Source organism: Denticeps clupeoides, chromosome 14 (assembly GCF_900700375.1).
Source record: "Denticeps clupeoides chromosome 14, fDenClu1.1, whole genome shotgun sequence".
NCBI lineage: Eukaryota > Metazoa > Chordata > Actinopteri > Clupeiformes > Denticipitidae > Denticeps > Denticeps clupeoides.
The window spans coordinates 15,429,055-15,569,518 of NC_041720.1; the positions used below are offsets into that span (position 1 = coordinate 15,429,055).

At 42.8% G+C, this 140,464-nt stretch overlaps 11 protein-coding genes across 15 annotated transcripts; 6 read left to right on the plus strand and 5 right to left on the minus strand.

Moving 5' to 3' along the window:
* Window positions 1-10,612: 10,612 nt before the first annotated feature.
* LOC114802877 (adenylate cyclase type 3-like) lies at window positions 10,613-23,402 on the plus strand. 2 transcript variants are annotated; one of them, XM_029002009.1, is made up of 21 exons: window positions 10,613-10,740; window positions 11,312-12,117; window positions 13,259-13,408; window positions 15,803-15,933; window positions 16,050-16,161; window positions 16,290-16,417; window positions 16,608-16,766; window positions 17,245-17,410; window positions 17,493-17,597; window positions 17,678-17,787; window positions 17,910-18,071; window positions 18,898-18,985; window positions 19,102-19,218; window positions 19,931-20,202; window positions 20,805-20,886; window positions 20,980-21,138; window positions 21,244-21,390; window positions 21,577-21,693; window positions 21,872-21,998; window positions 22,555-22,679; window positions 22,755-23,402. In XM_029002009.1, the coding sequence occupies exons 2-21, from the start codon at window positions 11,503-11,505 to the stop codon at window positions 22,929-22,931; spliced, it is 3,249 nt and encodes a 1,082-aa protein (XP_028857842.1). In that variant the 5' UTR covers window positions 10,613-10,740; window positions 11,312-11,502; the 3' UTR covers window positions 22,932-23,402. The 2 variants fall into 2 exon arrangements, with proteins under 2 accessions (XP_028857842.1, XP_028857843.1); XM_029002010.1 differs by having other exon boundaries at window positions 10,640-10,740; window positions 11,315-12,117.
* Window positions 23,403-23,760: 358 nt separating this feature from the next.
* Window positions 23,761-40,277, plus strand: LOC114802878 (WD repeat-containing protein 26). 2 transcript variants are annotated; one of them, XM_029002011.1, is made up of 14 exons: window positions 23,761-24,505; window positions 26,642-26,741; window positions 27,145-27,201; window positions 31,107-31,243; window positions 33,256-33,353; window positions 33,691-33,847; window positions 34,240-34,378; window positions 34,859-34,999; window positions 35,872-35,991; window positions 36,077-36,222; window positions 36,313-36,391; window positions 36,594-36,723; window positions 36,999-37,193; window positions 37,352-40,277. In XM_029002011.1, exons 1-14 carry the CDS (start codon window positions 24,207-24,209, stop codon window positions 37,375-37,377), a joined length of 1,824 nt encoding a protein of 607 aa, XP_028857844.1. In that variant the 5' UTR covers window positions 23,761-24,206; the 3' UTR covers window positions 37,378-40,277. The 2 variants fall into 2 exon arrangements, with proteins under 2 accessions (XP_028857844.1, XP_028857845.1); XM_029002012.1 differs by lacking the exons at window positions 36,594-36,723; window positions 36,999-37,193; window positions 37,352-40,277 and adding an exon at window positions 36,549-36,590.
* A 1,126-nt stretch (window positions 40,278-41,403) lies between these two features.
* Window positions 41,404-47,732, plus strand: LOC114802879 (AN1-type zinc finger protein 3-like). Of its 2 annotated transcripts, none has more exons than XM_029002013.1 (6): window positions 41,404-41,762; window positions 44,174-44,214; window positions 44,567-44,773; window positions 45,925-45,990; window positions 46,079-46,249; window positions 47,179-47,732. In XM_029002013.1, the coding sequence occupies exons 1-6, from the start codon at window positions 41,692-41,694 to the stop codon at window positions 47,331-47,333; spliced, it is 711 nt and encodes a 236-aa protein (XP_028857846.1). In that variant the 5' UTR covers window positions 41,404-41,691; the 3' UTR covers window positions 47,334-47,732. The 2 variants fall into 2 exon arrangements, with proteins under 2 accessions (XP_028857846.1, XP_028857847.1); XM_029002014.1 differs by having other exon boundaries at window positions 41,723-41,762; window positions 44,532-44,773.
* A 2,584-nt stretch (window positions 47,733-50,316) lies between these two features.
* bpnt1 (bisphosphate nucleotidase 1) lies at window positions 50,317-55,916 on the plus strand. Its single transcript, XM_029002406.1, has 9 exons — window positions 50,317-50,448; window positions 51,719-51,840; window positions 51,968-52,072; window positions 52,677-52,784; window positions 54,276-54,324; window positions 54,595-54,686; window positions 55,027-55,224; window positions 55,318-55,423; window positions 55,571-55,916. Exons 2-9 carry the CDS (start codon window positions 51,721-51,723, stop codon window positions 55,714-55,716), a joined length of 924 nt encoding a protein of 307 aa, XP_028858239.1. The 5' UTR covers window positions 50,317-50,448; window positions 51,719-51,720; the 3' UTR covers window positions 55,717-55,916.
* Window positions 55,917-56,400: 484 nt separating this feature from the next.
* LOC114803097 (serine/threonine-protein phosphatase PP1-beta catalytic subunit-like) lies at window positions 56,401-69,562 on the minus strand. Its single transcript, XM_029002405.1, has 8 exons — window positions 69,435-69,562; window positions 62,826-62,957; window positions 60,436-60,666; window positions 59,806-59,910; window positions 59,658-59,729; window positions 59,070-59,221; window positions 58,564-58,698; window positions 56,401-58,125 (listed from the first exon to the last, which is right to left on the minus strand). The coding sequence occupies exons 1-8, from the start codon at window positions 69,484-69,486 to the stop codon at window positions 58,021-58,023; spliced, it is 984 nt and encodes a 327-aa protein (XP_028858238.1). The 5' UTR covers window positions 69,487-69,562; the 3' UTR covers window positions 56,401-58,020.
* A 427-nt stretch (window positions 69,563-69,989) lies between these two features.
* LOC114763702 (phospholipase B1, membrane-associated-like) lies at window positions 69,990-87,088 on the minus strand. Its single transcript, XM_028953461.1, has 35 exons — window positions 87,006-87,088; window positions 82,201-82,252; window positions 81,982-82,095; window positions 81,113-81,166; window positions 80,944-81,014; window positions 80,240-80,309; window positions 80,004-80,078; window positions 79,080-79,140; window positions 78,927-78,985; window positions 78,269-78,342; window positions 77,960-78,003; window positions 77,767-77,875; window positions 77,520-77,571; window positions 77,336-77,416; window positions 77,185-77,250; window positions 76,992-77,092; window positions 76,807-76,888; window positions 75,995-76,099; window positions 75,753-75,848; window positions 75,585-75,656; window positions 74,121-74,198; window positions 73,573-73,633; window positions 73,438-73,496; window positions 73,151-73,218; window positions 72,806-72,849; window positions 72,617-72,716; window positions 72,491-72,542; window positions 72,326-72,406; window positions 71,734-71,799; window positions 71,558-71,652; window positions 71,321-71,402; window positions 71,139-71,243; window positions 70,630-70,725; window positions 70,357-70,431; window positions 69,990-70,253 (listed from the first exon to the last, which is right to left on the minus strand). The coding sequence occupies exons 1-35, from the start codon at window positions 87,086-87,088 to the stop codon at window positions 69,990-69,992; spliced, it is 2,847 nt and encodes a 948-aa protein (XP_028809294.1).
* A 78-nt stretch (window positions 87,089-87,166) lies between these two features.
* Window positions 87,167-90,082, plus strand: ypel5 (yippee-like 5). 2 transcript variants are annotated; one of them, XM_028953183.1, is made up of 3 exons: window positions 87,167-87,255; window positions 88,033-88,198; window positions 88,914-90,082. In XM_028953183.1, the coding sequence occupies exons 1-3, from the start codon at window positions 87,212-87,214 to the stop codon at window positions 89,136-89,138; spliced, it is 435 nt and encodes a 144-aa protein (XP_028809016.1). In that variant the 5' UTR covers window positions 87,167-87,211; the 3' UTR covers window positions 89,139-90,082. The 2 variants fall into 2 exon arrangements, with proteins under 2 accessions (XP_028809016.1, XP_028809017.1); XM_028953184.1 differs by having other exon boundaries at window positions 87,204-87,412.
* A 968-nt stretch (window positions 90,083-91,050) lies between these two features.
* Window positions 91,051-92,386, minus strand: saysd1 (SAYSVFN motif domain containing 1). The gene is made up of 2 exons (XM_028953246.1): window positions 92,119-92,386; window positions 91,051-92,046 (listed from the first exon to the last, which is right to left on the minus strand). The coding sequence occupies exons 1-2, from the start codon at window positions 92,281-92,283 to the stop codon at window positions 91,723-91,725; spliced, it is 489 nt and encodes a 162-aa protein (XP_028809079.1). The 5' UTR covers window positions 92,284-92,386; the 3' UTR covers window positions 91,051-91,722.
* Window positions 92,387-93,119: 733 nt separating this feature from the next.
* xkr5a (XK related 5a) lies at window positions 93,120-100,397 on the minus strand. Its single transcript, XM_029003012.1, has 7 exons — window positions 100,184-100,397; window positions 99,126-99,309; window positions 97,916-98,100; window positions 97,599-97,811; window positions 97,311-97,480; window positions 96,910-97,021; window positions 93,120-95,865 (listed from the first exon to the last, which is right to left on the minus strand). Exons 1-7 carry the CDS (start codon window positions 100,278-100,280, stop codon window positions 94,895-94,897), a joined length of 1,932 nt encoding a protein of 643 aa, XP_028858845.1. The 5' UTR covers window positions 100,281-100,397; the 3' UTR covers window positions 93,120-94,894.
* A 1,180-nt stretch (window positions 100,398-101,577) lies between these two features.
* LOC114763548 (PR domain zinc finger protein 1-like) lies at window positions 101,578-110,280 on the minus strand. Its single transcript, XM_028953302.1, has 7 exons — window positions 110,105-110,280; window positions 108,675-108,952; window positions 107,900-108,019; window positions 106,334-106,565; window positions 103,232-104,088; window positions 102,992-103,120; window positions 101,578-102,919 (listed from the first exon to the last, which is right to left on the minus strand). The coding sequence occupies exons 2-7, from the start codon at window positions 108,924-108,926 to the stop codon at window positions 102,479-102,481; spliced, it is 2,031 nt and encodes a 676-aa protein (XP_028809135.1). The 5' UTR covers window positions 108,927-108,952; window positions 110,105-110,280; the 3' UTR covers window positions 101,578-102,478.
* A 13,549-nt stretch (window positions 110,281-123,829) lies between these two features.
* On the plus strand, window positions 123,830-137,876 carry prep (prolyl endopeptidase). The gene is made up of 15 exons (XM_029002814.1): window positions 123,830-124,071; window positions 124,573-124,647; window positions 124,793-124,926; window positions 126,054-126,184; window positions 126,481-126,690; window positions 126,856-126,977; window positions 127,695-127,800; window positions 127,877-128,068; window positions 130,016-130,213; window positions 132,286-132,389; window positions 132,918-133,054; window positions 134,764-134,858; window positions 135,261-135,392; window positions 135,492-135,648; window positions 136,539-137,876. The coding sequence occupies exons 1-15, from the start codon at window positions 123,868-123,870 to the stop codon at window positions 136,831-136,833; spliced, it is 2,292 nt and encodes a 763-aa protein (XP_028858647.1). The 5' UTR covers window positions 123,830-123,867; the 3' UTR covers window positions 136,834-137,876.
* Window positions 137,877-140,464: the final 2,588 nt, after the last annotated feature.

Below are 140,464 nucleotides of genomic sequence, written 5' to 3' on the forward strand. Positions count from 1 at the left end.
TTCGTGCTGCACGAGTTGCCCACAGATCATCTGTCCTCCTCTTACTTGATCTATCTGCTGCCTTTGACACAGTTAATCATAAAATTCTTCTCACCACACTCTCAGATTTAGGAACTACAGGAACTGTACTAAATTTGTTAACCTCTTATCTTCAAGACAGGTCTTTCAAGGTATCATGGGGAGGTGAGACATCTGTCCTCTCAAGGGTAACCACAGGGGTTCCACCAGGCTCTGTCCTTGGCCCCCTTCTATTCACTTGCTCACTTGGTCACATCATCCAATCACATTGCTTCTCTTATCACTCCTACGCTGATGACACCCAGCTCTATTTGTCTTTCCCACCAGAAGATACCACTATTGCGACAAAAATCTCGGCCTGTCTCTCGTACATGTCGGCATGGATGTCTGAGCGACACCTCCAACTCAACCTATCCAAAACTGAGATTCTGATCTTTCTGGGCAACAACTCCCCTCAGCAAAACCTCTCAATTCAAATTGGCTCACTACTGTTAACACCTGCAAAAAGCCTTGGAGTTTGGATTGATGACAAACTGAGTCTGAACCCCCACGTTGCTGCGATCTCCAGATCCTGCAGGTTCACTCTCTACAACATTCGCAAGATTTGGCCTTTTCTTTCACAACAGGCCACGCAGCTCCTCGTCCAGGCGATGGTCATCTCGGAACTCGACTATTGTAACTCTCTCCTGGCTGGAGCCTCTGCAGTCACCATAAAACCACTCCAGATGGTCCAAAATGTAGCAGCCCGTCTCATCTTCAATCAGCCGAAACACACCCATGTTACACCTCTTCTCACCTCTCTCCACTGGCTCCCAGTAGCTGCTCACATTGAGTTCAAATCCTTGATGCTGCCTACAGGGCTGTAAATGGAACTACAACCTCTTATATCGATACACTACTAGCCAGATACACTCCTGCACGCTCTCTCAGATCCGCGTATGAAATGAGACTGAAAATTCCCTCTTCACTGGGTCCCCGGTCCCAATCAACTCTGTTCTCCTTTGTTGTCCCCGGCTGGTGGAACAACTTGCCCTGATCCAGTCGACTAGCCGAGACCACCTTACCACCACCTTTAAGAACCAGTTGAAAACCCACTTGTTTAAAAAGTATTTCAAACGAGTCTAACACTAACACACACACACTCACAAAACAAAAAATTTGACAGTTCCCTAGCATGTTCTATTCCTGACAAGTTAGACCTTATCAGGGCTTTTAGTATTTTAACTCAAAATCTATGGAAACTGAATGAGAATTGCTGGTGTTGTCCTCTTGTAAGTCGCTTAGGATAAAAGCCTCTGCCAAGTAAAGTAAAGTAAACAGATAGGATGGGTCTTATAAACATACAGCACACACATAGAACAGATAATCCCAGAATATCCCAAATCAGATATTAAACAAGAGGAAACAGGTGAAATGAAAGTGAAAGTGACGTTTTGAACAACCAGCACCAGTGAAGAGATCTCCCAGCAGGGTCCCTTCTAGACAGGCATATATGAGGGCGCAGACAGAAATGTGAAGGGGGCACATAGTGGCAGCAGACGTGGGAAATGAGTGGGGGTGGGGGTGCTCTGGGTAACTGTTTTTATTCTAAGACCTGTCCTGTGAATGTAAGTAAAAATTTTAATATGTCAGTATACACATAAAATATATTTGTGAAATTGTACATATGTACAAAGTGGATGAATCTCTCCGTCACATTGTGGGTGCTGTAGCCAAACCCAACCCAACTAAAGCATTTCTCACTATTGCCAGTATTAACAAAACTGAAAAGGTTCGGCCAAGTAATACAAAAAAAGATGTTCCAATAAGCTTTACTAAAATTGCTGTGATTACATCAATATATGAAATGGGAAAACCTGTAGGGTCCAGAGTTGAAAGCTCACAGTGGTGCTTATGGGATCAAGAAAGAAACACTTCTCATCCAGACTGAAACTGGGAGAAGAACAGTGGATTAGACCCTCACTGACTGTACAAAGAAGGATATATTTTTTTAGTTGTTAATTATTTCTATGATATTATTATTGCTATGAGTTTGATAGCAGAGATTTGCTGCTTATTCAAATAATCCCGCTGTTGTGCAGCTGCCTACTAGAGCTGTAATCCAAATCTTTATAAAATTTGTCCCGAGCCCGACAAATGCAGCTTTTTAAACACTTTTAACAATCACTGAAACAGCGAATCATATGGAAAGTATAGGTAATATAGACTAGAAGATTGTGTTTGCTGACAAATCATTTACTGCATGAGGGGCAGTGGTGGCCTAGTGGTTAAGGAAGCAGCCCCGTAATCAGAAGGTTGCCGGTTCGAATCCCGATCCGCCAGGGTGCCACTGAGGTGCCACTGAGCAAAGCACCGTCCCCACACACTGCTCCCCGGGCGCCTGTCATGGCTGCCCACTGCTTACTCAGGGTGATGGGTTAAATGCAGAGGACAAATTTCACTGTGTGCATCGTGTGCTGTGCTGCTGTGTATCACATGTGATAATCACTTCACTTTACCTATTTACCTTATGAGCTTGAACCCAGGCTTTACAGCTCTACTGCTTACTTGACACCAGCTCATTTGCATACTAACAGCAATTGGATGCTAGTGTGATTGGGGGAGGGGTCCTCTGTGGGCAAACAGAGCCCTGAGGGAAGGAGGGGAACAAGAGGGGAAACCTGTCATCTCATTTGTGCCTTTTTCAGTGTATTTCTCAGCTACTATAGTAAATCTTGTACAGCTTGTGGGTAATTTATTATTTTCTCAAACTTTTTAAAGTTTGATTTAAGGGGTGCTGCCCCCTTTTTACCTAGCATATAGTCGTTTTTGGAAAGTGTAAAGTCTGAGCTTGGCAGATCCTGGACACGGTAAGTCGAATAGACGCAACTGCAGTAGTTACTGCTGAGTGATATTGCCTGTAATTTGAAAATAAAACAAATCTTATTACCGATTTTTTTTTTTAATCGCTTACATAAATGTATAGAAATATATTATAATAATTTGCTTGTAATGTTGGAAAAGTGAGTGCTGTCTTTCTGTTTATGATTATGTTCAGGAGAGCGGAGACAGCGGCGGGTGGATTGGTCACCATTTTGGGCAGTTCAGTCTGGGGTGACACTGCAAGCCTTGCTGACAATGGCAACGGTCTGGGCTTTCTTTATATATTCGTTTGTGTTGTGAGCCTTTACAGCCTTTGGTGTACTCTGGTCCTTCACACAGCTGAACAGAAAAAAAGCCTGCCGAAGACCAAAAGTTGTTGTAGGCCATTAGGGCCCAGCAATGCTTACATGTTGGACCAGGGCCCAGACCTATTAATTGGGGAAAAACCTAAGATGAAGTTATGGCGAGGCTTTGGATGGCCTTGACAATTGCAGATGCTGCAGCACTTGTTGATAGTTCGAGGGAACTTATTCCTAATTAAAAAGATAACGGTCTGGTAACTCAAGAGAATTTATGGCCATTGGCAACCAGACAACAATTTATCATTACAGCTTGCCGATTCAATTCAGCAAGCACCCACACACACAGACATTTCTTCTTTTGGGTCAGATTTCATATTTGAATGCATGGGCAGTAAATGTCCGGGTGGCAACCTCCGTTGGTCACACCTTAAGAATATCACTGGCCAACCCAACGAGGGATGGACTTCTGACCTTGGAACAAATAAGTTGTTTGACATATTGGTGGAATGCCCATTGTAGGATGTACCTACGTTAAATAAGCTAAGCATTTAAGGGCCATGTTGGGTCGAGCAGTATACGCTGCGACCAGACATATTTGGCATAGTTGACAAGATTGAGTAAGAGGTTTTGTGGCTTCTCTTGCTTCGCTCACCTGCCTGATCTGACATAGCATCAAAGGTAAGCTTGTTACTTTCTAGTTTAGGTTCTTAGATAGAGGGGGATCTGTGTACCTTTATTTATGTTCCTGTGATAAGAGATATGTTTTGACTAAAAAGGATTTTAAAAAGTTGTGAGCTGCAAAGTGAGGGAGTAAATCCCACTCTGAGAGAAGAGTGGGATTTTTTGGTTTCTGTACGTCAAGGAATCCATGGTCCTACATATCTAAATCTGATGCATGTGTGCACAGTGCGGCCTGACACATTCTGGGCAGTCAGCGCTAAAAATCCTGTAATGTATTACTCTGAGTAAAGCCCGGGTTTCTTCTGAGGAAACCCTAAGGTTGTGGAAGGTAGGTGTAGCAGTCTTTTCTAGAACAGTCAGCATAATAATCACGGTTGGCTTGTTGAAATAAAATGGTTGTCCTTTGCAAATTTGATGTTTGTCCTTGTCTGGTGCAGGCCTATGCAGAAAAAGTTTGGAGGAGGGGGTTTCTCATAGAGGAGCCGTACATATCTAGATTTGTTTGAGTTTGGAAAATAACTTAGCAGAACATAATACAATTAATAAAAAAAAACATGTTAATAATATGATAAAGCAAGATTTTGGAAAACAAATTGGTTAAACGGAGGAAGCCACGTGGGTGTCTGAAGAAGTAAAGGTTTAAACCAAAAGTGAAAAAGAAAGTTTTCACTCAAACGCACATGGGGATTTCTTGCAGTAGGAAATAATAATTCCATAAAGGAAAAATGAAAAAAGTTTCTATATAAATCAGATGTATTAAAGAAGAGCTTTCTATGCAACTACAGAAATTCTGGATTGAAATTATGTTGGATAGCTTAATGTAAGGGATACTGTACTTAAACAAATAAGTAGCAAGAGGAATCACGATAGACATCAGTTTGTTGTGAATACTTTCCGGATGCACTGTAATTCAAAGAAAATTAAATTAGCAATAACTAATGATGATTCAGATTAATCTGTTGTGTACATGGAACTGATGTTCTCGTTAGCAGAATGTCTAATTCTCACTCATTACTCACCAATATGTCTCCTGATGCTAAAAAATGTCACATATGTTTAATATTGTCCCCAGAATATTTTTGCAGTATATTTTGTAATTGACTCTATAAGTTTGTGTGTCCGACTGGGTGGAGGAAAAAAAAAGTAATATTTAAATGGTCTGTGTTAAGTCTATTACTAGGTTTTAAGTCTATTACAATTAGGCTGTAATGCCACAACAGTGAAAAAGAGAGCAATACTCAAAGAAAGAAAAACAAGAACTAACATCATACAGGGTGTGGGCAGCAAATTGTTTACACATGAACAATGCTTGACAGTGAATGATGCACGCTGCCTGAGGTATGAAGGGCTCTAACCACCCACTCCAAACGAGCTGTAGCTGTGGGTGATAAGAACCCGTTCACGTCTGTGAATTTTTTGGTGCCATGGGCACCCAGGTGTCACATAGGTTTAAATGATTAAAAGTCCTTTTATATTTTAATGTGTATCCTCATCATTTATCTGAACCCATTTTTAAACATAATTTCATTTGGAATTGTCCTAAAGATTCAATAATAAACATAAGCTGTCCCAGCATCATTTATTCACAGTAAAAAGTTATGGGTAGCAAGCCATGTGCCATCCAACATCTAGGACTAAAGTGCATTTCATTGTAAGTACATTTAGTAAACTGTATGGAACAGTTAGAAAACAGAAGTAAATTAAATGGTGCACACTAATGTTACCTGGCACACCAGGTGCTTGGTTGACTGGGGGTGGCCGCGGCCACCTAACGCTTAATCCTGGCCACCCTATTGGCCACCCCAAACACCGCATTACAGCCATCACTGTTTTTTTTTTTTTCGTGGGCGGAACCATTCATGTACTGCAGTGGCCCTTCCAGACACTTTCCACACGGTTTGACATATGGCTTGCCTCGGTGGGGTCCACGGGTCACGCACAATTCCAAAGGTTTTTGGAATGTGTTTATTGTTCTAGTCCAGTTTTCAGACTTTGCAGCAAGACAGTTAGGTGTACAAAGACAAATTTGATGTTGAGTCCTAGATCTTGTCAAGAACAACGTTTTTGACCGATGGCTTGTGTCAGTCTGACTTGGAGTGAAATAGCTTATTTCTTTAATGCTTATTGTTATAGTGAGTTTTTGAGCACTTAATGCAGGTCGTACAGGAGTGTGAAAACTGGCAAGCTATAAATCAAATATTAGTAATCCATTGTGTGCGATGTGCAATTACTTTCATAAGCGATCCGAGTAGGCATGGCTATTCTGCTCAAACAACAGCACTTATTTGACCTTTTCCACCACTACCTGCATTCCAAATATTGTAGAGGTGTCTGGTTTAGGTGCACAAATAGCCCTGTTGTTTTTGTGAGATACGTATGCCACACCAAAATGATCACAAATTCATCCTGGCAACACCACTGAAAATTTCCTGCCTCCACCACTGTACACACTAGATAGAAAATGTATATTAAAGTACTTGAGCATTGGATGAAGTTTCTAAATATATAGCAAAGTTTAGTGTGCCAATTGTTTAGGCATATAGCTCTTAGTTGGTTCTCTGTTTCTGTAAGTCTCTTCATGGCTAGGTAGGCTCATTGAGGGCCAGACTCAGTATTAAATGATAAACTGACGCCCATGTAGCCTGTTTTGATATTGTTGTTTTTAATTGTATTCTTTATGTTGTAAGTTATGAATTGATGTGTCTGACTTGTAAGCCTTTACAGCCTTTTATGCACCCTGACTTTTCACATAGTCATACAGCGAACACTGTGAGCATAACAAAAATCTTGCTGAAGACCATTAGGGCCTGGCAAGGCCTAAATGTTGGACCAGGGCCCAGCAAGGCCTATTAATTGTGAAAAGACAAAGATATGATGATGGGAAGGCTTTGGATGGGCTTGGCAGTTGCAGCTGCTGCAGCACTTGTTGACAGTTCAGGGTAGTTAATATCTAATTAAAGAGATTAGGGTTAGGTAACTCGAGATTTATGGGCATTTGCAACCAGAAAACAATTTATGACACCAATTTGGTGAATTAATCTGTATCGGGTGTCTGATATGTGATCATTGGGTGCAGTGGTTTCTCTGAGAATCACCCAACTGGCCTCCTCTGTTCTCGGGCTTTGTTGGGAGCCTTGGGTCGCGGTCTGTTCTGTGATCAGTGGGTGTCCTTGCACAGGGTATGTTGCAACTGGGAGCTTTGGTAGTCGTGACTGTGGTTCTTTCAAGTGTCTCCGCCATGCAGGTGTGGTATGAAGACCATACATTTTCAAAACCTTTCAATATCCAGCCTCTGGTCAGGGACTATGTTCCTGTCATGGCAGCAGTTGGCACCATGAGGACAGGATAAGAAAACTTTTTATTTCATGGACACCGGGCACCATGGGGAACATGGGATTACTGGCGCCAGTTGTGGTGTCACTTTTCTCACCATTAAAGACCGTTTAGCAATATTTGGTTCATAATCTGCTTTAAAATCTTCCAGCACTATTCATAGCTGAACCCACAAAAACTGAGAGCATTGGCCTATCTGATGTTCATGCGTGAAATGGAACTGATTTACGAAGAGGATTACACATGACACCTCATGCATCCGTTTATAATCCTGTCACTTATGCAGGTCAGGGCTTTGTCAGGTTTTGTTAGTTCACTACATCTCTAGACTGCTGGAAGAAGCCCGTGCCAATTGTGAACAGATACTCTGCCCAGCTTAACTACTTCACCTCCAACTCACTTGTGACACTGTTAGATGCTTTTCCATGAAGTGAAAGTTATTAATTTTGTCATTGTGATACACAGCAAAGCACATGGTGACTCTGGTTTTAACCATCACCTATTGGGATTTGAAACTGCAAACTTTCAGTTACAAGCTCACTTCCTTAACCTCTAGGCCACCACTGCCCCATTTTACTCAGATAACCACATGACTTATGTTTTTTTAATTAGAATAAATCTTTATATTTATTCTTATAGATTTTGCGTGCATTATTAAAAAGTCCTGCTTGCTATCAGCATTTATTCAGCAATCAGGACAAAATAAATGTCACCTCCATTGCTTTATAATGTGAGACTTAATAGTGAGGCAATATAATAAACAGCTCTGCAGATGAATTAGTATTTTGCGTTAGCACTATATTCTGCCTGGAAAAAGTGTCTTACATTTGGGTCTGGAGAATGATAGATCATTTCCAGAGAGACTCCAAGAGAGTACAGAGGGTCAGTGATGCCAACTGACAGTACTTCTATTGTGGATAATTGTGAGCGTTCACACAATTATCCGGTGAACTCCCTGTGAACTTTGGAGTCACGTCCAATGCTATGAGCTCAACCAACACACATGCGGGTGTCAAAAAAGACCCTGTAGGGGCAAATTTGCTGTAGGCCGACCAGGGCCCAAGGCTGGATTACTGGGGAGGAAACAAAGATAAGATAATGGGGAAGGTCTAGCACGGCCCTGACAACTGTAGGCCTAGCAGGGTCTTGGCAGACAATGCACAACCTAAAGAAAATGATTGGGCAGCTTGATATGTTTTAGGCATTTGTAAGCAGAAAACAAATTATGCTGACAACTTGGTGATTAAAAGTTCACTAAGCACCTACACACTTTGGGTCACATTTCACATGTGTACGCATGAGCAGTGTGGTCTGTGTGGCAACCTCCTTTTTTGGTCATCGGTCACACCTTGAGAATATTGGTCCAACCAAACAACAGATGGACAAAAGTTTGGAAATATTATTGGGAAAATGTGCATTGTAGAATGTAACATTTAACAAGGTCCAGGCTGGGTCAAGCATTATGCGCTGTGCCCATGGGACCACAACTGCTGAATTCCTTATTAAAGAAGTTTGATGGACATCTTTTTATTTTCTGGAAAAGATGTTGTCCCAAATTTTCCATGACATATTTGGGGTAGTATAGAGTAAGAGGTTTGGCAGTTTCCCTTGGTTCACTCTCCTCTCTGATTCGGCTGCTCTGACACAGCTTCTAGTCTAGGTTCTGTGTATTAGGCCAGTTGAACGGGGGGGTGGGCTTTGTGCAACTGGGAAAATCAGCGTCTTTCCTAAAAATACCTTTTTTTATGTTCATGTGAATAAAGACATATATTTTAAGCATGAGCCGTAGACTGAGGACGTAAAGGGGCAGTGGTGCCCTAGCGTTTAAGGAAGTGGCCCCGTAATCAGAAGGTTGCTGGATGTCACGACTACGGACTTACGAGGGAAGGAAGCGCAGAGGTCTGACATGCTGGGAAGGGGATTTATTATAACAAACAATAAATACAAAGAAACAATGGCGCGGTGGCCAAAAACGGGAAATAAAAGGGAACAACACAAACGAACGTAAACAAACCTGTAGGTGTGTGGCGATTGCCAGAACTGAAATTACGAACACCTACACGGTTACAATGTCAAGTTCACGAAAATGCCGGAGATCTAGAAGGGGCGGAAACATCCGGCATTTATGGGGCGTCAGGATTGGAGTCAGGTGTGGAACCCAGCTGCAGGCAATCCTGACACTGGATCGAATCCCAATCCGCCAAGGTGCCACTGCTCAATCAGGGTGATGGGATAAATGCAGAGGACAAATTTCACTGTGTGCACTGTGTGCTGTGCTGCTGTGTATCACATGTGGCAATCACTTCACTTTAAATTCCACTTTTAATAAAACTTTTTTTTTGTCTCTGCAGTTTCTGTAAGTCAGTGTCGGCTGGACCCATTTTGGGCAGTCAGCTCTAAATGAATAAATTAAATGAGCTTTTTGGGCAGTTGGCTCTAAAATGGCTGTAATGTATTAGCGGCTGTGTTGAGTGCTGGGAAAAATGAGTAAAATGCAGGATCTTCTGCAAATATCCCGGGGGCAGGGGGTGTTTATGGTGGCCGTTGGCAGACCACCAGGAGACGGCAGCTGCACTGTGAGCGGTGATGAAACAAAGTGCGCCGTGAAGGTGGTCAGCTTGTAAATAGGCTGAAATTCAAAGAATTGAGAAAGTGTGAGTAAAGACGTTAAAAAAAAGTGGACGTCCTGGAAAAAAGTACGGAAAAACAAGTGAGAAGTTGCGTGAGCGTGAGTGGGGGTTTGGGATTAAAACCTCTCTGGGGTTGAGATCAGGCCTGCGTCGGGGTTCATCACCTCGCCATCAAATAGTGAACGGTTTGGCACACAAGTTCTTGGTCGGTAGTGCCCCCTTGTGGACAACTATTTGAATTCTTCAAATTCTTATGATCCATCTTATTCATACATTGCAATTCATGCTACATACATGTATGAGATACGATAGTTAAAAAGAATCTGATACAGTAATATACTAAGTATATATGTAATATATACTTAGTACATTTTTCACTATTTTTGCATACTAAATACTGTATATGAAACTGAGAATCCTTTAAGAAGTTTGGTAAATTATTTTTCACAAGGGAATAACAGACAAGAACTAGGTAAAAAAAATAATAATATTGTCAGTATTCATTACAATTATTCATTATCCATTAACCCATTATCCATTATCCCAGTGTCCATAACTCCTTAAAATTGATACAATCAGTTTAACCGCCAAGCATTTGTCTGTTGACATTTAACATATATGTCCACAAGTCAAATTGACTGGAAAGGTTGAAAATATACATAAATAATGACACCATTCTCGGCTTTCCCCAAAGGTACAGGAGCTGCCTGGTAGTCAGTTTGGTTTCAACCACGTTAGCAACAGTGTCAGGAGGACACGCCAATTAGTGTTTTTTTAGTCGGAGACAGAAGGAGGGCGAGAGAGAGAGAGACAGTACGCTCTTCTGAGCGTACATGGCAGTGAGAGCTGAACAGCATATTTGTTTATTCCTTTCTGCAAACAGGCATGTGAAGCACGACGTTTCAGAACTTGAGGTATCAGAACTTCTTCACGTACTTTACCTACCTGCATTGATTTAATTCACTATTTTTGTATGCAAATGGTTATACGTGTTCTGAAAAATTGACATTTTTTTTGTAAATCTTTCATTGGCCTATGCCTTAATGGGACTGTGCTGGGAGGGTTATTATTGTGTAATTGTTCAAATGTGAACAAGGTGACCATAAAGCCGTGATTTTTAACGCTATGATTTACTGTTGAAAGCACTAGAATACATTTATTTGCCTTTGTCATCAGTTTATTCCCAAAATATGTTGTCAGTCCATCAGAAGCGCACAGAGTGATGAATTTCAGGCCACCTGGCAGAGACAAGTTCTTCACCCAAGGCTACACCATGGATTCACCATATTTTCTTTGTATTTAAAGATTTGCATCTTTGTAGCTTTAGAAGCAAAACCCTGTCCAGGGTGGGGTTTATGTTAAATAGCTTGGAGTTCCACTAAGATTTGAGGCTTGTTTTGATTTGTCATATAGGAACTGATTGATTAACTCATTGGTTTTGTAGTTTTGTGCTGTTATTGACGTTTTTTTTTATTATTTTTCAAGTAGTTAAAGGCGTTCGAGGCATCAGAGGTAAGCAGACTAACATCTGGACCATCTGCTGCACCCATCATACAGAAACGCTCCTCTCAGAGGAAGGCGGCGATGGCTTTTTTAGACTTTATCAGCTAGGCGGCACACCTTTAATGCCAATGCTGGGAGCCGAGCCTTGTGCGTGACGCTCGGACCCAGCGAACATGTCTCTGAGCTTCGAGAATGGACGTGCTGGACACGTGGCAGGTCGGACCCCGGACGCCCGCAATGCCGACTGCTGCCGGTGCCTGCCGAGCTTCATGCGCTTCACCTTCTCCCCTGAGTCGCTGGAGAGCCTCTACCAGACATACTTCCGACGCCAGAGACAGGAGACCCTGCTGGTCCTGGTGGTCTTCGCGGCCCTCTTCAACTTTTACGTGATCGTCATGTGCGCGGTCCTGTACACCGGTGACAAGCTGGCCACAGTGACGGCGGCGGCGGTGGGCCTGGCCGCAGACGCGCTGCTGTACGCGGCCTGCCGCCTGCAAGTGTTGCCTGACGCCGTCTTGCGAACCGCCGTGCCCTGCGCCCTCTGGCTGCTCATCACGTTGCACGTCCTTTTCTACCTGGGCTTCAACTTTGCGGGCTTCCACGGAGCTGCCGACGCAGTGGGCTGGCAGACGTTCTTCGGCTTCTCCTTCTTCCTGACTCTGCCGCTGCGCCTGCGGGTGATCTTGCTGCTAACAGTGCTGTCTTATGGGATCCACACGCTGGTGCTGGGGGTGGTGGTGGCCCAGAGACATCTGGAGAACCTCACAGGAACCATGCTGCTTCGACAGGTGAGAGCAGGTCAGGGAAGTGTGTGGCTGTGTGCAGATAGAAGTGCAGAATGATAAAAGTAGAGTCTGGAAATTCTGAAATGATTTTTTGCCCAAATTCTTTACCCAAGACCCCACATTTGATCCACCACTGCAGTACAGTTTAAGGTTTTGTGAAAGTTAAGGTTTATATGATCATACATTTAAAATGGTATATATTTCATTAGTGTAAACATGATGTCACCATGTTTTTACAGTTATTGAGAATAAACAAACCCCTGGAGAACATATTTCATGATTTAGGGAGATATGCTAGAATAATCTGTATTTTGGAGCCCCAGCCCATAAATATTTCTGAAAGCCAGCAGATTGCCTTTTAATGTTTTCATGGCAACAAAGATTGAAATGGGGGGGCAGCACGGTAACATGCCCTCATACCTCCGGGGTTGTGAGGGGCTCGGACCGTGTGGTGGGGTTTCCTCCGGGTTCTCCGGTTTCCTCCCACCGTACAAAGGCATGCACTCTAGGTGGATTGGCAACTCTGAGTTATCTGTAGGTGCGAGTGAGTTTGCGCCCCAACGAGGTGTCCTGGCCCCAAGGAGGACTAAGTGGTGAAATGGAGTGAAAGATCCACCCTTCTACCTCATTCTGAATGATCTAGTCCGTCTCATGTGGAATCTCCCTGCCTCCTTCGGCTAACTCAGTTTCATTTACTTGTGGTTGTCTTCCTTTCGCTGCTCCCTTCAGGTTATCTGGTTGTCCGCATAATTGATTTGGCAAAAGAATTATGCCGGATGCCCTTCCTGACGCAACCCTCCCCGTTTCCGAATTATTGGGACCAAGAAATACACCGTTACGTGTGTCAGAGGCTGGGTTCAGTTTAACTTACTTGTAACACACCCTATTCAAAAACAATCTTTGTTGTAATCATATTGAGACCACATCCACTATGAAGCCAAATATTCTGAATATCAGTTTATTCAAGGATTCTGATTGGTAAATCTAGTAAATACGGCACTTGCTAATTTAGGAATGGAAACACTGTGCAAATCATGTAAATGATCAAGAGAACGTTGATCAAATGATCAAAAGCCGACTGTAGTATTGCTGTTTCTACACGCAAAATTTGTTTTACATCCCTCTCACACACACTGACTCCCAGGTATTGGCCAGCTGGATGCTTTACCTGGGTGCCATCACGGTGGGAGTGATGTCATACTACATGGCCGACCGCAAGTATCGCACAGCCTTCCTGGAGGCCCGGCAGTCTCTGGAGGTCAGCCTCACCCTGGAGGAGGAGAGTCAGCAGCAGGTGAGGCTCACACTCCACGGCGCCATTTATATTAACTCTCAAAGGGTTGAAAACACGCGATGCGAACACTTGCGTTACAGCCGTTTATTTAATCTGGCTCATTCATCCGAATCCAATACGAAGATTAATATGAAGTGCATAAAATAAAACAATAGGAAAAACAATAAAAACATGAAAGCAGTCGTTCCTGGTGTGATGTGTTCATACCTGCGTGCAGTAAAAGGGTTTTGTCCCAGCCCTTTAAAATGTCTAGATCCACCACTGACTGAAGTCTGAAGGAAATGGCATATCATATATTCAGAAATTATAACATAACATATAAACAAAAATACCATAATGCCTCTCGTTACATGTGAAGTGATTGTCATTATGATATGCTGCAGCACAGCATTCGGTGACACAGCAAAATGTGTCCTCTGCTTTTAACCATCACCCTTGGTGAGCAGTGGGCAGCCATGACAGGCGCCCGGGGAGCAGTGTGTGGGGACGGTGCTTTGCACCTTGGATTCGAACCGGCAACCTTCTGATTCTGGGGCCGCTTCCTTAACCGCTAGGCCACCACTGCCTTTCATGTTAAATCTGCGCCCTCCCTGGGTGTGTAATTTTTAATAAATCAATATTACTCTTTTTCAGAGTTGGTTTTGAGTGTAATGGCTGTTGTTAGGATAATTATCCCTACTTCTGTCGAACCCCTTGAGATTTTAGAGACGTGTTAGGCTTCGCTAGACTCCGCTGGTTTCTCTAATTGGGCTCTTAGGTGGAGTTCTGCCCTGGATCCCAGCTGACTTGTTACCTGTTAGCGGCAGAGGCCCAGAGCTGGAACATTTGTTGCTGTAACTGCAGACTGTTTTCACCGCCACGATGCAAATGTGGTCATTACTTATGACTTCTGTCATTATTAGTCAACACACTGCTAAGGAGACACTGGAGTCATTGGCAAAGTAGCGGGGTAACAACGTCAAACAGTAACGGTAAACACTAATTAGCCCATTATGCTGGCATAATGGGTTATAAATAATTTAATGCATTATTTATATGTACAGCATTTATGAGACGCTCTAATGCAGAGCGACTTACAATCAGTAGTTACAGGGACAGTCCCCCTGGAGACACTGAAGTGTCTTGCTCAGGGACAACAATGGAAGTAAGAGGGGTTTGAACCTGTGACTTTGTGGTCATCTGGGCTACTACCACCCCCTTTATGAAATGAATTTCTGCAATTTTGGTCCTTATTGAAGCATTATGTATTTTCATTCACATTCATTAAGTAGGGGTGATAGGTGGATGTGTGTGCGTGCGTGTGTGTAAATGGGGTGATGAGCTGTTCTCTTCTGCTGTTCTTTCCATCTTCCCTGTCCACGTCACACCTGGCTCAATGCTGCTCCTGACTGATACTATTTGTGGGGTGTGATGGAAAATTCCCATAATGACAAAGGCACACGTTCAAACAAAACACTTCCAAAAGCATCACGTCGCCCTGGTGACGAGGCTCAGAGGGGGATTTCCCCGATTTCCAACATTAATGGACAATAATATAGTTTTATTACACCGTATGCTTTCTTTGAGCTATAGTTGTCCAGTACTGGGTGAAAAGGGCTCTGGACTTCCAGAAGCTAGACAGAAAAGAGAGCAGGAGTTCCAGAACAGAAGACACTGGCACTGACATCTGACATTTAATGACCAGCAGAAGAGCTGCCACCCTGCCTGGCCACCCCATTCAGAGCTGTTAATCAGTTTGCTCAATTAGAGCAGTGGTACAAACAATGCAGAGCTCTCAACAACCACAACACTTCCAGGACAGAACACTAATACACTCCAGCACTTTCACTTTCAAACACGTCTGGACTCAACCCCCCATCTCCTACCCCCCCCCACACACACACACACACACACACACACACACACACCTTCACCCTACCTGTTATTCACCCTGTATTCATAACCGTGTCTGTGACAAATAAAATTTGAATTTGAATTTGAATTTGAGATCAAACAAGAAAAAGTGGCTTGGTAGTTTACCTTGATAAATTGACACCTTGATTGTTGACAGCACTCGTGCATTCTACATCCTCATTCATGATGATTTAGACCTCTGTCCATGGTTACAACCAAACAAAAGCGTGGGACGTCTTATACTAGTGAATTGTAAGAATGGTGTAAGATAGATTTGAAAACCAGCTGTTTGCTATAACAAGAACATGCACAAAGATGAAGGAACAATTCTTCTGGTATTTGTTGAACCGGGCTAATGGATTTTGGAATAAGGAACTTTCACCTTCATTCACATTACCTGATCCCCCCCATATTTACACATATCTAGATACCAACCTACTCATCCCTCAAACAAAATAAAATATATATTTACATGCAACTATTTTATTTGTGCTTGTGCAGGAGGAGCTGCTCTTGTCCATCCTGCCAAAGCATATTGCAGATGAGATGCTGCAGGGCATGAAGAAGGAGTCCAACCAGAAGGAGATGCAGCAGTTTAGCACCATGTACATGTACCGCCATGAGAACGTCAGGTACCGTTGGACGTATATTTCACCTGCATGAATTATGCAAGTGTGTTTGACAGAAGTGTTGAGAACGATTGAGAACATCTTCTTTTATTCTCTCTCCACCTCTCTGTTTCTCTCAGTATTCTGTTTGCAGACATTGTTGGCTTTACTCAGCTGTCCTCTGCCTGCAGTGCTCAAGAACTGGTCAAGCTTCTCAATGAGCTGTTTGCTCGATTTGACAAGCTTGCCGCAGTGAGTCTTCCGCTCTTTATAGGCTGACAAAATGTACAGTCGTGCCTTTAGTTCTTCTCTAGGACACTATACCTTCAGGTTGAATCACACAATCCATCTGTCCCCATTGCCACTCCCTGCCACTGCAGCAACACCACCAATTGAGGATTAAGATTCTGGGAGACTGTTATTACTGCATCTGCGGCCTGCCTGACTACCGTGAAGACCATGCAGCCTGCTCTATCATGATGGGCCTGTCCATGGTGGAGGCCATTTCGTGAGTACGACAGGCCCAGCAGAGGCACTAGTCACTCTTTAATAAAAAGGCCATTGCATGACAGAGCTGGGCATGCAGATTCTTTGATCAAGCATCTTTAGAATCCTCCAGAATATGACTAGCAACTTAACAAGGCCTCTAAAATACAGGTTGTACTCACCTGAGCATCACTGTTACTCACCCCTGGCAGGTATGTGCGGGAGAAGACCAAGACGGACGTGGACATGCGTGTGGGGGTGCACACGGGCACGGTTCTGGGCGGAGTACTTGGGCAAAAGAGGTGGCAGTTTGATGTCTGGTCCACTGATGTCACTGTTGCCAACAAAATGGAGTCAGGAGGCATTCCTGGGTAGGAGACAGTACAGGGCAGTCAATTTTTTTACACATGCTTTTAGGATTTTTATCATGTTGTTCAGCTCAGAAGATGCTTTTTTAATTTTTTTTGTGTTTTATAACACTGCTAATTTTGCTTAAATAATTGCTCTTCTAATAACATTGTAAAGGTGCATTTGGCGTGATAGCACTGGTATCATGGAGTTGCATTGGACACGGTTTATTAATCGCAAAGAAAGTGAAATATAACTGCAGGTCACGGTATACACACTGGATAAGAGCAGACTTGTGGTGTCGGTGTGTGCTGTGGGCCGCCTGGGCCACAATGTCAAGAGCCAAATGCACCACTGCATATTTATTACCTACTTTTCTGCCAAAGACTGTCACAGATGTCACCGACATTGGTCTGCCACCGTTCTTGAAAATCAGCTCAAACTGAGCTTTGATGTTTGTACTTAGGATTTGACCTTTGACACCAACTATCTTCTGAGCAGGCGTGTGCACATCTCTCAGAGCACGATGGACTGCCTGCATGGCGAGTTTGAGGTAGAGCCTGGGAATGGTGGTGAACGTTGTGAGTACCTGCTGGAGAAAGGCATTAACACCTTCCTGGTTCTGGTCCCCAAGAAGTCACCTGAGATGAAGTTCGCTAATGGATTTGTGAGTTTTGGATGTGGTGGAAAACTCCCGTAGTGCAGCTACCAGCTTCTACACATCAAAGGTTTCTCTCTGTTCCCCGTAGAAAAGTGGCACCGTATCCAGCTCCTCTGAGCTGATTAAAACCACAGAGACGAATGGGAGCGCGTTCTCTGTTCAAGCCGAACAAACAGAGCCAGCAGAACCTCCGGTCAACATTTATCTTTTACCTTAAACGGCTTATGTCAACCTTTTCCACCAAAATCACTAACATTTTCTTCCCCAAAACAGAATCGACTGCAGCTGGTCAACGTGGAGGGAGGGATGGGTGCAAAAGAGGACGAACATGAGCTAAACAATCTACTAAACAAAGCACTTCTGGAAAGAGAATCCATGGAAATGTGAGCTATACATAGTTTAGCCCAAATTGCATTTCACAGATTTTTGTCCAAATTTGACTAAATTAATTGAGTGATTATTGATAAATCCTTCCTCACTTCCATCCTCTATTCCTGCCTCTCAGCCAGAAAGAGAAGAGGACAAGTCCCATTTCCCTGCGCTTTGTGGACAAGGATTTGGAGACACGTTATTCCGCAGAGAAGGAGCGGCAGTCCGGTGTCGCCTTCAGCTGCAGCTGTGTGGTTCTGTTCTTCACTTCTGTCATGGAAGTCTTCATAGACCCCCAGTGAGTCCCTTAATATGTAGCCATTATGTGCAAAGCCACTTTTACATGATCCAAACATTTTTGCTGCTCAGTGAGATACAGTGCATCCGGAAACTATTCACTTTTTCCACTTGGATTAAATGGATTGGATTAATTTTTTCCCTCAGAATTCTACACACAAAACCCTATAATGACAAAGTGAAAAAAGTTTACTTGAGGTTATGGACATGTACATAAGTACTCAAAGCTTTTGCCATGAAGCTCAAATTTTAGTTCAGGCTCATCATGTTTCCCCTGATCATCCTTGAGATGTTTCTGCAGCTTAATTGGAGTCCATCTGTGGAAAAAACAGTGGATTGGACCTGGATTGGGAACTGTCCCTGTAACTACTGATTGTAAGTCGCTCTGGATAAGGGCGTCTGGTAAATGCTGTTAATATAAAAATAATAAATATCTATAAAATTTAAGCTAGAAGTGGGACAGCTATATGTAAACTTTTTAACTTATGTTAATATAAAAAAATATTGTGCAGTCTTGTGTATCGGAACCGGACCCATCTGGCGGACGGGTGGGTGTCATACAGTATGTCACTGCAGTTTTTAGCTCAAGGTTTGCTTAGTATCGAACCTTAATAAGTGTAAATGTAGGCCCTATGTCAACACAGCAGCCTAAAACTGCTGTGTCATGGTGCTGCACCTCTGGATAATAGAGGATATAGCACCAGCGTAGACATATTATGTGCTGAAATATAAAAATGTTTCTGTAGACCTACATATATCAACATGACAGCTTTGGTCGTGGGCAAAAAAAAATGCCCATCTTCCTGACTGACTGGCTTTTTTACAAGGCTCACAGTGAACTATGTGACCTTGGCTATTGGTGAAGGGTTGCTGCTTATACTGACCATCTGCTCGTTGGCTGCCGTTTTCCCTCGGGTGAGTTCTCCGTATGAATGTCCGTCATGTTAGATGTGCCAGTTTCGCTGCCATGAGAGTCCGGCAGTGATCTGTTTTTTTTTTTTTTTTTGTTTTTTTTTTTTGCATTGTTGCAGTTATTCTCTAAGAAGCTTGTGGCGTTCTCGCTGTGGATCGACAGCACCCGTTGGGCACGGAACACATGGGCCTTGGCAGCCATCTTTGTGCTGACCATGGCTGAGGTGGCCGATATGGTGAGTTTGCCGTTTTAGCTCGGGATTCAGTTTAGTTCTTCACTGAATGCTCAGTTAGGTAAATAAATGAAGACTGAACAACTGTGTGAGTCACATCTTAGAAAATCACATGAAAAACATTCATAATTCACTTGTTTCAAGTTGTTTCATGTTTGTCAACTTTCCTTAGTTTGCAAAAGTTTGCCATAAAAGTTTGGGGTTCCTACGTCCCGATTAATCTGTAACTGCTGAACTTCTGAAGTAACATGGGAAATGGGGTGGTAGTAGCCTAGTGGGTAACACACTCGCCTATGAACCAGAAGACCCAGGTTCAAATCACTGAGTGTCCCTGAGCAAGACACTTAACCCTGAGTGTCTCCAGGGGGGGGCTGTGCCTGTAACTACTGATTGTAAATCGCTCTGGATAAGGGCGTCTGGTAAATGTAAATGCAAAACCAAGATAAGTCAATGAACAATGTTAACTTGGGCAGAATGATCTGTGAAGTCAACCACCTCTTTCTGTCATTAGTGACTCTTCAAGATATTTAGCACGCAAGATATCTGGTCACAGCCTGCACCCCCAAATATGCCTTCCTACGTGTAATAAGTTGAGCTGAAAGTGGCCGCTGGTGGTTCGTACAGTTAAGCCATTGACTGGAGGACATTTTCAACTTTAAGCATTAGAGTTTGTGGTGTTGTACAAGGGTTGAAGTTCTCCGTCCTCGCTCTACAGCTGAGCTGCGTCCAGCCACCTCTGCTACTCCTTAACACCAGCGAGGGGCTGAGTCTGCAGTCGCTGGGGAGCACCGGCTGCGCAGAGAACCCCAAACACTACAGCTTCATGGCCGTGCTGTCTCTTGTGGCATCCACCATGCTAGTGCAGGTCAGCCACGTTGTCAAACTGGGACTGATGCTACTGGTCACCATAGCAACAGGTGCTGTGGACATTTACAGCTGGAAGGACATCTTTGAAATCTACGACTACTTCCGGTTCATGGGCTACAGGTCAGCTGTCAGCACTGCAGTCAATCATGTTTGATAGAAAGTATTGCCAATTTATACTAAACATTACATTATATTTAACATAATTCATAAAAGTTGGTTAATGAACCTCTGCATACATGTAGAGAGCAACTTTTAGTCATAAGCTCCATCCATCCAGACATTGAAGGTCAGCAGCAATAACTCACACTGTCAAAGTCATTAAGACTCAATTAAGCACTCAATTCCTCTATTGTTAATACCCTCCTCTTTGAAAAAGTCAGAAAAATTGGGGATTGATGCAAACATCACCCCGATCTCATCATAGCCCTGACTGTACAGCTCCTGCAAGAGTGACACACACACACACACACACACACATGGATAGATGGATGGATGCTGTGTTGTCACTTAAAAAAATATTTTTTTACAGTTGCACTGATTAAAGCAACAATCTTCCTTGGAGTAAGTTTTGTAAACATATATGAGGGAGAAGTGCAGGGAAATCACTCAAATATCAAAATTGGTCAAATTGACCCTTAATTTTATAGGGTTAAAAGGACATGCATTAGTGTAGTGTATATTGTCAAGCATAAAATGACTGCTTTGTTTTGGTCTGTTCCCAGGACGTCCATAGTTCCCACAAAATATTTGATGACAGTGATGATTATCATCATTATGCTCAGTTTCTACTATTTTGCTCGACATGTAGGTATTCCATGGCGACAAACTAATCACGTAGGTCTGTGAACTCTTCCAATTTTTATTCATACCCTCCCTCTTTCCCAAACCCATTCACAGGTAGAGAGACAGTCCCGAAAACTCTTCCTCTGGCGAATGGAGATGCACAGTCAGAAGGATCAGGTGTATGAGATGCGGCGCCTCAACGAGGCTCTGGTCACCAACATGCTGCCTGAGCACGTTGCCAAACACTTCCTGGGCTCTAAGAAAAGGGATGAGGTGAGAGAGATGGGAAAGATATTACATGTTTGCGTGTGCCTGGCTGTGTTCATTTTTATATTTTGTGTGTGTGTGTGTGTGTGTGTGTGTGTGTCACTCTTGCAGGAGCTGTACAGCCAGGGATATGATGAGATTGGGGTGATGTTTGCATCAATCCCAAATTTTTCTGACTTCTACACAGAGGAGGGTATTAACAATGGAGGCATTGAGTGCTTAAGGATTCTTAATGAAATCATCTCAGACTTTGACAGTGTGAGTTATTGCTGCTGACCTTCCACGTCTGGATGGATGGGGGGATGAATTATGTATGTTCATACATAGCATGACATGAATGAATCAACAACAGTTATTGGATGAGAGTAAAACTTTAAAATCAAATATTGTGCATGGGTGCCTTTTGAATGTATGAGTTTTTAATATGAACTGTCACCTCCCCAGCTACTGGACAGACCTGAGTTTCGATGCATCACAAAGATCAAAACCATTGGCAGCACCTACATGGCCGCCTCTGGTGTGACGCCCGAAAGCAATACAAACGGCTACACCAATCGCAGGGTGAGTTAAAATTACTCCGCCTCTGTTACGTACTGAATTTCACCACATTAAACCAACTTGCCTGGCTGGCCTGTAACATGAAAAATCACCGGTTAACTGATGATGGTGACAATAATTGTGTTGGGGAAGGATAAGATGCTGCTGCTGATGATGATGAAGATGATGATGAACTTTACAGAAAGAAGACCAGTCACTCATTGAGCGCTGGCAGCATCTGGCAGATCTGGCAGACTTTGCTCTGGCTATGAAGGTCACACTCACCAATCTCAACAACCAGTCCTTTAACAGCTTCATGCTCCGCATTGGTCGGTAACAGTATGTCTGTATTCACTCTCAGCATAAGAAATTTAGCATCTTATTAAAAACTAGTAATTTCATGAGCAGTTTAGTTTTTTTTTTTCTTTTTGACTTTCATAATTTGAAAATAGGGTTAGCGTTTGCTTTTCATTAGAAGAGAATAGAATAGGATACCTTTTATTGTCACTATATGCATGTACAATGAGATTAAAAACAGCTCCTTCAGTGCAAACACAAGTTCAAAATAGTGCAGAAAATACAAATATACAAGCAAAGACAATACAATAAGGAGCAGTAACTGCAAGTAAAGTGTCAGCGTTATATACATATCTGAAGAATAAATAACTGAGTATGGTTTTATATACAGTGTAAATTATATTTAGTGTGTGGGTTGCATGTTATTGCACAGTAGAAAAATATTATTGCACATTTGTATTCACAGCAATGATTAACATTACAATTTTACAGATAATAACTATGACACCTTTATGCATCCGTTAATGTTTCTTTATGTAAATATACATACATTTACACACACAACAAAGCACATGTGTCTCCCTCAAGGCCTAAATAAAGGAGGAGTGTTAGCGGGGGTAATTGGCGCTCGAAAGCCACACTACGACATCTGGGGCAACACTGTGAACGTGGCTAGCAGGATGGAGTCCACTGGGGTCATGGGTAACATTCAGGTAAAAACCCATATACATGTCCTTTTACCTAAAATGATGCTCTGAAGGCATTTACTTTCAACTTCTTGCCTCCAGGTGGTGGAGGACTGTTATGGCATCCTGAAAGAGTACGGTTTCCGCTTTGTGCGTAGAGGACCGATTTATGTGAAGGGGAAGGGAGAGCTGCTCACCTTTTTCATGAAAGGGAAAGACAAGCCACCCAGCAACCAAACCACGGTTGTGCTACCACACCAGGTTCCAGAGATCTCCTGACCCAGACCCAGGAAGGTTACGCCAGAATGTGATGAATCACATGGACTTTACACCGTGCACATGTTCTTCCTGGGAAAGTATATGTCTGTTGGTGCGAGCTTCTCATTTAAAAAATAAAGGAAAATGAGGGAAATCAGCTAAAGTAACCATCAAAACATCTGTGTCTAATAACACAATCTACATATATCACATATCTGTCTACTGGCTGCATTCTCTGTAGAAATTATATTGTATTATATTCTAATATAGCACTGTCAGAGCGTAAAGGTGGCCAATAAAAGCTGAACAAAAATTAACGTGAACTGCCGTGTTTACTTGTGCCTCTTGGCGGCGCTGTAGACCAACATTCGGACCAAGAAGCCGTCTGAACAGCACAGACTAGCGCAGCTTCGTATTCTTTTGAATGTGCACTGTCTGAAATACATTAATGTAAATGGTCATGAAAATAAAGAAAACACATTGAATGAGAAAGTGTGTCCAACGTTTGGCCTGTACTGTATACTGTATACACACACACATACATACATATATATATATACACACACACACACACACACACACACACACACATATATATGTGTGTGTGTATATATGTGTGTGTGTGTGTGTGTGTATGTATGTATGTGTGTATATATATATATATATATATATATATACACACACACACACACACACATACATTTAGACATACATACGTACATCCAATTATATATTTATTTATTTATAGCACCACAGTATAAATGCCACATTGCATTGCGGTTATGATCAATATGCCAAATAAGTTCGCATGCGCCAACGACTAATTATATAATCTCACCCGGAAGTGTGGTAGTATAGGAATTTCCGGTGACGTCAGCGAGTCTGGACTCCATTAGAGGCTGCAGCTGTTTGGAGAGAAACAACAACAAAAACGGGGAGACGGGAGAGGCCGCCGCAGAGACGGGACGGTCCCAGGCGGGTTACGAGGTCTGAGCCCCGGGAGCCCACGCTCACTTTCCCACCCCCGGGCTTCACTGGCTTCTAACCACGGCCGCACTCGGCGAGGAAACTCTGGCCTCCGCTTCCTCCTCCTCCGACTCGGACACCGGCGGAGCGTCGCCGCCCCCGCGGAAGAAACACCGAGCCTCGGCGGCGGAGGGAGCAGGAGAGCCCGGGGCTTCAGCTGAGACGACAGGCCTTTCCACGCTTGTTTTAGGACTCGCAGCCTGTCCGCTTCTTCAGGCCACCTCCGCCGTCTACTTCAACCGAAACGCCGCCGGCAATCTCAGCACAAATATGCAGTCGAACGGGGCAGGACAGGGACAAGAGCCGGGCCTCTCCTGCCTGGGCAGCGCGCAGAACGGCGAGTCTTCCTCGGCCGCCGGGGCGCACTCGAACGGGCTCGCGTCCGGCACAAACAACGGCAGCAGCCCGGGTCCCAACAGCGGGGCCGCGTCCGGGCCGGCCGCGGGGACCCCGACGGCCTCCGGCTCGGGCTCCGAGGCGGCCTCCATCAAGAAGAAGAAGCGCCTCTCGCAGTCCGAGGAGGACGTCATACGGCTGATCGGCCAGCACCTCCACGGGCTGGGGCTGAAGTAAGTGGACAGCTCCCCGCGGCTCGTCGCCCGGCGGCGGGTGACACGACCGTGGGGGGATGGGGCGCGTCTCATCGGCCGCTTAATTTAAAGGGGGGGTCCATCTTGCACAATACCGATGGCCGAACCGCCCGTCCGCGGCCGCGTCCTTTCATTGTGCGTCTTTTGATCGATTCGTCGTTGAATGTCAGCGGTGCATTTTGTCGGTTTTGCCGTCAGTGTTCAGGCGGTTGATCGCAGTTATGTGTGGTGGTGGTGGTGGTGTTTTTTAATTTTTTTTTAATTACTATTTATTACATATATATTTTTCGTCCGCTCGGGTTGAGATCGCATTACATCACCCCATTAATCCATCTAAAGATGGCTCGGAAAAACGCGCGTTTGTCCTCGACGTTTCAGCCGCTGTCACACGGCTGCGACTTTTCGGGATTGCGCAGATAAGGGGGGGGGGGGGGTCGCTCTGCCTCTCGTCTTGTCCCCCCCCCCCCGCTCTTTTGTGCCATGTCGCTCAGCTCCGGTGAATAAGCTGTTTTGCGGGCCGTGCGCGGATTCATGGCGGCGCAGGAATTTGCCCCGAACCCGCCGTTTCAGGCTCGTCTGATTTCACGCGTTGGCGCAAAGTTGGAATGAAGTTCGGGGGACCGCGTCGCCCCGCTGTCCCGGTGGGGAGACACGGAGTTGACCGAGTGCAGCCTAGTTCGCTTCCATGTTTGTGCAATGGAGGCGGTGATGGTGGAACGGTGTGTGTGTGTGTGTGTGTGTGTGTGTGTGTGTGTGTGTGTGTGTGTGTGTGTGTGTTTGTGCACCGAACGCCCCAGTGTTGAAATGGCAGTAGTGCAGGTGGGTAGTCGGAGTATTACCACGAAAACGTCCTGCGCCACTCTCTCCTACCTGGCGGTGATGTCATTGTCACTCCCCCCCCATACACACACACACTTGCACCATCATACACATCCAGAGAATGTATGCCACCACCCACGGGTGTACAGTAGCCCACGGTGCATCTGTGCAATGGTGTATTGTAAATAGGTTACCCGTCGTCATGGTTACCTTCGAACCCGGTCATCATATGCATGTAGACGTTTGTAAGACCATGTCCTCGGTGGTGGACGTTAATGGAGGGTGTAAGCAGCAACACGCATCGCAATCTGTTCGCGGTAATGATTTAACAATATAAATATACATACAGTTAAATATTAAATAGACTTGGGCTGAATAAAGGGACATGGAGAGCATGTGCGATTTTCGTGCGTCTACAAACTCCGGGGTATTTGGTTGTCGCTGTTGGTGTACAGGACCCTGTACGGTATGCAATGAAGAGGTTGTGAATGTCTTGGTTTGTGCAAAACCCCCTTTTGTATTTTTTTTTACAGGGACACCGACGCAGTGAAGTAAAAGGCAAATTCGTGTCTGAGCCTGTTTAATTTAAAAATGTGTATTGAATTTGACTAATCTTTTAAAACCACTCTCCCACTTTCTATGTACATAATTTTCTGCTTATTATGATTTTTAGATAGACCAATGACATTAGGGACTTTTCTCCAAAAAATGCTAATGGGAAATTAGTGTCCTTTTATAAACCACACTACACATTAAATTTAACCCTCTGCTTTTGCAGATGCCTCTGTGGTGTTCCTCAAGTACAATGCACTGGAATAATATTTTACCTTTTTGTTATCTTTACCTTAGCTCAATTTCAACATTCAAATTTTCACATACAGTTTTACAAGGTATGATATGCGCCTGCTACAGACCTCAATATTGCAAGTATACAATGATTACCAATATGCAAATATTGCAAACATAACCAAATATTACACTTTTATGTCTTTAACATAAAATATGTGTAACAGGTAGGGTGAAGGTGTGAAAATGAGTGAAGTCAAAGTGAAAATATTTGTGAAAAAGTAAAAACTTTGTGTAAGGATTCTGGGGGGATTGCGTCCAGAAGAGATTGAAAGTGAAAGTGCATTTAGAGTTCAATGTAGTGTTGTGGTTGTTGAGAGCTCGTATAGTTGCGGCTCCCAGACTGCTGTGCATCTGTGTCCCAGCTACAGAGCTCCTGTACACATACATATGAGCATCTGATATGTACCTGTCATGATTTCTCTCTCTCTCTCGGTCTCTGATCACCAGTCAAACAGTGGAATTGCTGATGCAGGAGTCCGGCTGCAGATTAGAACACCCCTCCGCTACGAAGTTCCGGAGCCACGTCATGGAGGGAGAATGGGACAAGGTGTGTCTCATTGCACGACCCACTGTGGAAACTGACTTATCTGTAATGGACACGCCCAATGGAGACACAAACAGCGCACATGTTGCGCTGAAGTTCACTTACCGTAATGAACTAATCATCCAACACAACACGAATGTTCACTGAAAAAATCATTTCACTATTCAGTGTGGACTGATGGCTGGATGTATACGGTCACTGTTTGTGTGTGTATTTAGTAAATAATTGAATGCTTGTATTATGTTCAATTGTTGCTTAGTACATGTTTCAATGTAAAATACCAAAAACGATGTTCAGCAACACTTGATAAAGGTTGTAGGTTCTGTTTTTAAATTGAAATTCATCTGATGAAATTGCTGAACTAACTAATCTTTTTCTTCTTCCCATGTCCTTTGTTGTAACCCAGGCTGAAAATGACCTGAATGAGCTGAAACCATTGATGCATTCTCCCAACGCAATTGTGGTAAGCCCAAACGGACCTGAAAGAGACATCCAATGACAGGCAGGAGGGCTTCTGGAATGTATCTGTTAATTCTGCAAGGTTCTAGAACATGTACCACCATTTAGGAAGAAAACCTCTTCGGATGTATGATGTGGGAATGTTTGTTGTGACCGTGGGAGATTACGGGAGGCCCGCTTTTTCTAATTACCCGCTTCTTCTTGCCAGGGACACCATCAGGATGGTGCCAGTGAGATTTTATTCCAGAAATGTGTCTTATGGTGTCAAAGTTTCAGCAATGGTCTGTGACAAAAGCAGTTGTAAGAGAATGGATTGTATGGGCATGCAGAGTTGCTGAAGGACTATTATTTTTTTTACAGCAGTATCGTTTTGAACGTCCACTCCCGTCAGCATGTCAAATGCTGAATACCGCTGAGCTTGTTCAGGCCAGAATCTTAATTAATCCCTCTAGGCTCATTTTAGGATGGTGAGCTCTATAATGGCGGGCCCTCCGGGGACGTTCACTTGAGTCTGTCTGAGCGATGCACAAACTGGCCAATCAAATTGTAGTTTGGTTTGCTAGTGACCAAGAGAATAGCATAGAGAGATGATGTGTACTCTTGTGCAACATTTTCAGATACAAATTGTTATTTCAGTTCAGTTCTTTACCTTCTGTCACTGCAGTGAAATTAGACATTTTGTTTACTAGTGATTACAGGCAGCCCTCTTGGAAGAGACCGATACAAATATCACTCTTGAGCTTTTAGAATAATAAGAAAATAAAAATGGACTAACACAAAACATATACACATGTATGGTGTTGATGTGGCAGGGATGCCGAGGTAAGAAGTGAAGTGATTGTCAGGGTGATGCACTGAAGCACAGCACACGGTGCACACAACAAAATGTGTCCTCTGATTTTAAACATCACCCTTGGTGAAACACAGTGTGAAAGGTGAGCCGGGTGTACGGATGGTGCTTTGCTCAGTGGCACCTTGGCGGTTCGGGATTCTGTTGTCACGTGGGCTGACAAGTACACTGTTCTGTCGTGGGAGGAGAAATGGGCGGGTCAGACCAGGCGTCACGTGTGGTCTGTTTTAACTCGTATTAAAAAAAACCCTGTGTAATGTTGATGTACGCAGACTGCGTTAGACACGTTAGAAATGGTGTTTAAAGAGGCACTTTTTTCATAAAAACGTGTGTGTTTAGCGTAGGACCACGCATTAAAATGCAGGGGGATTATGGCCATCTGCCCTGGTATCTTTCCTCTGCCTCCGCTTGTTTGTTTTTTTTCGCTCCACCCTATCTATGAGGCACCGAACTCTGCTAGCATCAGTGTGTTCGCTGCGCTCCGTGGTCAACTGAAGTTGTGTTATTGTAATAATCAAATGTCTCCGCGTTGCGTGACTTAACAAATTGATTCAGAAATTTGTTGCTGACTCTTTTAATAATATCTTTTTTTTTTTTTTTTTTTATTGATTTAATCGATTCGTTTTTGCAGCCCTAATGTGAAGTAATGTCAAAATCTATGGTCTGCATCATGGTTCATCGATATCGAGGCACTGATAATCATAATCAAATTAAATCGTGAGACCATTTCACACCTCTAACCGATAATCACAGTTTTATATGTTAATAAACTATTTATTATCTCTGATGTCTTTGTTTTCAGTCTGGCAATATCAGGGGGGAAAAAATAAAAACATCACATTGTTTGATATGGGACAGTATGTCGTGATTTTTTTTTTTTTTTTTTTTTTAACCTTAGCCCTAGTGTGTGATGAAAACATGATCAATGATAACAGTTTTGTCACCTAGATTTGAAAAATTCTCTGATTATCCTAATTGTGTATAGTTTTAAAACAAACATTTCATACTTAGCTGTATCACAAGTCAATAATTAATTGTGTGCCAAAAAGACTATTATGTGTCTAGAGCAAATAGAGCAAGTAGGTTAATGCATATTAGGTTGAAATTGACAAGGCCTGTTCTATCAATTCATAATGTACCTAGTTATATGGATAATAATTGTCGTAACTCTGTAATAACGCAGGTCCGACGTGAAACTGCAAAATGTTAACATTTAATCAATAGGTTTTTTAAATACATTTGTTAAAACTGTTGTCACAGAGCAGTTCCAAAGTCTTCCATTTCTTTCTCTTATTAATCTTCTCACTTGACTTTTTAGCAAGATGAAAATCAATAAAGCCAAGCATCAAAACTATAATTGTAGAGTGGTGTATTGCCTGTGGATATCCATATGCAGGGGAGTGGCCGGATGATATGGTTGATTTTGACTGAGTTCTTTCCATTGCTTAGTTTGGAGGCTGGTCTGTAGAACCAGACCATATCACAGCAATAACTGTGTCACAATCGGCTTTAATATTTAAGAAGTAATAAACAATCCATAGGAACAAATAATTTCAGTTTCCTGTGGTTCATAAAACACAGCTTTTACTTGTATGTTTTTTTTTTGTTTTTTGCTAGAGAAAATGCAATAAAGATGTTAGAGGCACGCAGGCATATTAGACATGCTCTGGCTGAAGCTTTTTGTGGATTAGAGCTTATAGAAGTTCTTTTACAGTAATGGAAAACCACTGTACCGAAAGCCACCCCCAGGCCTGGGGCGGCCGCTGCGAGGCCGAGATAAGGCCAGCGCGTTCCCATCCAAAGAAGTATCAGCTGTCACCGAAGCAACAGAATCGCTGCAAACACTCTTGCTTTGTTATGGTCAGCTGATCAAGCTGGGAGAGGAAGGAAGTGAGGAATGAGGCTTTTGTTCGTGGCGGGTGAGGAGGAGTTTTGTCAAAATTGCTTTTGCCGACCAGACAGTCTGAATTTGGCCAGTTTTATTGCTTCAGAGTTTTCACTGTATTTAGTAATAATTATTGATAGCTTTTTTAAGTGACGTGCTTCTATTAGTAAATGTAGCATTTCATTGAAACTCTAGAATGATTATTGCTGATAATGGGTCTATGTACATTTATGCAGATAGTCCATCATTTCACAGCTATTTCTAGCTCATTTGTATGATTTTATTAATTTATTTATTTACAGAATTATTATTTTAATCGACAAACAAATTTTCTCTCAAGTATACTTTTGGTTGTGTGGTGGCAGGGTATACTACTATTTGTATATGGAACATCCCTGATGTGCCCCTCCCCCACCCCCAACCCCTCTTCGTGTGCTTTAATAATTTGCTCATTTCTCTTCAGTTCTTCTGAGCTTAAGGCTCTGAATATTGAGGTTGCATGCTTTCAGTAGTGCCCACCTCCTGCAAGAATGTTGGCACTGCAGTACACAAAAGTTGGTTGTTTGAAGGTTAATGATTACTTGATAGATTAAGGTTTGTTTGAGGCGAAAACATTCTGGCATGGTTTGCTGGTTTGGAAAATCCCTTAACTTTTTTTTTTTTTTTTTTTATTATTTAAATGGCACAGTTCTCGTAATTTCACTTAAAATTAGACCTACCCCCTTTTTTGGGGGGGAATTGGGGATTTATAAATGTTACATTTATTTAGGGCACTTTGATTTGAAGTGTGGTTGAGATGTCTTTACCTTGGTTTTCATTGGATTCATAGAATTTTTTTTTCTTGTGAGGATAAAACATGATTTTGGATTATGTTAAAGATTGGTTTAACCAGATTTGTTTAATTAGAGGGTGTGATTTACTTTGTGCCTCACAAATATTTGCAGAGGCGTTTGCGGTGCCCTTTTCAATAAAACTCTGTATTGTGTGTTCGTAGAAGTTTCACTGCTGTTTAGGGAGTGGTTCATCGCACTATAAAGGACAATAACTATTGCATTAAAGTGGCCAGTAAAATTGTTAAATGTGTGAAAGTTATCCTTGCCTGTCGTTTATTCTCTTTCTGTTTTCAATGTCTAATTTTTATTGTATGTGTGTAAGTGGATCTTTTCTCTTCCAGAGAATGAAGTTCCTGCTTCTGCAGCAGAAGTATCTGGAGTACTTGGAGGATGGGAAAGTTCTGGAAGCCCTGCAGGTGCTGAGAGGAGAGCTGACCCCACTCAAGTACAACACTGAGCGGATTCATGTGCTGAGCGGGTACGCAGGGGCTAAGCTAGTGGTGAAGGTGGGGTTATTGCCTTTAGGGACATGTGTACTTGAAAATGTATGCACTCGTCATCCTGCAGACCCTTTTGGACAAGAGTCTGCTAAATAGCTGAGCATACTATGTCTGGTCCATTTAAGGATTTGTGGTCCACACTGAACTTGAAGTCTTATTGTAAAAAATGAGCTTGCCTATATAACACTGGTGTATTACTGCCATGTGATCAGACGTGCCTGGTTGCCATGTGAAAGTGAGGGGATTGTCGTTGTGATGCACTGCAGCACAGCACACGGTGCACAAAAAAAATGCACGGAATGTGTCCTCTGCTTTTAATCCATCACCTTAGTGAGCAGTGGGCAGCCATGACAGTGTGTGGGCATGGCACCTTGGCAGTTCGGGATTTCAACAGACAACCTTCCGATGGTTTAACCTTACCCACTTGGCCACCACTGCCCCATGTTGTCAAGACTTTAACCATCCATCCTGCTCACCCAGTTTCAGGTTGCGTGGCACAGGAGCCAGTCCCGACTATCTGTGAGCAGGAGACAGGAACTGGACAAGGCCGCCACTGCATACACTATGGCCGCACATTCTGTATGCTGGAGTTTATCTTGCATTACATACAGTTGCTCATCAGAAATAGTTTTCTTCTGTCATTTTTGCCATTCGGAGCATTAAGAAATGCTTTAATATTCTAATGTGAAAAGAATGACAATAGAATGATATACATCTTTCAGGTATTTCAAGTAGGGATGGACCCGATCCGATATCAAGATCGTTCCTGATCATGGCATCATATACGTATCATGTATCTGACAGACAGGGCCGATGCATCGTTCAGTCCAGAATATGAGACAAACTTAATGCCAAAGTGTGCGCATCTGAAGAAGCGCGCAAGAAGCAGCTCACGCTGCGTTGAGTTTAGTTAAACATTGACCCCTGCGTACTGTGCTGAACAAAGAAAAATTCTTCAAAAAAAGAAGAATCGGCGAATAGAGATTTAAGTCTTGTCTCCTTAGCAACAAAAACAATATTATCCAGTCCAGTTTTATTTATAAAGCACATTTCTAACCTAGAGCAATGTGAAGTGCTGTACACTCATAAAACATGAGACATAATAACAAATAAAAAAAAAAATTTAAAAAGCAGTCATAAAAGAAGTACATATTTAAAATCCTATAAAACCAAACTTGATTGATCAATAATCAGTAAAAGCCAGTAGGTGAGTTTTTATAAAAAAAGGAAGGATCCTGCCTGATATTTAATGGCAAGTCATTCCAGTGCTTAGGAGCCACAACTGAAAAAGCGCAATACTTTAACTTTATTTCTGGGATGACCGAAGTGAGCTGGCCTGTGGACCTTAGTGGTCACAAGGGTTTGTATAGCTGAAGCAGCTCAGAGAGGATTTGGTGGAACAAGACTATTTAAAGGTCCTCAATCACGAAATTTTTTTAAAAGTGCTTTAACAATTCTGCATAGCTGAGACTTCGGGGAAAAAAAAAAAAAAAAAAAAACTTTGTGTTTTTCCAGAAAAAAAAAAAAAAAAAAACACAAACACTACTTTGTCAGCACCAAACATTGTGGTTGGTAAATGGTGTTGATTACGTCATTTCCACAAATGTCCCCTCACTTCTATAGGCCGCTCTCTCCTCATTAGCATTTAAAGCTACAGACACCAAAACGGTCCGTCCGCAGGAAATCTAATTGTGGGACTGGATAAAAGTGCCTGTAATTCTGCATCAAGGCTGAATTTCAGAAAAAGACTTTAGATACAGTATGAGAGGACACTAAGACCGATGTAAAAGCCAAAAAAAAAAAAAGTAATCTCAGGGGACCTTTAAACATTTATAAGTTAAAATAATATTAAAGCGAAAAACGTGTCAGAATGGGAATCGCTCTCTACAATAATGCATCAGGATCAGATTGGGGGGGGTTTTGGCCCATCCCTAGCGAGACAGTGATTTGTGATTTTGTCAGATTAATGCATGTGATTGGTTGTACTCAGGTATTTGATGTGCAGTCATGCTGAGGACCTGAGAGCCAAGGCAGAGTGGGAAGGCAAAGGCGTTACCTCCCGTTGCAGATTATTGGACAAGCTTCAGAGTGGGTGTTGCACACACGTCTCATGCACATACACCTATTGTTATATACATGCACTGTACGTATGTGAAGGTTCATTCAAGCAACTTTGCTTCAGAGGTTGAGATTTTGAAGTAGAATTTGGTTGTGACCATTGTCATTATCCATGTAATAACAATGCATCATATTAAAAAGCTAGAAATCTAAATTTACATTTATGTTTAAAGAATGTGTTGCTTTTCGTGTGCAGGCATGCACAGTAGCTGAATTGGCAACTCTTTGGAAGAAGCGCTGATGTATAGTGAGTGTTTGTTTTTAAATACACGTGTGTGTGTATATAATGGTATATGTCTGTCTACAGCGTATCTGCCGCCTTCAGTAATGTTGCCCCCACGGAGGCTCCAGACTCTCCTGCGGCAGGCAGTAGAGCTACAGAGGGACCGCTGCCTATATCACAACACCAAACTGGACAGCAGTTTGGACTCGGTCTCTCTCCTGCTGGATCATGTGTGCAGCAGGTAACTTTCATCTCCTCAGTTATAAAAATTGTAAGCCTCTGTAGCCAATGAATTTATTTCTAAATTAACAATAGAATAACACAATATAACTAGAAGCCAAAATTCCAGGGGAAATTTTGATGGGTCTGTCCGGGCATTGGTCACAGCTGCGGGCATGGAATTTGTAAAATGGGAATTCTTTAATGTGGTACTGCCTTCGGACTGACCACTCCGTTGTTTCTTTACGTTTGACGGTCTTCGCGTGGCGGTCTTTAACGTAAGACGTGTTCTTTTTTGCCATTCTCAGCACAATAATAAATGGTCTGTCTTTCTGACAGACCCAATTATTAAAACTGTTATGAAATGCTCTAAATCATGTTATACAATTTTCTTATTTTTTTGTTGCTCTTCAGGAAACAGTTCCCCTGCTATACTCAGCAGATTCTGACAGAGCACTGTAATGAGGTCTGGTTTTGCAAGTTCTCCAACGACGGCACCAAACTGGCCACCGGGTCAAAAGACACCACTGTTATCATATGGCAGGTGGATTCGGTACGTACAGCAGAACTATAGTACTGCACAAGCTCTGACTTAGAGATGAACTGGAGGTCAGAACAGCACAGTCACTGAGCACATATTAACTTGTAGCCTTCTTATTGTCTGACTTATGTATATAAACCACAACATAGTGAATAAAAAGATTGTATATCATAGATGGGGGTCCTAGTGAACCAGAATTGATCACTTCATTGATTGTAACATGGAAGCACATTGTAAGTCGCTCTGGATAAGGGCGTATGCCAAATGCCTTAAATGTAAATATAAAGTTGAATATTCAACTTTAATTGAATTTATTTTCCTTGGTCATGCTCAAATATGTTATCCTGAAGTTGTTGAAGTCCTGTTCCTGTCAAATGACCTGCATATTAAATTATGTTCATATTATACGTACATGTATAGTTCTTTAATTGCATAACTCATCAACGGAAACCATCACAAAGGCAGTCATTTTAACAGTATGTATAACATCAGGAGACCCACCAACTGAAGCTGCTTAAGACTTTGGAAGGCCATGCATATGGAGTCTCCTACCTGGCCTGGAGTCCAGACGACACTTACCTGATAGCCTGTGGACCTGACGACTGCTCCGAGCTCTGGCTCTGGAACGTACAGGTATGCCGTCCAGCTACACATCTTCTTATTTTCAGTTCTATAAACTGCATCAGTATGTAGCAGTAACAATACCTGAAGTTTTCACTCCAATCCACTTGCTTAGATTGGTCTACTGTAGGGCTAAAACTATCAAATATTTTTGTATGCAATTACAAAGTAAGATTTTTTTTTTTTCCCTCGAGTACTCTGACATCATACTTTTGTATTTTTAAACAACTATATCAATAGTTTGTTATGCAACATGAAGACTTATTAAAATGAGCAAGCAGTTTGCTGTTTTTCCCTCACAAAAAATGTATTTAAAGCCTTTGGCTTATGGGCTTCAGAACTAAGCCCATTTAATCAACCTTTCTGTGAAATATTTACGATGTACATGAAAAAACTATGAAATACATCTTCTCAAACATAGGTTTACCTATGTCCTTTTTTTATTGTAATAAAAAAGAACAGGATTGTACCATCTTCTATAGCCCATTTGAGTACAAAGGTACAAAATAGTAAAAAGAAAATAATGTAATAAAAAATTAGATCCAAATTTCCATCAGATTTTGAAATTTTATCAGCCTTTGAATTCCAAAAACTGTTTCAATACCAAAAGAGCATAATATTATTATTCAGCTTGCTCAAATTCAACGTTATTGGTTTTTGAAGTCATCATAACCTCCTCAAGACATTAAATAAAAGCCCATCTACTTTGGACTTTGGTGACCAATTAAACAAAGCCTCAAGGCGAATATTTTACCTTAAATATTTTTTGCATTCAAATCATAACTAGTTTCAGGCCTAGAAAGGTTTATATTATCTTATCTTATCTTATCTTAGAACATACGTTATACAAAGTCACGTTTCATCTGTCTCCATCTGGTGTTCAGACAGGGGAACTGCGGACAAAGATGAGCCAGTCTCATGAAGACAGTCTGACCAGTGTGGCTTGGAATCCAGATGGCAAACGCTTTGTCACAGGAGGCCAGAGAGGGCAGTTCTATCAGTGTGTAAGTGTCGATTTGTGCATGCATCGAAGTTTGGTGATTTTGATTAGGTCCTTGCCTGATTGGAAAATGATTGGTTTGTTAACAGGATCTGGAAGGAAACCTGCTGGACTCATGGGAAGGGGTGCGAGTGCAGTGCCTTTGGTGTTTGAGTGACGGTCGGACTGTTTTGGCATCAGACACACACCAGCGTATTCGAGGTTACAATTTTGAGGACCTAACGGACAGAAACATGTGAGTTACGTGTCGGGCTTCAGTTTGTAAACTCTAAACGGATTGAACTGTTAACTAACCACTTTGCCTTTCATTGTTTTCCCATTTCAGAGTTCAAGAGGACCACCCTATCATGTCTTTCACTGTTTCCAAGAACGGAAGATTAGCTTTGTTAAATGTAGCAACTCAGGTCTGTACACTAGTCTATGTTTCTTCGTGTATGGTAAATAAAATGTGTAGGGGAGCCCGGGTACCACTGTAATCACGGAATGTTACTAATGAATAGCAAGGGCCATTCTAAAGCATGCTGTATTTAAATACACTAAATCAGATCTTTCTTTCTCAAGCTAACAAAATGCACATGGACTAAATAAAGTCTCCCTTATGTGAAGGGAGTTCACCTGTGGGATCTACAGGACCGTGTATTGGTGAGAAAGTACCAGGGTGTTACACAGGGCTTTTACACCATCCACTCCTGTTTTGGGGGCCACAATGAAGACTTCATCGCCAGTGGCAGTGAAGGTAGATATTACCTTGAATTGGGGGTTAAACAATCCTTGGGTAGCAAACAGAGTAAATTAAAACAAAGTAAGCCCAATGTAAGAGATGTCGCCCCATGGAGCTGCATATGGTCATGCTATGTGAACGATGATATATCATATATGTTATGTTATGATCAGTATCTTGCAATATTCATGACGTATGAGACTGATTGGTCCCAGAATGGACCCTTGTGGTATGCCAGTATACAAACAGACATGAAATGTTTTTGTCTTCTACTTGCTTCCTTTCTTCAGACCATAAAGTATATATCTGGCATAAGCGCAGTGAGTTGCCCATTGCAGAACTGACTGGGCACACACGCACAGTAAACTGCGTCAGCTGGAGCCCCACGATGCCCAGCCTGATGGCTAGTGCTTCCGATGATGGAACCGTACGCATCTGGGGTCCTGCCCCCTTCATGGACACACAAGAGCTGGATGGCATCAATGGTAACCAGGGAGACCCACTGGGTTAATCCCCTCAAGCAGTTCCTTTGTACTTACTGACTTGCAGTTGTTCCTGTGACTTCTAGTAATAGGCAGGGATTCCTACTGAAGGATTTTTCATACTGCGTAACGTTGTCTGTGATGTTTGTGTCTTTCCTCAGAAAATTGCAGTAGTATGGACAGTTGATGGTGACTTTATGGAATGGAAGACAGCGCATTTAAAAAAAAAAAAAAAGAAACAATCATAACAATATCTGAAAAGAGAATTCTACGCCATCAACAACTGCATAGGAAGCAAAGGAAAGCAGAATTGAGTGTGATTGGTTACATTTGTGAACATGGCCGTGGAATGACTTGGATAAAATGCTGGAACCAGGAAGTTCATCGTTTTAAGAAAAAAAAAAGAAGAAAACATCACCAACGACTAAGAAAGATGACCTTCGTTGACTGGTTCCCGTCACCCTGGATGCGGATTTGATCCAGTCAAAAAAATTCCAGGTCTGCTGGTCCTTCACTGAACACCCCAAACCCAATTCCGTGAGGCCTGAGAGAGCCAAAAGAAGGAACACAACCTGCCAATCTTAAAGAAGAGAAACGTAAAAAGAGTCCCCCGAGGTCCCATCCTACACCGTGACTCCCATTCCAGGAAGCATCGTTGCCTGCCCCCTACCTTCTCCCTCTGTGGCCGCTTTCCTTCTAGCTCACCTCTTCTCTCCTCCATTTTTAAACTTTGTGCGGTGGGGCAAGGCATTGCACCATAGATGCTTTTCTCAGAACTGTGTGTGTGTTTGTTTTTTTTCCTCTTCCCCCAGCAAGTCACAGTAGGAAGGCGAAAGGGTTCATACTTTTAGTCCTTGCTTTTTCTGCCCCACTTTCTTCCTTTTTCATTGCTCTTCTCTTTGCACTTGAGTTCATCAAAAATGTTATGCTATTTGATTTTTTAAATAAAATATTAGAATGTTCTTCATATTATATTTAACAGTTTGAGTTGTAGGGCTTGGGTAGTGGCTATGGCGTGTTTTAAAGAAAAAAAATTATTATTTTTGCTCTTTGTCCATGTTTTTTTTTTTTTTTTTTGTTTGTTTAGTCCCTTCCCCGACCCTCCCTCTTTTGTCTTTCTGCCAATGAAGGGCCTGTTTAGGGTTCACAGGTGGCCTGGAGGTCAGAGGTCAAACTTGGCATCTCCCTCTGCTTTGAAGGTCAGCGCAGCATTCCTCAAGGTTAACCCGAGTTTATCGTGGCCACGTTTTACCTCCTGCTCTCTCGTCGTTGTGAAGGGGAGAGGAAGCTCTGGTCACTGAGGTGTTGGGCGATTCCTCTGGGGTGCAGTTCTGCACAACTTTTCATTTGCTTGTGTGTGTGAGTGAAAGAGAGCGAGAAATTGATTTAGGGTGTGTGTGTGTGTGTGTGTGTGTGTGTGTGTGTCGCCTGTATTCATACCAGCGAAAGGTTGTATGTTCTTTCTTTTGTCGTGTTGTATTTTTGGTTTTTAATATAACCTGAGTTCATACAAATTCCCTTAGACATTAATAAAAGAAGAAAAAGATGGAGACATCCATTATTTTGGAATTTGTTTTAAATTAACACAAAGGGAAGTCTTTAAAAATTTTATGTCATTGTTATTTTTACATTTCTACCCCCTCCCTCCCCTTTATCACCCAGTCTTACAAGAGGTGCACAGAGGAATGACCGGGATGGAATAAAAGGAATAAACACCTCAGAGGTGTCATTTGAAAGTCTCCATCCAGCACCTTTTGGAAGATTTACGGGAAACTGTATGGCAGATGAACATGTCCCACTGACCATATCAATGCACAAGAACTCTGCCTTTGGATGCTGTTCTGATCTCTGTGTGGTGTCACATTCTACATTTGTATCCTATGCAGATTTCTCCAAGAGAAATCCTGTGAGAACCATACCTAGCAAAAAGTGCCACACGTAGCTACGTAGCCTAGGGGCTGGCTGTACCATCCCGTTGGCCCTGCCCCCAAGTCTACCTTCCATGCATTGATAATAGGAAAACAGTCAGGTGCTAGTTCATGAACGTGGTTTTGCTGAGCAGCTTAACTCGCCCAAGCCAATGGGATTTAAGGCTCAGTATCTGATTGATTTCATTCTGGCAGTTTATTTGGCAAAAGTGTTATTGTTGCACAAAATCACTTGGCGAGTGAAAAACCGCCCCACACCCCTTCCCTATTGACGGTGGAGCTGAGGACTACCTGTGTTGACTGACTTGTTAAATGATGCTATTCCAACACATTTCAGTGTGTTCACCAGGGCCTTTTGACTAAAATGCAGCCCTTGTATTTTCTTGACTTGAAGATAAAGGATCTCATGAATCCAGAATAATATTTTCCACATACGCTTTAAGATTGTGAGGGATGTCTGTCACATTGCTTTACCTTTATCATTGGGAGGGGGGCACCCTATCTTAAAAGTTGGGATCGATTGCAGGATAGGCCACAGAGAAATCTCTCCCCTTTTTTTTTTTTTTTTTTTTTTTAGGGGGGTATGTGATGACTGCATTACAAACTGGTGGTCAAGGTTTAAGAGACTTTTTCTGTTTTTATTGGATTTTTTTTTTGTTTTTTATTTCTGGTTCATGTTATTCTCTCCCCCCCCCCCCCCCCCATTTTGTTTGACCTCTTTCCCTGTATTATCATATTAAAATATAACCAGCTAATTTGTGTCCTTTTTCATTTTATTGATATGTTTTCCCTTTTTTTTTTACCACATGTATGTTATATACCAAGACTTTTTTTTAAAACACATCTTTTATTAATGTGAAGACTTGGCTGTTTGACCAAACCTTGGGGAAAAAAGGTTGACATTTGAAATAAAAACCAGGCCTGTTAAAAAAAAAAAAAAAAAAAGTCCACATGTGCCATAAAGAGACAAAAACAAAGCACTTCTTCCAACTCTGGGAGGCATAACCAGTACATCTTGCACTGTAACCTTACTAATTTAGTTGCTAGTTCTGGGTTTGTTATTTACTGGCTGTTTCCTTCAGTTCTGTCACCTCTCCAAAAGTCAGACTAGACCTCAAGTCTGTGCTGCGGTGTGAAATAAATGGAGTTTAAAAGAAAACCCAAAGCTTTTGATGTGATTAAATGCACCATAGTTGTATGCAAATTTTCAAATGTGCCACCTCATTTGACATATTTTAGGTGATTTTATTTTCATTCTATATATTTCGGACAGGCTGATTACTGGATTGCGGGGGGATGTTCTGGTATTTTCAAATGTGGTTTGGTGGGAGGGGGGAACGTCAAGGCTTTGAAGGAGACAGAAGCTGTACCAACCTGTGACACAAGAGATTCCATTTGAATTCAATGTATTATTTCAAAAGTGATTGTACTGTTTTGTATTGTTGTGTAGGAGAAGTGTTATGTATGCATATTTTCAATAAAGCATTCAGGGTTTTGGAAAAAAAAAAAAGAAAAAAGAAGAACTATAGAGCGTAAAATGGCTTCTGGATGGGTGAGGCATACCAATGTCAAATTAAAATAAAACAAGTACAGGTAGAAAAGGTTTTGTTACTGTTTGTGCCGCAAATACATGTTTGTGACAAAATATCAAACATTGGATGAATACATTTTGAATTGAAATGTAGGGGATGATAACATACACAGGACAGAATAAATAAGGACACAGAAACAAGAAACTTTTCTGTCTGAAATAAATTCTCGTTCGGAAGTTTACAAAGGGTGCAGTGTGTGTATGTGACCCCACCAAACTCACCTGCTGAAAAAAACTCCATGAATTTCAACATTCTTTTAGGATTAAAATTTCGTCTTCAGGATATAGGAGCCATTATAAAATGTCCCGATTCTGCGTTCCGGAGTGTCGATGTCTAGGTTTAGCAAAGCAAGCAGAAAGCCACCTTTTTGTAGCCACGACGAGCGCCATTTTGACTCTACAGAAAAGGCATTCCAGCGATGACAGTAGAGCCATGATGGAAGGACACACGCGCAGTTTCCTGACCTGCTTATAAAGCTGGGCTCCCACGGGCTAGCGTTTGGACTGGTCCATTTAGGCGAAGGGACCCCACGGGGGGAGGGTTGACGTTTTAGGTGGTAATACGTGAAGGGATCTTGTTTACCCGATCACAACTGGTTATGAAAATAATTTCCAAGTATAATCCATAATATTGCCATTTTAATATTGGCCATATTTCGATTGAAATCACTTAGAAGTGCAAACCGAGTGGACGAGACACCCCCCTCGGCTCTTGTCAGCGGTAGCCGAGCGCCAGCTGATTGCTTTGATTTCCGTACGGAGCCTCGGACTGTAGTCCCCGCCGTGAGCTGAAGTGTGAGAACCTCCGAGAACCGCCGCGGCCGTCCGTGTCGCCCGCGCCGCCCGCCTTTCCCGCGACTCTACTGACAGCCGGACGCTGGAGTGGACCTGTTTCGTCGCTAAAGCTCGCTTGGAAGCTGCCTACACGCGCAGGCCCCCTTCCCGTCCCCGGACTTTCCTACCTCTCGTCTCCGTTCGAACCATGGGGGACACCGGCAGCGAACGCAGCAAGCCGCCGGCCCTGCCGCCTCGCTGTCCCTGCGGATTCTGGGGGTAAGCAGCGTGAGCCGCGTTAAATCGCCTCCAGAGCCATTGTTAGGCGGCGCAGGCCAGGTGGGGGTGGGGGACGCGGCAGGCTTGTCTTGTGAAGTGCTGGAAAACACGTTTTAAGTTGGAGGGTTCACGTTGCGTTCACATTCATAACCGCGTTATAAGCAAAAACGTTTTTTTTCTTAGGAAAATAAACCCCTGTCACGCCTCATCATTCAAACGGCCTACGGTTTTTTTTTTTTTGACAGATGGGAAAACCTTCAGTGTTCAGACTTCCGGTCCTTTACAAAACCTCCTGTCGGTTTTCTGGGGGGGTTTATGACCAACGTTCGCCCCACTGAAGATGTCGAAAAGCTCTCCTGGTCTCCCAGACCTTTTAGGCGGAGTGCCTGACTAAACATTCACGAACGCGCGTTTCGCCGTGAGTTCTTACACGTCGGTGTCGTGACCTTTCGGTACATGTATCGGATTACAGGGGCCGTGGCCGGAATACATCGGCGGTACATCGTGAATTCGCTCCGACGCGGTGTGTGTACAGTGTGTATAAAGTTTTTAATTCGAAGTGAAGATATGGCGTCTTGCTCGCGTGATAATGTTGTTGGTGTTGCAATGCTCCGGCCTGGGCCCTGGTGTTCCTGTTCGTTTGTAGTGATGCCTTTTACGTTACTTAATAACCTTCAACACAAAGGTGTAACTTAAGTACTGTTAGGTGTATACTTCAGATAGATTTGGCAGTTTAACAGTAACCCCCACCCTTCGCACCCAAAAACCTTATTCAGGTCGCCCTGGTCTTCATGCGATCAGCGTTTTTTTTTTTTTTTTTTTTTAAGGAAGGGTGAGGTGGCGTTTGTTTACGTTTACAGCATTTATTAGACGCCCTTATCCATATCTACTTACTATCAGTAGTTACAGGGACAGTCCCCCCTGGACACACTCAGGGTTAAGTGTCTTGCTCAGGGACACAATGGTAGTAAGTGGGATTTGAACCTGGGTCTTCTGGTTCATAGGCGAGTGTGTTACCCACTAGGCTACTACCACCCTAAGTGGGCGTTCCTGCCCACTTGGTTGTCATTGCAGCTTGATCATGGTTTCAGAATGAATGGAGAGTTAGGAAGTAGGCAACAACCCGTCTTGGAACGTGTAAAAAGTATTCTATAATACATATAACTGTATTTACAGATACCAGAGTGTAGTATGAAGTCGCGATCAGTAACCAGCTGGTATTCTGTGGCGCTCCAAAAATCGCACAGATTTTTTATTAAGGTGGTGTACTGATGACTGTACACTGTGACCTCTGACCCCATTCTAGGGTTCACTGTGGATTTTGTCCTACAGTCCCGGCTTCTCTACTGCTAAGGGTGCAGGCTGAAGTTTGTGGCAAATTATTTTGCTGCACACATTTCTCTGGCCTTATTACAGATGTTTTTATGCAACACACCTGACCGCTTTGTGGTGGTTTTTGTGTTTTGGTTTTTTTTGTGTACTGAAATGTTAACGTCACTATGGGCTGAAGCCCATTTCGATATGAAACTGGTTTGCTCTTTACTGCCTTTCCGCCCTGTTCACCTGCCACCCCAAAACCCTGCAGGTGTCCCTCACTTGCCGTTTCCACGGCTACCTGCCGAGACGGTCTTGCGGTAACTTGCACTGTCTGGATTTGAAAACCTGTGGCGTTTCCGCTTGCTGCTCCGTCCTCGCCGCCTGTTCGGTGATTCATTACCTTTCCAGGGCGCACGCCGCCACGGCGTTCCTGCTACTCCCAGTGCCAGTAAGGGATTGTAAAGTCCCATCTGTAATCTGGTGTGTGATATGTTACGGTGTGATAACAATGTTTGCATGTCACATGCAGCCACAGGCGTTGCAGGTCTACAACGTGCACAATCTGTAAATGGCTAATGCCGTGCTATACGGGAGGCTGTTTCCAATGCTGATTTTTAACATCACTTGGTGGAGATCACGTGCCAGCACTGTGGTATTTACAGTTGTAAGATAAAAATGCACCTATAACAGCAAGGACTTGACTACAGTAAATAACAGGATTATAGTTACAGCGCGGCCTGTTCCATTGGGGTCATTCCTGCGGTTAATTATTTTTCATGCTCATTTAGAATCATTACGACTCGCCTGTCAGTCATTTTCAACTCGTGTTTTTATGTTTTGATTTGTTTTACTTACTTAATCACATTATGATTACAGGTCTGGGTTCTGGGCGACAAGTAATTAAACGCCAGCAAAAGGTGTCATTCGTTTCCGATTAACTACCAAGTGGTTGTCTTGTTTGTCCATTGTCTAATTCTTTAAATCCTGACGACACCTTTCACTTTACACAAGCGAACCTGCCCAGAAATCAGTGTTTTTAGCGTGAGAAATCAAGAGAATCTTTTATTCTTTTCTCTCTCTCTCTCTCTCCACAGTTCCAGCAAAACCATGAATCTCTGCTCCAAATGTTTCGCTGGTAAGTGTCCGATCCTGAAGAACGCTGTAAGAATGGATTCTCCTGTTTGCTGACTGTTTGATATCATTTTTTAATATGCTTTGTTGGTTTATTTTGCAATGTTTACTCCTTAAAGCTGAGTGATTATTTAAAAAGTCCAGACAGGCCCTGTATGTGCCTGTGAACTATATTTGCCCTGAGGGCTTGTATGGACTAGTATTTCCACTTCTTTTTCTTGAAATCGACCCCCAGTCTTTCCAAGTAGGTGGTTCAGTTCTTTTTGAGTTTCGTCTTGAGAAAGTATAATATTTTTTTTTTTTTTTGTATCTGCCTCATAGAGCTACATATTACCATATGTCCACATATGTCACAGATGTCCAGAAGAAACAGCTGGATGAGGACTGCACCCCAAAACCCAGCCCAGGGTCTGGAAGTAGCCAATCACCTGTCTTTGGTAGTGAGTCGAGCAGCAGCAGCAGCAGCAGCAGCAGCACTATCCAGTCCCAGTCATCACCAGCCACACCCCCAGAGCTGTCGGCAAATGAAGGCGCATTAACCACACATCCAACTGCTCAAGAGGGTAAGACACCTCTTCTTTACCCCAGACGTGCTGACGTTGGGTTCGCTGATGAATTTAGTGCTGTGCTGTTTGACTTGGTTCCTGTGGTATTTTGAATTTATCCACCCACTGGGGGTTCAGTCAGCCAACTAGGAGGTGCCTTCATACTTTGTTAAAGTACTTTAGTTCAAGAGTACATTTATTAGTTTAGTAAAAAAAATAATTGGACCATAATGAATGAATTATCTGAAATATAAACTCAGGATGGCAAAATCTTTATTTTAATGATTCAGTTGAACTGTTTTAATACAAAATGCATGTATAAGACCAGCATGCTCTCTGTGTTTGGCACCATTTGCTGTTCAATGTATTGTCTTGGCTAGTTTTCTTTAAGGTTGTTGATTGGCAAGGGTCTTACAAGACTATACATACAAATATATATTTTATTTAATATATTTATAACATATCGGGGCAGTAGTGGTCTAGCGGATAAGCAAACGGACCTGTAATTGGAAGGTTGCCGGTTCGGAACCCGAACAGCCAAGGTGCCACTGAGCAAAGCACCGTCCCCACACGCTGCTCCCCGGGTGCCTGTCATGGCTGCCCACTGCTCACCAAGGGTGATGGTTAAAAGGAGAGGACACTGTCAAAAGCCTGTCTCAGCTTCCTGTTATTTGTCCAAAATAGTCCAATATTGGTGTCAAGGTATTGTATTGAAGCTAGAAATTCCAGTAACGTTAGGCTGGACCAAACATTTGTTCAGACTAAACAAGAAGGTCCAAAGTTCCGGACCAAACAAGGTAGGTCTGAAAGCAGCAGTCGTATAGGCAGCTTTATCTTTTCCACTGTTTCTAGCGTAGCAGCGTTATCAGGCTAGAACAGCTATATCTGTCATGGCCTAGATAGAAATCTCACACAGGCCACAGGCTCACCGACCATCTGTTGAGACCCACTTTTCTCTCTGAAGATGTTCAGGGATCCCACCAGTGCCCCTCTTATTTGTCTTTTTTTTTTTTTTTTTTTTTTTTTTTTTTTTTTTTTTTTTTTTTGTATTATTATTATTATTTTATTCAATGGAAAAACAGAACCACCAATTTTTTTTTGTGTGTGGTGTGTTTTACATGAATCTGAATGGTTTGTTGATCCTGTAATGAATTGTCCTGACCCTGCAGGAGTTTTGTGTACGGACACGGCTCGTGTCACACTCTGCACGCCCACGAAACGGCCTTGTGAATCAGGTAGGCGCCTTCCTTTACTGGCTGGTTAACCAGTTTACAGTAGAGGCTTTTGTTTGAGCCAACGTGTACGTGTGTGTCCATCCCACAGCTTCGGAATCAGAGAGCGAGGCTTCGCCAGAGAAGCGGGCCCGGAGGGATGAGGAGCCGACAGGGAGCGATGATGCCCAAGGCTGTACGAAACAGAAGAACCGGCGGCGCTGTCATCGCTGCCAAATAAAGCTAGAGCTGGTACAGCAGGAGCTGGGCTCTTGCCGATGTGGTCAGTAGTTCACACATTGTAGTTTTGCTTTTTAGTAAAACCAAGCCTAGTTCTAGATCCCGACTGCCAATACCATCAATAAATACCTGGAAAATAGCATTTTCCATTTTACTCAGGCTTTTTTATTATCCCCCCCCCCACCTCTCAAATGTGCACACAAATTTCAGAGAACTTACGGTCAAGAAAATTTGCCGTAGAGTAAAAATGTGTAAGAACCCTGTAAATCTGAAGCGAATGAACAGATTACAATCACACATAAAGACTGGCGAATGCAGATAGTCAAAGACGCCCACCGACTTGTCACAGGTCAGAAGTCACGCTGAATATCTGGTCCAGTTGATGCCAATTGGTACACCGTACCAAAATGGGCAGGGACCTCCAATGTAGATGGACAAACCGCGTGTGCCAATACATTCTTCACCTATAGTCATTTATTTTTCTGCTGGAGCTTTTATTTTTTGTTCCTTCCTCAGAAATCAAAACTGTTCAATTGTAATTTAGTAGCAAGCAAGTTTTAGGCCGATCGAGAACTATGAGGAAGTGATCTTGCAAAAGGTGTCGTTCAAAAGCACAAATACTAAATCATCTGTCCTTCCCCCGCTCAATATGCTGAACTTGGAAACAGAACTGCAATTCCATGTAATTGACTATTGGGAAGCAGTGTTCTTAAATTTCTCTACAAATCATATGCAATATTTAATTTATCGTTTGCCCATAAAACAGCAATACAATTAGACAGAAACTAAATTAAAAGTTGACCTTGTGTTACATTTTATGATCGTTACAGCGTCTTTAAATATTTGTCATTTATTACAAATATTTAAAGACGCTGTAATGATCATAAAATGTAACTTGAAATTACTTGATCATCATATAGAATGTTGGCTTTATTTTGATAGATCTGATAACCACTGCTCCTCTTTTCCCAGGTTACGTATTCTGCATGCTCCACAGGCTGCCTGAGCAGCACAACTGTCTGTTTGACCACCTGGGTCGTGGGCGCGAAGAGGCAGTCCTCAAAATGGTGAAGCTAGACCGAAAGGTGGGCCGCTCCTGCCAGCGCATTGGAGAAGAGTGCTCTTGAAGTCAGACCCTAACCCCACCTCAACAAGGAGAACACTTAACCAGACGGAGAATGGGAGAAAGAGAGAGAACATGCTTATTTAACGTGCTCCGTGTTCATGATGCAACATGAATACAATCCTGAGGCACACCTTTTGCCCCTCCCTTCATTTATTTTAGTTAGTCTTGTTTCTTCCGGAAGATCTTCACTAGAGGCCTGGTCTGGACCCACACTCAACCCAAGTCATGGCTGGAGGGACCCTCCTAAAGTCGAACGTACACGCAGCCTTAATATATACATTACTGGCCTTCACATTGGGCCATGTAAAGATACTTAGCTCAGTGTTACCGTGATTAGCTGTAACTTCAGGACACATCTCTCTGAACTCGACAGTCATGCTAGTCTGAATGCAGGTGAAGATAAGAATAGATCCCAACCAGTGGTGGGTATCTGTCTTTCCTTGTCTTCTTTGGGTCTCCTGCAGGCTTCCTGTACAAGGCTTCCTTACGTGACCTTTGGGGTCACTCAATTGTGGATAAGGGCACTCTTCCAGTCCTCTTCTTACTCTGCTGTTTCCTAACTATTGTAATGCTGTGTTTTAAAGGTGTGTGTGTATGGATAAACTCTTGTCTGGCACCCTATCTACTGGCTCCTGTGGAATTAAAACCTCTACCTGCCCCCCTTCGCCCCCCCATGTACAACCTGGCTGCCGGGACATGTAGCATCGTGGCCGCACCTCACTTTTTCAGCCTCCTGCTGAAAATGCAGACTTCAGGTTTTTTTTTTTTTTTTTCTCTCGTGTCTTCCCCCTTCCTCACATCCTCTGGAGTCGGCTCATCACCAACACTTTCTTTCTCTCTCTTTCTAGCCACAACTCTCCAGTGGACTGCACTATTCTTCTTCCTATCTTTGTCCCTGTGCACTCTTTCTTAGAACTGACCTCAAACTTGACTAACTTCTCCTTTAGCTTTTTTTTTTTTTTTTTTAATTAACCATGCTCCCTTAACCTGCTCGAGACCTGAAAAAGACATGTATAAAGCAATTGAATTGAGTGAAGGAGAGCACTGACTTTGGGTTGGTTGTGTGTGTGTGTGTGTGTGTGTGTGTGTGTGTGTGTGTGTGTGTGTGTGTGTTTCCTTCCTTTCCTGAGTTTTGCTGGGGGAGATAGAAGATTGACTTATCCTGTACCTTTAAAGAAATTTTATTTAACCATATACTGTTTGATTTACTCACACACTAGCATAGAGCTATGTATTTAGTTAAATGCTTTAAAAAGGAACTAAACTCAGTATATTGTTCTTTTTTTTTTCCTTTTACTTTTCACTTTGCAGACAAAAAAATAAATAAACTGGATTATATAATGTATGACGACTAAGTCCATTTGTATGCTTGCCATTTATGCAAATTATATTGTTTACCTCTGGATCAGTGGGTTGTAAAGTGTGGACAAAGCGATGAACTTGTTGAAATAAAATTCTACAGAATTATTGCCGTTATATCAAGGTGACCAGCTCCAGTATTTAGTAAGGACGAAATATGCTGATTAGCAATAACAAACAGTGCAAGAATAAAGTACAGGTGTCAAAAGAATGTGAAGAAATGACAGTGCTGCAGAGATATTATGAGAGCTGACACATATGACTCCCCCTACACATGTTTTTGCTGTAAATGAATCATATTTTCTAACTGGGGGCGTGGTCATGAGCAATGGGCGTGGCTTTCAATCAAGCGCTCGCTTCGTGCAACTAATTGACGGCCGGACATTCTTTACGTGCCTTGTCACGTGAAGTGGAGTCCAGCCACTGCCGTTCTGGTCCATTACCAGCTCGTACAGCTGTGATACTCAGAAATTGTAAGTTACACAACTCATGGTAGTAAATGATGTTTTAAGGATCATAAAATGTATTTATTAGACATGGTGTAGTTAGGATCTTGGATCTTGCTATTTACCTGGACAACTCTCAGCTCTCTCCTTCTGCAACAGCCCGCAACCTTGGAGTAACAATAGACAACCAACTCTCCTTCTCAACTCACATCAGCAACCTTTCCCACTCATGTAGATTCCTTCTCTACAATATCAGACGAATCCGTCCTTATCTGTCAACCCAGGCCACCCAACTACTGGTCCAGTCCTTAGTAAGTACTGTTCTACCTCTATGTACCATCCGACCTCTAAAACTACTACAAAATGCAGCAGCACGACTGATCTTCAACCTTCCCAAATTCTCCCATAACACCCCTCTGCTACGTTCCCTCCACTGGTTCCCAGTAGCTGCACGCATCAGGTTCAAACTACTGATGCTGGCCTACAAAGCCAAACATGGAGTAGCACCATCCTACCTCACAGCCCTTATTACACCTCGCACTGCACCTCGTATACTCCGAGCCTCCAGTACTGCTCGCCTGGTCCCTCCATCTCTGGAGGTAAAAGGAAAACATTCATCTAGACTCTTCTCCATCTTGGCCCCTCGGTGGTGGAATGAACTTCCCCTCGAGGTCAGAACAGCTCAGTCACTGAGTACTTTCAAACGACAGCTCAAGACCTTCCTCTTTAGAGAATATTTAGATTAAATTGCAATTTTCTTGTTGTCGAACTTTGTGTACAGAATCTACAACAGAGTGAACAAAAAGATTGTATTCATAGTTGGGGTCCTAGTGAACCGGAATTGATCTCTTCATCCATGGTAACTTGAAAGCACGTTGCAAGTCGCTCTGGATAAGGGCGTCTGCCAAATGCCGTAAATGTAAAAGTATTTAGGACTCAATGGATTCGGTTCAATGGATATCTGAGTCGTGAGTTATTTAATGGATCCGGGTGAGTCATGAATCACACAGCACTACCAGCTAGCAGTGGCCCAATAAGTGATAACGAGTTGCGGTCGCATCACTTCCGAAAAAGCACTGGCATTCTTTCGTTTTCGATCTAGAAGTATAGTATTTATTCACACCTCTTTCAGGTGTGTAATAACCGGGCGGGCTTTAGGACCTGGTTGAAAACCCAGCAGCCATGTTCCTGCCTGGCCGCTTCATAGTTCGCCGTGAATTCCGCGTCGTGGGGTTCCAGACTCGCCTCAGCAGCCTCTCCGTCCTCAGCTTCCCGATCGACGACGTACTTTTATCGGCTACAGATACTCAGGTAACCAAACGTCGCGATCTGTCGCAGGCCAGAGTTGGACTGGTACGGCAGCGCAGACGAAACGTGCTTCTGATGTATATTTAATATGTCGTGGTCGTTCAAGGAAATAAAATTGAACTTGATGATTCCTCAGATGTACAACTAAAACCTGCTCAAAACCTTCAGTGCAAAGGGTGTGTGGACCATTAAAAGGCAGTTTATATAAAAAAAAAAAAAAAAAATCAATCAATATCAAAGCGTTCAGTGTCAATAAAATAATGACAGCCCATGCTTATTTTTATTATTTTCTGTTATCGCACTGTTATGCGTTTATACCGTAACTCTGTGAATCATTTATACCAGAACACACAGGAGGTCAAGCAGTAATCCTGGTGTGTGAGGTCTTCACACGTTTCTAAACTGGCCAGTGATGAAGCTCTAGGTCACAGCAAAAACCATTTAATACAAGTAGTGGCCATTCTAGCACAAGCTAACAAACATTTCAACCTTTCTTGAATGAACCAGTTTGTGCCGTTTAGTTTTTTTGTCCAGAATCATACAGTTTAGGAGATATACTGACATGAACTTTTGTTTGTAAAAGTGCTTCGTTGCACTTTTCAGATGACTGTTCACAGAGGCAGACACGTCTTTGGCATTATTATAAACGTGTATTTATTAACTTTATAGCACATACCCAGATTAGTAAAAAGAAATGATAAAACTGTTTCCATGTTCAATATTAATGAGTTGATCCGATATTCAAAAGCATATCTCCTCTTGACCACCATGTATTAGTGACGTATTCATTATTCCATGCCCAAAAATCACAAAGTAAAGAAAATATATATTTCTCTTTCTTTTTTTTTTTTTTCTGTGTGTGTGTGTGTGTGTGTGTGTGTGTGTGTGTGTGTGTGTTTTTTGAGTAAAATGTACAGATTGCCCATCAGATTATCCTGCACAGCAGCTCCTTATTTTGATCTTCGTGTTACATAACGTGCTGTTTAAATGTGTGCCTCACAAAATAAAACATGGAACTTTGTGTTCTGATTGAAAAAAAGTTATAATTTAGAACATATAAGATAGGAAAGCGCTCTCTGAAGTAAGTTATGTAAGACACGACGGTTCCAGATATATATATATATATATATATATATATATATATTTTTTTTTTTTAGGTTTGATTACTTTCCTTTCTAAACTGAGTTAATGTGTTTTTCTCATGAATCTAGTTTTGCATTAAATCTGTTCTACAGGAGCCTAGTCCTGAATACTTGTCCCTGCTCTGCTCTAGTCATGGCCAGTAGTCCTGCGCTGCTCATGCGACTGGTGGCTTCGGCCTATTCTGTGGCAGAGAAGGCTGGCGTCATCGTGCGAAGAGTGATGGAAAGCAAGGAGCTGGGCATCGTGGAAAAGGTTGATAAAGAGGAAACACGTAGAAATAAAACCAAAGACTCAGGAGTCAACAGAGGTTCACCAAATAGATAAAAACTTTTTTTTTTTTTTTTTAAAGACCAAATTTCCTTTATTCTTGCATGTGCAGAGTGGAGCCGATGACCTGCAGACGCTGGCCGACAGGTTGGTCCAGAAGAGCATCTGTGCTTCCCTGGCTGGACGGTTCCCCAGAGTCACCATCATTGGAGAGGAGGTGCCCAGGGTTTTATCTTCGAACCGCGCCGCTTTCATCCTTACACTGCGGCTCCCCGTGGCTTTAGAAGATCAATAATAATTTTAGTCTCCTTTATCTTTATCTGTGGTTTGTAGTTTTAGAAATTTGAGGATTGTGATCTTGCAAGTTTAAAATGCTCCTCACGAATGCCACGTGTTCGTATATACAGTGTGCCCGCCACCGTGCCTGGCGACCTCTACCAGAGTTGCTTTAATCACCTCAGAAAGGTTTTTGAGGGCGATTAAACATTTGCCACGTCGACTTCTACACGCCAGATTGTGCTAGTTCACCTCCCGATCCGTACACACGTACCCCCGCAATTAATACGATTTCACACGCGATGCACCAGCCTAGGTAATGTATACGTGGCGTGAAAGTAAAACTAATACGCAGCGTTGTGGAAAGCGTTTCCTAATGGCTGTTCAAGTGTTAAAGGTTGCCGACACCTGGGCACCGTGGGGTTTTGTGCCGATTTGCAGATAATTGTAGCGTGTAGCTGCCATTTGTTCATTCGTATGTGCAGCCTGTGGACTCCGTTGATCCCTCCTTTTTTTTTTTTTTTTTTTTGTGGACCGCAAAACAGGACCTTCCGGATGAAGCTGTAGAGGAGGATCTGATCGAGCGGGACCAGGCTGAGGAGATCTTGGAGAAGACCTGTCCTCCTGAGTACAGTTGCTTAAAGGAGGAAGAGGTGAGCCTATTAAATATACAAGCCCAATTCCCATAAAGTCGGGACATTGTGTAAAACGTATAAAAAAAAAAAAACAGAATACGAGGATTTACGAATTCTTTTCAACCCGTACTCAGTTGAATACACTGCAAAAACAAGATATCTAATGTTCAAACTGATTTACTTTATTGTTTTTTGTATTTGATACCTGCAAAATGTTCCGAAAAATGCTGGAACTGGCAGCAAAACACTGGGAAAGTTGGGAAAACGAACATTCTACAGGTGAACAGGTTAGTTGGAAACAGGCGTTTGTCAGATCGGGTTTAAAAGGAGTGTCCTTAAAGGCCTCAGCCGCTCACAAGCAAGAGCAGGACGAGGTTCATCACTTTCTGAACAACTGCATGTGCAAAATGTCCACCAACAACATTTCTCAACGCACAATTGCAAGGATTTGTTTCAGGCATCAAATCCAAAATGAGTGAAGATTTGTTACAAGTGAAGTGATTGTCGTTGTGAAACACTGCAGCACAGCACGCGGTGACACAATGAAATGTGTCCTCTGCTTTTAACCATCGCCCTTGGTGAGCAGTGGGCGGCCATGACAGGCGCCTGGGGAGCAGTGTGTGGGGACGGTGCTTGGCACCTCAGTGGCCCCTTGGCAGATTGGGATTCGAACCGGATCCCGAACCTTCTGATTACGAGGCCGCTTCCTTAACCACCAGGCCACCACTGCCCTTTTTTACATTTACGTCTTACACAACGTCCCAACTTCGTTAGATTTGGGGTTGTATTATATGTCAGTTCAAGCTGACTTGTGGCATTTTGATTGACTGGGAGTAATCCTGGGAATGATGTTGCACGCGGAAGCTTCTCTTTTTTTTTTTCACCATATTACAAGGGGTTGCTTATGAACAGCTGAAATAGTGATAAAAGGACTCTAATAAAAAAGAAATCAAGAAAAATTGTTAAAAAAAACAACAACAAAAAAAAACAAAACACAATGAAATTCTGTGAATTTGTCCAATTCTGGTGTGGAAGGAGATCCCTCAGGAGACCATCCACCACCTCATCGGGAGCCCAGGCGATGTAGGGAGGTCACATGTGGAGGCCACACACACTACTGAGACTCGTTTTGACTTGTTTTAAGGACTTTACATCAAAGTTGGATCAGCCTGTAGTGTTTTTTTTTTTTTTTTTTTTTAAACTTTAAATTTTAGTGTGACTCCAAATGCAGACCTCGGTGGGTTGATAAATTTCATTTCCGTGCAAAAAATTTTGTGTGCTTTTTTTTTTTTGTCAGCACATGTAAAATCTATATATTTATTTATTTATTTATATTTAATTCATTCTAGGATGTCTTATGTTTGTGTTCCCTTTATTTTTTTTTAGCTGTGTATTTCACTGAGGTTATCTGGGTGTAATGCACGATTAATATAGCACTATTGTGTATTATTGTTATATAATGTGTATAGGAATAGGTTTACTTATATATATTATTTCTTTCATTTTTAGCTGGTTGTGTGGGTTGATCCACTGGATGGTACTAAAGAATACACCGAAGGTAATCTTGTCCTCCTTGGGATCTGCAAATCTGGATTGAAATATTTAATCAGTAGCCTGGTAATTAATGAATGATAGTCTCCAAGCCCACTCTGTGACTGAAAAAAATGTTGAGAACTCACAGTGCGGGCAAAAAATTGGTTTGCACATAATTAATAGGCAATTGAAGAATGGTATGGCTATTTTTTTTGTAGTCTTTTGGGGAAATTGACTGCATTTTAGCCCGTTTCAGGGACTATGGTTGTGGAACACATTTCCTGTGTGTTTGCAGGCCTGCTGGACCACGTGACAGTGTTGATAGGTATTGCACATGGAGGCAAGGCCATCGCAGGGGTCATCAACCAGCCTTTCTACAACTACCAGGTACCAGCATCACTATTAATTGCATTTAAAAAATGGATCTCCAATAGTCATGCTAGGATTTGCACTGGTTCTTGTTCTTGTGTACGTGGTAATAAACGATTGATTAATAAACTGACCCACTGAGGAAATACATGAAAATCTGACCAATCCCTGGAGAAGCTTTTTTGTATCAGTTACTGAGCTGACTGACAAATACTTCTGAGCCACACAAGTTGGAGGAAATAAGAATTATTGTTTCTCAAATAAATAAAAAATAATCAATGTCTGACACCCCCCAGGTCCACCACATTTAAAATAATGCAGTAAGTGGAGTTACACCTGTTTTTTTATGCCTCCACAGAAAGGACCGGGCGCAGCCTTGGGCAGGACCCTGTGGGGGGTTTTGGGGTTGGGCGCCTTTGGCTTCCAGCTTCAGGAGGTCCCAGACGGCCACCGCATCATCACCACAACCCGTTCCCATAGTAACAAGGTGGTGACAGACTGTGTGCAGGCCATGGAACCTCATGATGTCATCAGAGTGGGAGGGGCTGGAAATAAGGTTTTATTACTTACAAAATAATTTCATTCAATTCATATTCTGAGGAATCATGCTTCGTTCAAAGCATTTATATTTAGATTTTCTATGGTTTAGATTGTCCAGCTAGTGGAAGGTAAGGCGTCAGCCTATGTCTTTGCCAGTCCAGGCTGTAAGAAATGGGATACCTGTGCCCCTGAAGCCATCCTTCAAGCTGTTGGTGGTAAGATTCAACAAGGTTTTATGTAGTTGAGTTAAGAGAATAATCTTTGTGTTTAACCAATTCTGTGTTAATAATCGCACTGACTGCAAATATATTGGATTTGGCATAGCGGCTGATACCAAACCATTGAATTGTCTTGTTCTGCAGGTACGCTGACAGACATCCACGGCAAGGCTTATTGCTACGATGCTGGTGTGGCCCACATGAACTCTGCTGGGGTACTGGCAACGCTGCGGGATCACCAGTACTACCTCAGCAGGGTACCAGAGTCTGTGCGGAAAGTCCTGAACTAAGACCAACCTGCCATGGCAGTGTGGTTCTAGACCATGTGCCTTTATGTAGAGTTAAAAGAATATACAGACACTTAATACATTCAAATACTTAATTTGAGAAATTTTCTAGATAATTTTGACTCATTGTGTATTTAAAGAAATTCTAAGAATTCATGACTCATGTTTTTGTAAGCATGTCATTAAAAGGACCAATATATATACTTTTTGTATGTTGTGGTGTTTTTCATTTTGATGTATATTAATTGCTATGACTGCTTAGATCATTACAATATACTAAGAAATGCTGTGCTGCCAAATCATAAACTAACAAGTCTTTTCATTAAAGTTCGTTGTTGGTGTGGTAGTAGCCTAGTGGTTGACACTCACCTATGAACCAGAAGACCCAGGTTCAAATCCCACTTACTGAGCAAGACACTTAATCCTGAGTTGCTCCGGGGTGGGGGGGGACTGTCCCTGTAACTACTGATTGTACGTTGCTCTGGATAAGGGCATCTGATAAATACTCTAAAATGTTGGTGTAATGATTTACCAGTGTTGTCTTTTATAGATGACTGTTTCAAATTAGCTGAAATAATTCTAACAAACCAACCTGGCAACACTGACCTCAGTAAAACTTACAATGAAAAGAAGTCATATTTTCATGTAGCCATAGTCTAAAACAAAGTAGTACAAATCTCAAAACAGTTTTGAATTTAAATTGGTTTTATTGTTTTTTTTCCCTTTTTTTAAACACTTGAACAGTTCCCTACTCAGAAGAAGTAGGTTAAAAAGAAATCAAGGCAAACAGCAAAACTCTAATAACCAAAAGCCTGAAAAGACAGATGTTTCCTTTTTACTCACACAAAAATTTGAATGTAATTTGCGGTGGCCCTGAGGGGCTGGTCTAGGATCAGCGCTAGTCACCTTTACATTTAAATTCTTAACATTCTTAAGCGAGATGTAAAAATGTATCTGCCCACCCCCTCCACCATTGAACCGAAACATATATACACTGGAACTCTGATTTACTATGCATTGATGAAATTCATTGTAATTTAGGAATCGTTTTTAAATCCTTTTTTGCTCTGTCCACCAGGTGGCAGGACTGTACAGGATACAGAGGCCAGACCGCCACGTCTTCGGCTTAAGAGTCGGCTCAGGATGGGCTTTACTTTAGTTCATCTAGCATTCAGCGAATTGGACAAAGATAGCGGTGGTGGCCCACAGACGAAATAATGAAAGACTTCGCCCAGGTCTGTGTTATTTAGCACACAGCTAATACTCAGTAAGTGTCACGTTACTGGGAACCACTTCAAATGGCCTGGCCCTTCCTGTCCCTGCCACAACGATCCACAAAACAAAAGAATTAGACCCATTTAACACTCCACAATGATGGAAGTGACAATTCCGACAAAAACATATTCTTATCTCAACTGTGCAACAGAAGTGGGAGGGGAGGGGGCGGGGCTTGCTTTTAGAGCCTGCTGCTTAGTGCAAATGTAAAAAAAAAAACAGGTAGCTGACTGTTGAATGAGTTCGGTGTTTTGTATGTATGCACAATTGTACTTTCACAGTATCGTTTTGTAATTTGGAACAATCCTTTGCGCGTCAATTTTTTAAAGATCTCTTTACACTCTAGACCTGTGACTAGAGAAGCAACGATGGCCTCACAGTAGCAAGGAGGATTATGCCCTATTCGTTTTGGTTTGGGGATCGTAGGAGGGCCTAAAAGGACATAGGACCTTCCTCGTCTATGTTGCTAAACCAATCAAAAACAGTACACACTCGTGCACACGTAAAGACACACACACAAAAACACATTTCTCTCTCTGTCGTCTTTTTTTTTTTTTTTTTTTTTTTTTAAACAAAGGCAGGAAAGTGTCCTCCACCACAAGACACCCAGGTCGACTTATTAATAATTATATATTGCTGCACCTTCTAACAGCAGGGCGCTGCGCAAAAAAAAAAAAAAAAAAAACTACGCACAGCAAAAACCACAGTCACTTTATATTCATCCTTAAAAAAGGACCAGCAAACAAGCAAAGGAGGAAAACAAAAAAAAATGTTCACAGCAATTTCTCTTTTCTTATATATTTATATATTTGTGTGTGTGTGTGTGTGTGTGTGTATATATATATATATATATATATAAAGAGAAAAAGGAAACTGGTGCTGAATGCATGAAGGGGGCTGTGGTAGAACCCCGCCCCTTTTCGGAGAAGGACAGGGGGGAGGGTGGGGTTTGTTTTGTCTGAGTGTTGAGTGGTGCAGCAGGAGTTGGGGGTGGTGCTGCCCGGGGCTGGTGGGCTTTGGCGGCTTAGGCGTTCACCTCTTCTTGGGAGCCTGAGTGGTACGGGGTGGAGTGACGGGCCGTCCGGAGTTTACGCCGCCATACTGATACTTTGCCTTCTTCTCCGATGGTTTGAGGATCTAAAAGTGTTCAGAAGAACAGAAGAAACATTCAGGAAAGGGGTAGTGGGATTAAGCTGAAGCAGATGTCAAATTAAAATTTTAAGTTGGACCTCAAAAAAATTGGTGCTTCTGAAGAAGATTTACACAACATTTTATATAGTTCTGTTATATAAGTAGATCAGATTGATTTATTGTAGACATTTTCAATGCTATTTGGATAGGATAATACATACTCAGCATAATGAGGAATTTAACATATTAGTTCCAGAATCTGACTATTGTCAAAAGAGGTATTTAATTCATCACATTTGGTTAAGAAAATCAGCTCTTGGAAATCCAGTATTGAAATGATTAGATCTTTTTTTTTATTATTTTATTTAAAACACTGTATGATGCCTGAAACAGTTTGAGCGTCGACTTGACCGGAATGCCATTAAAGGGGCGTGCGTGTCGCACCTGGAAGGAGCACATGAGCGACTCATCCACGCTCATCATGCCGCCGGCGTTATCAAACTCGCCGCAGTAGTTGGGAGCTGAGAACAGCGTCACCAGCTGCCGCTTGGCAAAGAACTCGTAGCCGTCCTCCACCACCTGGCAAACGAGTAAACAAACAAACACAAGCGCCTTCAACAGCACATCGTCTGGTGACGGGGGGGGAATAAAGAGTGGCACTACAGTCTGGAGTGCTGACGAGAACGTCGATGCGAATACGAATGTGTAGGGTGGTAGTGGCCTAGTGGGTAACACACTCACCTATGAACCAGAAGACCCAGGTTCAAATCCCACCATCCCACTACCATTGTGTCCCTGAGCAAGACACTTATCCCTAAGTTGTCCCTGTAACTACTGATTGTAAGTCGATCTGGATAAGGGCGTCTGATAAATGCCGTAAATGTGAATGTAAATGTATACGGTTTACAGCGTGGAGCGTTCGCAGCGTTGCGTGCCGGTGTCTGTAGTACCTGGTGAGCTCGGCAGATGAGGTCCAGGTCGTGGCGGTTGAGGAACTTGCTGACCACGTCAGCCCCGAACGTGAAGGAGACGCCTCGGTCGTTCTCACCCCAGCCCTGCACGTCTTTGTCTGGGTCTGACCACAGCAGGTCACAGAGAAGTCCTGCCAGAAAAAATTATGAAAAACTACAATTATGACGAGCCTGAGTCAAAAGGTCCCATCGCGTTCAGACCTTCAGCTGTAATTTTTAAGAGGTGCTGGAATATGGAAGGTTCAGTTACTCTAGACCTGCCCCAGTTGTTAACATTGTAGATGTAGACATAGAAAAATTCCAGAACTTTTCCAGGATTTTCATGTACGTCACGCTCTGGATAAGAGCATCTGCCAAATGCCATAAATGTGAATGTGAATGAGAGAGCAAATGAACCACAACAAACACTCCACAACCACAACTTGCACAACACACACACACAGAAACAGCATGCGTGTGAAGAGCCTACATCACAAACGACGTGTGTTCTGGAGAACACAAGCACATACTTACTGAGCATACACAGCACACATCAAGGAAGGAACAAGTTTCACTGATGCAACAAACCTGTGTCTGGAACGTCTGTGGGCCGCATGATGCGACGAATCTGCTCCATTGACTGAAGGTCAGGAGAAAGGCCTGGGGGCAAAAGGAGGAGAAACGCTGCGAGACTGGCACAGAGAGCTGGACGAGCAGCTGGGGGACGGTCACCCACCTCCGTGACAGCAGAAAATCTTTTCATCAATGATGGCAGCGATGGGCAGACAGTTGAAGCAGTCTGTGAAGGTCTTCCAGAGTTTTATGTTAAACCTACGTTTGCCTGCAGGTAGTGAACAAGTGAATCATTGATCAAACATCCGTAGGGTGGTAGTAGCCTAGTGAGTAATACACTCGTCTATGAACCAGAAGACCCAGGTTCAAATCCCACTTACTACCATTGTGTCCCTGAGCAAGACACTTAACCCTAAGTTACTCCAGGGGGGGACTGTCCCTGTAACTACTGATTGTAAGTCACTCTGGATAAGGGCGTCTGGTAAATGCCGTAAATGTAAATGTAAACTTCTTTTCTAGAGTGACTAACAATCAGTGGTTACAGGGACAATCCTCCTGGAGACACTTGCTCAGGGACACAATGGTAATAAGTGGGGTTTGAACCTGTGAGTTTGTGGTCTTATGGTTCATCAGAGAGTCCACTAGGCTTCTACCACCCAAAACGAGTGATCTGGTTCATTTACAGTGACGTCTGTATCTTGGTATGGGTGTCAATATGTATCATAAACCTAAATAAACTCAAATGTAAAACTTAAAAAGCTACTGCATGAGTTCCATGTGCTCAAGTTCTCACATTCATCATAGAAGCCGTAGATGCGGTTGATGGAGGCGCACTCGTGGTTGCCACGAAGCAGGAAGAAGTTCTCGGGGTATTTGATCTTGTAGGCCAGGAGTAAGCAGATGGTCTCCAGGCTCTGCTTGCCTCGATCCACATAGTCTCCCAAAAACAGGTAGTTGGCCTCCGGAGGGAAGCCGCCGTACTCAAACAGCCGCAGCAGGTCTGTGTACTGGCCATGGATGTCACCTGGAGGGTCATACCACCAGTAGAACTAGAGTGTTAATATTGGTGATAATGAGGATCTCTCATCCAAACATATGCTCAGTTCTAACACATAAAATGTACATCCTACTTTGGATTTACCCGAATTAATTTCATCTTTATACCATTGATCTGTGTATATTTAGTATTTGTTGCATCGGGAGAAAGTGAAGTTTATTTGATGAATCTGTTTTTTCACGGTCACCTCTTTGTTCACTATTGTCTTCATTAAAAGTTGCTTGATGAGAATAAACGATAAGAAAGTGTTCAGTATAAACCTCCAGGACGTTGGAAACCGTCCCCATCGTGTAACTTCAGGTGGTGGAGTGTGAAACGCTGCCACCACAACATAAGCTCCCTGATTTGGAGAGGCTCAGATCTTCAACATTCTGCCTTGTTTGATATTTTTTTATTTATTCTTTAACTGCACATGTGTTATTTCATAGTCCTGTGTTTTCTATAATGTAAAAAATGCAAAACCCATAAATAAGAAGGTCCAGTGTCCAAACGTTTGACTGGTTGTGTATATAAACACACACACAAAGATGAAAATGAAACAAACTGCCCACATCGAGCCCAGGGTTTCACAGCATTTTGCATCTGGCCAAGAAAAACAAAAGAACGACACAAAACCCAATAAGCCAATAAATAAAACAAACAGAAAACTCCTTTCTGAGACCGAAACCCCTGCACAGTGGCATTACAACCATGGATGAGGGGTGAAATTCACTAATAAACATGATCAGAATAAACATTGACTACAAACTATCATACGTCCCCCAAGAGGTACTACACAGCAATATGTTGAATGTCACTCAATAGGCAGTATTGTGATGTCATCGTCGTTATGGGCAACATTAGTCATTTACATTTACATTTACAGAATTTATCAGACACCCTTATCCAGAGCGACTTACAATCAGTAGTTACAGGGACAGTCCCCCTGGAGCAATTTAGGGTTAAGTGTCTTGCTCAGGGACACAATGGTAGTAAGTGGGATTCGAACCCGGGTCTTCTGGTTCATAGGCGAGTGTGTTACCCACTAGGCTAGACTACCACCCTCAATTTTTTTCAGACAATTGTATTACACAGCAGAAAAAAAGGCTTCATCAAACAAAAGTACTAGGTAAAATGCTATTTTAAATTTGTCCTCCAAAGTCATCATGCTTGGTTTGCTTGGAGTCAGTTACAGTTAGACAAGCATGGCACAACTTAAGAAAAACATGACATTGTTAGAGTCACAATAAACTACTCCAACAAATAGCACTTACTTACTAGTCGTTCTATCTATCGATCTAATCTATCTCTAAATCAAGACAACAACAGCAATAGCCACTGAGCAAAGCACCGTCCCCACACACTGCTCCCTCAGGGTGATGGGTTAAATGCAGAGGACAAATTTCACTGTGTGTTTGTATCACAAGTCACTTCACTTTATAGGAGTAAAGTGTGAGAAGGAAAGAATGATGAGGCGAGAGAGGGCGAAAGCTGTCCTTGCTCCTCTGATAGGGGTCCTGTGCCAGCGACACACACGGGAGCGGCCATTTATATCCGCCGTTCCATTTTCCGCCCTAAGCCCAGCCCCTGTCTTCAGTCTCCGGTGAGTTCCCCTTGCCACCAATCCAGCGGAGTCTCTGCACCTCTATTAATAACGTACGACAGTCAGGCCGCTGTTTATATCGCCAGTCTCCTGCTGCCAACTTCGCCGTTCGCTGAGGTGCTACGTCTAGTGACTCGGCCCTGAAATATGGAGCCAATGAGGGGAGACATTTTCTGCTGCCGAGTTCGGTTCAGCGGAACGCTGCAGAGTTTGAATTTAAAGCCACAAATAATTCACCATGACATTTAAAATGTGCACAGCCTATTCCACAAATGAAAGCGGCAAAACGGAGGAAATGTGCCGTAGACTTCCTGCATGCCCCGAGAAGCTTCTACAGCACTTCTTCACAGCCGTAAACAACAACCACAACCCAGTTCATAAAACGTGGGCCAGGTAGCTGAATTGCCATTTGCCTTGGCATCCACACATATTTTTATACATTTATAAAGGAGAACAGATTAGTTGCTTTTTTCATTTTTTTTTTTTTATGCCACATCGCCCGCTAATTTTATGGATGGCGGGCGTGTGGCCTGCAGACACTGACCACAGATCTTGAGGGGAGCCTCCAGCTCCAGCAGGATGGGCTGGCTGAGGAAGATCTCCCTGGACTTGATGCAGAGCCCGCGCACCTCCGCCTCCGTCATCTGCACTATCTTCCCTGGCCTGCATCCTCGCACTGAGAGAGAGAGAGAGAGAGAGAGAGAGAGAGAGAGAGAGAGACAGAGAGATTTGACTTTTAAAACATGACAACAATTACAGTAAAAAAAAAAAAAATGAATTATACATTCAATATTAACCCAAAACACACATTGTAAACACACACACAGGAGATTCATACACTCACATTTCAGTGATGGCCAAAAAGACTGAAACAGACAACACAACATGATCAGCACTACATGACTATATTACAGGTCAGTGCACAATGTCCTTGTCATGTTTTGTGGTGTGTGTTATTCTGTTTGCACACTGTGAATCCCCGGAGCTTCGCAATCCTGTCTCTCCGTGTACTTGTACATAGTGGGATGACAATAAAGTTGACGTTACTGTCCTTAACCAGCCTCAAAGAAACTACATTTTTCTAGCGATTAGTATCTGATATTCGTTTTTTTTTTTACCACGCAAGCTGGAGCCCAGCCTGGGCCTACAGCTCTAACACAGGCAACAACACAGCAATGGCATGAAACCATTCAACAGTCCAGGCAACAGACAATTACCAGCACAGAAATAACACAAATCACCATAGACGGACACTCAACAGAAGGCGCATGGAATGGTCAACGTAAACCAACCTAACACAGACACAACGCAATACAGTCATACAAACCATAGAAACAAATTGAATCTGTTAAAAGAATAGTTAACCCACACCAACCTGAAACAAGCAAAACAACGTAAACTACAAACACACCCTCTATGACGGTACGCTGTCGATTACGTGATAAAAAAAGCCTCTTTTAGCCAGATAAGTGCCAGCGTTCAGACTGCACTCACCGGAGTCCACGAACGGCAGAAAAACGACTGGTTCAGGGTGAGTGCGGTTTTAAAGCCGCTTTCAGAATGAACGCAGGATGCGCTGCACTAGCTCGGCGCAGTAAATATATGTGGTTTTCCGGACTCCTGGTATGGCGATGATGTCTTGTTGGAGATCTCTGGACACTCAGAGACTGATAAGATCAGCTTTTCTTCCATTCCCGCTTTGTGTGTGTTTTGAAGGGGCAGCCCGAACACTTGCCCCACCTAAACTCTATTGGTTGCATGAAAATGCGGTCAACATCTGACCGTGGTGCGTGCACAAGGCTCCTAAAACTCCGAACTGGAGCAGCTCTGTACTCAGGTCAGGCCGCCGATACTTTTTTAACGAGAATAAAAATAAATAAATAAATAAATAAATAAAAAGTGAAGTGATTGTCACATGTGATACACAGCAGCACAGCACACACAGTGAAATGTGTCCTCTGCATTTAACCCATCACCCTGAGTGAGCAGTGGGCAGCCATGACCGGCGCCCGGGGAGCAGTGTGTGGGGACGGCGCTTTGCTCAGTGGCACCTCAGTGGTACCTTGGCGGATCGGGATTCGAACCGGCAACCTTCTGATTACGGGGCCCCTTCCTTAACCGCTAGGCCACCACTGCCCCTGCAGAGAATGTTTATGCTGCCGGCAGAAAATGATCAAGCAACGTCATTATCATGCAATCAATTATGTTTTGCAATGCATCGATGCAGAATCGTCCACGTCTACGATTCAAGTTTCTCTCCAAACTCTCTCCATGGTGTAATTTTCCTCACAAATCTATCCTGGCAGTGTGTTCATTTTTCGGAAGGCAGGATTGCTCGGCAACCAGATATGATGCTACACAAGCCAACAAAATACAGACTAAACTAGACTCAAACGTAACGAATTGTCTGAGAAACACTTGAGAGAAACACACAGAGATAACGTGATCGATGCATGCATTCAACTGGCCCAAAAAGGTCTTTGACCCAGAAGAAGCAGAGTCTGCCACAGTACACAGTATCAACATACCATACGTCAATTTATAACCCTAAACATCCCATGCATATGATATGATATGATATATTAGAAAGACAGAATTGAATAATGAAGCTAAGGCGCATGATGTCACTAAAGGACTGCAGCCCTGTGGCTGTGGACGCGTGACAGCGGAGATGTTGGTTTTGAATCACTGAAGATAAAAAGCTGATGTCAAGTGGACTGCTCTGCATTTAATTTCAGTCCATGTGTCACCAGACAGTCATTCAAAGGATATAAAGCAGGTGCTGATAGAAATAAATAATGTCAAAAGTCAGTTCTGCAACCTAAAAAAAGCTTGATTCACTCACAACTGTCTGTGTTTAGGTGGAAAACGAGTCCTGTAGAGACAGAGGGAGACAGTTTCTTCAGTCCATCCAAACCCCAGCCAGGATTTCCTCAACCAATAACACAAAGAATGACAAAATAGCCTAAACTTTAACAAACCGATGGACCAAAATGGTCAAACTGTACCAAAAACAAAAACTCAAGCCAGAAAATCTTAAGTTAAAAGATCTTTTTTAACTAGTAGTAATAAAAGGTGCTATGTGGTGCTTCTTTACTAGTGTATGGGGAAAGGGCTTTCATAAGGATTTACATAAATAAAGAGATAAAACAAGGAAGGAACACAAACTTCAATGATGTTCGCACAAGTGACATGAAAAATGGACTTTGTGCGATTTTTTATCATTAATACGAGTTCCCCCAGCCTGTCTGTGAAATGGCGATAGGTGTGGCGATAGGTGTAAAGGTGATTTGGTCATTCTGCTCCGCTCCGCTGAGGCAGCCGGATCTGGAATTTGGCCGCTTATGTAGTCATGAGGGGAAATGTTACCTCCCGTTTCTCATGCTTTTTCCGCCTCTCCCCTAAAATATTATCTCTACCGACCATCATGGCTTCCAAGCGTGTGAAGCATTGCAGTTGCTCTGTCACGTGAGAGTCTGAAGAACCAGTGGGTTTTTCTGGAAAAACACAGACAGACACGTTATCAAAGCGGCAGTCATTCTGCACCACGGCTGAATTTCAGGAAGAGGGACCGGAGGATGCCTTTCACCCTACACTAGTGAACAGCACTGCCGCCTTGTCAATCGTCCTTTGAAAACCAGTGACTTGAGTGGATCTGTAGTGTGCAGGGCAAATGATCAACGAACTGCTCTCTGAGCTTTATGAACCTCCGTGGCACAGTACTATTTAAAAAAAAAAAAAGCACGCGATCAGAGCCATCATCCTCCGGTAATCTTTTAAGTGGTCCTGAGCTCGGTTTTGCAGTTCATTTGGGACATTTTGCATCAGGGGTATTTCACATGAAAACACGCTTTTGATGCATTTCTTCCCATCCGTGTCCTCATTACTGCACCCCATCAAACCAGCACATTGCTCCAGATAAAAACAGATGATTACCGAGGTTACCCTGCCTCCTCGTCTGATGTACTTGGAAGGGCCACTGAGGTTGCAGCCAAGCACTTTAGTAATGCAAGGTGGGCAACTGTTCTTTTTACTGCACAAATTGAGAAAATTAAAAATGAGAAAACATTCCTAAAGCACAGACAATGTAATGTCTATGGTGCACGAATATGTGAATACAGAAGCATGCATGAATTTTTGTTATAGTGCACAAAAGTTTGGATGCCCCTTCCCACACGCAGCATGAACTTGTTTCATTTCCAATATAGCTGCACAAAAAAATGGTCCAAACCGGGGCAGAGTGTTCTCTGTGGACATATATAAATCTCTCCCTTCTATCTGCCAAAAACAGCATTGCACCTCGGCACCAGACATGGCTTGTGGAGTTACTCAGCACCGCCCATGGTATGGAACTAGGAACCATGGTAACAGTACTAGGAAAGCAACACATGTGTATACATACATACACTACCATTCAAAGGTTTCGGGTCATTTAGGAATGTTCCTTCAAACAATTGATTAGTGCATTAAAAAGAAGACATTTAATAGGTCAAAACCTGTAAATGGCTGTTAATGATGGAATATCTGGGCACATTTTGTCTCGAGTTGCTGTGTTCATTAACCCATTTACATTTACGGCATTTATCAGACGCCCTTATCCAGAGCGACTTACAATCAGTAGTTACAGGGACAGTCCCCCCTGGAGCAATTGAGGATTAAGTGTCTTGCTCAGGGACACAATGGTAGTAAGTGGGATTTGAACCCGGGTCTTCTGGTTCATAGGCGAGTGTGTTACCCACTAGGCTACTACCACCCACCAACCCAAGTGTGTCGATTTAGTTTAATTACATTTTTTTATTAGAGAACACTTTTTAATGATTTCAGTACAGCTGAAAGCAGTTGCACTGATTAAGGTAAAATTCAAGGAAACCAGACGTGAAACCACTCACGTCAATGCTCAGAAGTGGGCGTGTGTGCCAAGCAAAGAAAGTACCAATGGCAACTCTCGCTCACGACAACACTGGAACTCGCATTTCGCTTGAAAAATGTAATATTTTCTAACTTTTCGCACAACGGACCCACAAATTCAGTTTGGTGGCGCTTGACATTGCCATGCTGATGCCTCCACCGTGTATACTACCGGTCAAAAGTTTGGACGCACCTACTACGCGCCCTATGACCAATGAGGCGAAGCCCCGCCCACACAAGAGAAGTCTCGTATTCTCAGGCAGCGTAAATGTAAAACAAGGCGGAGCAAAACTACAGAAACGAGCAGCGAAACTGAAAGTCTCTTATTTTACATTTCAATGTCATACTTTTGTTTGATTTTATGAAAGTTTTGTTTCAAAAAAGATTCATCAAACATACTTCAATTCCTCACTTTCCTTAAATTGGATTCTTCAAAATCCATCTATCCCCCATCTTAGTCTCCGTAGCCGTAAAAGTAGGTGCGTCCAAATCTTTGACAGGTAGTTTATGTGTGAGCACAACTATGGTGCTGATGTCAATCACAAAAAAAAAAACTACGGAATATTTTTATTATCTGCATAGAGGATTAAACCCGCAAAAACATTTTAAGTTTACAGTATTACCCAGAGAAAAAAAAAAGTTATTTCTTTACCCCCGCAGAGGTAAATGGTGTTTATACTGGTGACTCTGTGGTCTGCTATCATCCCTCCTGGCTTGAGGAAAATGCAAACAGACACATCTTTCCAGAGTAGATCATCAAGCCGTAAACGGGATTCCGACTCGGACGTGACTTTAAGGCAGCAGAGCCAGTCGGGGGGGGCGAGGCACTACGGGCATTTTACAGGATGCAGATTGCACGGGCAGGGAGTCCACTTGGAGGTCCTCTCCTCAGCCTCTCGTTCACCTTCTGAAGGACGGCGTCAAACGCACGGGAGCCCACTGCACGCCCACCCGTCCACAGGCCTGCCTCTTCACTCCAGAAATGTGCCGTGCCAGGGAGAGAAAGGCAGGCAAGCAGGTGGTTGGAACTGCTGTGGGCAATATTTCCTTCCAAGTAGGACAGAGAGTCACGTGTGCGTGACACGTCAGAGCCTTTTATTTATTATTATTCCTCGTGTGCATTCGGTTCATATTTAAACACCATTTTAATCGATTCTTGATTATTGGTGACAAGCAAATGATAAGATTGTTTTTAGAGAATTCATATTTCCGAAACCAATAAAAGCCGCATGTCAGTGCTTACTGGAAATAGAGACCCTGTTATGGGCAAACTGGTATCACGTTAAAGGACTGTTCAGTGCAAAGAGAAATGCGCTTTGTTCGCTAAGGAAGAACGTGGTTTGCTTTACTCCACTCCAAATTCGATAAATGCTCATAATTATGGTAGCCGATAGTTGTGCAATTGCGCGGCAAAGGCAGCGTCCGTGTGGGGGCGTGTTCGGGCGCCCTGTCCGTGTTGCCACGCCCGCGGTTTTCACGCTGAACTTTTAAACAGTTTAACCTGCACCTTTCATGTTTGGCATTTCCAATTACGCGAATGAATCAAATGTATATTCAATCTTATTGAATTAGATTAAATGCTTGGATCAAACTGGCCTGGTAGCAACAGTTACGTCGGAGTGGATTTTTTATTATGACCATCTACATTCTACCGATCAAATGGTGGACGTGCTAATGCACAAACGGTCCCTTTTAAATACGTTTTTTTTTGCTGCGTTTACTGCCCGTTTGGAGCCTGTCACGCGTATCTGGCAACAAAGGTCCTTCCCTCTCCACACATTGCGAAGAAATACGGAAATTTGAGAATATATTTATTTCCACGTCTTCGTTTCGTGTGGAACGTATAACAGGCTTCGGCAGCAGTCCCGCCGCGCTGGAAAATCGACATTCGTTTACAGCACAGCGCCCTTTCGACCGCCGACGCCTGTCCGTCCGCGCTCCGAAACATCTGACAGCGGCGGACAAGACACGCCAGCGCAATTTCACAAAGCCGAGAGACGCGCTCGGACCACGGCTGGATCCAGAGGCGTCGTGCGGAACGCTGCGTGTGCAGGGCGGCTGACGTCCGCTCCGCTCCGGGCGCCCCTCGTCACGTCGCCATATAAAAAAAAAAACAGGGAACTGCGCTGCCGAGCGGCCGTAAAGAAAAAAGAAAAATGGCCTCCACCCGGAGAGCAGCGCGATTCCGGCCGCACACGGGGCCGCCGGGAGACACGTCCGCAGCAAGAGAAAGGGGGTACGATACCTTCCAAGAGCCGAGAGATGATGCTGTCAACGTTGAGCTCGCTTTCCGCCATCTTCTGAGGAAAACTGGGCAGGGGCGTGTTCGCGCTCGCCGCCAGGGGGCGCCCGCTTCCAGTCACTCTGTTTCCATGACGCTCGAAAATGGGCGAAGGGACAAGTAATATTAACATGTTTTATACTGACCATTAAACCATTAAAATGCTTAATTATAGGCCCATTGAAAGCACACCCACATCCAACCACTCTGGTTTGCAGAATAACATGCTTCTTTATTATATTAAGGCTCTTATTAATACAAATTTCATAGGAATTACAGTACCTTTAAGGCAATTTTGAGTTAAATTTTTTTATTCATTTAATATAAATTATAAGAATAATGACAAAAGCACACATTTGCAGTATGCTCACAAAAGAAATTTACAGAAATGTACAGATATGTTGGACTTATTACAATAACCCATATGAAGGCATTATCTACAGGCATAAATATAAGTTTATTGCAGCAACTGGATGAGGTCATGTGACAGTTTACTGGTCTCATAGCCACACCCGATTGTTAAAAACCAGTCTCTTTTTTATCTATGATGTCTCTCAGAGTGACACGTCTGGCTCTCTGATGCCAGGAGAACAGCAGCCAGGTTGCACCCCAACCTATCAGCAAGCCCACAATGCCCAGAACCACCGGCACCCAGACAGGCACAGAGGCAGGACAGGGGGTCAGAGGAAATCCCGTGGAGTCAGTGGAGGTGGGAGCCGGTGAGGGTCCAGTGGTGGATGGAGGTGGGCTGCTGTTCAGGCGGGTGAAAATGAAAGGCTGGACCTGGTGGAGAGAGAAAAGAAGAGCAGCTGTAGCATACTGTAGCTACAACATGTGTGTGGTTGTCAACATGTCCACTTTAGAATAAATGTGGGGTCTGTCTTACCTTAGTGGGGCACTGTATTTTTGTGCGATCATATGTGAAGTTGTTGTGGGTCTGTTTCCTGTCTACTGGCTCCAACTGAACATGCACAAAAAAGACATTTATCAGACGCCCTTATCCAGTGTGGCTTACAATCAGTAGTTACAGGGACCGTCCCCCCCTGGAGACAATCAGGGTTAAGTGTCTTGCTCATGGACACATTGGTAGTAAGTGGGGTTTGAACCTGGGACTTTGTGGTCATGACGAATAGACAGATAGAACTACTATGATTTTTACCATGTTGTTCCAAAGGCCAATAGCCATTTCTGCGTGCGTTCTTTCACTGAGGTGGAAACAGTCTACAGAGAAGAAGCTCATATCTGGAAACCCATCCTAATGAGAAATAAGAGTAAAAAAGTGTTTGCACAACATATTTCAATTTATAGAAAATGTTATCATATTATATTCAGAGCCGTTGAGAGTAACTAATTAATCAAACATTTATGAAGAGTAAAGCTTGCTATACTGTTACTGAGGATAGAGGCTCCGGCCGTAACGATACGGTCAAAACGGGGACACAACGTCATGGGCCCCAAACTGAATTGCGGTCCTTTCACTTTGCGTTGCAGGAAGTAAAAAATAAGATTTTTTTTTTAACCAATTAAACCAAATATCCCTGCGAATGCGTTGGCCAAACAGTCAGAGTGAAAAAGGCACCCTCCATCCACCCTCCAGCATCGAGCGCACTTTAAACAAAACACTTTAAAATGTTCAAATTCTATTATACTGCAATAGAAATTTCTCACCCCAGTCAGAGGGAGGATTGGGTGTCGTAAGAAAGACTGGATCACCACAGTGAAATCCTCCCTTCCGTCATATCGTCCCCCTGAGATAAGTCGTTGGGTCTCGATCTGAGGTCGAGGGGAACGAAAATTCATGTTTCAGGGTGGAGGTCCGCTTCCCAAATGATTCGACATGAATGCAGTACCTGATATTGCTGGTTGACTCTTCTTAGTTCTGTTATTTCTGGTGAGTTCTCCTCCGGAATAACCACACATGGGCATTCATCTCTGCGTGAAACACACACGCACAGCAACTTTTAATCTTTGCATCGTTTGACTGGTAAACTAAGCCTAAAAATGTATATAGTGAGGCAATACACAAGTGTGTGAGGGCTCCAAGATAGGATTTATTTTTAAAAAGTACATATTAGTTCTAATGTTACCTCTGTAATAATCCACAGGCTAAAGTGCTTTTCTTCACTCTTTTCAACCAATCAATCTCTGGAACCTCGAGGATGTTCACCATCAATCGGGGAACCTAAAGCAATTACAGAAGATTGAGAAAGAGCAACATGGCTGAGCAGTATTGCACTTCTCTCGTGATTTTTGAAGTATGCACCTCCTTGTACAGAAGGTCCAGGCTTTGCGTGAGGTGCAGACTGTAGTTCTTGGGCGACTGAGCGTCCTGTGCAAAGAGAATACAGAGTAATATTTTTATTCTCTCCCACCTAATACAGTTCAATAATGTGAAAGCAAAGTGATTGTCACTGTGGAACACTGCAGCACAGCGCACGGTGACACAAAGCACAGCTCTGCTTTTAACCATCACCCTTAGTGAGCAGTGGGCAGCCATGACAGGCACCTTTGGCGCCTCGGGATTCGAACCGGCAACCTTCCGATTACGGGTCCACTTCCTTACCCGCTGGGCCACCACTGTCCCTAACAAGGCCACATGAGAGTAGATTTTACGCATCAAGTAGATTTTACAATAAAAATAATTATTATAACAAGTGGTACATTATAATAGGAGTTGTGGAAGTTTAGCAGTGCGTTCACAGTGCAGTTAACCCAATTAGATTATCAATCCATTAACCTCATTTTCATTCTTATATATGGTGCAAGAATAGGAATTTTGTGCCCTCCTAAGTCCTAGCGTATAAGGGGTTGTAAATGTACAGCATGCGTATAATGTAGAGCACACACATACTTACCTGATCCATGCAGTACTGGCACAAATCACTGCCTCCGACAAACAGCGTTACCAGTTTCCAGTCCGTCTCAAAACGGACTTTCTGCAAGCAGAAGAGTTATTATGTTATTAACGCAGAATATAACTTACTGAACCGTATAACTGTTGAGGACGTAGTTCCATGTACCGTATCTGCCTTCATGGCCTTGATTAGGGAGTCGACCTGAGCGGGGATCTCTCTGTGGAAAACAGAACAATGAGAACACGAGAAATACAAGTTCTGGTCCTCACACACAAACACCGGCTCACTCACAAGGCTTTGGCTCCAGCCTTTGCCATGTTAAAGCCTTTCTGAAGGGGCCCCTGACCGAGGGAGAAGCCTTTAAGGGACGGGTTGAATTTCTTCAGAATGTCTGAGGAACAGAGGATGGTGGAGGCATGGAGATGAGCGAAGAGATGTGGGAACTGGAGTGAACTGGAGACAGGAGAATGAACGACTCACTTGGCAGCGTGGTGACAGTGTCCAAGCTCTTGTCTCCTCCGATGCTTTTGACGGAAAAAAGCAAACACCGTCAACGCTTTGCACACTAAATGATTAGTTTCAAAAACTTGCAAAAGGAGGGGGGGGGGGTGATTCTCCCAGTTGTTCCTTGGTTCCTTCTGTAATGCATCTGTAGGGACTTTTGAGGGTTTCAGTGCTCTGCGTGTTTGTAAAATTGTGCATCACTGAGTGTAACAGAGGAACCGTTTTTACCAGCGCTGAGGGACACCCCCTGATTTGGATTATTCAGACTTTTTAAGTATTGAAAGTCTTGTGTGAGCGTGTGTCTGCACGGTGACAACGCACCTCCAGGAAACACCTTTATACTCTTTGCTGAGATCAAATATGTTCTTTGACTTTGCTCCTCGCCCTGCCTGCAGGCAGAGACAGAAGGTTTGAAACACAGACAGGACACACGCCAAAGGGCGTGACTCAGCAATTGGGTGAAAAAGAAAAAGTGCTGACGCGTCACATTCATGGGAACAGTGCTCTTCAACGGACTTCAGACACACTAAACCAAGCTAAGAGAGTTTTTTTTTTTTTTACGAGTTCCAGTAAATATAAAGCCTGGGCGCACTCGCATGCACACGTACAGTGACAGAGTCTCCCAGCGCAGCCACCACTTGGACGTCAGCAGGCCTCAGTCTGTGAACTGCACATGGGAAGGAGTCAGACCACCAATGCTACTCCTCTAATGAACACAGCAGAACAGCTGCAGTATCTTTTACCTGAAGTGGGAACAGAGTCTGAAGGAGCAACATCCACACAGGAGAAATCACTCCCCCAGTTCTGTACCAGCAATGAAAGAAAAAGACAGGAATAGTCTGTTTAAAAACGGCAAGGCACAAACGGTGGCTAATTATAAATTATGGCATGAATATGTCAATGGCACAATAAGTCATCAACTGGGACTTGGATTTGGGTTGACAAGCCTGTTCTTAAACTCAGAGGGCACTATTTTCTAAACTGGCACTTAGTGCAGAGCTGTGCACTGTTTGCTAATGTAACGTCATCAGGATTTACGTAAATTTAAATAAAAAGGTACAAGAAAGAAAGGCTCTTGGTGATGAGCAAGCACCTAATTTATAATTTAAGGAACTTTAAGTTTAACTTCCTTCCTCATTCTTGATGATTTCATCTGTCACCCAATTGAAAACATCGTTTCTTTCTTGTTTTAGATATTGGTTTATTTTTTTATTTAGCGCCAGTTTGAATACGGTGCCCAAAATAGTGAAAAAAATAATTTATTGGACAATCGACCTTCTTATGAACTTACAGCGATGGGCGGAGGGTTTGGTTTTGGGCCGGGATAAGTATAATTGCTGTTTTGATAGGTCCTTATGAAGGGGGATGCCTAAAAAAGAAAATATCAATCATGAAAACATATTGACAGTCAGCTGATTCATTTTATCAGGCCACACCGGTGATTATGTTTTTTCTTAATTTTAATTGAATTTACTTTGACTTATGACAGAACAATATATTTGCCTTAACAGACTTGATCTGATTCAACTGATATATTTCAGTGTGAAATATCATTTATCAGTAACTGGGGGGGGGTTATCGGTTTATAGATGTTCCTGATAACATTAAAGTTGATCGGTAACAAATGTATCAGTAATGAACCAAAGCTGTCTGACACTGTTCCACAGCCAACAGCTTGTTAAAGATCACGTCATGTCAGATGGCAATTGGTAAAATGAATTATTGGTGATATCATGGTTTGGGCCTGTTTTACTACGATCTGCTGTATCTAAAAAGAAAGTGGGTCATGCACAAATCAAAGAGATATTTATGTTTATGTATTTGAATGGCCGAGTAAAAGTTCTAACAAGGCAAGAAAAAAAGCAAGAAACATTACTGGAAAGTAATTGTATAAAAATCTAATACAAAATATTAAAAGCAAAGGTTCACATACATTTTGTATTCATATGCACAGTGGGTATGCAAAGTATTCAGACCCCCTTAAATGTTTCACTCTTTGTTATATTGCACCCATGTTTATTTTTTCCTCATTAATGTACACACAGCAAAGTGATACACAGCAGCACAGCACACGGTGCACACAGTGAAATTTGTCCTCTGCATTTAACCCATCACCCTGAGTGAACAGTGTGCAGCCATGACAGGCGCACAGGGAGCAGTGTGTGGGGACGGTGCTTTGCTCAGTGGCACCTCAGTGGCACCTTGGCGGATCGGGATTCGAACCGGCAACCTTCTGATTACGGGGCCGCTTCCTTAACCGCTAGGCCACCACAGCACCCCATATTGACATTTGTGCAGATTTATTAATAACCTGAAGTATCACAGTCTGAATAAGTCTGAATAGTTTCTGTGCCCACTGTATGTACTGGTGGATGAATTCTTATTCAAGTAGGATTTACAATTGTAGCTTTCAATTCTGCTTTGAAAAACATCCTGGTCTCGCTATTTTGCTATTAAAACAGAAATGCAGCACTGTAACACCGAAATGGTGCTCTGTAGCTGGTTATGTCATAATTTAAATGTGATATATTTTTTCTAAAAATTAAACAAATATACTTGCTAAGATTTTGAGTTTTTGCAGTGTGGGGAGGGAAAATGGGTATTTGTACTAACTTTTGTGAGATACTGTACGTATACATACATGGAATGCAGTTTTATCCCTAATGTCAATATCATTTATCGCCGTTTTAAGAACCAAGGCTCTAACAAATCACAAAGCAACATGATATTTTTCGTGGTGCGGGTGTAGACTTACCTTGGAAGGACAATTGATGTGGAGACCAGCAGAGAAGTCCTGGGAAGCAGTCTTATGACCTAAAGACTCCAGCTATGCAAAAGCAAAATAGGCAATTGCTGACTAAGTGAAGAAAACAAAAACACTTCCAAATACATATCCATCCATCTGTCCACCCATCTCACTCACCATGTTGTTCCACAGCGCACGGGCCATGAGAGAGTGAGCTTTCTGGCTAAGATGGAAGCAGTCTGGAGAGAAGAACGATCTGTCAGGACGTCCATCCTATTGGATGGAATAAAAAACACACAAATTATTTTTCATTTTTTCTCCTCATGAATGATATATAGCATATCTACTGAGAGGTGACTGGTTTATAAAAAAAATATCTTTTTTTTTAACTCTCCAAAGTGTGTATGTGTGGCTCTCACCGGAAGCAGTGGCAACACAATCTCCCTCAGGAAGGGCTGCACCACCACAGTGAAGTTCTCATGAGTGTCATACTGTCCTGCGTCCACCAGCTCCTTCACTGCCAGCTAAATAAGCGAGAAAGAGAGCGAGTAAGAGTCCTGTCACGCAGAGCAGTGAGATACTAACCACATGGTGGCTATTGTTGGTGATCGGTTCCAAAGGGGCAAGACGTGGATTGGAATATAGATTAGAATATAGATTGGAATGTGCTGATTTTTCAACTGGTCCTAGTACATCTGTAAAAAATGTGGCTTTTGATGATGTTTTGTCGTTTGATTGTCACATTCAAAATGTTTCCAGGACAACATATTCAGGATGTTTTTCTCCATCTCTGATGCAGAGAAAGTAGTGCACGCATTCATAGCATCCAGATGAGATTACTGTAACTCTCTGTTTTCTGGTTGCTCTGATGCTTCGTTGAATAAACTTCAACTCGCCAAAAACTCTACTTTGTTGGGAACTTTGTGACAATGTACACTGTAAAAAGCGGCATATTAATATAGATTGTTTAATTGATTGACATTATAAGGGCATACAGTGTCAAAGCAGGGACTGAAATGTACTTCTATGTGGAATAGCCACAACAACAGCATTCGAATCCACAGCAAATCATTCCACTAGAATTTTGGAGGCTTTGCAAAGGTTTTTGGAAGCAAGAATAGCTTGTGTTTGTAGAAGCCGTATATGTATTCTATAAACCATTCTATAGAAATGTTGGCATTCTTGGTAATGCATTACAGTATAGCACACTCTCCTGCCGGCCAATCCAAACCTGGTATTCCTTGATCAAATTGGTCAGCCTGTGCACCGCAACAGAGTCGTCTTCTGGCGAAATGACACACGGGCAGAGAATTCTGCAGAAAAAAACACACACTTCCGGCTTTATTTTTCCGGCTTTATTATTTGCCGCTATCAATAAAAAGTAATTTGGGGAGTTATGAAACGAGAGCCACTCACTTCACCAGCCATGTCGGGCACTTCAGAGAGGCTTCCTGGTGCAGGCGTCTCAAGGGGGTGATTTGGAGCGGCTCGACCAAGTTCACAATGGCACGAGGTACCTGGATGAGTGTGAATGAGAACATATTAAAGTGAATTAAGATACTACGCCAGAGGGCCCAGAACACACCAAAGCCCTGGACTTAACCCTGACCTCTCTATGGAGAAAATCCAGGGCGTCTTTCACACGACTGACAAAGTTTTCTGCAGAGGAAAGTATCTGTTTGGAAGGTAAGCGAGGAAATGTTGGAACTGGGTGACTTTGAGTGATCATGTGGATGGGGGGTTGTGACATAAACACTCACTGAATTTTTGCAGTGGTCACACATGTCGTTGCCACCAATAAATATGGTAATGACCTTCCAGTCAGATTCAAAGTCAATTCGCTGTACAGGGGAAAAATGAGCCATAACCACTGGTTACGACTGGTTTTAGTATAATAAAAAGGGTCACCGAAAGACATAAAGGTTTCATTTGGTGCTTTCTTACAGGGTCAGTCTTCATTCGGTTCACCAAAGCTTGAACTTGTGATTTTATGGTTCTAGAAAATAAAACAAATTTCATTTGTCATCAAATGTAGTTATGGGCAGTTCCTGTTCTGGAAAGAAACAGAGACTAGAAAGGCCACTGTCAAGATTTGTTTCTAGACTGGCGAAATAAACCACCGCAATTCTTTTGAAATCATTTTGTATAAATGTTTATATGCATTTACAGAAGACAGTAGTTAACCACTGACTTGCTTGTGGCACCTGGCACAGCCTGGTTGAGGAAGGCCTGGCCAGACGTCTCTTTCCCTACTCCCTCAGAGAATCCGGTCACGTTGGGGTTGAACATGCGCAAGATGTCTACAGAAACACACACACATTCACATTACCCACACACTTAACACATTCAGCTCTTAATGGAATCTTACAATCTACAGGACTCACTTGGCAGAGTAGTGACAGATGACAGATTGTTGTCACCCCCGATACTAAGAAGCAAGAAAGTCAGATTTGAAAACCACAAACCACAGTAAATAAATGGTGATATAATCTCAGTTAAAAGCCAAAGCAGAAGTTCGGAAAGGTCTGGGCTGTCACGCGATTGGTTCTAAACATTGTCAAGACAACTGGATGTTGCCTCACAAGGTGTACTCACAAATCACCAACTTAACTACCACACACCCTTGGCTCTCTATGCTGTTACACCATAGAGCTTGTGTGGTGCTACTCCGCCTTCACACAGTATAGACCCACCTCCAGGATAAACCCCGATACTGGGTCAGCACATCCAGGAGGTTGAATGGGGAGGAGCCAACTCCATTTCCAGCCTGTTAGAAAAGAATTTGGTGGCATTAGATACGTTGCATTGGATTTAGCACGATGCAGCGGTTTCATTTACAGACGGTACGGGACGTTGTATAGTGAAAGTGAAGTGATTGTCACACGTGATACACAGCAGCACAGCACACAGTGCACACAGTGAAATGTGTCCTCTGCATTTAACCCATCACCCTGAGTGAGCAGTGGGCAGCCATGACAGGCGCCCGGGGAGCAGCGTGTGGGGACGGTGCTTTGCTCAGTGGCACCTCAGTGGTACCTTGGCAGATCGGGATTCGAACCAGCAACCTTCTGATTACGGGGCCGCTTCCTTAACCACTAGGCCACCACTGCCTATCACCCATCATCAGTTAATCAATCACATCACAGAATCACATCACAGGTATTTTTGGATGGTGGACCACTAAGTAACCATTAGCGTCACTGCTGTGCTGATAATGTCCTCACATGTAAATAATAACGGGGGCCTGGACCACGATGAATGAGTGATTGTGATTAGCCGATAAACGTTTGTACAGTAGGAGACGTGCTGCCTGTCTTTCATTATGTTCAATGAATAGGGAAGCCAGCTCACTGTCAGGGAGTCACCAACTGCTGCCACCACCTTTATATCAGCCGGCCGCACAGCATGAACTGCAGAAGAGAATGAACAGAAAGTAAGATTTAGGTAAGTTTCGTATCTTTAGTGTAATGTGCATTATGTGTGCATTTGAAATAGTGGAAGTACCTGATGCGGGTGGAGAAGAAGATGGACCGATGTCTACACAAGGAAACTCAGTACCCATTATCTACATACAGACACACAAGCACACTTCTCGTTGAGTCTTTGTGAGAACTATAGTAATTAATCTAATAAATCTGGTAATATGTACTGTTATTATATGAATGCCTCCATGCCGAAATCGTATTTCAATGAAAAAAAGCTTCCACTGATTCATTCCTTTGGATGGAAAAAGGAGTTTTCAAACTCACAGGGTCGTCTGTGGATGATGGAACACCACAGTCCTGCTCTGCCTCTGGAGCGTTTCGGGCCGTTCTCAGAAACAGCTGCTCCCGAATCACCGGCGGATGAACAGACAGAGGATCAAATGTTTGGGTGAAGCGCGTGACGTGCAGGAAATTTATACAGAATGTTACCGTACACGTGACAAGTACAGTTCATGGTCTCACCTCATCTGGACATGGAAGGTACTTTCCATTTTTGACTGGTTGCAGCTAGGAAAAAAGTATACCATTTTTGTAATAATGATTTTAAAAACTAGAAAAATTAGAAAATACTGTGCAAATGTTTTAGGCAGTAGTGAAATGAAGGTTTTTCATCGTTCCAACTCCGAAATTGTTTAGGAACGTGCAGAACACACAAATGCAAATTTTTAAATAAAAAATAAGGAAATTCTGCAATAAACATTTTAGGTATATCAATATTTGATAACTGTTTGACATGAGGTTTTTACTTGCAGCTTAGAGGAACAGTGGTTTTCTTTTCACCGGTTTGTATTGGCATGGTACATTAGTTGCAATAGACTGTAGTTATTTACTGTAGTTAGTTATTATTTTACACTCAAACAGATATAAGTGGCTACATTCATTTCAGTATTAATTCAAATATATGTTCTTTGTAGAATTGTTTTCATTTAGTTGCATGACTCACAAGGTTTGCCCACAACTGCAAGGCCAGTGAGTCGGTGTGGAACGGCTCATGGGCACCGTGGGAAGATTTTTCATTCTGACGAAAGAAGGACAGAAGCGTTATGTCATTTATGTATAACTGCCTCACTAACGTTCGGCTTAGCTTGTTTTTTTTTTTTGCTCACCCAAAGGTCAGTTTGGCCTACAGATGCAGGAGAGCTCTGCAGCATCACAGTGAAATCTTCTCTTTCGCTGTACCACTTTTTCATCAGCAGGTGGCGATGCAGAGTTTCCTAGCAAATAAAAATCGTCCTGCTTTAAGTCCATCCTACCATTAGTGGCAAATGGGAGAAAAGACACAGGAACATCCTAGGAAAATGCAAAGTCATGTGTTTGTGGAGAACCTGGGTTCAATGATACCTGTAAGAGTTCGTGGAATATTCCTGCCATCAGTTTCAGCTCTGAGATCGGTGTCCTTCTACAACGCCGCACTCTGTCATTAAGACAGGACTGTGATTAGATTTTAGTGCTAAATGGAGTTGTGTGGTGTGTCATACACTGATGAATTAGATAAGATAAGATAACGCTTTATTGATATCACCCCATGAAAATGTACTTAATGCAACAGCCCTATATATATATATATACACACACACACACACACACACACACACACACACTATACACACACACACAATGATATATAATGTGAACAAATATATAGAATGAAAAGCTGGAATAAAATGTGTAGCTTTTTATTATGCATTTTATTCCAGATTCAAATATTCCATCCTAAATATATTATTCCAACTTTAAACTTTCTGTTGGATGAATTTTGTAAGAAACTAACCTCTGACCATTGCAACAGCTAAACATGAGGTGGCTGGGTGGTTAGTGGGTGCAGTTTAGGTTGTTGACATTATTATATGCAATTCTAGAACAAAATGACAGAATGTCTTCACCTGCTCTCTGTAAGACACACAGCTTCCATCTGTTCAGTCCACACCACAATGCTGACCATGGCCCGTTTCAGCTACAGTGGACACACATTAATTTTTAACAGTGTTAAAACAAGAGGGATATTTTCTTTTAAAATGTATTTATACCAAAACGTCCATAGAGCATACAGACCTGCGAATGCAGAACTCGGAGATTGTGCTCCACTTGTTGAACTATTCTGTCAGCCTGTCAACAGATGTATTAACCCATAAAAGATTCATTATCCCAATACTTGTTAACACTGTTAATATTTTTCTTAGTGTAAGGCCAGGCACCCTCAGGATTTACATGAATAAATAAGCAAAGAAAGAACCACTTCGTACTTTTTTTTTTATTAAAAATGGGAGGAGCTTCTTTCTCATTGTGGGTGATATCACATGCCTAAAAAGCATTAAATATCCTTTTCATTCTTGTATTTATGTAAAATGTGAATACACCTCCAACTTTGCACTAGAGAGCAAGCCCTGAGCACCAAATAGAAAGTATTGCTCTTAGAGAAATGTAATTATATATTGAATTATTGAGCAAGTCAGCATTCAAACGAATCTTCTCTACAACCATGTTAATTAATAAACTCCCTTTAAAATATATTAGTTTTACATACCTGATTAAAATACAGTTGGTGGTTGTAGCCTAGTGGGTTTATGAACTCATTTATGAACCAGAAGACCACACAGTCACAGGTTCGAACCTCAATTCCTACCATTGTGTCCCTGAGCAAGAACCTGAGTGTCTCCAGTGTCTCAGTCACTACTGATTTGTAATCCGCTCTGGATAAGACCGTTTAATAAATGCTGTAAATGTAATATGTTCCTCATAATCAACAGTTTTAGATTCAACCATCACGCCCAAAAGTTCCCTGAAAGTCATGATAAGTGGCATTAGGAGCTTGTTTCAGTCTACTCCTATACGGTGTTGAGGCCATGAGGAAACGGTCTGTCCCTGTGGTCTGAATGCCTGCTCCTGATTCGCTGGAGGTGAACTGTGATCAGGTGCCTGACCTGTTGCTGCATGTGTTGGGTAATCGGCTGATCGATCGACTCAGGGCAGATACAGAGGTCCTCCATCTGGACAAAGAACAGCACGAGTTTCCAGTCTGCATCAGGATCCACCAGCTAACGGGGCGCATGCAAAGAAAGAAATTATGCTCATTGCAGCAGTTTAATAAAAATCTGAAGGGCCCATGCTATGCAGCGGAGACTGCATTTAAATATGAATACCTTTTGAGAGTTCAGTGTCTGTAGCAGCAGCTCAGCATTCTCAAACGGAACCCTGTGTTAAACATTGGATTAATTTGTTAATAATCAAGTGAATTTCTTAATCTTCAACTATTGCTATAATTTAACAAAAGCACAGGAATACTTACATATCGACTAAAAGACTAGCAGAGTGGGGCATCAGCTCTGAAAGATAGAGAATGTTAAAGAAAATATTTTCACTTCTTCAGTGACCAGTCTGGTAGTGACATGTCCTACCAAAAAAAAAATCCATTCAACATGTTTTTGATGAAAATTCACCATGTAAAATCTAAAAATCTACAATAATCCCTCTGAAGTTAAATGTGTGAAGAAAACACTATTATCATTTACAGCAGCAAGATGCCCTTAACCAGAGTGACTTACAACCAGTAGTGACAGGGACAGTCCCCCCCTGGAGACACTCAGGGTTAAGTGTCTTGCTCAGGGACACAATGGTAGTAAGTGGGATTTGAACCTGGGTCTTCTGGTTCATAGGTGAGTGTGTTACCCACTAGGCTACTACCACCCATTATTATCATAATTTTGGTTGTAAAAAAAAAAATATATATAAGATGATTTTAATGTGTACAAAGTCAAACGGTTAAAAGCAGCCTGAGTAGCCCTGCCTCATTACATTCTATTAAAAAAGATGGACAATTATGTTTTTCTTAACACAAAAGCAGTGAAATATTGATCACAGGTTTGTCCATCATTACCAAAATGTAACAATCTATTTCAAATCGCTACATTGTAATTGTACTGTTACTGTATTGTAACCCTTCCACTCCTGTGATCAGAAATGACCAATAAATACAATCTCATGTACTTTTCTTATTGTTCTGAAAGTGTCATTTAATGTGTGTCTCATGCGTTATCTCAAGTCAGCCTTGAAACCTGTGCATGTGCAGACATTGAATACAATAAAGACCAGCATAAAGATAACATGATGGATAACACCATGCAAGACAGCATATATTAACCAATGTGTGTCTGTTTTATTCTTCTTATTTTAATACTACCTTTGGTAGTATACTACTCACTTTAAAAATGTAGTCAGATAAATCCAAACTGTTATACCAAAAAACACCAAAAGCCTAGACTTCAACTTACCATGTATTCTGTCCATAACCTCAGACAATTCGCCCCTGAGGATGAGATATTTGATTATATTTCAGTGCAAAATAATGACCAATGGCCACTTCATGTGTCTGAAATAGTTCATGAACCCATTTGTTGCACACGTGTTTCAAAGAAGCAATCTTCAGCCCTTCATTTGTGGCCGAAAACTTCCCTCTACCTTACTCATTACACAGTAAAAAGAGTCAATCCAAAAAATGTTTCATATCACATTTGGTCCCACTTGAGTACAATTTACAGTAGGGGGACCTACTGAACTGGGCATAAAAAATGCAAGCTGGTACAAATCTTCACTGCGTGTCTGCAGAGCTTCACACTGACTTTTACCTCTGCTGTTAGAGTTGGTTTACTCCTGATAGAATCGTTAATACTCTCACTAGGTTAATATAGGTTCACTCTGAATTATAGAGACTTTTTTTTACTGTGTAAAAGCATTAGCATAAAGCAAATATTTTTTTATTATTAATGTTATGTTAATGTTTTATTATTATTATTCAATTGGTTTCATTGCAATACTTTCAAATCTCGTACCTGTTTTAGTTTCCAATTTTTTTTACTGCATTTGTGGAACATTACGATGTGAATTGTGATCATCATTGTGAAACACTGCAGCACAGCACAGGGTGCACAATGAAATGTGTCCTCTGAATTTAACTCATCATGGCTAACAGGTCATGAAAGGCACCCGAGGCGCCTAGCCGTGTGTGGGGACAAATGCTTTACGCAGGATTTGACCTGGCAACGCTAGGCCACCACTGCCCCCCACTGCACCACCGGTCTAATGAAGGAAAAGAACCGCTTACAGAGTTGAAACCCAGAGAGAAAAACTTACTGAGGTGAAAGATGAAGAGCAATAGCAGAGAGCACCGCTACATCTGAGGCCTTGAGAGAGTGAACTGCAGAATATGAAGATGAATGCATGTTATTTTCCAAGCCAAGAAACTGCTCACCTAAAGCAAATATCATACAGTACAATACACAACTATAGAATCAGACTGAAGGTCCCAATGGAAGGTTCCCAGCATATTTTCTGAATGGAAATAAAATATTTTGTGCTGCCGGTCCATTCACAACATAGCTAATGTGTCTTCACAGAAGAATTATGTATTGTTCAACCCAAGTATGAAAAGGTCCTTGTAATAAAGGCTTCCTGACTTCCCTGGTAATCATTAGCACTGCTCGCCTGACCTTTTATCACAAGCCACATTCAAGGCCAGTATAAATTTCTGCACACATTTCAGTTGTAGATACACACATATTATATGGAAACGCAGGGTAGTCTGCATTCAGTCTGAACCCCGGTCATGGTCAAGTTCAAAGTCATGGCCGGGCTCTTTATTAGCATCGTAGAAGATCAAAAGGAATTAGTGCGGCATTAAATCACGAACGGAAGGATACAGAAGCTTACCGGAGGAAGGAGGGGGCCATGAGGGGGGGCTTTGGGCACAGAGCAGCGGTAGCGACTTGCTTGACTAAGAGAATAATAATCATGTTAGTACAGACTAATTAGCCTTTATTGGCATCAAGGTTTACTGTGACGCTTCATTTGAAACTATGTAATTAAAAAAAAAGAATAGAAGATTAGAATAGAAGAACTGACCTTGCCCTCCATCATAAGTGCAGAAGCTGGAAGCAGAAAGAACAGCGTGTAATATATATAGTTATATATATATTTTATAGTTATATGTACAGTTATATATATATTACACGCTGTGCAAATACACACAGTATAAATAACACAAACACTTTATTTCAGGGGCTAAAATGCTATTTGTTTGCTATTAGCAACTGGGAGGAAATTAAAATATACAATTGTTATATAGTCCCAAAGTATTCTAATCACCACAAGCTTTAATTCTGGTGGAAAAGATTCCTTTCGTGATGTTCAATTCATCCAGTAATAACCATGTCAATTAACAACAAATCAGATGGATCTGATGGTCGGCATCATTACTGGCATTAAAAGAAAATCCCCAGAAACACTCCTGTCTAAAACTAAATAATCTGTGTTGATCTGTGTTTTTTTCTGCAGGATAAACTCTTTAAGATTGACAATTGACAAGTGAAGATGAAAAGCAGCACTCATATCCAGAACCTGGATGCAACACTGAGACAGTGAATGTCACATAAAGTCACACAATAAAACAGAATGGTTTCATGAATACAGATTTTTGTGCAACTCACATGTTTGTGAGTTCTTATTGTAAAAATAATAATTTTTAAGTGTTAAAAGCAACAAGATTAACAGAATCTTTTAGACTGTGCCAAAAGTCGCTTCTCTCCATGAACATTTATTTTCCACAGAGTAACTGTAAAAATCTATTGATCTGAACCTCAGTTCATACAATGTTGCACATATACGTATTTTAAGTGAATGTCCATCCTAAATGAAATTACAGGTATTACAGGGAGCATGAAAAACCTGTGAAAGACAGAAGTCCAATCGCTGTCCAGAGCACCATCCAATGGTTTGAGGCCATCATTCCTCAGGTTCTCCTCCCTCCTGTGTACAGTTACATCTGCCTCCAGCAAGGTATTTATAATTGAGTGGGAGGGGGTGGGATCATATATTTTGGCATGTGATTATGCAAAGAAGAGAAAAAAAGGTGACATGATGCAATTAGTCAACCATCATATTTCTTTTCAAACACTTTACAAACTCTTCAGTTATGTCAAATTTTATTTATACACAAGGTAAAGCATTATATTGTGGAAAAAAATACTGTTCATGCATAGTACAATATGAATCCTAATACCATTATATGCTTCCATTGTAGTTAACATCGTAAAGAAATCAGAGTAATAATTGTCTAAAAATCCTCAGAGTTCACCTTTTAAAACAAGGCGTTCTGTCTTTGTAGATAGTGCCATTATCTGTACATTATTATCTCCATTGCCCTGCACTTGAACTTGCAGGCTTTGTTGATCGTCTCTGTCCCATTGCAGCCAGTCTGCCTTTGATTACGATTACAAGGGATAGTCGCTTCGAAGCTGCGTTTCATTCAGAATTCATATCCAATGTATATATTCACACCTACAGCAGCAAAAAAACGGTGCAATTCTACATTTATGGATGTAGAAGAGTGGGTGATCAGCAAATTAAGCCTGAAACCTTTTCTAGTAACAAATGGCATTAAAGGTGTTAAAACTATGAGTCCTTTTACCGTTAAAGTTTAACTATGGACTACTTCGACCAACTCTACAGCCCAACGAATATATAAAATCCAACATTTCGTCTCCATGAAGTGTTTTCTCATCATTTCTTCAGGAAAAATAATGCAGAACTATATTCAGGTTGATGGAAACTTAGATTGGAATCGATAAAACTGATAAGCTCCTTGATTACATAAAGATGGATTATCATCAGCAAGGGTCATCCAAAAGGGCAAAGTCATCCACTGTATTTCCCCACAGCACGACGCTTATCTTTATCTTCATCCCCACACAAGAGCCACGGCCACCAGATGACTTATTTACAGTTAATTTTGATATTGTACTGTATTTTTTCCTCCATGTGAGCCTTGAAATTGTCTCTTTCTTTGAAATTCTCTAAAATGGGCGTTGTGTTTATTATAAATGAATTAAATATACAACTTTGTATTTAATTGACAATGCGCTTTACATAATCAACTTGCGAAGATCTAGCAAACTTGAAGAGGTTCAACTGCAGGCAGTCGTTCACGTAAACGCTGCGTGGGGTGCGGTGCGCCCCCTCGCGGCAGCGCCGCGACATCGCGAGGAAAACAGAGGCACGTTGCACGTCCTGAGAGGGGCGGAGAGAGGGGCGTTGCACGTCCTGAGAGGGGCGGAGAGAGGGGCGTTGCACGTCCTGAGAGGGGCGGAGCTCCGGTGCCGGATGTTGACATCGGCGACGGACGGGACAGCTGTGACAACAAAAAGGTTCGTGGCGACGCGGAAACAGGAACCCGCGGGAGAGTGTCGGTCCCGAGACTCCGGCGAAAAAAAGGGCGGGTTGGCATTTACAGAGCCGGGCCCCTCGACGTCGGTCCTCCGAAACACAATCGAGCTGAACAATAAAAAAAAGACGACAAACACGGTAGGAGAAGATTCCGGTCGGCTAGTGTTAGCCGAGCTCGTCGTCAACATTTCCCCACATCCGCGCCTCGGTCGTCGGTGGGTGACACGCGTGATATGTAAATGTTTAAAGTGCGACCCGGGTCTGTCGCCGGGGCCGCGGGGGATTTGTGTTTTTTTTTCTTTTCGAGCCGCAGTTAATGCGCCATGTTTTCCAGAAAAAGCTGCAACAAGCTGCGAACGAGGCCGCGTTTCTGTCCCGGTCCGCGCCGAAGTTCGCGTTACGTGTCACCGCAAAAACAAAAATGGCGCCTTCGCGTCCGTGCCAAGTTTACCGCGGTGAGATGAGAAGTGGCTTCTGGACGGCCAGGCCTGTTGCTTCTGTACAATCTCTGCCTGTCTGGTGTCACTGCCTCAACAAGCAAAGCTGTTCGGTGATCTGATGCCGTTTAAAGGGACTGGTTGACGTACGTTGACGTACGACGAATAACGGCAAAAATCCCCATAATCTACAACAACTTTGGCCCCTCAAGTTATTTAATTAGCACGGCGGGGCACAGATCTGTGTTTTTATTCTTCCTGTAGACCACTTGCGAGTACAGGCATCCCTGTTCCTGGCTGACAAGTTTTGACTCTCTGCAGGACTTGCGACACCCACGCCGGTGAAATGGGACGGATTTTTCTCGACCACATCGGCGGCACCCGCCTCTTCTCCTGTGCCAACTGTGACACCATCCTGACGAACCGCTCCGAGCTGATCTCCACACGTTTCACTGGGGCCACGGGCAGAGCGTTCCTCTTCAACAAGGTCGGCTGCCACCCATGAGACAGATTCATAATTCACACAGTATGAGGGTGTACACAGAAGCCCTTAAATGGTTTTAATCACTTAATATGTACTGACCTGTTATGGTAAAGAGACATTGAAATGACTGCATTTTGGCCAACATTGAACATACCTCTAAAATAGCTGTTTCAAACAAACAAAACATTTAATAAGTTCCCCTGGCATGAAATTGTATTTTTTTGCTTTTATTTCGGTCTTGTTGGTCCTCTAATACTGTATCCAAAGTCTCTTGATGCAGAATTACAGCCTCAATGAACTCACTGGTTCTCAAGAGTCTAGCGTGTCAGAACTAAAAAAAAAAAAATACATTTGTGCTCATTTTTACATTCTATCACAGAGCAACTGCAATGTCATGATGAACGATGGAGATAATATTTTAGGGGAGGGGTGGGATATTCTCGGGGTGGATAAAGCATGAAAAACAGGACACAAGGGGACAAATTCCAGACCAAAAGCACTCTTTACACCTATCGCCATTTCTAGCCACTGCAGGACCACAGACGGGCTAGGGGAACTCGTATTAATGTTAAATAATCAGAAATTCTCATCTCATGGGACCCTTGTTGTAGTTTTGTTATTTATATAACTCCATAACCTCATAACAATGCAAATCACTGGCATTAAACATGTTTGCAAGGCGGGCGGTAACGCTTCTGCCAACAATTGTTTGCCCAAGGTGGTGAACCTGCAGTACAGCGAAGTTCAGGACCGCATGATGCTGACCGGCCGGCACATGGTGCGCGACGTCAGCTGCAAGAACTGCAACAGCAAGCTGGGCTGGATCTACGAGTACGCCACCGAGGACAGCCAGCGCTACAAGGAGGGCCGCGTCATCCTGGAGCGGGCGCTCGTGCGCGAGAGCGAGGGCTTCGAGGAGCACGTGCCCTCGGACAATTCCTGAGCGCTCGGCCCGCCACCCCTCTTCTCTGTAGCGCCGCGCCCCCTCCCCTCCCCCGCGCGCCCTTCCAAATGTGCAAGCTGGTCATTTCTTCATCGTTTGTCATCGTGATGGCCGGGTCCCCCTTTACCACCAGCCGTTAGCTGCTCTGGGCTTCTCGAGGCGGGTCTTTAAAGTTTATTAAAGGCATAGGCTGGCGCAAAAACCACCTTGTTCAGCCCAGCATCATGACAGGACGTGAAATACAGACATTTTCTCAAAGCGTGTCATGGCGGCCTTTCTAAAGATGTCAGCGTTGCGCATTTTAAAAGCCTTTATTTATGAAGGGTAGCCCCAAAGTCCTAGTGCGCTTGCAAATTCTGGATTTTATGGTTTAGATTTTTTTTTAAATTTGAATTTGTTGTGACAATGTCTGTATTTTGTGTTCTCAGACGATTTCGTGATCCTAGCAGTTAGAATTTTAGACGGGATCTGCGAGACGTGATCCCGAGTCGGCTGAACGCTGGGTCCCGCTTGCAGTGGTAAATGTGGCCTGATTGTACGCTGGGAAATACTTACACAAAGACAGTGGAGATGTCATTGATCCAGATGCCTTGAGCCCGCGGTTCATGGTGGTTTTACCACCTTGTTCAGCTTTTTTCGCGGGCGTGGGGTTTAGGAACGAAACGGGAGGGGCAGAGAAACTATCGCTCCCTCTCTTGGACTACATTACCCATGACCACTGAGGAGTCAAGTTATCAAAAAATTGTTATTCGTGTTATCTTGATTTTTCTTTTTGTTCCTTCTTGCTCTGACTTTAAGGGTATTTATTGGATGCTGTAATTATATTGTTGTTGCTACTATTAGACTTCTGTTATCATTTGCTCTGGTTTAGTCCGGGCTAAGAGAATTTCTTTCCTCTCTGTGTTAAGTTGTCATTAATAAAAATGAGTGGTCTTGCTGGAAAATACTTTTTAATTCTTTTTTTTATTGCTCACCCCTTGATTATATGAATTGTTTACTAATTTGTTCAATTAGTTAAATGTATTAACATTGAGTTCCATGTTACAGTGACATGCAATCTGCGAATAAATCATTTTGGCAGCAGTACTCCCCTACTGTGCAGAATGTCAGTGGATTCAAGAAAACCTAAAATCAACATCTTATTTCTCAACTTTTTTTAATATAATGAGATTTTAGTAGATTTAATGTAAGTCCTTCCAATATGTGTTTTTTTTTTTGCATGGCGAAACCAGGCACTCCTTCAATTCTTTCTTTTGAGTACAGTACAGTGACCTGTACAGCGATCAGTGTTATATACATTGCCCTGTAAAATTATTTGCAGCCGTAGTTTGCAGCTTCACCTCATGCTGAAGATGTCTGTCTTATTCCAGCTCAGGGAGAGACGCTGCCTCCTCTGTGTGCATGTGCGTTCGCAGACATATCAATTCATATTACATTTCTATGACTTCAGTATACAAGTGTTCAAAATATAACATGCATATAGGGCTTACAATGTTATACAAGTCTCCAACAAACATTTTATTTATCTGTGCTCCTTCATGCACACAGACACACACAGAGAGAGTTAGACCCCTAGTAAGAACAAGAATTTTAAATGTGCAAGTTCAATGAATGTAATCGCACATATGTCATCACATTTCATTGCCTGGCTGCTGAGGCCTGGCCAGTAAACAGTTCTTACAATTAGGCATTGTGCACCCAGCTTGGGACCCCTCCCCATTATTTATTAGGCCTGGGCTGGGCCTTGCTAGCCTTATCTCATTTCTTCCCATACCTCCCAAGCCTCGGTTGGCCTTAAACCTTTTTCTGCGGGTGTGCATGTGAGCGTATGATCTCACTGAAAGGGCATATAACGTTTAGACTGAACTCGGGTGGAGGGTCATGCTCTGTGCCTGCCACAAAGGCCCACAAACAAAGTCAAAGTCAGCTTTATTGTCAATTTTGCCACATATACAGGACATACAGAGGGATTGAAATTGCGTTACTCTCAGACCCATGAGAGTAACAATGTGATTCAAAATATACCACACTCCATTTCATGTGGAGGCTAGAAAATCACTCTAGCCATGTTTTGTGGGCTGCCTGTGGGCTCTTCCTCTGTTGCAGGCTCAGGCCTACTGATCGCATGGTGGACATGACGATCCTAAGGCCAGAGGAGGGATTAGACCCTGAATAAGTTCCTAATAAATAAGATCCTAAAAAAAAAAAACAAGCTCCATTAAAACAGGCAGAATTGTGTCAGATTACTCACGTGGGAACTGGAACGTCCCGCTTCCGTGGCACTAATATGAGAAGCTTTCGTCTCCTCCGATAAATTCTGTTCTGAGCCAGATGGAGACGAGTCTGGATGCGGTCGTTCGTTCAGTTTATTGATGATTGATTCCTCTCTCACTCCAATGGGCTCGTTCTTTTATTGCATTTTCATGTTAATCAGTGACAAATGAATGAAAGTTCCAATTCATTGCAGTAAATGGTCTCCCATCATTACAATTAGATGTTGATGCAACTAAAAAAGGACGAAACACACACACACACACACACACACACACACACACACACACACACACACGAGTCCAGGTCCCTTCTATCTGTTGGCGAGGGGTCTGTAGCCCATCTCGCCCTCCAGCTGCTCCGCAGTCAAGGTGCCCAGGATGGGCCGGCAGTCGGGGTTAAACACCGAGTAGGCGCTCAGCTCGCCGGGCCGACGCGCGTCCGGGCCGCGCAGCCCCTCGTACAGCCAGTAGAAGAGGGAGAGCAGGAAGAAGGGGAGGCCGAAGTGCAGCTCCGAGAAGAGGCCGAGCAGGACGAGCCACAGCAGCGCTTTCAGCAGCGTCACGTTCGCGACGGCGAAGCGCTCGGTCCCCAGCCAGCGTCCCACGGCGCTGTCCAGCAACCAGTCCGGGACCCACTGGGGAAAACCAGCTCGTCTCCAGCGCCATTAAAACAGGCAGAATTGTGTCAGGTTTTCCGGTATACTCACGTGGGAGCTGGAACGAGAACTGGGAGCGTTCGGCTCCTGCGGCGAATTCTGTCCTGAGGTGACGGGGCCCGGAGGATTCGGGGACGAGTCCGGACGCGGCCGTTCGCTCGTTTTATTCGCCATTTCGGCTTTACGCGCGCGGAATTCAGCGAGTCTGCGCTCCATCTCGCCGTACGCGGACACCCTGACGTCGGCAGATCCCGACGAGTCCGAAACCTGTTGACGGAACCAATGTTCGCATTAACATGTTTCACTCGGCCATATTTAGAGGTCGGCCAGAGTACGCATTGTGTCAAAATAAAGTTGTAATTATCTGTCATAATAAAAGTCCTATTCACGTTTGAATTGTGTTTCCCCCTCGTCACATAAAACGAATCATAATCAGAGCCTTGCTCGAGAATATAAAAGTAGACACAATGTTGGCATGGAAATCTGTTTAATATCTTATTTAATCTTATTTTTAATCATGTTTCAATTATATGGACCATTTATGTGTACCAACAGAGCAGTCTCACAAACTATAAACAGATCTAAAATGTGTGGACTGAAGGTTGGCCTGCTGATATCTGGTTGCCTGTTGGTATTTGGTTGAAAGATCCTCAGATTTGGCTTACTTCAGAAACATGTATGTTTACCTAAAAGTAAGTATGTCTCTATTTTGATATTGAAGTATTTCAATTTCATTATTTGGTTATTATAAATTTTTCACAGCGTCAAATCGGAAGTCGTTCTAAGGTATTTGAAACGTCACCTTCCTTACCCTATCTGATATCAATTGTGTTCCAAACAAAAGAGGTGTATGCACCCGTACTCTCGACCTGTAAACACAGAAAATGAAGCAATGTCGTTTTAGTGCAGCAAAGTTTTGTAAGAATTTTCTCTCCATACAATAAAATACCACACATTACCTTTGGTCATACATTTGGGCAATGGTTTTTTCAATTTATTGAAAAAAGAACACACACAGGTCAAAGGGGTTTGCATTAGAGGAAAAATCTCAATTTCCCAATCCGTTTGGAGTTCCCTCCTTAAAAATGTGCATGCATCACACAAGTACTGTACAGTAGGAAACTAGTAAATTACACATAAAACGTAATATACATTCCCTGGGACAAAGCAAAATCTGTAAAACATTTGGTTTCAACTGTCAGCCCACATAGGTTCTTTCACAGGAAATATTATTAGAAATCAAATATTATTGTTATTGAAAACTCTTGAATATTCAGGAAGGTTTATTATCTGCTAATGTTTACCTGTTTCTCTTGTCCATCAAGCTTCCTTAGTTTGCTAATACATTGTTACACAATCTTTACACATTTTAAACACACAGCATAGTGTAGCACTGATATTAATAATTAATGAATTAATACATAAGTGTGTACCATCTCTCACTCCAATGGGCATGATCTTTTATTGCCTTTTCATGTTAATCAGTGAAAAATGAAAGAAAGTTCCAATTAATTGTAGAAAATGTCAGTAAATGTTATGGTCTCCCATCATTACAATTAGATGTTGATGCAACTAAAATGTAATTGTTTATGCTTGTGCTTAAAAACCTATGCATATAGTATTCATACACAGATGTCATTGACAGAAACCTACATGTTTTGCCTACTTTTAAAGTGGAATAATGGCCATACATATCTTTTGAAGAAATTCCTATTCAATATCTAAAAATTCTGTATGACAAGTAGTACATGAATAATTTGAATCACTTACTTAGTACAGTAGTATTTCCTAAATCTATTATGGAATTTACCACAATTCAATAGAGAATATGTACACTCATATTCAAATGTATGGTTCACGCTCGCATTGGACAATATGGTTGGATCGCCACCCAGTCATTGAGATGCCAGTGCAGAGACGGCTCAGAAAAGCACAGCTTTAACCTGCAATCCAGTCTCACAACAATGATCCACTCTGAGACAGGACAAGAACCTGAGATTCGGGCTAACACTACACCGAATGCTAATTGTTGTAACCCACTGACAAACCAACGGACAGGTTTTCACGATGCCGTATAATACGTAGTGCACTGGGAGAAGCTTTGAGTGGCATTATTCCACGCGTCTTCTCACTCTCCTCTGTGTCCCTCCCATTTCCAAACTCCCAACATCCCTTTTACAAAGGGTGTTCCAACATAGAGGCATTCTGATTGGCAACCTAATGAAGGTGACATTTGTGAACACTCCCCATGTGCCACACCTTATATAGAACAGCAAAAATCCCCCCCAGCACACACACACACACACATTTTTAAGTCAACAAATTCATTGCAATTTGAAGCAAATGCCTGAGGACAATTCTCAAAGATTTTAACATGTGAAGTAGAAATAAGAAATAGTCCAGCATGTCATAAAAAAACACAAACGCCTCAAAATAAAAGTGAGATCACACTTGCTCAGCACTGAATGATGCATCCTCAAAGAGGCAAACCAATGGTCATAGAAAAGGGGCGGCAAAACAAAACCAGTTCGCATTAAATTAATAAAGAGTGGAACATGGAAAAAGACATTAGGCAAGACCTGCCAATCCAGGCACCTCTGTGAGGTTTGTGCTTTTCAACTCTGGCTGAACTTACTGCTCGAGATGCAGCAGGTGGTGAAGGTATGGGGATGGGGGGTCTTCCAGGGTCTTTAAACTTTAAATAGCGCTGTGCTTAGCCCCACTTTGAAAATAGTGCCCATTGCGTGTTCAAATCCACAGGCTGTGGGCCACGGAGGCGTCCTTATTGCACACCACTTCGGATCACTTACATACAGGTTTAAAATATTTAAAAAAATCGATCGTGATGCCCTCTCTGGGAGAGCATCATGTTCCTGCGAGGTCCTGCCCCAGGTGACAGCTCGGTAGGCCCCGTCTGTGGTGAGTCCAGCCTGGGCGTGGAGGTGTACCTCCGCCCCAGCGGACCCCGGACCTCCGCCCCTCCCCGTTCACTGTTGGCGGGGCTGAGCTCTGCGAGGCTGTCCGAGCCGAAGGCGAAGGCCGTGTGCTCGCGGTCCAGCCTCGGGTTGCTCCCGCTGCTGGGCGACTGCGGGTCGGCGCTGAAGTACAGGGTGGAGCTGGACTCGGTGGGGCAGAAGTTCGGCTCAGGGCTGTCTCCCAGCACCGACTTGCCCTCAGGCGAGCTGCGCTTAAAGTTGGCGACAGGAGACTCCAAAGGGCTTTCCATTGGCAGACTGTAATCGTCATTTTCATCGTTGTCCCGCGATGTGGGTTCTTCTTCGCTTACGCTCTGGAACTCCTCCTTGCAGTCCGACAGGGGTGCCAGAGCCTCGTTTTCCTCCATCCCTGCCTTCTTGTCCTCCAAGCTCCCCTCATCCATCCCTCCCCCCGCCTTCAGATCCGAGTGGTAGCCCTCAACTTCCAATATGGCCGCAACCCCTCCGGAACCATACGCCTGGTTGATCTTTCCTGGGTCGCCGGTCTTGAGTGCTAGGCGGATGAGGAACCAGTGATGGTGCCTACATCCTCCACTGCTCTCCCTGCCATCAGCTTTCCCCCTGCAGCCACCTGGGTGCTCCAGGAATGAACTTGCTACCCCAGATAGAGAGAAGCTGCAGTGGGAGTGGCTGTGAAACGACGTGGCCGCCGGGAGGCTCTTCCCCTCTAGAGAGACGGAAGACTCCGCCCGTTCCAGGCAGGTGCTGCCCATGTGAGCTCGGCCTCCATGGTGCAGCATCTGGGAGATCTCTGTGGACTTCGGATGTAGGAAGCGGTAATACAGGACCAGAGATGTCAAGCCTGAGAATGAGAGGAATAGTGAAAGAAAGAAAAGTGTTGGGAGTACAATAACGAGAGACGCCATCTCTAATAGTCGACTTTCCTTTTTATTAAGGTCTGCGAAACGTGAGGGCGGCGATTAGGGTGCTGCTGATTAACTCAAAATCGCTCTAGCAAATACACTGACCACAGCAAACCATTCAGAAGCCTCCCTGTTAATTTCCTTTGGGAGTATAAAAATGCGGCAGTATCTGGTTTTAAACTATCCAAAATGCAGGATTTTAATTGTACTGAACAGATGTTTTACACTCGCTTTCATCCTTATAAATCAGTGGATGAGTCAGCAATTTCTTTTTGTGATTACCGTACAGGCCAAAAGTTTGTACACCTTCTCATTCAATGTGTTTTCTTTATTGTCATGACCATTTACGTTGGTAGATTCTCACTGAAGGCATCAAAACTATGAATGAACACATGTGGAGTTATGTACTTAACAAAAAGTGGAGACCTGGCCTCCACAGTCACCGGACCTGAACCCAATCCAGATGGTTTGGGGTGAGCTGGACCCCAACAAGTGCTAAACACCTCTGGGAACTCCTTCAAGACTGTTGGAGAACCATTTCAGGTGACGACCTCTTGAAGCTCATCGAGAGAATGCCAAGAGTGTGCAAAGCAGTAATCAGAGCAACGAAACTAGAATATAAAACATGTTTTCACTTATTTCACCTTTTTTTAAGTTATGTACATAACTCCACATGTGTTCATTCATAGTTTTGATGCCTTCAGTGAGAATCGACCATGAAAATAATGAAAACACATTGAATGAGGTGTGTACAAACTTTGGGCCTGTACTGTAAAATGGACTGAGGCCCCATCTGAGAGGAAGTGGACCCCGAAGAAAACCAATTCCCCTTTCACATGAACTCACAATGTGAACACAAAAAGACCTCCAGATACAAAAAAAAAAACATTTGACACCTAAATCACTCAAGCTACAGTGTCACAAAATTAGAAAGCTCCGGTTTGACCTTGCTCATTGCGTTGAAGGTTATATGTAAGTCTCACCAGACAGGAAGCTGCAGAAAACTGCAGTGGGGGGGGTCAAACTGTCCCACGATGCTTCGTTCAGGAGGTCAGATGCTGCCAGCATCAGCGTTGCATTTTCCAGCAACATTACCTACAACACAACATAACAAGGTATTTATAGGATCCAAAAAGCATACGCCACATTGTGAATATGACTATTTTCCTATCATCAACGTGAATATTATACAAATGCCCATATACTGTGGCCATTGGCAACAGTTACAAATGGACTAGTTCTACACACAGTCTATTGTTCGGTATAATGTATTACTCTACCAGTCACCAGATATTACTTTCATCATCATTGTGGTGATGTGAAAATACCATGAAATAAGTTTCAGGCCACATATCAAGCTGCATGTAAAAAAGCGCAGCCTCACCACATAGAAACCTGCCATACGGAAGCGTGAGCGGCCGTCTTTGACATTGAGGAAGAAGAAGATGTGCACCATTCCCAAAGCCCCGTTGAACAGACGCCAGCTCCAGGGTCCTGTGCAGATGTCAGTCTGCTGGGAGACCAGCCAGAATGATGCAGTGAGCCAGTGAAAACCTGTAGCCAGCAGAAACCCCCCCCACATCCCCCCAAAAAAGCAGAAAACAGAACTATGGCACAAGGCGTACTTTTGTCATTTAAAAATGCAATATGAACGTGGCCCTTTGACTCTCACCTACAACTCCGCACACCCACCAGCCGAAGGCGCGGGCGAAGAACATGAGGCTGGCCACCCTGGCGCCGAGCATGCCCACCCTCCAGAGCAGCTGGCACAGCAGCACGGCAGGCGGCATGGCCAAGTGGCCCGGCCTGATCAAGCAGCACGCGCGACTGAAGAGCACCAGCGCCCAGGACAGCGAGAGCAGGCACAGGCCACAGCACAGAGCCACTGCGCCGAGAGACAGAACATTTCTGTTTCACCAGACACTAACACGCAGCGCATTGCGGGCTTCCTCGCCACCGCCGAAATCGCCGAGGGAACGGCCGGGTTACCTGGAGGGCTGACGCCCACGTCGGTGGCCACCAGCACGTACGTCTGCAGCAGCGTCTGTGGCAGCGTGAGCAGCAGCCCCTCCAGCAGGCGAAGCCCAGCCACGTCCGCCTGCTGCATCACGGCCGTGCCCAGCTCCCCCACCGAACCCTGCGTCTGCCACACGGCCCCCATGCAGTCCCAGAACCTGCCAGCAGAGGACAGCGTACACACCAGCAGCATGAGCCGACGGCAGGGATCGAATCTTACAATTACAATTTCATTTACAGCATTTACCAGACGCCCTTATCCAGACCGACTTACAAGCAGTAGTTACAGGGACAGTCCCCCCCTGGAGACACTCAGGGTTACGTGTCTTGCTCAGGGACACAATGGGATTTGAACCTGGGTCTTCTGGTTCATAGGCAAGTGTGTTACCCACTAGGCTACTACCACCCTGTCTTCATGTTCATGTCTATATGACACCGCTATATGAACTCGGTGCAGGAATCTCGTACCGCACACATAATGAAATGTTTCTTCCAGGTATCCTCCCTCAACAACATGTCACTACGACTGCGGTGTTCAGAAGGGTCAGCTGTGGTCAGAAACGGACAAGTTGCGAATGAAATGAGAAGAATGGGTACACACGAGGGTCACCGTGAAGAGCAGCGGATATAGAACTAGCTACGTTTTTTTACATTGTGTGTACGTGACAGCTATGTCATCATTTTTCCCAGGAGCTTTACATAAGACAGAGCGCTTGGGGAGCGTCCTATTCCAATGTCACGGTCACTACTTTGCCAATCGGAGGGTGGTAGCAGCCTACTGGGTAACACACTCGCCTGTGAACCAAAGACCCAGGTTCAAATCCCACTTACTACCATTGTGTCCCTGAGCAAGACACTTAACCCTAAATTGCTCCAGGGGGACTGTCCTTGTAACTACTGATTGTAAGTCGCTCTGGATAAGGGCGTCTGATAAATGCCATAAATGTAAATGTAAATGGAACTCTTGAGTGAAAGCGCTAATAATCCATCTGGTGTTAGACGGCAGGGGACGTGGCGCTGAGACGACTGCTGACGACCCTGCAAACAAGGTTCATTAGGAGCAAGTGAAACGGAGGAGGAATGGAGCAGATGCTTGCGGGGGGCGAGGATGTAAGGTGAGCTCCTCCTCTGTCGGACGTCTGGGGGTCAGAAATAATTACGAAAAAAAAAAAAAAAAAAGCACCTTTTAAAGAGACCGAGGTGAAGAACGTGTATAATGGTCAGGAAGCAGCGGCGCTTGTCCCCATCAGCAAAGTACCACCGACAGCTCAGTGCCTGCACCAGCGTCCCAGGAACAAACAGCGCAATGGTCCACGCCGCCCAAAACGTCTCGCCAACCCAGAGGTAGCAGCCCACCAAGAACAACACTGGCATATACATAAAAAAAGAAGAAGAAGAAGCAGAAGATCACAACATGGTCATGTGGTCAGACTGCAGACGATTAGAATCGCTGTTTTACCGCCCGTGCATGGTAAGTGCACCCCTAAATTCCTGTAGTGAAGACACTTGACTTTCTACAAGGAAATCAGCGCTGAGCGAGTTCTTTGTCCAATCGCATTACACCTCTGCTGACATAAGGAATACATTATTTTAATGGCCTCGGCGCTCCCCTCTTCCCGGCTCGTCGATTTCAGCGTAACGTCCGCGCCAAAGTCAAACTGGTTACGGAGGGCCTGACCTCTACCCCCCTCGCCCACCCCGTCCCGACACCAGGGCCTGTAACCGATCCCTTTAGTCGGGTCATGGCATACAAGCGCTCCACGGCACGAAACATCAGCAGGTAGGCAAGGGCATTAAACTGGTCATGCAACGAGCCAAGCAACCCAACCCTTCCACGCGGTTTATAACACTTTTCGTTTATAACAATTTCGGTTTTTATACCCATTACCCATAAAGCATGATTCCTTATTGATATCATTTTTAAAAATGTGTTTACTATTGCAGTATAAAATCTAATTAAATTGTTGCATGCGATTTGCACGCACTGTGCTGTTGATACTCAGATATTATTGTAAAAACAACACGAACAAATACGTTCGTAACATTAATTATAAGATTAATTGAGGTCACTTATACAATATGCATGAAGGGATGGTTGCCGTGGTTACTGTCCTCTGTCGCCACGGAGCTGGGGACTTCGAAACGTCTGCGGCTTTATTTCTTCCGACAGATCTCCGACGCGGTATTACCGTGCGAGCGAGCGTGCGTGCGTGCGTGCGTGCGTGCGTGCGCGTTACTCACGCGCGCTCCTCTCCGCCACGACGAGCAGCGCGGACACGGCGAGCAGCAGCGCCTGACACCGCGCCGTCCAGCATCCCTTCCGCGCCGCCGACGGCATGTCCGCCCCGCCGCTGCCCGCTGCTACCACGGACCGGATACGCGGGTCGCCGCGCTGCGCGTTGTTGACATTCTCCGCGGACGGACGGACGGACGGACGGACGGGCGCCGATACGTGACGTCACCGCCTGGCTTTAAAGCGGCAGCGGCCAAAACAGACGTAAACAAAATAAAAAATGATCAAATTGTCTATGGAAAAGCTTAAATATGTTACGTCTTTGAATAAACGTCTTGCACATGTTTCTGAATTCACAATGTATATGTATACCTTAATAGTTAAAAGCCATGGCTTGATTTCTTTGGGGTTTTTTCCCAGAAATTCCAGAAATTCATTCAGATTTGCACAATCGTCTCCTTTGACAAGAATTTATAATAAGACTGAATCAGGGATGGATGGATGGATATGGTTCTTAACCTTAATCAACCATATAACCTTTACCTGTGATTCTAGCTCGAAATAGAGCCCATGTACTGATCTCAAATTATGAAGTTCTCAGGGACACAATGGTATAAATCATTTCTCAGGGACACAATGGCATAAATCATTTGCGAGTTACATTTAACCATCTCACATATAACCCAATACAAACCGCTGAATCTTAAGCAAGGTTGTGACTCCCAGAGCCAATTTAGAGTCACCATTCGCATTTCCAGAGCCACTTCGCGTCAGCAGTAACAGGGACAGAGCAGGTTATTCCATCAGTAAATTTGTTCTTCCCCCGAAGGCCATAATCCAAGGTGACAATGCCAGGATTCGTCGGGCTCAGCTTGTGAAAGAGCGGTTCAGGGAGCACGAGACGTCATTCTCACACCAGAGAGTCCAGACCCCACTGAGGGTCTTTGGGATGTGCTGGAGAAGAATTTCTACAAGATCGTGGCTAAAAATCAGTGCAACTCTGGACAGAAATAATAATGTTGTGTCACAGTTCATCGAAACAACACCACAGCAAATGCTCACCGTAATCAAAACGAGTGTGTGACTCGTATGAACGATTTTATTTTGTGCTCTGCACACTTAAGAAGATTGTGATCAACACCCCCATGGAGTTTGTTCAAGTTTGGTACTTCTTCAAATTTGTCTGTAATGTCTGTAATGTTAATGTTGTAGGGTGGCCTATGAACCAGAAGACCCAGGTTCAAACCCCACTTACTGCCGTTGTGCTCCTTAGTAAGACACATAACACTGAGTGTCTCCAGGGGGACTGTCCCTGTAACTACTGATTGTAACGCGGTCTGGATAAGTGGCATAAATGTAAATGTTAGAAAAAATATTAAAAAAAAAAAAGAACACAATGATCTTCAGTTTCAATGTTTTAATCTGGAACAAACCGAAGCCAAAAAAAATAAAATCTAATTCGTAATGACAAGAACATCAACAAAGTAAAGACACAAATAGGTTTACATCAGAAAACAAAACTTATTGGCTCCGTTTTCAATCACTGCAGTTGTCCACCTCAGCATCCTGCTTAAAATGCACTTTCCACGCTTCCTCTCATAATGACCTGTAATGTGGGAAGCAGATGTATTTTTACAGCGCAAATGTTTAACGCGTTTGTGAGTAAAGGGGGTTTTCTAATTCGGAGCACAATGTCTGGAAATGGAGGAGAGCCCTTCCTGAAATTTCCTGCTCCACGCACACTATTTTTATAGAAAGCAGCGATGCCTTAAAAACTGAAGATGAGAACAAGAGAAACGTTATTTTTCTGTAAAGCGCAACTCCTTTTAAATTTTGGCAAGAGAGAAAGGGATTTGGTGAACACAGATTTTTTAAAATGATACATAAAACACAAAAAATGTACGCGATAATCAAGAATAAAAAAATGAAAAAAACTGCAGATTAGAAAATGCATTCAGATTATGTGCAAAATGCACCCAACTCAAGGCCTTGTGGATTAGGAGGAGCAGGAGAACAGAGTGGGTGCCGCGTGAAATGAAGGGCTGAACAAACAGAGGAACACAGTGGGCTTGGCTGAAAAAAAAAAAAAAAAAGGCAAACAATTGAAAGCTTTTCTATCCGGATTCTGTGTTATAAAACAGGATATCTGCCTCTCTTTTTTATCGTTTTTTCTTTTTTGTTTCATCCAGGCATCTTCAAATCGGCGAGTGACCTGACACCGCTTGCCTCTTACAACGAAGCAAAAAAATTACATGTCCGGTTCAAGGCTTGACAGAAGAAGAGAAAAATAGGTGCACTGCACGTTAAAGATCTGGTTCTTGCTTAACGTTGACCTCAAGGAGGTCTCCAAAGCTGGTGGCATGTAGCCTGAGGACTGAACTTTCAGATGCTTGTTCCTCCAGATGTTCTGCAGACATTCCTTTCTTCTCCTCCATGTCTAGCTCTTCTGTTTCATCGGTTAGCTCAAACTTGATGGTCGTCCTCTCAACATCATGACATGGAATGCACCGAGAGTCAGAAGCTAAGTGAGGGTCCAGAGGTGTCTCAGGGGTCAGGATTTGTGGGTACAGGGGGTGAGGGAAGCTGGAGCGCCCGCCACCGGTGTGCATGCGCCGATGGAGCTTCAGGTGGACGAACTGGGTGAAGCGCGCAGGGCAGATCTTACAGTGGTATGGCTTCTCACCTGTGTGCAGACGAAGGTGGGTCTTCAGGTTGCTGGTGCTACTGAAATGCTTGTTGCAGACCTGCGAAGAGTGAGACTCTTGAACACGTGCATGCGGTGGATTGACCCCCTGGACTCTCAGGCGAACACTCACCTTGCACTCGTGTGGCTTTTCCCCTGAATGGACCAGAAAGTGCTTCTGCAGATGGGCAAGTTGGGTGAAATCTTTATTACAGGTCTGACACCTGAAGGGTCTCTCTCCACTGTGGACTCTCAGATGTACCTGTGAGGTGAAGAGGTGTTAAAGCGGTTCTCAAGGTGGCCACCACCAGTGGTTCATATCGAAAAGAAGCAAGAAAAAGCAGGTGCGCCCTTCTAAAAGACATAGGCTCACCTTCAGGTTGGACAGTTGGCTGAAGATCTTGCCACACTCGTTGCACTCATACCGGATCTTTCCGTTTTGCCGTCTGAGTGGGTAAGGCAGTGTTTGGTAGCCAGTGTACTCACGCCTGATATTCTGGAGGTATACCTTCTCTGAAGATACCTCTGTGGATTGCAGCTTAACTGCAGTTGTCTTGGATGGTGTGGGACCTGAGGTGGCATCTTTGCCACTTAGAGGTGAGTTTTGCCTGGACGTGTGGTGACCCGAAGCTCCTTTAACAACCCTGGTCGTGTGTGGTCCACTGGCCACGTTCCTTCTGAAGTTGCTGGTTAACGCACAATTGATGGGTGAGAGGCTAAAAGAGAATTTTTGTCCATTGGGCAGCAAACCCAACCCGTGTGGGTAACCCTGCGCGTGAAGTATTCCTCTCGGGAGGATCGTGTGTTGAATCGGTTCATAATGATATGGAAAATATGAGTGATTTACACTCAAAGATGATTCAGGCACAGTTCTCGGCAATGGAATTTTGTCATTCAGATGTTGCAAAGGCGCATGACTGTGGAGCGCACCTGAAAGAGTCAAGGTCTTGGCCGTCTCCTCCTTTAAACTGATGTGACTGGCAGGACCTGTTGTGTTGAGGAACAGATTTTGATCAAACCTGCCTGGGCCGTAGGACTGTAGTGGGTAGATTGCCTTTGGTCCCACTGGTTGTTGGAAGTCCTGGTTCAATGTCATGTTCCTGAAATCAGGTGAGCAAGGATCCTTCCTGAGGATATCAGAGACACTGTGGCCCCTCCTGTGTGGCTGCTTCTGCCGTGGAGATGCAATGCTGCTGGATTCCTGCTGATTTGACCACGATTCAGTCTGCACTGAGAGTTGAGAAACAACAAAAATGGACCAGTAATTAACCAGAAAGCAACAAAGTCACACGTTTAAACCCCATTTACTACCATTGTGTCCCTGAGCAAGACACTCCAGGGGGACTGTCCCTGTCACTACTGACTGTAAGTCGCTCTGGCTAAATGCCGTAAATGTAAATGTAGTAGCACAAATTAGTTTCCATTGAAATATAGTAGGCCTTGACCAATGTGTTTTCTTCATGGCCGACTTGGGATACTATTTCTTAATAATCAGTGAGCACCATAAGCAATATTTGGAACCAAAACATTAATCATTTCTGTATTTTAAAATATTTTTCCTTTACTTTACTTTACTTTACTTAGCAGCCACCAGCCAGACACCAGCCATTTTTAAAGTTCCGCAATTCTGTAATGTCATATGCAAAAAGGGCCCGTTTCAGTGTGCTGCTTAGTAATTAACGGAGTGATGAGTGAAAGATATGCGAGAGATCCAAAATTTACAGTAAAACTGAGTCAAACTGTTTTGCTGAGCCAGTAGAAACAGTCAGATGAGAGTTTACTGAATGATTGTGAACGATTGAAATGATTATGCTATCTTGTAAGAACGATCCGTGACCCTCTGTTTGTGACATTTCAGAATACCGGCACCTGATTCAGGATTTGGTCACGATGTTAAAAGCAGTTTACATTACACTATTGTGTTCTGGTTTGTTATATAGTTTGGTGCAGGTTGATAGATCTGGGGTATTGTGTACTAAAATACATGTTGCCTTTCTCTGAATACTTATAGGCTATTCTCTGCGACTTGGAGCCAATCAGAGAGTGCTGTTGGGCGTGACATTGAGAACACTGTAAATATCGCTTCCCAGGTCATTTCCCAGGCAGTGAAACCCTTTTCTTAGCTTTCTGATCACACCAAGTCCTTATGTTTTATTCTGACACCGTACATACTGGGCTGAAGACGTCATTTTACAGATATGAACTCTTGAGTTTGACCTTGAGTGTCAGTGACGTGTCGGTGCGATTGCATCTCGCGTTCCCACCCCTCACCTAGCAAGCGTGATGTGCTGAGCAGAAACCTGCCACCTTACAGACTGGGTGAAACTTGATCTATCACCCGATACGTCAGCGTAAAGTTACAGTTATGATTGTTAGGACTCTCTACTCCTCTACGGTGTGTGAAAGTGTTCGAGGAGTAATCTTGTTCCCGCAGGAACCGCCTGTGTCTCTGGGAGCTTTCACAAACGGAGCTCTTCACCCCCCTCAAATCACAAAAACCCTTCAAGTCTTCAAATTCCCCCACACAAACACGCACACTGAAAATACACCGACATCCCCACCCCTCTGTCTGTCAAAGAAATGGATCTGGTCTACAGGAAGTGGTGTGAGGGCCTCATAAAACTCACCTTACTTTGACGTAAAGAAATCTGTCAAACCCATCTCAACAGACGTCCTCAAACTAAACAGAGCTTTGTGAATGTGTGTAGTGATCGAAAACCGCCCTCAGTTTATCCTCGGGTTCTAGTACACGTGAGAAGAATTTCTTGGCTGAATTGGTTTACACAACAAAATACATTTTTTTTTTAAAGATATCCAGAATTTTAAGAAGAATGCAACTGGCTACGGTTCAAAACTTCAGCGCCTGTATTTTTATGTAATGAGTTGATACTTTCGTTCCTACAAACCCGTTTACATCAGCGTGATTACAATTCAATGGAAGGGTGAGCAATGTGAACGAACCCGTTTGAACATTCGAGAGCTGTACTGAGTCGTAACTGAGCAGTCGCTCGGCTCGATGTGTGGATCTGCTGGTTTTTAGTAAACTCTAGCAGCTGAAACCGGCCCATATAAACAAACCGTAGTTCCCGCTGCCCTGATCAGATATGTACTGAAAGTGAACCATCTTGTGGGCTAGGAAAACTGGTGTGGTTTAGAACAGACTAAAGATTAGCATCTGTCACACAAAGACAAACATATTGACAGGGGCAGTGGTGGCCTAGCGGTTAAGGAAGCGGCCCCGTAATCAGAAGGTTGCCAGTTCAAATCCCGAACTGCCGAGGTGGTCCCCACACACTGCTCCCCACACGCCTGCTCACCAAGGGTGATGGTTAAAAGCAGAGGACACATTTCGTTGTGCCACCGCGTGCTGTGCTGTGTATCACAATGACAATCACTTTCACATAATAACCAGAATCACACCGCAACCATACATTTTCATTTAATACCTTTTAAATCTTGAAATCTGCTGCCATACCTTCAGTGAGTGGTGCAAGCAGACGCTGGGCAAACTCTGGACAGTACCACACCAGGAGCTCCTGCCCAGGGCTTATGGGTCGGACTGTGTAGAAGTAGATGGACATGCCGTTTTGACATGCGGCCATGTTCTGCTCCTGTAGGGTCGCCGCCGGGTTCACGTAGCGCATCCAGTTGCTCTTGTCCTCGTCAAAGCCATCCAAAAAGTGATGAAGCCTCCCCTCAGAATAGACCTGTGAGAAGAGGAGCCGGTGTTCGTTAAAGAAGGCTGAAGAGGGGCAAAAGTTCCAAACTCCATGAGAAAGGATATGTGATACGTCACTGCCTGACTGAACTTTAATCAACCTGGCCCACTTTCATTCCAACCTTCTCGGCTTTTGACCTACCAAATACAGCATTATATACTGCTGGTGTCTTCCTCTTGTAAGTAAAGTAAAGTAAAGGAGATCAGTTCTAAGGGCCAATCCATGTTGGCCCTCGTGCTGTGTGTTATTTTTTTAATTATTTTATTAAAATAAATCCTTTTGAGTTGCACCACGTCCGAATTCGGCACCTTCTTCCCCCCTGAACCCACGAGACGTGACATTGCCGTGACATCACATTTCACAAAAAATGAAAAAGTAAATAAATCCGGCCATAAATTCCTTAAAATGTAAATGTTTGCGGACCAAAACTAAGCTGGTAGGCGTAGGCTTTTGTAAAACGATTTTGTTCAGTGATTAGCCAGGTAGCCCTGATAAAAACATGGTTTCTTCTTGGAGCCGAGGGCAGATGCAGAGGATGAAAAAAGAATATGTAGTCTACTATGCAATGTTAATATCATGTTTAATTGTTTTTGACTCACATCAAAGCTGTCTGCGGGGAGAGGTGACATTTCAGAACTGTCGTTTCAAGAAATGACGACAGCCCGCCCAGTTGTCACTCTCAGGCTGACTGTAACGCTTAACCACATGCGGCACGTCTTGCTGAAAACATATTCACTTTGCTCACTCACGGTACACATGCGTTCCTCAAGAGCCGAGGCCATTTCACTTGTTCAGCAAAAACGGCCTCGGCATTTTTCCCTTGTTAGCTTTCAACATGTTAAATGTTTGTGCGACCCCCCCCCGATCACACTTTCTCATCACACCCATTTAAAACTTTCTCACTTTTGCCTCTCGGTTTCCCTCGTTCTTTCTCTAATCTCACTTCCCTACTCATTTTCTCACCATCTCTCCGTCTTCTCTTATCTCTCTTCCCCCTCTTTCTTCAGACCCCTCCCCCTTACACTGACAGTTTGTTTCTATATCCTTTAATAATAATAATAATAATAAGAATTTTGCTGCAAAATTGTCCGGCAGAACTGAACCCACAGCATGGAAATGTCAGCTGTTTAGATATGTGTGCAGCAGTTTAGATATGTGTGTGTGTGTGTGTGTGTGTGTGTGTGTGTGTGTGTGTGAGAGAGAGAGAGAGTCTGTGTAGCCACTTCCTTGCTGAGTCAGTATGTGAAGCGGTACCTTGCCACTTTACGGGCATGGAGCAAAACGTCATAGTGCTATTAAAACGTCACTCAGGATCTGCTCACCCGCCAGAAGTACTTCCTGTTGGCGTTCACAGGAACGCTCTCCGAGGTGTAACTCGCGCCCACCAGCGGGCCGAAACGGGTTCCCGCCGGGACGTGTCCTCTACTGATCACGCCAAGCACCTGAGCGGAGATAGAAAAAGTCGGAAGGTCACAGGGTGACTGAGTAAGAGCCTCATTATTTCAGCTTTCGATGAGTCAAGCATCAACTGCTTAAAAAGATGATGACGCTGTGTCATCATCTTCCTTTATTCCATAGCAACAATGTACATTTATTTAAAGGTATGTCCAGAATCACCCGGTTTGTACTGCAGGGACTATGTTGCAATAACCCTAAATGAATTCATGCAATTGGACACAAGCAGCATGGCACCATCAACCCTAGATGAAGCGGTAACTGAAAGAGAGCGAGTGAGTGAGTGTCTTTTCATTATTTGTGAAGGACAAAGCAATAAAGCACTCATGGTACAATGTGAGGGGGTAGTTAAATGAAAAATAAGAAAAAAATCCGATTTTGCTTGCAAATTTCCATTTGAACTCTTTTTCCTCTTTCAAGGCTTTATTCAGTTCTGAGCATGCAAGTGTCCAAGCAAGAACTTTACTGTGTTGATCTCAAGCAGTGCAAAGTTGAGCAGATCCACCGCAAATTATGTCTACAATGGTTAGACATTGACTTAGACATTGACACATTAGATTTTTTCCATCATTTTGGAACTAGACTATGGAAGACGGCCTTTATTTTTTAAGTTGGCAGAAAAAAAGAGTGCTTTTTGAATACCTCTGTGGAGTCAGGTGAACGTGTGAGTTGGAGGTTGCTGGGCAGGGACCCCTCTGCCCTGCTTATGTGCGTTTTTGAACAAACGTCCTTCCAGGGCTGGTCTTGCACCACGTATGTGCACCTCTCCTCCAGTTCTGCCTCGCTCCACAGAGTCAGGTCCATGTCAAGAGGTTCGGTCGTCATGGTGACATCCTCCCTCATCTGCGGTGACCCCTCTGAAGGATGTGAGGAGGACTTCATTTTCACATGCATTCAAACACTCAGCATTGGCGTTCCATCTACAATGTTTATAAGAAATCTGGATTAGTTTTGTCATTTCTACATGAAGATCAATTAAAAAGGAACTAGGTTGCATTTGTAAATGTGATCAGCTACAATGAAAAAAGTTCTCTGTCACCTCCCACAATTTTTGGCAGCTGGAAAAACATTTCTGGTGGTGGAAGTGGTGGGAGGGAAGTAGCCTGTGAATGGAGCTAAAGCTGGAAGTCAAGAGATGAGAACGGGGACGAAAGGTGGTGTGTCGCCACCAGCCTGGTGGTAGATAACCCATGTCAATATTGTTAAGGAACCGGACCGACCTACCAACAAGTGCAGAACTGAACATCGATTTCTACAACCGTACAGTTGTGTCTGCTAAATAAAGTAAAGTAAAGTAAAAAAGTAAAGTTGTGGCCTTGAGCAACACGCTTACTCTTCCTCCAAGGGTACTAAACCTGATATTAGGGACCGAATTTTTCTCTGGAAAAGAGTGACAGTTGAATGCATGAATGTGAGGCATTGTCATTGTCACTCTGTCTCTTCCCAAAGCATGAAATTAACCAGATGCAGACAAAAAAAAATCATAATGAGGATATAAAAAATGAAGCTTTCTTAACTATTTTATAGAATTTACTTAAGAAATTAAGAGTTTCTGTCAGTTTAAGACAGTATTTGTACATCCGACATCCGAAGAGAAGTAATGAACAGTAATCGTGACCCGCGGACTGACCCTCGACCCCCCCATTCCGTGTGAGAACATTCGGAATGACTGCGCCAGCCACCACACTCACAGCGAAACTCGGTGACACGGCAGAAGCAGGGACAGGTTGTGAAATCGGTACCCCGGGCGCAGATGCACAGATGCACAGCTGTGATAGAAAAAAAAACGCCTGGACTGTGAACATCTGACTTTCAGTGGTGCCTGCAGGAAGCCGGCTCTCTGATACACACAACTGAGAAGGCATGGGTGTAAGTAACCTGCTGCACCCAACAGGTGTCAACATTTACCTGCATCACAAGATAGATAGATAGATAGATAGATAGATAGATAGATAGATAGATAGATAGATAGATAGATAGATAGATAGATAGATAGATAGATAGATAGATAGATAGATAGATAGATAGATAGATAGATAGATAGATAGATAGATAGATAGATAGATACTTACTGATATTCTCTGAGCAAAGCCACACATAAAAGGAAGTAGACAGATATTTCCCTGAGTCAACACCTCATCAGTTCATCTCGGTCCTGTGCTCTTCTCTGATCTGTACTCGGTCTCTTGCATATCTTTCACTATGTAAGAGTGTGTGAGTGTGTGTATGCATTTGTGTGTGTGAGTGTCTTTCATTTACGCTGGGATATATTATCACCCTCCCCTCTCTTCCTCTCCTCCAGCCCCCTCGCTCTCTATCTCTGTACTTCTTTCCTCCTCCTCAGTAACTCCTCCTCTCTCTCTCTCTCTCGCTCTCTCTCTCTCGCCGTCTGTGTGAACTGGTACTTTCGCTTTTCTCCAGAAGGCTTGTTACCGTCTGTCTCACACTTATATCTTGATTCTGGGCAAATTGGTCCTCTGACTGAAGTTTATTTCACTCTTCTACATCCATCAGAAAGATCAGACTATGCTACACATGTACCCGTGATACCTTATGATGATTTTGCGTGTGTGTGTGTGTGTTTGTGTGTGTACTTTCTACTCTTGTAACTTAATGCACTACATTCATTATAGTTAGAGCTTGATCTAACTACACACTTGTCAAGACAACGTTTTGCTCTGTATTGTGTACATCTATTTATTAGAAACTTTTAATCTTATACAAGGTGGAACAACCCCCTGTGGAAATGGTTGTGGATTTCGCTCAGAGACGAATTCTACATGTGCACATTTATCAGAAGAGAAAGTTACACAATAAGAGAGGCATGTTCTTTTATTTTAATATACAAGAAGCTCTCAACACATCAGTTCATGCTGCAGGTATACAGGCTTCCATCCCATCAAGGTTACCTTCATCATCCAGTCGAAGAAATAAAAATGATCATCATAAGCACAGTAGAGCAAAAGGAATTTATAGAAAGAAAATACATATATTTTCCCCAACTATCTATTTAATTTAATGTGAAATTACATACAGAGACTATTTTTCATCCAAAGGCACAGTGAAATGTGGTGGGATAACTCTGGGTAAATAAATGTGTGTGTGTGTGTGTGTGTGTGTGTGTCGTAAGTCCCGCCTCTGCTCTTGTGTTGTGAGGAAGTGTTGGATTTGGTCCCCTGCCAGTAAAACCGGCTGAATCACCGCACCTACAATTTCGTCACGTGACACAGAAGGTCGGAGTGACTTACTAGTGTGAGCATGCATATGTGTGTGTGTGTGTGTGTGTGTGTGTTTTTCCCATTTCAGACGCCCCTAGTTGGTTTATGAAGTGGCGTGGTGACTTATTTCTGACTCTAAACAGCATATGCTGTGGAATGTAAATGAGCTCCACCACTCTCCAACTGACAAACCGATGTGGTGGAGAACTGAATATCTCAGACACAGCCGAGCTTCTGACTTGTCCTTCATTTGCATAATTAACCTAGAGAAAAAATGAATTTACTGTTCTTTTTTGTTAACATGTTTTCCTCTTATTCTTGATTCTTTGCCCGTTCACCTCTAAGACGTCCTTGCGTTGAGTGGAAGATCATTTTTGTTATTGTTCTTGCTGACTGATGGGCATGACAGGGCTCTTTAAAACAGCTGTCTCTGGGAGACTTTACCACCCACACTGAGCGAAGCAGCTCTCGGCCTGCCACTGAGCGTCTGAATGAGCGATGAGACAGAGAGCGAGAGAGAGAGAGAAAGAGCTGTGAAGCCGCCCAGACACGATTGACGTCTGCGAATGTGATGTGGCAAGATCTGAAGCCCTTTCATTAATTGTATTAAGAAAACATCATAGTGACAAATAGCCAAATAACATACACATACTGTCACACAGTTTAGGATCATTAAAAAAAAATTAACAATCGTTTTGTGAAACGAAGTGATTGTGAAACACTGCAGCACAGAACACGGTAACACAACGAAATGTGTCCTCTGTATTTAACCATCACCCTTGGTGCGCAGTGGGCAGCCATGACAGGCACCCGGGGAGCAGTGTGTGGGGACGGAGCTTTGCTTGGTGGCACCTCAGTGGCACCTTGGCGGATCGGGATTCGAACCGGCAACCTTCCGATTACTGGTGCGCTTCCTCAACTGCTAGGCTTCATGTTGGTGTTGTAAGTGTCTGTTAATCATGGAATATCTGCATATGTGTAGAAAGAAACTTCATCAGTAAGAATTAGTCTTGAGCTCCAGTAGTGCTGTGTTCACTAATGCAAGTACTGCTCTGATTCAAAAGGCAATAATAATTCACACAAGTCCAGTGTCTGGTGAATAATTATTTCTTTGTCAGTCACAGTTCCTAATTGTAAAATTTAATTTTGAATGGGAGTGTACTCATATGTTTTGTATTTTTGTGCAGACTAGATATATGTTTTATATATACACACACACTTGCCTTTTTTTTCATGTTCTTGCATTCAGCAAGTAGTGCCAGCTGTCATGGAAACTTTCATTATGCTTCAAATCTGAGGAAGCATCTCCTGCACTTGCTCACAGCAGCAGCACGGTCTTCCTGTCCCAGTGCCTGCACTTCCCAGCACACAAACTTGTTGTTTCATTTATTGTCCATTACTTATAAGTGAGTCTCCATAGTAACAGTTTCTCTCAGCACTCAGAGTATGGTATGCAGCTACAGGCCCTTACAGCAAGTAAATAAAAAAATTATATATATTTATATATATTTTTACTCAGCTCACTGAATAATTGATCTGATATGTTGTTTCATAACAAAATAATAATAATAAAAACACAAATGAACACTATCCAGCAAAATCTACAGCATCTGAAAAATCTTGTGTTCATTTCTTATTTCTTTGATTTCAGGTTTACTGTATTCAACTGTTAATTATTCATATTCCATGACCTTTTGCGCTGTTGATTGTGTGGTTTTTCATTTTGACTGATGCAATGTTGAAAAAGGAAAAGAGCGACAAATGGAAAATGTGTAAATTGTAAGTGTGAAAGGTTCAGGAAGATTATCTGCAAGATTATCAGGGTGTGAATTATCTGCAATGTCATTGTGAAAGCTTTGAATCTTCCTTCAACTGGATGATGTTGTAAATCTTCTGAACATTATTTTTAATCTTTTTATCAAATATCAGTCTGTATAGAGGTCCAATTATTTGTCTTAGGAGTAGATATTTGACGAGAAGACTGTGATGGCCCTTGCTACGGCCACAGAGCAGACCACAGGTGACAGGTTAGATTCTGCTGCCTGTTGCTTGCTGCTCAGTTCCTGACAAAGATGTACTGGACAGTGGTGGGGTAGTTTAGGGCAGTGGTGGCCAAGTGGTTATGAGAACGGACCCACAATCAGAAGGTGGCCTAGCGGGGCCCCCGCTAGGGGAACGGACCCGCAATCAGAAGGTTGCCACTGAGCAAAGCACCGTTTCAGCTGACTAAAACTCTGAGCATTTTAGTCTTATTTTAGTCAGAATTATCCATGACTATTTTAGTCTAGTTTTAGTCAATGAAAATAGTTTTTAGGCTATTTTTTGTAATGCAGTTCTATTTAATCCAGTCAAAATAGTACAAGTGTCTAGTAGAATAGACAAAAACAACATTTTCTTTTAGTAATACCCTTTTCACAGTTAAAACAAGGTTATCTTATTTTTATATTGTTGTTACCTTTTAGGCTCAAGGTGGTCCATTGCAGTGGGGGCATTTTCTATTCAATCACACATTCTGTTTTCTTTTCCATGACTGGCATTCACACCCCAGAGTTCAATCCTTGTCTCATCAGATCATAAAATTTTGATTCTTGAGTTCTTCAGGTGCCTTTTACTAAGGAGTGGCTTCCATCTGGTCACTCTACCATACAGACCTGATTAGTGGATTGCTGCAGAGATAGTTGTCCTTCTAGAAGGTTTTCCTCTGTCCACAGAGGACCATCTGGTTCTTGGTCACCTCCCTGACTAAGGTGCTTCTCCCCAGGTCACTCAGTTTAGAGCTCTATGTAGAGTCCTGGTGGTTTTGAACTTCTTCCACTTACAGATGATGAAGGTAATTATGCTTATTGGGACCTTCAAAGCAGCAGAAAATTTTCTGTAACCTTCCACAGATTTGGACCAAAACTGCAGATACATTTGCTAAACATGCTAAAAACCTTGATAAGCCAAGAATTAAATGAAAATGTACACATGATGTTTCATTCACACATGATGTTTCCTTTGATACCAACAGATCATTATGACACAGATCAAATTTGTAAGTTGTGGTAGGGTGTCCTACACTAAAAGACACCAACACCAGGGTGCCGCTGAATAATTTACAGGCATGTAATTGCAGTGATCATTTTGGCTTTGTGAACGAAGTACAGCTAATCAGTGTGGAGGTTGAATGACCATGGACGTAATGCTTGCCAGCAGATGGAAGTCATTTTAGGATGTAATGAAAAAAAGGATACTCCTATAAACATTGCTGATGGGGGGGAAACAATGGCCAGTGTAATATTATTTCATGGGAAAATAGAATTTTTTGATATGGTAGGATAAAAGATTTATTTTAAATGTGTAATTTCCTCTGTGTAGAAAACCACTATATGCTTCACCAACAAACTGAAATAATTCAATGTTTTAAATTAACAACAAAACTTTGATTAGACTTATTCTTAGTACATTACTATGTAAACTAAATGGAAAATAATTACATAAAGACTTACGTCTTATATTTCAAGATTCAAGATTCATGATTGGTTTATTGTCAGTACAACAGTATACACAGTATACCGTGTAGGCTGGAGGTGTATTGTTGTTGAGTTTGTTCAGTTTTTTTGGTGATAGCACCATGTTTGAGAAGGTGCTAGGCACCATTTAGAGGCCCGATTAAGGAGGCAGAGATTCCTTTATTCCATTTTTTTTATTCATATTATTTATTTCAGGAGTGTTACAGATAACATTTCATCTGGTAGCATCACTTTATGTCACTTTTAGCCACTAGAAAATTATTTTAACATTATAAAGAGTTAGGATTATAGACTTTAAAGTCTAAAAAATAAGTACTTAAAACTTACTTGCCGACAGAAATTATCTTGTGATTTCAGTATTTTCTTGTTATAAACATAAATAATTATTCCTTTGGTTTTTCAAATTCATTTAAAAGATTGAAAAAAAAGATGAAGAAATTTAATTCAGTGTCTGTCCATAGAGCAAACAGACATGTTTAAATTTTGTCAAATCCCAAACACGAGATGTGTTTTTTTTTTTATATTCATGTAATTATTATTATGATTTTCATTTATTCTTTATCATAATTAATTTATGAAAATCTAAAATGAGACAAATTGTGGCAGAGCAACAAACTATATGATTCTATTTATGTAAACTGGAGGCACAGTTACAATAACACAAATGTGTTTTCACGATCAGATGATCCATTTAATATTCCTGGAAATGCTGGAGATGTCAGGTTACTACTATGAGTTTAGTATAGTGAATATGCAATTCAGCCATTACTACTACTTTGTGCTTGTATTTGAAGTGAAAGTGAAGTGATTGTCATTGTGACACACAGCACAGCACACAGTGACACAACAAAATGTGTCCTCTGCTTTTAACCATCACTCTTAGTGAACAGTGGGCAGCCATGACAGGCGCCCGCTCTAAGCACCTGAGCTAACCAGCCTATTTACATGAATGGTGCTATCTATCGCTGCTATCCAGTACAGGGCTCCTGGACTCTGCTCGTAAAACCGCCACATCGTCCACGGTAGTAGCTGGAGCACAGTGTGCTAGAGCGAATGGGAAACACGGCCATATTTTTATATTACGCCACCTGTAACACCATAGCCAGAGTTGCCTGCCAGTGTTTCACAGCTTTATGAAACATTCAGGCGCCGCTTGGATCGATTTACAGCCCAAAATAGAACCTGGGGTAAATTTCCAAGTGAGATGGGGGGGGGGCACAAACTTAATTATTTGTTTATCTATTGTTCATTTAACTAGCCGACCTTCATTATCATATCTACAATGCCTTGATCTTGACCATGTTGGAACACACACCCTACGTCGCTGTGTTTCAGAAGGGAGGCCCTGAGAAGGGAGTGAACCAGCAAATTCAAGTACTCTGCGGTTCAGGAGCCTTTTTATTATGAATAGGTTTGATAAAATAGACTTAACAACGTAGTACATGATTAATTATTGTGCTGTGTCATATGTACAGTGAGGTGCACGGCCCAGAAAATGCAGCAACGTGCTCGTTCCAGCGCTTGATTGAAGGTTAGGAGTTGACTCATCTCAGCAGGAAACGCACAAGTGCACACACTCGCACCTTCCAAGCACGCCGCCCCGTCTCACGCTAGCCAACTCATCCGTCATCTCTCCTGCTCTTTCTCTTTCTGTCTTCTGGGTTTTCTATGGAAACAAAGGCCAGACGGGCCCTTTCAACACGAGCGGACGAGGAAGCGTAATGACAGACGGCGGCGAGAGAAGAAAACACCGGCTTCGGCCTAATAATTATACCTGTCTCCACCCCGCCGGCTGTGGCTTTAGCACCAGACAGCCGCTGATGCGTCCTCATCCCGTATTCAGACAGGAGTCTGTCTGCTTTGGTCACTTGTTTCCTGCGTGCACAGTGTTGTGATGTCGCGCGGCTCTCGGCGTGTCCCTTTCAAGCCGTCCCCGCACCGGCGTTTTGAAAAAAGCCTGCGCGAGTGTCACGACTGGTTCCGAGGCTCCCGGCGAGGCGCGGTGCGCTGCAGCCATACCCGGTCGGGGGGAGCCCTTCTTTGAAAGGTGGTGCATTTTCAGCATGATTGGCATCTCCACCTGCTTTGCAGACTCCCGGCTGCTTCTGCTATTTTTATTTAGCGTTTGAACCTGCTCTTGGTAGGCTTGCAGAGATCTCCGTGAGGTGCGTCTATTGGAGAAGATGTGTTTACTGTGAGTAATGGCAGGCAAAAAAAAACAGTCATGCACCAACTCATAATCATATGTGATGGAAGAATAATGGCACCGATACCCATTCGGCTACAATGGCTCAGGTCATTTCTTTTAATGCTGTCAACTCACATTCAACCTTATTTACATAGCACATTTTTACAACACCCTAATTTACAGCCTTTTATCCCTCATTTGGTTCACTGGGACCCGATCTGTAGATGCCATTCACCCCTTTTTATATCATTTATTTTTTTCATGAAGCGTACGTAAGTGTCATGGGTCCCGTTCCACCTCCCCGCCAGCAGGGGGCACACGAACGCCCATGAGGCCATCCAGCCGGAAGCAGACGAGGAAGAGGTTGGCCTCCTCTATAAATACCATCCTGAATCCTCGGCCGCTGTCAGTACCCAATCTGTACCGCTTGCCCGATTGGTTCCGTACTACGAAAGCCGTGCGTGGAACCCGTAGGCCAAGTGGTGCCGAGTCACTTCACTTCATCATTGTGCTTTTGTTGCTGCATTGTCCCTTCGTTGCTGCTCAATTTTTCTACCCTTTTTTCCCCTCGTCTGCTGTGGATACTGATGTTACTGACATCTCGCCTCTGCCCCTTAATCTCGCTGTTGCCGACCCTCGCCAGAAGACTCCTCTTTGGCCTGCCACCTTCCACGCTTCCGTAGCCAAGGTAATGATCTCATTACCTCCGCCGTGCGGTTCCCTGGACCATCGGCCCCTCTCTCACATGCCAGCCCAAGCGTCCCCACACCTCCGGCGCCAGAAGACCCGGGTTCGAATCCCACTTACTACCATTGTGTCCCTGAGCAAGACACTTAACCCTAAGTTGCTCCAGGGGGACTGTCCCTGTAACTACTGATTGTAAGTCGCTCTGGATAAGGGCGTCTGATAAATGCTGTAAATGTAAATGTAGCCCTCCTGCATCCCCACTGGTCACCGGCATGTCCGCAGACACAGACCCCCACAACAGCAAGTCGAGCAGTGCTGCAGGGTCGGCGAACATCAAGGTGCAGGGATCTGAGGGTAGAGGGTACTGACCCTTCCTATGTCTTCTTTGGTTTTGTAACCTGATGTGGGCAGCTACAGGAAGCCAGTGGGGGGAACGTCGCAATGTAGTGGCGTGATGGAATTTGTGAAGGTTGAAGCGTTCAGCATCAGCTGGAGAGGTGAAATAGCTCTTAGAGGAAGGCCCGTACAGTAGTTTAGGTTGTAGATTGTATCTGAGTAGCCTGTATAAATTAAAATGGAAAAATATTTTAGAGAAAGAATCTAACAAGATTTGACAACAATTCCATCCAATTCCTGAAAAAAGGCAATTCTGTCAGGAAAAAATCGAATAAAAGGCATGGAGATAGGTTTGTTTTCAACCAGGATTTAACTTCAGTACTGAGTAATGTTCTGGGGTGTCCACAGCCTAAAAGTGGAATGATGTAATGTGGATTTTGGAGAACTGGCACATTGTGAAGCATGTAAAGGGAAAACTGGCTGATGGACATCAGAGAGATGAGGTGTGTCAGAGGAGATGAAAGTTCACCTGAGAGGTGAACTGAGAGGGTCCACACACTAAGCAACCCATCAGATCTGCGTTCTACTGGAATGCTGCATCCACAAATGCAAATCTGTCACTTTAAATTGAGTCTAATAATTACACCAATAAGAAATGGAAAATTATTTGAGGAATGGCGGAAAGTTTAATCATTTTTATGCTATACTATGTACATAAACACACAGGTACTTGACTTATGGCTCCCCCTTCTCATTTGAACTAAAGAAAATTTTAAATATTGTGAAAAATACTTTTTTTTAAAAAAAAGATAAACCTGATTGATGGAATGATAGCTCATGAAAATCCAAAGGATCAAACTAAATATTGAAAAGTGTGATCATTTATACATTGGTTGTGGCTTACACAATTAGACACATAAAGTACAAACACAGACATAAATGTGTGTATATATGTGTGTGCGCGTGTGTTTCTACGTATGTACATGGGATTTCTCATTTATTTAATACATTTTGGAATAATGCTGTAATATAACAACATGTGGACAAAGTGATGTACTGTGCATACTTTCTGGATGCTCTGTACATATTGCTTATATAATGAATATAGTCAAATATACTCTCAACAACCATACACCTACCCACACATATGGTTGTTGGTCTTATATTGTTCAGATTTCAATGTTACTTTTTCCTTCTCACTTTTCCATGTTGCTGTTGCACATACCCAGACAGCCCAGACCGGCTCATGTCTTTCCTGTTGTCGTGTTGTCTGCACACAAAAACAGAAGGTGAGATCCATAATAAATTTCCACAGTTAGGGGAAGTCTTGTCTGACTTTTGATTTCCTGTTTCCTGTACGATGCTTTACTGGTAAGAGGTTTTCCTCCGTCTGTAGAACGTTGCGGATGGGAAAGCGGTGGCCCACAGATCTGCTCAAAACTTGTATTTTTAACATTATTTAGTGTTGTAGTCAAGACCACCTAAACCGAGACCAAGACACTTTCGAGACTTGAGGGTACCGAGACCTAGACCAGAACCCACTATGGCAAGACTAATTATTACTAAACTATATTATAACTAGCTAGACGTCAGACCTGAGTATAATTTATATTTCCTGAGTCGTTTCCATGTTTCTTGAGGTGCTACTCTATATTTAAAGTGGGCCTACACCATGCACACACATGCACTGTACACCTTAGGAAATGGGGTTATTAAGAACAATGGGTGAGAGACAATTCTCCTACCTACACTGACCCGGCCAAAAGAGGAAGTGTTTCCCCTCATTAATGGAGGGGTATTCCTAAAGCTTTTTTTTTTTTTTTTAAACTATCGGGACATTTCTACACACATTTAGAAACACAACTGCATACCACGCAAATACTATTTGCTCTACTTTCTGTGAGCTCTGTGATCTCTTTTACTGAAATGTATATTCATTTTAAATCAAACGAACAATACAGTTGTATAGGCTGCATAGAAAATTATTTTTCCAAAATGGGAACTGGGTTCTACTGCCCCCTCATGGTCAATTTCTATAAGCAAAAATAATATGACTGGGGGAAAAAATTAAGATTGGGCAATAAGTCTTTGTCCTACAGAGAATATTCTTTGGCTTTTTGATGGAGAGGGGTATCTGAGAGGTTTTGATTTTTGCTCTGCATTTTCCACTAGAATTTTTTTAAATCTGCTTTGATACTTCTTAACGTTCTGTGTTGAACTGCCATTCATTAATCTTATTTTCTATTCGTATTAGAACTCTACACCTAAATCTCAGTGTTTGTATTTACTATTTTTCATTTATACTTTTACAATATATTATTACAACAAAATGTCTCAGCAATAATGTAGTGTATAAACAAATAGTAATAGTGGCCACTAGTGGCAGGAAGGGGCAGTGATTTGGAAGTAATTGTGCAATTCAACACAATTAGAAAAACTGTATTTATTTCCCAGCGGCAATTAAAAGGTGCACAGAGCAACTGAACATAAAGTGTTCAGTTAAAGTGTTCAGTAAAAATGCTGTACAAAATTGCATGTGGATTAAGAACAGAATAAATATGAAAATTTAAGTGATTGTTTTTGTCATTGGATATTCTGGTTTCTTCAAAATAGTCGCCCTTTGCTCTGATTACTGCTTTACACACTGTTGGCATTCTCTCGATGAGCTTCAAGAGGTCGTCACCTGAAATGGTTTTCCAACAGTCTTGAAGGAGTTCCCAGAGGTGTTTAGCACTTGTTGGGGTCCAGCTCACCCCAAACCATCTCGATTGGGTCCAGGTCCAGTGACTGTGGAGGCCAGGCTGGGGTATCCACCTCTGTCCTCACCAGCTTTTACATGTGCGCTCACGGGGAGTGTTGCGTCCTGGTACAGCATGTTGCACTGCTCAGGACAAGAAAGCTCTGCAGAGGGTGGTGAAACACCACACGCTGTCTCAGGAAAACTAAAAAGCATTCTGAAAGACCCCAGCCACCCTGCTCTGTCACTTTTTACTTTCCTTCCATCAGGCAAGAGACTCAGGACAATTCACACGCGCACAACATGATTCAGGAACAGTTTCTACACGTGCCCTCAGGCTATTTAGCACACAGTAACTGTGGTTCTCTCTATGTGCAATAAATCTGTTCTTCACACAATGTGTAATACTGGAACCCAGGATCTCCTGTTTACTAGACAGGCACTTTAACCAACTACTTCACTTTATGCACTGACACTTTATATTACGCGCATTCTCACTATGCAACTTAGCCTGTGACTTATTTATTGCTGCTGCACCACTTTGTCTTCTGTGCAGAAGTGGGACAAAGTCATTGCTTTTCAAGTCACAAGTAAGTCTCAAGTCTTTGCCCTCAAGTCCCAAGTCAAGTGCCAAGTCAAGACAGGCAAGTCTCAAGTCAAGTCCTAAGTCCTGCAGTTTGAGTTTCGAGTCCTTTCAAGTCTTTTCAACCGCACAATAATAATATATTTTCACCGATCGTGTATGCTTTTAAAATCTTTTGTTTTATTAAAACAAGTGCAATTGAAACTGCAGAAATAAATAGTACTGACATTTCACTATTAACTTCATTTTTAACATTTAACTCATTTTTTAATATTCTTCATTTTAAACCACTGCTTTACAGAATAAACGCATCTGAAAAAACAAGTGCAACTGTAATTATTTGAACAAAAAGTGCTAACATTGTATTTCCATGACATATTGCATTTCAATTAGTTCCACAGCAGTTTGTCCTGTACTGTAATAAATACATGAACATAACAGACTTAACCGCGGGAAGTGGAAAATAAGATGTACTTGTGTTTACCAACTGTTTATTCAGTTAAATAGCTGCATCCATGTTACCACGTCACGTTTGATGTGGTAATTTCACAGTTCGAAGACTCGTTCTCGCCCCCTACAGTGCAATTCAGCTAGGTATACATCCGCGCTAAAATATCAAGGTGCAAGTCATCATAGTGTAGCGGTTCTTCTTCTGCGTTGTGGAACTTTTTGATTTGGTTTCTTGAACCACAAATGATGAGCTGACACCCAAGAGATTCTGTACAAAAAGCAAGGTCGCATCAGAACATCGCATCACACATCGCGTCTTTCTGCACCTCTCTCTACTCTCACAACTCACGCCATGTGTCCAAGAGAACTGAACATTAACATAAAGCATTCACAATTTACGATACTGCATTCCTGTACAAACAGCAAGGTCGCGTCAGAACATCGCGTCTTTCTGCACCTCTCTCTACAATATACAGTATTAAAAGAACATAAAAAAAAATATTCACAAAATAACACACATGCAAAATATTCCTGATATGTACATAAATTAAAATGAAAGAAATAACTTTCACGCACCTCTCAAAGCTCACGTCATGTGTCCAAGAGACCTGAACCGGGTCTCAAAAACAAAATAAAAGTCTTTAGAAAATAAGAACATAAAAGACACAAGAAAGAAGAAATATACTTATAAATCTAACCATTTAGCTCCGGCACAATAGCTTGCGTAGTATAGACCCAGCTCCCAACCCAACTTTGTGAATAGATTAACAGCGATATTTTTTTATCGCCCGATAAGAGTCTCACACAGCACGTTAACGCCGATAACGGCCCACCACTAATATGTATGTATTGTATGTCTTTGTTGGTGGCTAAAATACACGTTGCTGCTGACCGCCGTCTACTGTGTGCGATACTGTACATTGACTAATGTTATGTATAAGTACCTCATCCTACCAGGTTTAAAAAAAAATCACTTTAATAAGTGTACGAATTAAGGGAGTGAACTCGCAGTGGACAGATTACCAGTTTGCGACGTTAACAGCGAGTTTACAGCCTCACTGATTTAACTACACAGCAAAGAAAAGTTAGCAAATAAGCGTTAGCATTCACTCAGAACTTACCGTTCTTTGTGCAACTTCAAATGTCGAACGAAGTTGGAAGTTGTTGCATCTCCGTCTGTAATATTCGACCCGCATGTTTTGCATACTGCTATTCGTTTTTTGTTGACCACCTCGTAGTTTTTATATCCGAACTAAACTATCTTTGGTATCATTTTGTCTAACTGGCGCGTTATTTGAGAGTTCCACTGCATTGGTTGTCCTGTAATTTGATTGGATGGATGCTGTTGGCTCAAAACAACGTGGATCTAATTTGATTGGATGTCTTGCCGACAGCAAATACACGCACAGACGCACATGTACACAGACATTGAAAGATACAGAGCGTTCGGTAATAACATACGTTTTAATATTTGGGTTTTCTGGGAAACAGCAAGTCTTGTCAAGTCAAAAGGCTCAAGTCCAAGTGAAGTCACGAGTCAATGATGTTAAAGTCCAAGTCGAGTTGCAAGTCTCTTTACATTTTGTCAAGTCGAGTCAAAAGTCATCAAATTAATGACTCGAGTCTGACTCGAGTCCAAGTCATGTAACTCGAGTCCACACCTCTGCTTCTGTGTATCACGTATTATGTTCTGTCTGCGAGGGAGGGGTTTTCAAGTAAGAATTTCACTGTGCTCTGTACACTGTACTTTGAACTTCAACTTCAGGTCTCCACTTTTTGTTAAGTACACAACTCCACATGTGTTCATTCATAGTTTTGATGCCTTCAGCGAGAATCTACCAATGTAAATGGTCATGAAAATAAAGAAAATGAGAAGGTGTGTCCAAACTTTTGGCCTGTACTTTATGTACTTAAATAAACCTGTGCTACAGTATTTTATTGCTGTCCATAATAGAATGTTTAAAATCTGTTTTTTTTATAAGGTGGCACTCATTATGAAAAAGCATTTGCTAATTAATAATTGCCGAGCTCTGCTGTACTGTACGCGTCTGATCATGCGCGACTGCGCACTGACCGGCAGAGGGCGCTGTCGACGCGGCCCGCACCTCGAACCCGGCGGCCAAGATGCTCTCTTGTCGGCGATTCCTTGGTTGCCGCTTCCCATCCCTCCGCCGTGAAAACCCGACTCGGGCTTTTTCCCGGAGCGCCGTGGTCGAGCCGGGTGGGTCAGCGCGCTACCGCAGCCAGACGTCGCGTCGGAGAGCCAGTGGACAGTTCCGACCGGAGATGTCGTTTCAGTACCCGGCCACGTACCGCGACGAGTCGGTGGTGAGTGGCGAAGCCCCGTTAGCGTGTTAGCTTCCCCGCTGGAAGCCCGGCGGCTCGGTGGCGGGGCTGTGGGCGTCTCGCGGCTCTTTGTTCCGGTAACGACGTGCTAGTAAACCCGTCCTGAAATCACGTTTTTTTAGCAGGTTTTTATGCTTTTTTATTTATTTATTTATTTATTTTGTGCCAGGGACGTAGCACTAACCGGTAAAAGTCAGTACTTCTGATTTGTAGGCGTTGTGCTAATCGTACTCGATCATAATCGATCATACTCGAGTATCATTATCATCGAGTCCAGTAACGTAACTTTCTGCATCAGTTACGATCACAGTCAGGTTTATTGCTCGCGTTAACACTTGAGCATATATATATATATAAACACGAAAATAAATCCAAGGAACATCTCAACGTGTGCATGGGGTTGTGCATGTGACAGCGAAGAAGACGCGGATTATAGCCACGAGCCCTACAGTCAACACACATTTTCTCAATGATGTCGATCAGGTGGATGACTATCATGGCAACAAGATTCCAGACCCTTACAGTTGGCTGGAAGACCCCGACTGCGAGAAGACGCAGGTAATTTTCAGGAAGAGACCCCCCCCCCATCTTCATACTGAGCCTGCAGGCTGTGTTGAGTCTAAATGCAGACTTATTCCATGCTAGTACAGACTCTCTTGGTTTATTTATTTATTTTTCTCATACAATTGGACCTGTTTCCTAGGCGTTTGTCAATGCCCAGAACCAGCTCACCGCGCCATTCCTGGACGGGTGTGTGGTCCGCAGCGTCTTCAAGGAGCGCATGACCGAGCTGTATGACTACCCCAAGTACAGCTGTCCATTCAAGAGGGGAAGCAGGTAGGGTCTGACAAGAATACGATTTCTCTTGCGCACATTGGCCGTAACGGCACACTTCATGAGGCATCTGTCCATGTCAAAGTTGTGCATGTAGATCTATTGGCCAGAATGAGGCTCCTCCCATTTTAACATAGTCATTAAAGATCTTCTGGACGCTATAATTATTAAATAACTTCACACATGAACAAAGTGCTGGCTGAGTAATTGGCCATGTGAACTTCCCTGCGTGAACCGATGATCAACAGTAAGTAGAGAATTAAACTTGCAGGCACAGTTAGTACAGTTAAATCAATACCTCATGTTAATTTTTAAAACCAGGAGAGTTTTAATTAGGAATGGTCAGATTATGACCTCTGCAGGTTGTGAATCGTGTTAGTTGGCCTTTGATTCCGGCCGATGGTGTCTCTCAGGCAGAACAATATAAAACACCAATATACAATATTATATACAAAAAACACAGGTTACAGAAGTAATACAAGTGTACATTTACACACAACCAATAGAAACAAAGTATTGAAGGAGCCCTCAAACCAAGATGAAGGAGAGGTTTATTATTAACAGTCAGGGTTCCTGTGGTCATTAGCCATGGAATTTGAAATTAGAATTTAAAATTTGTAATACGGAATAAACAAAGTCATGGAAAAGCCATTGAGATCTGACTGACACTTGAATGTATAATGAAGTGGATAGTTCCTATAAGACAGCCACGTGGCTCCTTTTAAAAGTCATGGAAATTACAGATCTATTTCCAAACCTGCCTGGGTCCATTTTACTATGTTTGGACTGCGTGAACTTGGAGGAAAAACACTGTCGTTTAAGTTCAGCTTTTCAAGGTGGTTATAAATGTAATAATTTTCTGATAAATTTGACTATCCAAGTGTATCGTGATGGTGCTGCTCTGTGTTTTTTTTTTTTTTTTTTTTTTTTTTTTTTTTTTGTATCAATCCCTGCATCTAACATAATGTTTACTTAGCACAGTAGTACTAAGTAGTGATATTATTTAGGAGATGTTGTTTAGGGATCCTGTGCAGATCGTGCATCATACGGGTTTTACGTCTGCTCTCAACATTTCAGCTGTCGCTTTGTGCCAGGCATTTTAGAAATTTTGGACACATTTTTCTCTGCAGGTACTTCCATTTCTACAACACAGGTCTGCAGAACCAGAGTGTCCTGTACGTGCAGGAGAATTTAAAAGCGGAACCCACAGTGTTCCTGGACCCAAATACGTTCTCTGAAGATGGAACGGTGGCATTACGGGGTAAGGGGAGGGCACTGGAGTTTGAATTTATCAGCTCTGTTGCTTTTCCTTTCTTGGTTAATTTCTTTTGCCATCTTATTTTTAATATACTTTTAAACTTTACCGGTGTATCTCCAAAAGATAAAGGGCACACAAGCTTTTTGTTAGATTTTTGTGTCATTAGATTAGATTTTTTTTTTTTTTTTTCACCCATGCCACCCTGACCCAGATTGAATAGTAAAGTAGGCTCTATAATGAATATGACCTTGCTCGGAGGGTAGGATTTAACTGCACTGCTGTCTTTACACATCATGCAGGTTATGCTTTCTCTGAGGATGGCGAGTACCTGGCGTACGGCACCAGTGCTAGTGGCTCAGACTGGGTTGAGATCCGCTTCCTGCAGGTTGAGGGCACTGTTGCGCTGGAAGACCGCCTGGAGCGGGTCAAGTTCAGCTGCATGTCCTGGACTCATGATGGGAAAGGACTTTTCTACAATTCCTACCCCGACCAGGAGGGCAAGAGTGATGGTAGGAGCCCCTTTATTTCTGTCTGCACTTTTATTTACATGCTCACATTCAACTCCTCTTAGTCGTTCTCACCTCATTTCTTCACCAATCATAACACTGCGTTGTGCTCTACATCATTTAGCAAACTGTACTCATTTACCATGAACATTTTTCTGGCTCTTTCAGGCACAGAGACGTCCACTAACTTGGACCAGAAGCTGTATTACCACGTGCTGGGCACCCCACAATCTCAGGATGTGCTATGTGCCGAGTTCCCCGACCAGCCAAAATGGATGAGCGGTGCTGAGGTACTACGAATGTGAAGTGATTGTCACACTGCAGCACAGCACACAGTGACACAACAAAATGTGTCCTCTGCTTTAAACAATCACCCTTGGTGAGCAGTGGGCAGCCATGACAGGTGCCCGGGGATCAGGGTCTGGGGACGATGCTTTGCTTCGAACCGGCAACCTTCTGATTACGGGGCTGCTTCCTTAACTGCTAGGCCACCACTGCCCCATGTGTTTGGGTGCGTGCTCATGTGTGTCCATCCTATTGGTATTACAGAGTTCCGCTGGATAAGGACTGGTCCGTAGATCAGTAGAATAATTATGAGCACTTCCCATCAGCATCATTGATTCTTTTGAACCCGTCATATCTATATGATCATAAATCTTGAAACATTGAATTTTGCTTTTGTAATCATCTAGCACTGTGTTTATTGATTTGTGTTGCACAACAAATACAATTTTTTTTGTTTATTTATCAACTAGTTATGTTAAGCTCATCCTTCCTTAAACAAGTATATTATTTATAAAAAATGATGGAACTGTTAACCCTATAGAGAGATGAAATTTACTGGGACTACTGAGTAAAGTAATATTGTATAATTACATGTTACTGGGTAACAGTGTTGAAATGTTAGTTTTTCTATTATTACTATTTATTTATTTAAATCCAGGGTAGCACTTAACGGCTATTTGTGTCGCTATTATTTGTGTTCACCATTTTGTGTTTTATTTTAGGTGTCGGATGATGGCCGTTACATCTTGTTGTCCATTAGAGAGGGATGTGACCCTGTGAACAGACTGTGGTACTGCGACCTTCAGAAGGTGCCACAGGGCATCACAGGTACCTGAAATCAGGCATTTACTCTGGGTTTTTCCGTTACCAGGCTGAACGTTTTTGTTCTTGTCTGTGTCATTAGGTTTGTTGCCATGGGTGAAGTTGATTGACAACTTTGACGCGGAGTACGAGTATGTGACCAACGAGGATGCTGTGTTCACATTCAAAACAAACCTGGATGCCCCGCGGTACCGCCTCATCAACATCGACTTCACGCAACCGGACCCGAGCAACTGGAAAGAGCTGATCCCTCAACACGACAAGGACGTCATTGGTGAGTCAGCGGTGCCTGGTTTAGAGCTGCTGCAATTAAATCTTACGCCGCAAATATTTTGTGTTTGTGTAGAAATCTGTCATGATTGGCTCATATGTTGTGTTCATTTTGTTACTTTGTAACTGAAAGAATATTTTAACACCACTACTTTTTTGTAGTGATTGTTAAAAGCAGAGGACACATTTCGTTGTCACCGTGTGCTGTGCTGCGCTGCAGTGTATCACAATGACAATAACTTCACTTTCACTTTTTTCCATGAATGATTCAATTACAAAAAATATACGAGGCAAATTCTTCATAGGCAAATCCATCTATATTTGTATCACTCCCACTTTGTACAGTCATGGCCAAAAGTTTTGAGGGTGACACAAATCCTGGTTTTCCATTTTTATTATGGCAGTTTGCATGTACTCCAGAATGTTATGAAGAGCGATCATTTACATTTACGGCATTTGGCAGACGCCCTTATCAAGAAAATGAGCTTAATCCCTTAATTTTAGCCCTGCAATACAAGGACAAGTAACACAAGTGAAAGTGTTGAGGAGCACAAGGCAGGAGATCATTCTGTCATGCTGGTTGCGTTAGAATAGCAGACTGGCGGTTATAAAAGGAGGGTGATGCTTGAAATGATTGTTCTTCCTCTGTTGACCATAGTTACCTGCAAGGAAACACGTGAAGTTGTCATTGCGTTGCATAAAAAGTTCTTCACAGGCAAGAATATTGCTGCTACTAAGATTGCTAAGACCGCTACTAAGATTGGTAGTGGCCTAGTGGGTTAGACACTCGCCTATGAACCAGAAGACCCGGGTTCGAATCCCACTTACTACCATTGTGTCCCTGAGCAAGACACTTAACCCTAAATTGCTCCAGGGGGACTGTCCCTGTAACTACTGATTGTAAGTCGCTCTGGATAAGGGCGTCTGATAAATGCTGTAAATGTAAAACATTTATTGGATCATCAAAAACTTTTTTGTGTTGTGAAGGGGCTTCATGTGTGGGACCTATTTTCATTACAAGTATGAATCTTCACTGGTCTCATGGTTCGATTTGATTTTGATTATCAATAATTCAATATTGATCCGTCATAATACATCCCATAAAATTGAAGAAAATCTAAAGTGGCTTTCAGACCGAACGCGGTATGCTCTGTGCTTGCTGTGGGACTCGACCTATGCAAGGATTCACTGGATTTGTTATGTATCCTTGACAACGTTTCGCCCTTTCATTATAGAGGTCCATAACAAGTCCAGTTGCCAGTGAAATAACCTTGTTTTGAGAGATGCTTGGTTTTCAATAAGACTATAATGTGGTGTTTTAGATATCTGGACACTCACCACTCAGGGTGAGTGTCTCAGGATAGGGTTAAGTGTCTTGCTCAGGGATCCCAAGAACACAGACGTCAATGGTAGTAAGTGGGATTTGAACCTGGGTCTTCTAAGTGAGTGTGTTACCCACTACCCAATAGTTGCAGTCCTAGATAACACGCAAACTACAAATCCCATAATGCAGCGTGCACACTGAGCACCATATGCACTGAGTTTGCATGGCACTTTGGTGACTTGAAGCATAAAAAAATAATTTCTACCTTTTTCACAGCCCATTAGCTGTGCCCATAGACGTGGAAACTGCTCCTGTATAGATTCAGCTGCAGTGTAGAGATCGTGTTCGGCAAGACAACTGAAGCACTGCATTATGGGATCTGTAGTTTGTGTTATCAGCGCTTCATATCAGCCATTAAAAATAGATCTATATGAAGTGATCTCGGGATGTGACTGACACCCCTGCTTTAAGATTTTTTTTTTTATGTTTCCGTCATTGTTGATAGTTAAACAGGAGTGAATCTATGGTAATGCTGCCATTACAGAGAAATGTTACCTTTCTGCACTCTTAATCATGTGACATGTCTGACTTGCTGTTTTTTCTTCTTTTCTTCGGTTTCCTCACCAGTCTTTGCCACCTGCACATACTCCTCCTGCCTGTTTGTGTGTTTCCTGCATGATGTGAAGAACGTCCTGAAGATGTACACGCTGGCCTCAGGCGAGGAGGTGCGGACCTTCTCTCTGGATGTTGGTTCTGTGGTTGGTTTCACTGGCCGCAAGAGGGACTCTGAAATCTTCTACTACTTCACCTCCTTCCTGTCACCAGGTAAGAGCCGTGCCAGTAGTGTCATATTGTGCTTGTCACTGGTTGCTGTAACATTGATGTTTGAAAGCTTCCTTGGGTTCTGTACATCATTGCAGGGAGATTGACAAACGATAATAATATTATCACTATATACACACATTTCCAGCTGTACCAGTGGTTTTATTTTCAGAGTTAATCTTCCTGAATATGCTGTATTGTGCAAATATATCTTCCCTATCCTCCTGAGATACTTTCAATGTATCACAGCGATCAAGCTGCTGTACCACACACAAAAGCCCTAACCAAGAATGGGGTCGTCTACAAAATGATTTGGCACCGTCTTCACCCACAAACATGCGGTGTGAATCCGGTCTCGATTGATGTCCTGCATCAATCCTCAGCAAAATCCTACCTACCTATCTCATCCCCCCGGCTTTCTGTTTTGTGAACAATGGACGCCCTTATCCAGAGCGACTTACAATCAGTAGTTACCCCTTGACTGTAGGGCTGCAACTAACTATTATTTTAATAATCGATTAATCTGTTCTCTACACTACACTGCAGATGCACACACTCTCAAACTCTCACACTGACACACACACACTACAAAAAATGCTTTTCTAACTTAGTAGTTTTGTCCTGATTTCAGTCCAAATCTCTAAAAAATCTTAAATCAAGATACATTTACTAGACACATGAAATAGCATAAGAAATGATGTCTTGTTTTCTGATAAAACATCTCAAAATGAGCGCGACCGAGTGTGTTCACTCCGGGCTCAATAAATTATTATTATTTTTTAATAATCAAACGTCTCCGCGTCGCGCGACATAACGAATCGATTACGAAATTCGTTGCCAACTCTTTTAGTAATCGATTTTTGTCGATTCAATCGATTCGTTGTTGCAGCCCTAGTTAACTGTCTTGCTCGGGGACACAATGGTAGTAAGCAGGATTTTGAACCTGGGTCTTCTGGTTCATAGGCGCAAATTGCACAATTATTTTATTAAATAATTATTACTTGTCCCTCCTAGTGCCATAAAATGTGGCTGATGCAATATCGGCCCATTTGAAAAGGCGGTACATGTGCTCAGTACGCGCCTCCCCCTTTCTAGTGACCTCATTAGAAAGCCCAGGATCTCTCCTAGGCAGTACAGTAGGGTTGAATTAGGTTAGTCAAATGTCATTTAAAATAAAATGACCATAATCATGTTCTCCAAAATGCATTGCCGGGACGTATAACCCTCCAATGATGTATAGGAAGGTGTTTGGTGCTTCATTAGGTACAGCTTACTAAAATGTGTGAATAACCCAGCCAAACTGGGCTATTAAAACAAGGTTTCACTATAGTGAGACTACATCTGCAGTGAATTTTAAGGTCTTGTCCACAATCTGGCCAATATAAATGCCATCTGCAAAATTCTTAAATGAAAATGAGGACCCATTTTGTCATGCAATTGACTTTTGGTGGGATTGTGACAGATGGGGTCCATTTAACGGCAGCACTACACGTTACCTGCAACAGTGCTTATTAAACGTGGGTGGAAACATATCACTCCTTTTTGTACAGCTGTTCCGCCAACATGTAGTGAAATAAATCATGTGCTCCTATTAATTAAGAAATAAAATAAATAAATGGATAGTCAGAGGCTGCTGTGGTGTAAAATGGTGATTTTTAAAAAAAATGTATCACAAAACACATCCCAACATACCAAAACAGTCCAGTCAACAGCCATCGTGTGATCAGAAACTGATGTGCTTGAAAGTATCTGGCCAATGTTCTCTAACTTTATCAAAACAAGGTGTTTATGAAATTATTCTCGCGCAGCCCATTGACAGGGGCATTTCACTCCATGTACATCTGCACTGAAGCTTTACAATTTCTGAAATCAGATTACGCCAGGCGCTGGGAGGTTTAATGGACTTTCTCGGTTACCGGAGGCTGTCTGTTATTTTTCTAAATCACTGGCGTTTGCCTGATGCATTATCCTCTCCCACCCACGCGCTGCACCTTCCACATGTTCACCAAGGCTTCCATGTCTAATCTGCACTGTCGATTTCCTGCTCATGATTTATTTATTTATTTTGATTCCAGCCATCATCTACCACTGCGACCTCACTAAGGAGCCCATACAGCCGCATGTTTTCAGAGAGGTCACCGTGAAGGGTTTCGACCCCTCAGAGTACCAGACCACTCAGGTATGAAAAGCACACAATGCTTTCAGACTGGTGTGTTGTAGCCAGCATACAGCATCTACTAAACAAATGTGCCATATTACACTGAATATTGGTCATTGATTATAACACCACTTGTGTTTGTCATTATTTAGTGGCATTGCATTTGTTGTCTAGACCAGTGGTTCTCAAAATGACAGTATGACCACAAAAAAATTAAAATACAGTAGCAAAAACCTCTTTAACTATTAACACAGAAGGCAGTTTTATTACAAAATATGTATATTTATTATTGACTCAGCCATTGGCAACACTGCAAACATACAGGAAGTGTGTATATTAACTGTACAACACTGAGGATATTAAGAATATAAACTAGAGCTGTAACCAATAATATGAAAGACCCTTGATGTACCACTAGAGGAAGTCTGAGTACCACTTTTCAAGATTCAATGGTTTTGACCACATGTATGATGTGTGTGTGTGTGTGTGTGTGTGTGTGTGTGTGTGTCAGGCATAATGTAATTGATAGTGTCACAATATTGTGTTTAGGTTTTCTACCCCAGCAAAGATGGTACCCAGATCCCTATGTTCATAGTGCATAAGAAGAACATCCGGCTGGACGGCTCTCACCCGGCCTTCCTGTATGGATACGGAGGATTCAACATATCCATCACACCCAGCTACAGGTACCCTCTGAACACCGAGCACATAACCCGGTTTAAAGAAACTGTTCTGTGGGAAATTTAACATACTGTTTTCTTCTTAAATAAACTACTGACCACATTTCATGTTGTTTAGCAGCATTTTGTCCTTGGTTCGCTGCCTTCTGTGTATTTTTGTTAATGATTGTAAATATCTGTTGTCGGTTGTGTGTAACTATGGCATCACTAAATGTGGGAATTATTTCACCCAAGCCATGTGTTAAATTGGCAGGCAAATCCAGCCATTTTCCGTATTGAATTTCCCCCATTTCCAAGAGCAGAGCTCAGGTTGCAGACCAGGTCAAATCAGATTTACAGAGTTACACATATCAGATTCACTTGACACAGGTAGCGTCGTGTTGCAAGCCTATTACTGAGAGTTATGAGCTCTTTGCTTGAAAGGATCTTTAAGGAAATGTTGCAGTATGTAAGTCTACATAATACACAAGCAACTCCTAATCGATGCAGAAAGTCTAAATAACCACTGTTTCCATATTTAACCCCCTAAAAGTGCCTTTATTAACACCCACCTGTGAGTATAATGTATCCAGTGAGCACTGTTACTCAGGGGTAGTAGCCTAGTGGGTAACACATTCACACATGAACCAGAAGACCCAGGTTCATATCCCACTTACTACCATTGTGTCTCTGTAACTACTGATCGTAAGCCGCTCTCGATAAGGGCGTCTGATAAATGCCGTAAATGTAGTGTCCAGCAAAGCAGTTGCATGATTCATTTGAGACACAAGACCCGTTTAGACTGTAGCAATCTTTTTTTTTTTTTTTTTACCAACCCTGTCCGATTTTTCTATTTAAGAAGAACTCTATATTTTCTCTCAAAACAAGAATGTAATGAATTTTTACACTGTTGACTCATCAAAGTGGCAGATACACTCCTCAACCAACTCTTTATTTGCAAAAGTATTTGCGTGTACTAAGTTGGAAGTAGAGGATGAAAATGCCAAAAGAAGACACTTGTGCAAGAGACACAAATTATTGAACGCTGCATTTAGCCTCAAACAGGCTGTTCTTCAGCCGATGAAAAGGTTAAGATGATCCTTAAGACCACAGCCTTTAAAATGCGGAATATGCCCAAAAAGCTGTCTTGTCTTTTTCTGTCAGACGTTCACATCCTTATGACCTGATGCCCGAAAGGCTTGCTTTCTCAGGATGTTTGATCAACGCACTACTTTCAGCAGTACAATACGGTTGAAATAAGGTTGATGAGAGTATGTTCACTATGTTTGTGCAGGCAGAGGGGGTTATAAGTAAGGAGGTTGAGTTACCTGTAGAATACCATTGCTGCAGAACAGCTTTATGTTGTCAACCCCATTTCATGTTGTCTGAAAAACCTCTGAAGTATAATTCTGAAGTGTACATTTATTTTTCACTTTTTGGGCAGCCTTACCTTTTATTTCACCAGTGGTCACCAGTACCTCTTCAAGATATTCAATAGAATTGAGCAACGTTAATTTCAATAAAAAGCTGTAAAATTTGTGATGTTTGGTAAATGTTTGATCAGTATGGTCTAAAAGTTCAAAAGATGTTCATACCATTATAATTGATACAAGGAAGAATGTTTGTATTGTATTTTTTTTTTTTTTTTTTTTTTTTTTTTTTCCCCATTGAAAACATAAATTCAATCATGAAACAAGTGAAGATACACATTCTGTCCTGTTTTGTCTGCCTGCCAGTGTGTCCAGGCTCATATTCGTCAGGCATCTGGGAGGAGTTTTAGCGGTTGCCAATATACGAGGAGGAGGGGAGTACGGAGAGACTTGGCACAAAGGTTATTCACTCTCACCCATATATATGTGTGTGTGTGTGTGTGTGTGTGTAAATATATATATACATCCTCAGAGCACCGCCGTCTTTCAAACACCCACGCAACCCTGGCCCTTCTCCAACAATACACGACTGGTGCCAGTATTTGAGTAGGAAGCCAGTTTTTTTTTTTTTTTTTTCTCCTTCTGAGCTCCCACTTACTTTAGAATTTCAGTTCCCTCAAGACCAGTAACATGTTTTTTTTTTTTTTGTTTGGTAGTGTACCCAATTTTCACATCCAGACAGGTTTTATAAAAATTCAATATAGTGAGCACTTTCCATTTAATCATTATTATGGAATTATTCAGAGGATGTTTTATTTTTATATATACATATATAAATTCTAATGAATATTTTCTGTCTGTAGCTGGGATGCTGGCAAACAAGCAGAACTGCTTCACAGATTTCCAGTGCGCTGCTGAGTACCTGATTAAAGAGGGTTACACCTCCTCCTCCAAACTCACCATCAACGGAGGCTCCAATGGAGGCCTGCTCGTAGGTGCGAGTTCTGGCCACACAGCTGCTGTCGTTTTGTGTGTGTGTGTGTATGTACGTGTGTAAATCTAATTGTGGCTCTGCATGTGTGTCTTTATCACAGCTGCCTGTGTGAATCAGCGGCCAGACCTATTTGGCTGCGCCGTGGCACAGGTCGGGGTCATGGACATGTTGAAATTCCACAAGTTCACCATCGGTCATGCCTGGACCACTGACTTTGGCTGCTCTGAGATCAAAGAGCAGTTTGAGTGGCTCGTCAAGTCAGTAAACCCTCATCAATGTCCACAATGTCATTTAAAAATGTCATATGGAGTAAAAGACCTGTTGCTGTCTCTTACATGAGAACACCAGTGCTGTTATGTGGTGGTTGAGGTTGAAGTACAGCGTACAATGAAATTCTTACATACAATGAAAACCTCTCCCACGTAGACAGAACATAGAACATGATACATAGAAGACAAAGTGCAGCAGCAATAAATAAGTCACAGAAGGGTGAATAGTAGCCTTTTAGTAGTAGCCTAGTGGGTAACACACTCACCTATGAACCAGAAGACCCAGGTTCAAATCCCACTTACTGCCATTGTGTCTCTGAGCAAGACACTTAACCCTGAGTTGCTCCGGGGGGGACTGTACCTGTAACTACTGATTGTAAGTCGCTCTGGATAAGGGCATCTGGTAAATGCTGTAAATGTAAATGATATCTGTATTATTATTTGTATTTTACCACTATTGACCCTTCTTCTTACATTTTTAAAACTGAAAAGAAAGCTTGCAGCGAATCGTCAGGTTTGTTCTGCACCTCCTGAACCTTCCGTTCCTAAGCAACATCATTCAGCAGTGTCTGGTCACATGACTGAATGGTAGAATGGAGCTTAAAGAAATGTTCAAATAACATTCTCTCAGCCAGTCAAAATTCTAGGTTCGAGCAATTGGTGATATAATTTCATTTACATTTACAGCATTTATCAGACGCCCTTATCTAGTGACAGGGACAGTCCCCCTGAAGACACTGTGGGTTAAGTGTCTTGCTCTGGGACACAATTTTGAACCTGTGATTGTGTGGTCCTCTGGTTTATAGATGGGCGTGGTACCCATGTGGAAGGGACTGTGATATCAGCTGGAATGTTATTTGTGTCATTGAACGAACCAGGTACTCCCCACTGCACAACATCTGCGTTCCCGAGGTAGAGGGGGTGCAGTACCCCTCCGTCCTGCTGCTGACCGGCGACCACGACGACCGCGTGGTACCGCTGCACTCTCTCAAGTACATCGCCACGCTGCAGCACACGGTGGGGCGCTGGCCCAGCCAGACCAACCCGCTGCTCATCCACATCGACACCAAGTCCGGCCACGGAGCCGGGAAGCCCACCAGCAAGGTCATCCAGGAAGTGGCCGACACCTACGCCTTCATCGCGCGCTGCCTCCGCCTCTCTTGGATCAAATGAGGAGGAGCGTGCCCGGCCTTCAGTCGAGATGTTTTTTTTTCCTCTGCTGTCGTTTTTAAAGCCTCATTTCCTCCCTCTTTATTCTGAATTTTCTCCTTTTTTTTTCGTCTCCTCATTCATCCCCAGTTTTCCCCAAGAAGCCAGTCGCCAATTTGAAGATTTTCTCCTCCCCTGGTGTCCATTATGTAGGAGAGCTGAGCTCTAATGAAGGACGCGTTCAGGCTTTTGCTGTCTCACAAACCTGGAACACACCCCCGCAGCATCACACACACACACACACACACACACACACACCTTTCTACATGCGTATTATTGGTCCTTCAACAGCTTTACAAGCATCCTCAGCTATTCCAGTGTTCACTATTCAAGTAATTATTTATATTTATCTACATTATAGATATATATATATAAACACCTGTTTATACGGTGAAGCCCCCTGAAGTCCAGTTACCAGGGTTCCTAGTGATAGTTGATGAACACAATACGGTTCATCTCTGTCTCTCTTCATCTGTAATTTATTGGTCACATTTTCAACTATTTGATGGAGTGTATTAGGGTCGCTTCATTTAAAAAAAAAAAAATCTAATAATCTTCCAGGGTCCGACCTGAACACCCCCCCCTCCTGTATGCCCGAACAACGGTCACATGTTCATTCCGTCTCCTCTTTGACACACTGTAACAGGGATGCTACCTAGTGACAACTCTCATGGATGCATAACAACACACACACACACACACACACCAACATGGCAGATGTGTTTATTTTAATGTGTTGACATGGTATGCAGGCAGGTGATTAGGTTGGTTCCAGACATCAGACTCACAGTATTTGCTTGTTAAATGTGTGGTGGTCTCATTTTATGTATTTTGGGTTGGGTGATTTGCCATGTGTGAGCTAGGTTGTGTATGAGTGTAAACGTTTTCAAGATCGATGTTAATTTCTACCTCCAGATACAAGCAGGTGTTTTTTTGTTTTCTTCTGAAAGGAGAAGTCAATTTTGAAAAATGACACGTTCAATAAAATTAACTGTTTTAAACACGCATGTCTGAGTGCTTTTGTTTTTATAAATTGTCGTTCATGAAGTTCAAGTGTTTTCTATTGAACTTTGTCCTTGGCCTTTTATTAAATCTTCATTTTATTTGATTTGATTCCTCTTCTTGAGAAACATGGAAGATAAAGCATGCCTGTAATTCATCTTCAGGGACACATTCTGATAGGTGTAAAAATTAAAACCGATTCCTTAATAAAGCAAACAACCTTGACTGTGACAGAGTTGATGACGTCACTTAGTGGCGTGGTTCACGCGATCTTCATTACCTTATAAATCATAATTATCTCCGTTAAAAAATGCTCTAATACATTAATTAATTAAGGTAGATTGTTTATTTAGACGACAAATCCTTAATTAGCAACCCAAAAAGCAGCAAAGCATCATGGTTTCATTCAAAATACAAATAATAATACAAACCTTAAATAATCTCCAGAAATTATACAAACATTCATATAATTATTATTCCCGGATATATATACTCTTATAAGAATTGAGGGTGAAATTATTTCGCTGTACACGTTTGTTTAAAATTTTTAGAAATAATTTCAGTCAAGTTTTTTTTCTAAAATTCTGTGCAGGAGGTTGTGCAAAAATCCACTGCAACAAACTGCAAACTTACAGTTTCTTCCTGAAAATCAACGACAGAACTGCTGTTTCTTTATTAACACAGCATAACGGGTCCACTTTATTTCCCCCAATGTTAGTTTAGTTCTCTCAAGTTTATTAACGAATTGTTTTCACACCAGAAACTTTTTTCCCACCAAAACGGAATCATTTCAAACACTTAAATTGATAAATTAAGGTGAATTAATTAGCTAGTAAATAGCCTTTTAATAAACCAGCAAATGCGTGTCACAATAATAGACATATTTGGTATAAAGAAATTGATGAGGTTTATGAATACTACACTCAAGCCACGTTCGGAAATAAACGTCCATGAATTTAAACATTTTTTCCATCGTTTTTTTCCAGTTGTTTTAACGTTTAAAAATCTGGTCTATACGCTGCCGGCTGAAATTGCGGCTAAACATCACGCCAGTTCTCTAGGTTCTATATGTCTAGGTCCCCGCGGTCTGTGTGTCTAGCTCTAGGTTCTGTATGTCATGCCCACGAGATGGTGCCTCTGATCTCAGACCACCGCAGAATAAGTCCGGTCCTAATAGAAGTGTTGAACTGGAACTGAAATACATGAATATTATGTTTTTCAGAGTCAGAACATTTTTAGAAAAAAATATATATAAATGGATATAAATCACGGGGAAACCAATTGCTGGAAAGATCTGAGCCATTTTTCACGCCAGGACTGATCCAGGACCAGGACCTCGAACCTAGAACCTGCAGGGCTCTGCTCCTCCTGCTCCAGGCGCCTCCTCGGCACTGCGCATGACCGCCGGGGCTGAGGAGGAAGAGGAGGAGGAAGATGCGGCGGATTTCTGATCTGAGGCCAGCATCAGCACCGGCTACAAGCTTCATTTTACTGAAAAAAAAAAAGTAATAAAATAAAATAAAAAACACACACGCGCGCGTGTTTGTAATGGCGGACAAAAGGTAGGACGTGTTTTTATAGTTTTCGTTTCATGTGACAGGACAGTGCGGGTTCGTGTTGGTGTGAAAATGACGGCTTTTGTTCCGGTGGGACCAGCTCTTCGTGGGTAAAAAAAATCATAATAGTTCGTGGTGTGAGATGAGCAGATGGTCGGTGTTCGGTCCTCTGGGGGGGGGGGGGGGGGGGGGGGTAACATCATACTCCGGCTGGTGAGAGTAGAGCTGGAGTAGCTGCTCTACTCGCATCCAACCCCGCTGACGGGGGTTTAAAACCGCCGCTAGGGGGCGCGCTGTCGACGGAGTATTCCCTGCAAAAACAGCGGCTCCACTATACAATATACAGCAGACGTTTTTCTTTTTATTACCACACCAAAAATAGAGGTTTACATTTTATTTTAGTGCGATACGTTACTAAAAAAAATAGATTTACTTCAATTAGTTCAGCCAAGTACAAATAAATGCGGTAAAAGTTGTAAACAAATCACTTTAAAACACGACCATTAATTTGCTATTACAGAAATGAAGAAGTGATTGCAAAGAGTAATGAAATGTTTAATTTCAGTCCATTTTAATAGTTTCTTTTTTCTTTAAGGAATGAAGATTAACAATAAATTCTAAAGTGCATCCTGCAAAGCACCACAAAGTCGAGCGACAAGTCGTATTTCTGGACCACTGATGAACGTTCACAGTGATGAAGCGATTCAATGTGGGAGAGGCGTGCTGATCTGCACACAGGAGGAGAATTTCCCACACAGTGCTGAGCTAAAAGCACCGTGGAATGCAAAAAACACTGTTTATCCGAACAAGTTTGTTAATGTAGCAAAACACCTAATTTTTTATTTTACTGATGTAAAAAAAAATCTTTTTTTCACTTTCATTTACATTTACAGCATTTATTAGATGCCCTTATCCAGTAGTTACAGGGACAGTCCCCCCTGGGGCAACTTAGGGTTAAGTGTCTTGCTCGGGGACACAATGGTTGTAAGTGGGATTTGAACCTGGGTCTTCTGGTTCATAGGCGAGTGTGTTACCCA

Coding starts and splice junctions, on each gene's coding strand:
- LOC114802877 (XM_029002009.1), top strand. CDS start 11,503: ATGTCTCTGAGCTTCGAGAATGGACGTGCTGGACACGTGGCAGGTCGG. Junction 17,788..17,909: donor GAAAGAGAATCCATGGAAAT/GTGAGCTATACA, acceptor CCTGCCTCTCAG/CCAGAAAGAGAAGAGGACAA. Junction 21,999..22,554: donor CAGCTTCATGCTCCGCATTG/GTCGGTAACAGT, acceptor GTCTCCCTCAAG/GCCTAAATAAAGGAGGAGTG.
- LOC114802878 (XM_029002011.1), top strand. CDS start 24,207: ATGCAGTCGAACGGGGCAGGACAGGGACAAGAGCCGGGCCTCTCCTGC. Junction 33,848..34,239: donor CTGGATCATGTGTGCAGCAG/GTAACTTTCATC, acceptor GTTGCTCTTCAG/GAAACAGTTCCCCTGCTATA. Junction 36,724..36,998: donor CATCGCCAGTGGCAGTGAAG/GTAGATATTACC, acceptor TCCTTTCTTCAG/ACCATAAAGTATATATCTGG.
- LOC114802879 (XM_029002013.1), top strand. CDS start 41,692: ATGGGGGACACCGGCAGCGAACGCAGCAAGCCGCCGGCCCTGCCGCCT. Junction 45,991..46,078: donor GAAACGGCCTTGTGAATCAG/GTAGGCGCCTTC, acceptor TCCATCCCACAG/CTTCGGAATCAGAGAGCGAG. Junction 46,250..47,178: donor GCTGGGCTCTTGCCGATGTG/GTCAGTAGTTCA, acceptor CTCTTTTCCCAG/GTTACGTATTCTGCATGCTC.
- bpnt1 (XM_029002406.1), top strand. CDS start 51,721: ATGGCCAGTAGTCCTGCGCTGCTCATGCGACTGGTGGCTTCGGCCTAT. Junction 51,841..51,967: donor AGCTGGGCATCGTGGAAAAG/GTTGATAAAGAG, acceptor TTGCATGTGCAG/AGTGGAGCCGATGACCTGCA. Junction 54,325..54,594: donor TACTAAAGAATACACCGAAG/GTAATCTTGTCC, acceptor GTGTGTTTGCAG/GCCTGCTGGACCACGTGACA.
- LOC114803097 (XM_029002405.1), bottom strand. CDS start 69,486: ATGGCGGAAAGCGAGCTCAACGTTGACAGCATCATCTCTCGGCTCTTG. Junction 62,958..69,434: donor CATCTCTCGGCTCTTGGAAG/GTATCGTACCCC, acceptor TCTCTCTCTCAG/TGCGAGGATGCAGGCCAGGG. Junction 58,126..58,563: donor CGCTCATGTGCTCCTTCCAG/GTGCGACACGCA, acceptor GAACACTTTTAG/ATCCTCAAACCATCGGAGAA.
- LOC114763702 (XM_028953461.1), bottom strand. CDS start 87,088: ATGTCGCGGCGCTGCCGCGAGGGGGCGCACCGCACCCCACGCAGCGTT. Junction 78,986..79,079: donor TTCTTCTCCACCCGCATCAG/GTACTTCCACTA, acceptor TCTCTTCTGCAG/TTCATGCTGTGCGGCCGGCT. Junction 70,726..71,138: donor CAATCCTCCCTCTGACTGGG/GTGAGAAATTTC, acceptor ATTTCTCATTAG/GATGGGTTTCCAGATATGAG.
- ypel5 (XM_028953183.1), top strand. CDS start 87,212: ATGTTGACATCGGCGACGGACGGGACAGCTGTGACAACAAAAAG. Junction 87,256..88,032: donor ACAGCTGTGACAACAAAAAG/GTTCGTGGCGAC, acceptor GACTCTCTGCAG/GACTTGCGACACCCACGCCG. Junction 88,199..88,913: donor GAGCGTTCCTCTTCAACAAG/GTCGGCTGCCAC, acceptor TGTTTGCCCAAG/GTGGTGAACCTGCAGTACAG.
- saysd1 (XM_028953246.1), bottom strand. CDS start 92,283: ATGGAGCGCAGACTCGCTGAATTCCGCGCGCGTAAAGCCGAAATGGCG. Junction 92,047..92,118: donor GTTCTCGTTCCAGCTCCCAC/GTGAGTATACCG, acceptor GGTTTTCCCCAG/TGGGTCCCGGACTGGTTGCT.
- xkr5a (XM_029003012.1), bottom strand. CDS start 100,280: ATGCCGTCGGCGGCGCGGAAGGGATGCTGGACGGCGCGGTGTCAGGCG. Junction 98,101..99,125: donor CACCTCGGTCTCTTTAAAAG/GTGCTTTTTTTT, acceptor CTCTGCTGGCAG/GTTCTGGGACTGCATGGGGG. Junction 97,812..97,915: donor CGTGGGCGTCAGCCCTCCAG/GTAACCCGGCCG, acceptor CTCTCGGCGCAG/TGGCTCTGTGCTGTGGCCTG.
- LOC114763548 (XM_028953302.1), bottom strand. CDS start 108,926: ATGCATGTGAAAATGAAGTCCTCCTCACATCCTTCAGAGGGGTCACCG. Junction 104,089..106,333: donor GCTTGCACCACTCACTGAAG/GTATGGCAGCAG, acceptor CTCAACTCTCAG/TGCAGACTGAATCGTGGTCA. Junction 102,920..102,991: donor AAAAGCCACACGAGTGCAAG/GTGAGTGTTCGC, acceptor CACTCTTCGCAG/GTCTGCAACAAGCATTTCAG.
- prep (XM_029002814.1), top strand. CDS start 123,868: ATGCTCTCTTGTCGGCGATTCCTTGGTTGCCGCTTCCCATCCCTCCGC. Junction 135,393..135,491: donor CAATGGAGGCCTGCTCGTAG/GTGCGAGTTCTG, acceptor TCTTTATCACAG/CTGCCTGTGTGAATCAGCGG. Junction 135,649..136,538: donor CAGTTTGAGTGGCTCGTCAA/GTCAGTAAACCC, acceptor TGAACGAACCAG/GTACTCCCCACTGCACAACA.